This window comes from Mya arenaria, chromosome 3 (assembly GCF_026914265.1).
Source record: "Mya arenaria isolate MELC-2E11 chromosome 3, ASM2691426v1".
Taxonomy (NCBI): domain Eukaryota; kingdom Metazoa; phylum Mollusca; class Bivalvia; order Myida; family Myidae; genus Mya; species Mya arenaria.
This window is the reverse complement of record NC_069124.1, coordinates 46,135,635-46,263,613: the sequence shown is the minus strand read 5'-3', so window position 1 is coordinate 46,263,613 and position 127,979 is coordinate 46,135,635. Positions and strand designations below refer to the sequence as shown.

The window sequence follows — 127,979 nt, the reverse complement described above, 5'->3', positions numbered from 1 at the left end:
AAAACATTCAAAAACAAGAATATCGCTGAATGCGATGGATGTTCCCCATATGCCCGTTTTCTATGAAAAGACAGAACTTGTAATACAATGTGCTGGTAGAAGGTAAATTGTTGTAGCATTATTATACACAGTTGGAAAGTTTCATAACATGGAAAGATATGGGCAGGTTTGAGAAATAAATTTAAAGATAATTTACAAGAAATGAAATAAATAAAAAAAAACAGCAATTGAAAACCGCAAATATTGATAATATGGCGCGGACAAACTACTGCCAAAATATGTAAGAAAAAAAATAGAAAACATATGGTTCTGGATGGATTTGAACCGCTACTTTGAAAGCCTCAAAACATGTGTAGTGCTGTGCTTAACAACATAGGCTAAAACATTAAAATAAAAAGGTTCAAGAGGAGGTTTTCATTAGGAATCTGCTACCTTAATATACATGAAAGGATTATGGTACTTGTGTACTGCACTTTCTCTAATTGCAATCTATCTAAATACCAAGTTTTATTTAAATCCCATCATTAGTTTTGAAGTTATGGCCCGGACAAGCACCAATTATGAAAAATATGTTAAGGGGAGATAACTTAATATATATGCATGATAGTATTATGGTTATTGTGCACTGCACTTCCTCTCAATAAACCAAGTTTTATTTCAATCCCATCATTAGTTTTGAAGTTGTGGCCCGGACAAGCACCAATTATGAAAAATATGTTAAGCGGAGATAACTTAATAGATATGCATGATAGTATTATGGTTCTTGTGCACTGCCATCTACCTATAACCAAGTTTTATTTCAATCCCATCAGTTGTTTTGAAGTTTTGACCCGGATAAGCACCAATTATCAAAAAAATATTAATGGGAGATAATTTATAAATATGCATTATAGGATTATGGTTCTTGTGCACTGCACTTCCTTTAATTTCCATCTATCTATATACCAAGTTTTAATTCAATCGCATCAATAGTTTTTAAGTTGACAAGACAAGAGTTTGACGGACGGAAAGACGGACGAAAGGATGGATGGACGGGCAAAGCGGCAACTATATGCTCTCGTTTCGCGGAGCATAATAAATTTATACCACCAACTCCTTGATGTAATACTTTATAATTTTGATGCAAATCATCAAAGACGTCGCAATGTTTTTGAAACATGACTAATAGGAAGCAGATGCATTAAATCAGGATAGCAAGGTTGAGGTACGTGGATATAAGCATGAAGAACTCCCGCATAATTTCCTGCTGTTGAACACGATTTGGCCAGGTGATGAATTGATGAGATATGTCCACCATACTGTCCATGACATTTGATATTATCCTTGATACTGTTGACTTGTCGCGGCCAGTAGAATCACCAACAACCTTTAAACAATTCATTCAAGTAAGTCAGAAATAGTTTAGATAACATGTTACTATTTTGTTCCCTACTTATTTTTGTTCAGTACAAGTTTTAAGTCATTGTTAACAGGCTTGGAAATAAATATGGTTACCAAATAATTTCAGAATATTAACCTGCATAAATGACCCGGAGGCGTAAATTCTTAGAGCCAAACACACTTGCGCCCGGACTGACACCGCTTCCGACCTTTTAGTCTTCCGTTGAAGGTCTTGGGCAAGCAGCTGTACAATTATTTCAATCCCATTGTTATCAAAACGGTAGCGGCGTCTCATCTCTGTGTTATAACAGTTCATGTTGATGGAAATATGTCTATAAATCCTCTCTTTTCTTCTGTTGTTGAGAAAAGCACCAACTATGGCGGCCATTTTTAACATCAACTGACTATTTAACGTTGACTCTAACGTTGGTCCAGACCAACGTTAGAAAAGTCGTTAAGTTAACGCTTACCTTATCGCCGTCAGTGTAAGTGTTAAGTTTGAACAACTCATTTTTTCAACGTTAAAGTTAACGTTAATTTTAACGTTGACAGCGTAATATTTAACGATGATAGTTAACGTTAAATCCTGAACGAGAGTTTTGAACAACCGGGCCTTAAATTATTAAACGAAATCGGATTTTCAGCTTAAGGTCACTACGACCTTGACCTTAAATCAATTTTTCTTATTTTGATCGAAAACCGATTTTCAGCTAAAATTATTCTTACTTAATTAAGATTACCATGGTGGTCCATATATTGGCCATATCTGCATTATGGCAATTGCTAGTGCATTCGTTTAAATCGTAAATGCCTTCATGCAATTGCTTCGTTCGTGTTTGTAATGGACTTCCGCATGTGTCTATGTGTACAACTTTAGGTTTCCTTCATGTTATTGCTAAGTGTCTACGTCTAAACGATAAATGACAGATGTCAAGTTTTCACTTTTAATTGACTGTTGTGTACTAATTTAAATACAAGAGTACAATTAAACTTCTAATAGTATTACTAATAATATTTATATAATGTAATAAGACCATTAAAAGCTAACTTAATTATACATCAATCAAACATAGTAGTATGCATTTACTAATAAGCATATAGACGATATACGAATGCATTTAGACGAACGCAACTAAACGAATGGAATTAGAAGGGAACCAGTAAATATTGGTACCCTGCGACAGCAACATTAAATGGGAATGGAAACCAAAGACTGGTACCCTTCTTATCCACGGGAGAGCACTCTCGCAACATTTGCGATGGTAGCAGTCAAAAGTTTTCGTGCAGGAGCTGTCAAAATTATATCTAGAAGTGTTAATGTCTGACATTATCTGGACCTACAAATGTAATACTGCTAGATGCTATTTTCTGCTGATTATTTTTTCCTGGATGTGTTTATTCGGTACTAAGTTAGACACATATCCAAATTCTAATCTGCGTTTCGGCCTAAAATTGAAATGTGTTGTCTGCGAGCGGTGAGATTAATATATGAGAAAATAGCATCAAGCAGTATTATTTTTTTAAGTTCAGATAATGTTACACATGACCTCTTCTAGATATATTTTGACAGCTCCTGCACGAAAAATGTTGACCGCCACCGTAGCAAAATTCGCGAGAGTGCTCTTCCATTCGTCTATCATCTATAGGTTAACACCACCATTGTTTTTCCCTATATAATTCAATGTAAAATTATAATTTTTAGACAACATTTAAAGGCATTTCGAGCGAATGCAGGCTATGATAACCACATATATTCTTAAAGTACAAGCTTTAAATTACATTTTAAGCCAATAAAAAAGGGGGGTCAAGTTATTCCTAAGAAAAATCACTCCACTTGAAAAACAAACTCTAAAAATTGCACCGTCCGCCATGACAGTTCTTCTAAAATGACCTTTCAACTATAGGGCAGCGGTTTATGCTTTAATCTCTACTCTAAATGATAAATCAAGCAAGAATAGATACTTAAGGTATAAAAGTTTCAGGAATAATGATAGTTTTGATTTACAGTGTATTGAGCATGTGAAAACATGTCTATCAATCATAAGAACATTTTTTTATTGAGAATTTTCACAACGGAAGTACATATGACGTAATGGTGACGTCATTCCTATATGCTTAATGACAAATGCATACTGCTATTGATGAATATTAATTTAGCTTTCAATGGTCTTATTACGGTATTTAAATACTATTAGTTATTTATTATTTAGTATTTACAGTTAAGTTGTAGTTTTGTACACAATTGGGTTATTTAGTTATTCAAATGTAAGAACTTGACACATGTCATATGTCGTTTAGACGTTAACACTAAGCAAAAAAGTGAAGGCATCTTAAAGTTGTATACATAGACAAATGTTTCTGTCAATAACAAAAAGGCTCGAAGCAATTGCACGAAGCCATTTAGACGAATGCAAATGCAATTTAAAATGAGAAGTGTTATAAAGCAGCATGAATTAACTGGCGGATAATCCCTTCCATAGGGTATATGATAACAAGAAAACATCAGCTCAATGAGCTATTTTCCGACATGAACAACAAACATTCATAACATATCAAAACATAAAAATGAGCTTGTGACCTGGAAGTAAAAGCATTTAGTTTAAAACAGGTACACATATTGGTACAAAAGTTGTTCTTTATTATATTCATGCATACAATTACAAAAAGTAAGATGGATCAAAGCACTGAACACGATGATAACATCAACAAGTTTTCCCAGCTGTATATGCAATGCACATGCGCACGGTTCCGATATTTGACATACCCCTGTAAAATGGTTAGTTCTGTCAAGAGTATCACTTTAAGTAAAATCGTATACATTTGAATAGCAAAAGTGTAACTAGCATTATATACATGCAAATTATAGCATGGTACATTGATGTATAGTTGGTAAAAAAGTTATATTAAATCTAGCTTGATAGGAAAAATCTTTGGAAGTTGTATCTAAAAGGAGGTATTATATTTATCATGTAATTTTAAATTATACTATATTTTGCTGATGATATCAGAAACAGTAGCATACAAAAGCATGGCTTTTCCCATGATTGGGTCATTTCCTACCCACAGGTAACCACCCAAACCTCTGCCCGGCCACTGTCCTGACAATATCAGCACCTACCTCTTGTGTAAGAATGTTAAGATGTTGGTTCATGTTAAACACCACTCCAGCACTATATAGTATGAACCCCAGCTGCACCAACCCCCTTCACATACTCTATTGTTTATACATATGAACGTTGTAGTGTTTTTCGGTTTTTCTTTATTCCATCCATCGACCCCTTTCACCACAAGTTTTAAAGCGGGTAAACTCAAACCGGAAGAATCTTAACTGAAATTCCTGCGATTTGGTTGGCTGACGGGTTATCGTGTGAGCCTATGTAATTCTTTTGTTACGGACAGTTCCTACATGAACTCACTGATTGTGTTAATTCTAATGAATGGTCATTCACATTTCAAGTTTACCCATTTATTATTTTAAATAAGAAAACCATCATCTCCGATACGTTTTACCTGAGTTTTGATGAATCGGGTCCTAATATTCGTAAAGCAAGATATAAAAACCGTGCCTACGAGTTTGAGGAAAAGTTATTAAATACCCATTAAATGTGCCCAAAGGTTTGTAATAGCAAACGTTTTGGGGGGATCTTGATGTTTCCTTTTTCTTTAAAAAAAATTATATACAATTATTTGTTTATAAAGTGTTTTTTAATTAAACATATTTTATAGTTTTATTTTACACTAAACATGTTTGCTGGTCCATACTGATCACGTGATCCTCCATGGTACACCATTGAGACCTATCCCAAACTGACGTCGCCACGCGACGTCAATAAAGTTGTTTTCTGGTTGCACTTCCTTTGATTATAAAAGTCAAATTAAATCTGCATGGTGCTGTTGGGGGAGCGGGGGGGGACAATTTAACTTGGTCAAGCTCATATTATTTACTTACAGTCTGGTATATAATAAAAAAATCCATAAGCATATCAAATATTTTCCGACTTGTACAAGAGATATTTTCCTAAAGCAAAAATTGACTTGAAACTATATATAATCTTAGCAGTGAATGCAATATAAAACTCAGTAAGATGGTTAATCAACTCTAAAGTAGTATTGTTAAAAATAAAATAACAATATCTGGGTCATGAAACCATGACTACAATTTTTAAAAGCTATTTTCAGACTGAAAAAATAAATGTACTTCTATTTTCTAGGCATTTGGGCATTGTTAATAGTTGGTTAAACATTATATTTTCAAAATTGTATAAATTACAGACAATTGATTCCACTTAAAAGGCATTTGTCAAAGTGTTTATGGCAATTCTCAAAACTCCAATGTAAAAAAAAGTAAACAAACTTCAAAGACATGTTCAACTAGAAATGAGTCCATAGGACAAAGATGCCTCTATAGGCCGCCTTTGTCACAAACGCAAGAGCCATCATTTAGTCCATTCTTTATAAATGTGCATCAAAATTATAAGTTCCACAACTTTATGAAATCAAATACCTTCCTGACAGATTTCATAAGTGTATGACTAATAATTTTGAAATTATGAGCGACTCAAGTGCAACAATCCAAAAATGCCATTTTGTTATCTTATCAAATTATCTTGCCTTTAACATTGCAGGGGAAAACATCTCTAAATTCACGACTTCATCAACCCATTGACATCCCCCTAAGGTTTCATGACTCAAAGTTATATAGTTCTCGATTTTTAAGCGACACAAGTCATGGCATTTTTTCAAATTCAAGGGTCATAACTCTGATCGCACGAAGTGCCGCGTGAAACAAAAGCCAAGGTGCGCCATAATACTGGTTTTACATAGTGCTGCGGAAAAAACAGGTACAAAATTCAAACACATCATTAATATTCCCCTTAGGTAAATGACTCTATGTAAGTTTTTGATTTTAAAGCGACACAAGTCCAGAAATACATAGTTTTACAAAGGGCCATAACTTTGGTTTTACCAGCGACAAACAAAACCTAAGATGCGTTATTTCTTCACCCCTTTGAAATTAATCGAAGATTTCATAACTCTAGTAATATAGTTTTGGAGTTTTTATTGACAGTAGTCTAGAAAGCCAATCAATATCAAGTCAGGGGTCATAGGTCTTGTATTGCTAATTGCAGCGGGGAAAAAAACGCAGGTCCAAAACTTCAACACCTAAATAAAATTCCATCAATGTGTCTTGACTCTAGGTGAAAAAGCTTTGGAGTTTAAAGCGACACAGGTTCGTACGGAAACATACACTGACGCACGCAGACATGCACGGACGGCCAAGGGAAAATCTGTATGCGAAACCATTTTTGTAAGAGAAAAAATAAAATAATATTTAAAATTGTATAATTGCTTGAATTTGTTTTGTTAAATGTGTTAATTAGCTTACACTTTACACAACATGTCACATTTTATTTATATTTTCACCTGCTCATTTTCGCATGTACATGGGTCTGACAGTAAGATGACTGCATATCCATGTATCATGAAACACACACTTAAACTAAGAAAAATGTTTAATATCAAATGATTATCCGCAATTGTTTTCCCAACACATTTGGCCTTTCAATTTTCATTTATTAAATGGCGGCGAAGTAATTTGGTGATGTATTCATACAGCTGTTAAAATAAAAGTATTTTCGTTATTATGGAACATAGATGCACTTATATGAAACTTCATTGATATCTGTTCATAAAAATTTTGCACTAAAAACAAGCGAATAATAAACTTAAAAAAAAGAATATCAGAGAACTCTTTCTAATCAAACCGGAAATAGAAAAATAACAGCTATAATTTTGCATGAGTGGCACTTTTGGCGACTTTTTTTTACAGTTTCAGTAAGCGTTTACATGCCTTCATTTAGTTTGGGTCTGATTAAGGCAATGGCTTTTAAATCCGAAAACAATGCACACTAATACCTTGACAAAAAACGTGTAAGTACATTTAAAGCTGCACTCTCAAAGATTGAACGTTTTGACAACTTTTTTTTTCTTGGAACGAGCCAATTTTTGCAAAAATCCATAGAAACCAGTTGTATAAGACTGCTGACAAAAAATCAGATCACAGATTTTTTATATTTAAGTACAAAAATTATGTTTTATGCATTTTTCTGAACCCGTTAGTAACGGTTTAAGCCATAAAACATTAACTTTCGAACGGAAATATGAAAATCAACGATCTGATATTTTGTCAGCAACTTTTATCATTGGTTTGCAGATATTTACGCAAAAATTTGCACTCTCCCAGACAAAAAAAAAAATAAAAAAAGTTGGTTAAAATGGTCAGTCTGTGAGAGTGCAGCTATAAGGGACAGAATGAAAATACGCTCTTACAATGACTTCTTCTGTCAACAGATTTCACATTTCTACAAAAGGATAAATTTGTTTTCTGTGTACACTTTGTTTGATTATAAAAGCATATAAAGCGGGTATTATAAACACTGTTATATATCATGAATTTGTTTTGGCTTATAGTTGATGGATGGGTTATGTTAAAATACAATCCAACTAAGATATGGCTTTTTGATATAACGCTTAACATATTTAAATAAATTTGATTGTGACCTACTAAAATTAATGTGAGTGTGAGCTACTTTCTACGAGGTACCTTTTGTCGACTGCGGGTGCCAAGATATTGAAGAGTGTTTAATCTTTAAAGGGACTGTACTCCGTAAGATGAAATTGCGTAAAAAAAAGAAAAGAAAATTGTCGAAAACTGACATAAACTTGGTATCGATGTGTACAATGCATTGAAACTTACTTACTGAAGTACCACATAGTTTACAATTCATTTATTTTTGTAATTTTTTTCGTATTTTTCCATTAAAAAGATTACTAGGTATGTCTACCTAGTAGAATTTATTCCTTATGCGTGATTGGCTAGTCGATGTTATCACGTGATATTACCAATTTAGGTTTATAGTTTAAGTATCTCAACTGTTAATAGTAACCCTTCGTAGCACAGTGGATACAACACTGGACTGCAATTTTGGCGACACCGGTTCGAACCCAGTTTCCGACTCGATTTTTTTTTACCTTTTGGCATTTTTTTACAATTATGATATCAAAGAGTAAAACATTTTATTAGATAATTGTCTTGGGTTTCGTTACAGAATAAAACTTTTTTTGGTGCTAATCTGGTCCCTTTAAAGTCGAACAATAAGTTCTATAACACGTTTATGTGTCACACTTTAGTTTGGAAAAAAACAAGATTTTACGGTAAAACAAATTAAATTCGTGAATAGTTTTCTCTTAATAGTTATTATAACTACAAAAGTTTGTAATAATATGAAAAACCAAGAATATGGTACGAAATAAACATCTTCTTTGAAAAATAAATAAAGAAAAAACACACGAAAAGTCAGCATATGTAACAATAAAAACTTTGGAAAGTTGGAGTACTTATCTTTTATTTATTCGCGACATTGGTCGCCTGCTTTTACATGTTATTTTACGCCGTTTCCGGTTTGAGCAGGAAGTGCGCGCGTTCCACAAAGCGATTGTACACTGCCACCTCAAATTATTTATTTTTTTTAAATTAAAAAAAAATATAATAATTCCAAAATTATAATGCCAGAAATGTGAAAAATTATGTTTTTGTTTGTTTGTTTTTTTAATTTTATTTTAATATATATCATTTGAGTTTGAAAATCCGGTGCCAATGACTTTCAATGTCGTTTGTCGAATGTTGTCAGTTAAGCTAACTTCACACGGCTGATACAGACACTACTAGAAATACATTTGATCCAGCAGTATTTGGAAGATTGATGACCTTCCGTAAATGATTTGTTACTCGGCATTTTTTTAGCAAAAAAAAGTTTAAGGCAGATAAGCACACTTTAAACGTGCTAAACCAATTAAAAAACTGCCAGGTTCCATGTGAACATAAGGTATAATTCTGATTGTTCGGGAATCTTTATGTATTAAAAACCGCGGTTGCATTTTCCAAATAGTTGAATGTTTTTCATATAATACAGTTTGTAAGCACACTTAAAGATCCTAGTCACGAACTAAAAGTATTGTTTTTTAATGGAATTGAGAAACGTGTGAAATGTTCAGTCTTCAAGCGAATTTCGAAAGAAAATTATATGTAATAACGATGCTAATAAGATTTACAGTGTGGCAGTGTAAAGTTTACAGCGTTGCAGACTGGCATTATAAACTAAGCAGACTAACAGCTTGACAGACTGGCAGCGTGAAGTAATGACCGTGGCAATTTCACGCTGCAAGACTGACAAGCTGTTTGGCAGCTGAATTCACGCTGCCTGGCTGCCTGGCTGCCAGACTGCCCACTTCATGCTGCAATGCTGCCATTCCACCAGACAGCAAACTTCACATACATGTCAAACTGACGTTACATGTTATAGTTTGAATTATCTTATATTCCAACACTTGGAACTAGTCCCGCTGTCGCTCTAAATAAATCACCGGTTCTTGTCAACAGGCGTCGCTTACATGTAGTTTAATTAAAGGTAGCACTTAAGAGACCGTATTTCACATATAATTTATTACCTGTAAACTGGCTAAAGATAAAAATGACCTTTTAAGCTTTAGGGCAAGTAAAAAGGGAAGTTTATAATGAAATGCAAAATGTAACATGCAACATACCAATTTACATCATTGTATTTAAAATGAGCACAACTTTTGCTTTACCCTGTATGCATAATGCACCAGCCAATTCTAACCACGGCCCCCCAGGTCCGGATTATAGCGGGAACTATGACGTTCGGTCCAGCCAATCTAGGGTAAAATCCCCGCCCTGCGGGGACAAACTGCTGGTAAAATTCCGCCAAATGCCCCCGCACCCCGGGGAAATCATAGGTAAGGCCCATTTGCAGCTATTTTCGGCGTGGAAGCAAAACCGCCGCATTCACTCTGCACTGGGGGGTGAGGGAGCATTTCCTCCGGTATCCCCGGTGTAACCCGGACTTGAGGGGAGGGGGGCGTGGTTGCAACTGACTGGTGCATAAGTCAATTACAATTCATTATTACTAAATATAATAGTCATTCTGTATTGTAAAGCAGGTGTGGTATACAGGGTATCATATTACAGTTTCCCCTCATTCATTGCAATGGAAGGCACTTGCGACCACAACTAACATTTGGAGCTCCTCGGCCATATTTATCGAAAGCAACCTTATATGTACTTGGACGGTTTACATACTCAAAAAGTGCTACGTTCAAGTCCGCTGCAAGTAGATCGCGTAGTAATTAAACTTTATGACTTAACTCTTGGGAATCTTAATTATGTTTGCTACAATACACTTCGCTGGCAATCAATTTAAACTTAGGTCAATTAATACAACTCTAAAACACTTCATTTAATTAATGATATAATTCATACATTTACGAACTACTTGAACTGATGAACCTGAATACATCCGAGGTTGTTTTCGATAAAAATGGCCGAGGAGCTCCGAATGCACAATTAACTGATACAAATCCCGAATAATAAGTTCAGTCACCGGTCGGTCCTTGAAAGGAATTGAGTTTTAATAAGGATGAAAAACAATGATAAAAAGTCGTTGATTATACACTGTATATATGTCACGAATGGTACCAATACCCTAATATCACGAGCGGTACATACACCCACACATACACCCACATATCACTGGCGGTGCATACCTCTACATATCACGGGCGGTACATACACCCACACATACACCCACATATCACGGGCGGTGCATACACCCACACATACACCCACATATCACGGGCGGTGCATACCTCTACATATCACGGGCGGTGCATACACCCACACATACACCTACATATCACGGGCGGTGCATACACCACACATACACCCACATATCACGGGCGGTGCATACACCCACACATACACCCACATATCACGGGCGGCCATACACCCACACATATACCCACATATCACGGGCGGTGCATACACCACATATACACCCACATATCACGGGCGGTGCATACACCCACACATACACCCACATATCAAGGGTGGTACATACACCACACATAAACCCACATATCACGGGCGGTGCATACACCCACACATACACCCACATATCACGGGCGGTGCATACACCCACACATACACCCACATATCACGGGTAGTACATACACCCACACATACACCCACATATCACGGGCGGTACATACACCCACACATACACCCACATATCACGGGCGGTACATACACCCACTCATACACCCACATATCACGGGTAGTACATACACCCACACATACACCCACATATCACGGGCGGTATGTACACCCACACATACACCCACACATACACATACATATCGCGGGTAGTACATACACCCACTCATACACCCACATATCACGGGCGGTACATACACCCACACATACACCCACATATCACGGGCGGTACATACACCCACACATACACCCACATATCACGGGCGGTACATACACCACACATACACCCACATATCACGGGCGGTACATACACCCACTCATACACCCACATATCACGGGTGGTACATACACCACACATAAACCCACATATCACGGGCGGTGCATACACCCACGCATACACCCACATATCACGGGCGGTACATACACCCACACATACACCCACATATCACGGGCGGTACATACACCCACATATCACGGGCGGTACATTCACCCTCACATACACCCACATATTACAAGCGGTACATACACCCACATATTACAAGCGGTACATACACCCACATATCAGGGGCGGTACATACACCCACACATACACCCACATATCACAAGCGGTACATACACCCACATATCACGGGCGGTACATACACCCACACATACACCCACATATCACGGGCGGTACATACACCCACACATACACCCACATATCAGGGGCGGTATATACACCCACACATACAGCCACACATATCCCGGGCGGTATGTACACCCACACATAAACCCACATATCACGGGCGGTGTATACACCCACACATACACCCACATATCACGAGCGGAACATACACCTACACATACATCCACATATCACGAGCGGTACATGCACCCAAATTTCGTTCCACAAAAGCCACGAAAGTCTCTGTTCCATCCAATCATTTCAAAACGAGTGGCTTATCTCAGCACTATGAGATGGTCCGGGTAAGTTAGGGTCCCATTTTCCCGCGCAATGCATTTCCGCCATCTGCGTGTGCTGGTCCGTGCTATAGGCCATTTGGACGTGCTTTTCCGGTAGGTGGCGCTCTCGCGGCGCCCGGGCGTCCGCCGTTAGCAGCAGGGACGTGATAAAGGCAAACACAACTCCGGCACAACACAGGCCGAACGAATAGTGGAGTTCGCCATTCACATGGGAGCCATAGATCACTAGGCCAACGAGAATTAGCGCCGCTGGAAAATGAATTAAGTCATATACATTTAAATAGGTTTGCAGACGTTTTTGCAAGTAACAAACTGACTTACTCGTTTTTAATTTATATATTAATGTTGTGAATCACAAAAAGTTATTTACATTTTGACCAAAGATAGGTTCGAACAAAGAAATCAGTCCAAGGCGAACTTGTACGGATAAAGGTAAAATCACTAACACATAGATTGAATGAAAAAGGGCACTATTCAAAATCACAGGCATCTGAATCATTGTTTGTCACTAAAATGTTGTTTAAAACCATTTTGGGTACATACAATGAGATAAACAACACATCTGAAGATATTTAGTGTCTTTCATATACAAGTAACTTTTTTGTATATGAAAGACAATAAATATCTTCAGATGTGTTGTTTATCTCATTGTATGTACCCAAAATGGTTTTAAACAACATTTTAGTGACAAACAATGATTCAGATGCCTGTGTTCAAAATGCTATAAATGTGTTATCAAACCATTATGTACGTGGTATGTAGTTTTAAACCGAAGATCATATCCAGTGTGTATATATACAATGTGATAAATTACGTCACACTCGGCAAACCTCGTTACCGGCTTACGCGCGTGCACTCGGGTCGGATTTTTCTATCCGTACCGGACACACATGATAGATACTTATAGTTATATGGTAAAATTAACAGCACCTAGCCGTTTGGTTTCGAAATAGTTTTCAGTAAGGTTAAGGTAGTTCGCGTAGAGTTTTGTTTCCGCAAGTAGTATGCATAATCAGCATAATGTTCAATGAATGATAAACATAGCAACTGTTGTATTCATTCCAAAAGCGTTAACTTTTTATATTACTTCAAGCGCAAAACATACTCGATAGCGCCACCACTAGGGCAACAGCGCCACCACTTTTACAAATATGTGCATTTTTTTTCCTTTTTAAGAAGTGCTTATCAGGTTTGTTGTGTTCCGTCATAGGTACTTTACATAACAGTTATGTTTGCATGCGTGAGAATGTTCTTACGGGGTGTGTAAGCACCGAAATGTACTTGCTATGCAATCAGATCTCAAAATATGCACAAGTCCGATTCGGGAGAAAAGCTCCTGACACCACAGTTTGCACAATATTGAAACGGAATAGTAACCAGCCTACAGTAGAAGTGTTCTTACACGGTACCACATTCTCCGATTTTCGAAATATGTCCGTTAAATGAAATTATCAAATAAAATATAAATCATACTCACGTTTGTTCATGTAAACATTGGGCACAGCTCGACCACGGAAGTGTCGACAGCTCTTTTTCTTTGCACCACCGTAAAGTGGTGGAGCTGGCGTTTAGAGGCCATGTAATTAAGACAGAAGAACGGTGAAGATGAGTTAAGACCTGTTGAGCTAGGTTCATAAGGGATAAAAACTCAAACAGGCGATTGAATGCATACCTGAACTTAATGCTGCTATTGCGGAGAATGGTCGGAGGATGTTACAGCGGGCGGACTTCATCGTCAAGGCGACCAGAACAGCCGTGAGCACGAGACTGCACAATCCTACCGACTCCAGTATCTGCACCGTCCGCATCCAGTCTGGAAACGAACGAGTAAAGCAAGATGTAAAATGTTGATTGCTTTGTTATGACACCTTGGTATTAAACGTACAAAACCATGCTTCAGGCTGGAGACCTACTAAGTAAAAACGGGTACCCAAGACTCAAGAGGGTGTTACGCGGTACGCAAGCATTTGGCAATATTCGATGAGAAGGACTCACAAAATCGTTTAAAACTATTTAAAACTCAAGTTTCGAGAAGAAAATGAAGGAATTAGTATTCGTTACGCATGGGCTTCATCCCGATACTTGTAGTATAACGGTGCGTTCTGCTCCATCTACTTGCTGATTGTTAACGCAGTAAATGTTGTTGTTTTTTATTGTTATTGTTGCTGCTGCTTTTTTGTTGCTACTGCTGCTATTTCTGTTGTTGTTGTTGTTGTTGTCGCTGTTGTTTATTAAGCTTTGTCTGTGCCATAGTCTGCAGTTTTGCTCGACTCCGCCGTATGTCTAATCACAACTTAAAAGTGTATTTAAAAGTCCCAAAAGGGATACGATTTAAGTGAATGTCATTTTCAGTCTGCCTTAAGATAAAAAATGAGGCTGGATTTTTATTAACAGACAATGCATCAATGTGCACTGACCGTACCGAATTTTTATATTGATGTCGTCTACACAATTGGTACACGTCAGGGACGGATCAAGGATTTGACGACAGAGGATGCGTAACTTAGGGGCGTGTGCACTCCCTGAAAACGCCAATGCACGTTAGTGCACGTGGATGCATTGTTAATGGTGTAAATGTTGTCAATTATATACAAACACGATGAAATATGTAATGGTTTATCTTATTTTTTCATTATGATAGAGTTGTATCTATCATTTATAATTTTCTTTGGCAAATTATGTTTCGCGCGTTGGTTCCTAAATCTTCGTTCAATTGCTCCTGTTCTACTAAGTGCATACGTAAATACCATATATATAAGTAAAGTGAGATGGTATATAATTGTCGGCACTCCCTTTGAAGTAATACTTGCGCAATCGAAACCAGGCGGTGTTCGGTTACCAAAAATGATCATTCGAGTTTAAGCCGCTCTAAATTAATGAATCTTGTTTAATACCTGAAATACTTCCTCCGAATTTATCCACCTCAGCTCGCACCGTCTGCAACCCGAAAATAGGTTTGTCTGGCAAGTCCGTGCCCACATTCTCACAGCCGCAGGTACCCGAGCAGTAACAATGTTTCCAAAGCCCCGAGAAACTCTCGAACTGGAAGTTAAACAAGTCTATCCGGACGCCCCTCCAGTAGTTCGTGCTATAGCCGACTACGTGCACAACAGTCGTCACCGCCAACAACAGAGCACCCGTGCGCTGGGCGGCCGTCGACGAGGGAGTCGTACTGTCCATTTTGCCGTTTCTTTCGCAGGTACTACATACTGGTCAATTAAAATCTGGAAATAGTTATAATTATCTTCGTTATTAGGATACAGCGTCCATGTGGTGGGATGTATGAAATCCTTTTTACACACAGGAAACTTCTGTATGTTCACAAAGTTAAACTTAAATGCACATGTTCGACCACGCGTCCTGTCTCTTAACTCCAATGCAATACAATTATTATTTTAGTATTAATGGAGGTAAACACTGTATTGGAACTGAAATAACAACCTTGCTTGTTTTGAAGATCGATTGACCGGAATGCTTAAGAAATCAATACATCGAGCAACGCAAAAAAATATGTTTAAGCCTATTTCGGTCAAATCTATTCATACCTCATCATGAATGGGACAAAAAGACAAACTTGAGCCCAGTGTAACCAGATATGTTCTTTTGGTAACAATTACCGATGGATCAATAGCTACGGTGAATACATTGAATGCACAATTGAAATAATATATATATATATATATATATATATATATATATATATATATATATATATATATATATAAGAAGGCATTATATTGTTTTATTATAATACTCAGTTTACCAAAAGCAAAGTACGTACGCACTATTCTTAAGACATTGCACTACACTAAAAGACTTTAAAATCGGTTAAAATGTATGTACTTTGAAAATTATTTTGGTAAACAAAAAAACCCGACACAATTGAAATAAAAAGTATATAGAAGACATTATTATTGTTTTATTATAATACAAGTTTATCAAAAGTAAAGTACGAATCATAAAAACATGGCACTTCATTAAGAAACGTTAAAAACGGATACATGTACTTCTAAAATTACTTTTGGTAAACTAAAAAGTGTGAATTTCCTTGTGAATTCAATTTCATGCGTTTACTGAATTCACAAGAGGGATTGTACTGGGCTTGACATTTTATCATTTATCATAAAAGACAAATTGGAGCTCACTGTAACCAGATATGTTCTAAAGGGAATAAAAACCCGATGGATCAATATCTTCGGGCTAATACATTGAGCACACAGTTGAAATCAAATAAATATAAGAAGCAATTTTATTGGTTTTATTATAATACTCAGTTTAAACTTCGTATTAAAAACCAAGTCAGGCTAGGGTCAAATTCGATAACGTTGTTATATGAGGACAAACACGCCCTAATCATTTATCAATAGCAAAGTATACAGACTCTCTATTTTAGAGACTGCCACTTAACACTGAGCGAATTTAAAAACGGATTACATGCTCTAAATTATGTTAAATTCCTTGTGAATACATTTTCATGTATTAACTGGACTCGCTTTGGTGATTGTCCTGGGCTGGTATTCAATATTACCGTAGTCTTAATTAGATCTGAGAACGATGTAGCTAATCGGATTACTTGCTACTAATAATTGACCAATGGGGTAAATGAAGTACATGATGTAAGACTATAACTTATAGACATACATCATAGACTTCATTCACTTTGTAGTCTATAAAATTCACTAAAGTTGAATGTTGAACCACACATGGGCTGAATTTATCATAAAAGACAAACTGGAGCCAACTGTAACCAGATATGTTCTTTTGGGTACAAGTATCGATGGATCAATACTTAGGGGTAGTACATTGAATACACAATTGCAATCGAAATAAATATAAGAAACAATTCTATTGGTTTTATTATAATACTCAGTTTTAATTTCAGTATTAAAAACCAAGTCAGGCTAGGGTCAAATTCGATAGCATTGTTGTATGAGTACAAACACTCCCTAATCATTTATCAATAGCAATGTTCGAACGCACTATTTTTAGACATTGCAGTACACTGAGCGAATTAAAAAACGGACTACATGTACTCAAACCATTGTCACATCTAGCCGCGTTGTCACTGCGATTGCACAAAGTTGCTAAATTTCCTAGAGCGCCGTGAGTTCGCTGGAAAAAATGATATTTTTCATGAATATGGCGATGTCAGGGCGTTCTCACGGTGACCTTGAATTTTTATGTGGAGCTCCATGGCGATCTACCGCGTTCGCGACAAGTTCTATTTGGCGATTGACTGCGCTCACATTGTGCCTTCATGGCGCTTCCACTGCATGCAATCGAGTTGTCACGGCGCGGGCATTGAATGTGCACTGCGCTTTCACGGCGCTCACTCCGTGCTGTCGGCGTGTTGTTTTGAACTACCTATGAAAAAGATATCTCCATCAGCTCTCCATCCTTCCATTTGCTCTCGAACAGTTGAGACCATGTCTGTCAAAGGAGGGAAGGTGAAGAAGGCAGGGAAAGATAAAGCCCACCGCAAACAGAAGCAAGCCCACCACCATGCCGCACATTAACCATGATGAAATGAATGTTTATTTGCATATATCATACCTTTAAAATATTAGTATTTTATTGGGTTGGTTCCTTTTCATGCAAACGCCGATTTACGCGGTTAAAGAGCATTAGAATCACAATAATCGTCGTGGTAGCTCCGTACAATCGTTGCAAGAGCCTAATAAAAAAAATATAAAAAAGCGCCGTAGACTTGCCGTTTAGGCGCGGTTGAGACGCAGTGTCATCTCATAGAACGTCGTACGAACAACGTTCAAGCTCAACCGATCTGCACTGTGACCTATGTGCGGCGATCCTGTGGCGTAGGAGTCCTAACTGCGATGCTACTAACCCCATTGCGCTCTTATCACAACGCCGTGCGTTTGTTTTGTTGGCATGTTCAGTGTGCACGGCGTTCTTACTATCAAACAGCGTTGCAACGGCGATGCTTGCGATTGCAATTCCATGCATTAAATGAACTCACTTCAGCGATTGAACTGGGCTGTCATTCAATATTTGCGTATATAGAACTAGAACGATGTAGCTAACCGGATTACTTGCTATTACTAACTCACCAATAGAGCGAATAAGGTCAATGATGTATGATTACAGTTGAACCCCGTTGTATCGAACTCGCCTGGCTCGAATTCTCCGCCGGCTCAAACTAGATGTAAAGGACAGATTTATTTACTGAAAGTATACAATCCTGCTTGGCTCGATTTTTCTGAGGCTCGAGGTATTTTCGTAAAAGATTTACTTTATTATTGAATATTGAACCACACCTGGTAATCATTTAACATAAAAGATAAACTCGAGCCCACTGTAACCAGGTACGTTCTTTTGGGAACAATTCGAGGGGTGAAAGCGAAAAGGTTATATCTTCTTCTTTATTTAATGTCACTTAGAACCTTTTCGCATTCACCCCTCGAAATATACGGGTGAATACATTGAATACACAATTGAAATCAAAATAAATATAAGAAGCCATTATATTGGATTTATTATAATACTTAGTTTAAATTTCATATTAATAACAGTCTGGCTAGGGTCAAATTTCGAATACGTTGTATGTAGACACTCTCTAATCATAGTTCAATGGCAAAGTTCAAATGCACTATGTTTAAGACATGGTACTACACTGAGGGAAATTACACGGATTACAGGCACAAATTTATTTTTGATAAACAAAAAAAAAATGCGAAATTCCTTGTGATTTCAATTTCATGCATTAACTGAACACACAAAGGTGGTACTGGGATGAACATTTCATCGTTCGAAGCGCATGAGTGCGTTACTCATGCGTTTTTCGGGGTACTTTTACTTCAGTCTTTCAATGAGTAATTTTAGCTATAACTGAAATTGCCTGTAATGTTGTTTGTTAGTCTGTTGTAATGACTGTTGTTGTGGCAATAAAATGTGTGTATGCATGCGTGCGTACATGCGTGCGTACATGTGTGTGTGCGTGCGTGTGTGTTCAACCAATAATTTCAACAACAAAGTTTAAAAAATATTTATTGACATACAAGTATGCGTTTACAGTAAAACCATCATGCGCTTTTGAAATCTATTTTACAAGTTGTGTCCTATTGCTATTTTTTCCTAATACATTATGCCACATACAGCGAAGAGAACCAATTTCTATTGATCAACAATGGACATTTCTTTGAAAAGATCCCATTTCCAACTAAATATTGCAGGATGCATAAATATGCTAAGTTTCTACATGTACATCAAAAGTTTTATAATTATCATTGAAATCATTGGTCTGAAACCTAGTAGTTCCAATCTTTCTACAATTTTACATACATGTAGCTAGCTGTCTATACATTACAGATAAACAATGTGCCAATTAGTCAGAACTTCGCTAAAGTTAACAACGTTGTTAACCACATAGTTGTTAACTTTTAAAGCTTTACTGCTCTTGAAGTTTCATAGACACACATGCGATATGTGCAGTATATCTTACAAGATTTGAAATAACTGCTTCAACTGTGCTTGGTTTATTCAAAAATAAGAGCACATGATCAAATAGTTCAGCTTTAGAAGTTAACAACTTTGCCATTAGCACCGTTGTTAACTTTAACAGATTTCTGAACATTCAGCCGATTGCCAGACAAGTCAACTAGAAGAAACAAATACAACTTGTGTGCTTATTACTTTTTGGACAGCCCACGTACCAGTCTACCTCAAACATGGATGCCTCTCATAAAAGATCAAATCTTTCCACCATTTATTTTTTTATTATCCCTGAGTTGTACTGATATATATTTCTCAACAAATTCTTAAAATGAAGATAACAGAGTTAAAAAGTCAATGGCAAATCATTCAGAATTTGGCTAAAGTAAAAAATGTTGTAAATGTTGTTAACTTTCAAATCTGTATTGCTCATGAAGTATCATGGTTACACTTATGCTCTGCAGTGTTCCTTTCCTGATTTGAGACAACTTTTTTCGTTGTACTTAATTATAAGAGCACTTCATAGAATATGTCACCTCTAAAAGTTAACAACCATGTTGTTAATCTTTTGTTAACTTTAATCAAGTTCTGAACAATCAGCCCATTGATTATTGGAATTTGCAAGAAAAAGTTTTAACTACTTTAGTGATAACAACGTATTGTAAAAACGAAATGTGTGACCTTACTATATTTTGTTGTCCATGCATTGATTAGAAGGCATCACAATGTATAAATCCTGCATCATGTCAATATTCCAAACACGTTTCCAGGGAATGGAAACAAATATGTGTACAGTACAATAATTTGTATGAATTATAATAAATATGTGTAGTTAAGATTCGAACAGTGTTTTGTAAAATAGACTGAATTTGTATTAGAACCTTAAAATCAAAGTAGAGAATATAATGATTGCAGTTGTTGATTGCAGTTGTTGTTTTTCTAACATCGTTGTAAAAGGCACTTCTTAGAATAAGCCAAACTTCCTTACAAATGATAACTGATTCAACAGAAATCTGAAAAAATATTTCAGTCGCTAACAAAGGCTTGCTTTCAATAAAACAAAGCATCCCAACATTTTTAATTAGCAATATGTCACATAAATGTGATAAGTCTTTTCCAATTCTCTGTTGAATCAATGTTGATGACTCAACTGCAATTCTGTTTTGTTTTTTCGAGCATGTGAAAATTGAAGGTGTCCTGGACCAGCAAGCATGTACCATCTTGTGATGGTCAGTTTATAAATGGTGCTTGGTCTTGTCTGTTGCCAATCCCACAAGCAGGATCATGTTTCTAGCTCTTATCCTGATATTCCATTACAACAAAACACCAAGCCTTTGCTATTTACAGTATCTGTCTGCTTTCATCTTTTCTCGTCTGCAAAAATAAAGTCATATTATAACTACAGTACCAAGTTATATTAAGTCCCTAAACAATCAAGTTTCTCTATGGAATAACAAGACCACCGTGGAGCAAACACAAGAGCTCATCTGTTGTTTTTAAATCGAAAAAAGGCATGACTCAACAATTTTTAACACCAGAGTTCCGGGCCTTGCTGTACATGTGTTTATTGTCTCTGGCAACATGTTTAATGAGCGTCAATGGTTTTGGTTACCCAGGGCTTTCATTAACTTCTTACTGAATTATATTCACTATTCATGACCCCTACTTAACATACCTATCCCCTCCCTACCAACACCCTGTCCAGCACAGTGTTATGACGATGACCTTGTACCTGGGCATACTTTAACTTCCTTCTGAAATACATTCACTATCAATGACCCTTAAGCCCCATAGCTCTCCCCCACCCCTCAGCCACAAACCTGTCTAGCATGGTTTCATGGAGAGTCCCCTGTACCCGGGCCTTCTTCAACATTGTCTTGTCCTCTGATGAGATCTTAAGATGCCGGTCCTGGAAGCTCTGAAACTTCTTCCTGAAATGAAAATTGTCCTTTACAATGTGTGAACAGGTGGAATAGTGTTGAAGTTTATTCACAAAATGAACGAGGCTAAATTTTAACATTTTACTATAAGTTAACTTATTACCGGAACATCATTTTAGATTTCAAATTAAAAGACTAAATTTGAAATCAAACACATACATAACGGTATTAAGGATTTAAGTAAAGATTTATAGGAGGGCGCTGCAAGCTGTCTTTTTTTGGAAGAAGCCCTCTGCCCTTATGGAGACAACATGTGCTTTGTTTTGATTAAAATTTTATCAATTATTTTAATGAATACAAGACTAATATATTAATAGTTGAAACCTGTAACTTCTTCAATGAAACACATTTTTTAAATTTCCTTTTCCAAATTCATAATAATGCAACAATATGCCCTTTTTTCACCATAAGCACCATTTCTTCCAGACTTTTTATTAAAATTGAAAAAAATAGTCATAAAAAACACAATTTTTAGTTATTTAAAATTACTTCGCTTTATGACGTTAGTAAACATTGTCACACGCGCTTTTTGGTGAAAAGTACAGTAGTTAGTTTTCGACGTCTTTTTTAGAGAAAAAATATCTCTGCAAGCCTCATTACAGGCTTACGTGCATGCCCTCGGGTCGGATTTTTCAATCCGTACCTAGAAACACATGATAGACACTTATAGTCCCACCCTGCCCTATAAAAAAACCTGGCTAAAATCAAGGTAAAAAAGCTTGTTTATAATACATGTCTCACTAGTATCAGCACCTAGTCCTGTCTTACACATCAAACCCTTTCAAATAATACCTAACTAATATGAGGTCACCATGTAACATGTACTTAATGCACAGTGGGTACTTAAAATTATTTATTTTCCAATTACTAGTCCCATCACTTACACATAGTTGATTTCTGCATCTTTCAATGATCCTCTTTCCTCTGTAGGAACACCTGCTTTGGGATCAACTTCCAGGGATAGATTGCATCGGATCTGACAAACAGAGACAATGACATTCATGCATTACATTCATCACAACACAGATGATATTGGCGAAGATAAAATACCAGGTAAGATCAACAATGATTCTGCAAGAGTACAACATAACCCTTAGTAAACTTTTTTTTCACTGACCATGAGACAAAATGATCACTTCATGCCTGGGCTGGTATTCATATAACATCTTAAGTCATTTCCCAACTTGTTTTATCTCTCTTATCACATCATATCATAAGTTAATAATATCTGAAATACTTCATTTTCAATAGTTTTGTAAAAAAAATGCATACTTAAACATTATAAATTACTTAAACTTTTCATGTAATTTGACAATTATTTTTTTAGGAAATTGACTGAAGTTTAAAAATGACTTAAGAAGTCTTATGAATACTGCCTCTGCTATGTGAAGATCGATGTAAATTTTTCTAATGTGTGACCTTGACCTTTGATCTACTGACATAGGTCTTGCAAATGATATGCCATCTTCTTATGGTGAACATTTGTGCCAAGTAATTTTAAAATCCCCCAATGCAAGGCCATGTTTCATCCTGAATGAACCAATGACCCTTCAGTGTGGCCTTGACCTTTGACCTTCAGACATGGGTATTGCACCCGAGATGCTTGTTCTTAGGGTTAACATTTGTGCCCAGTTATTTTAAACGGCCCAGTGCATGATCAAATTACATTTTAGACAAGCCGAAACACAAGCAATTTTGACCAATGATTCTTCAGTGTGACATTGACCTTTGACCTACAGACATGGGCCTTGCAGGTGGCACATTGTCTTCCATTTGAGAACATTCATGCCAAAATATTATAAAACCTTTCTGATGCATGACCAAGTTACAGCCCAGATAAGCCTACATCAGACCGTCAGACAGATGCAAGCATGCCAATACATCAAACCACAATTGTGACTACTTTACACCACAAGCGAGCGCAACAATGAAACTGTTTAAAACATCGTTTTATACCTACATTAATCATTTCACTATCTCCTGCAACTTTGCTCAAACAAACAACATCGTCATCCTCGTCTGCAGAAAGAAAACATCCATTAGATCCACTCAGAGCCATCTTTCCCTGAAAACAAGTCAAACATATTTATAAGTACATTCACAGTAAACACTGGATATAACAAACTCCTCAAGGCTTTTCAGACATGTTCTTTATATCAAAAGTTTTTTATATCTATATAACAAACTAATTTCTTAAATTCAGAGATACAATCAGAGTTTGTATCTAACAAACTCTTTTAAAACAAAAAGACTTGTAAACACATGTAATATATGTTCCAATAATTAAAACCACATATCATGGCATTTTATTTTTTTCCAAATAAACTTCTTGATATTAAACTTTGCTTTTACATTTTACATTTTGTCCTTTATACATGTGCAGTTTCATTGTAGAATTCAATTAATACTCTGTGCAGAAGTGACTAGAAGATTGAAATATTTATGATCAAAGGCCAATAATCTGCAGCATTTAAGTAATCCAATATACATCACTGCAGAAAATAGAAAATACATTTTTCAAGCATGAAAGTTAGAAACAAAAATTAAATCTGAAAATTGAATAATAAGTTCAAATCATCAGCAGGACCCTTTTCATTATATGGCAGAAAGTTTTAAAAGAATGGTTAAAGAAGGCCTAATGCAGCCAGTAGTTTGTTTCTTTATTTTTGGATTCACAACATAAACAAATAAACTGACCAAAGATGAGAGTGTCGCTGTAATGTCATAAAATATCCACATGTTTAATGTTTTACGTCATGTTCCAAACATGAAAATAAAACAAATGTGATAACCGTTAAAATATCTGCAAAGAACATTAATAGTAGTCAAATTCTAAAATGTAAAAAAATATATAATTGACATACTAGATTCCAAATGTGAAACCATTTAGAACACTATCATGATTTCATGGAAGAAAATAAGAATACCCAGGCCTAAAGTCAAAGAAGCAAAACAAAAATAAGTGCACAAGCAGCCCAAACCCACCTCTTGGAAAACCGGTTCCCACTGCTCCTTGGTGCCGATAGCCATGGAGCGACCAACCACCATATTGCCTGAGTCAACACTGATGTATTGATCATAACCTGACTTAAACGCAACCTTTGTGTCATCTACTTTGACCGCTGTTAATATTTCCTCTGGCTCTGGTCCTCCTGATGGGAAAATTTTACAATTTATTTCATTCTGCAATGATAAACAATAAGATAAGCTATTTTGAGCTGTAAGTGTGAGTAGCAAGAAATTTCACATTTCAGAGGAAAAAATATTAAAAGGAAGATCAAAATTTAAGCTCAAGGCCTAAAAAAACTATCACATAGCAACTACAGGCCGAGGGATATGATTAACCTAACAGCTGTAGCCTTAAAACCATTATGACATTGGGAGGCACTTTAGGACACTAATGGGGGTCTAAGGGGTTGAAGCACTCAACAGCAGAAGCAAAACTGGCTTTTTAGAAACCCTTTCAAGGGCTCTCCTGACTTCAAATATTGAAGCAAACATCTTCTTGTCCAATAAATTCATTTTTTGGACCCTGGTGCAATTAGATCAGAGATTCCATGACATATCACATTCCTGCAACTACACTAATTTTTTATGGTAGAAATAATGCAGGTAATGCACCTTCTCTTTGTGGTCCAAGCACCAATCTGCCATTATCTTTAGCAAACATGTAGCGTCGCTCAGCCAACTCTAAACACACATTGCCTGTCACCTGGCCAAACTTAGACACTGTCCACCATCCATCTGAAACAATGTCATTTATTTCTTTATAAATTGTTTTACCATACTTGAAGTCAGTGAACATTTCTATAACCGCTTTTTATCAATAAATCTGTAAAATTCTGTTTTTACATTTGTATGTTTACATTAAACAACAAACGACAGACCACAAACCACCCTGTGCCTACTAGGATTCTTAACATAGTGACATTCAAATGAATATAAACAATATCTACATTGGCTTTTGCATAATAAATACAACAATGAAAATGCACAATGTTTACATAATGTAACAAATACAACAAAAATAAAAAATAAATGATATGCGCTGTTAGGTGTTTATCAATTTTCAATAAGTTTGTAAGTTTGCCAGTAATGTGTTTGATAATAATTGATTAAAAGAGGAGGACTAAACAAGAACAGCTAATGATGACTATAAAAACTAGGGGATTAGCTAATGAGTCAAACTTTTATTATAGAAGGTGGCTGCACCCTATACTTTTTTTTAACAATGAAGACCATCTTCTGTTCCTATCTGCTTTCTTAGAATTGATTGCTTTAGATCGTAATATGAGCTTTTAATATTTTTGTTTAAGCTTATTATACAAAAAGAATACATATATTTACTTAATATATCAGGCAGTTGAAATCTAAAACTACTTAAATTAAACAGATTTACATTGTTTTTGGCAAATTTATGATATTCAAGTTCTTCACAGTCCCATAGAAAGTGCTCTTTTCACCCTTTGCACCATGTCTTTATAATTCATGTCCAGTCAAACCACAATGGCTCAAACGCACTACAGTCATATCCTTCATTGGCCTCGAACTGAATATTAAGGACCAATCTCTTTATACTGAACATAAGCATTCCCTCTTGTATCAAATTTTCCCAGGCCCGTGGTATATTCGCTGGTCACCGGGAGTTCGAGCCAACAGGATTTGACTGCAGTCCTTAAATTCATATCTGTTTTCATATTAAAATAAGACTTAAGCAAATCCCAAGCTATTAATGAATTTTAATGCAATGAGTACATCATTTTTGAATTATGAACCGGCATATTCTGTCTATTATTGATTACCATGCAGGGTGACATCGGTTTTATCAACTCCACTGGAACCTGGAGTTTCTTCATCATCTTCATGCTTTCTTTTCTTACTCTTCTTTCTATAATAAAACATATTAAGTTCAATTATGTTCAAAATATTTCTATTAAAGTGACAATGAACTCAAGATATGTCTTGAAAATTAGTATACCAATTTGACATATAATGTTAAGGTACACTGCATCCATTGAACTGGTTCTATCTATCTATCTTCCATTAATGTCAAACCTGGGGACCTAAACAATTGTATCCGTAAATCCATCTGTTCAATTTGTTTGCCCAGTACAAATGGATGATGATTCATAAAGCAAGTTCGTAGCTTAACAAGGTGACACAATCACAACAATCAAGAAGTGCTGGGGAAGTCATTAAAGTGCTTTTTTTTTCTTGAACATGGTGAAAAAAATATTTATATATTGATAAATTAGTCTTAGTTATTTTTTGTTAAATGGAATAACAATGCATCCGAAACTAGCTTGTCCAATCATATTTCTATTAAGTGCTCTTTATTTCAATATAATAGAATCATAACTTGGTCAATGGTGCATAAAAGTTATGTAATATATACTTTTTGTGTTTGCTTCCTTTGAGTTTCAGTTTTCCTCCTTTCACAAATGAATACGAGTCAGACATTTCTGTTTTGTTTTCCTCAATTTGCAATATTTACAAATTGATATTTTATTAATATATGAACTATTCCCCTCAAAACAATGCAAAACAATGGATTTTTTTTCTTCAAATTCCCAGAACAGACGGCAGAGGTTAAAGCCATAACACATGCACATGCTTACTTCAAGTCATATTATGATTATCTGATATTTTCAAGGGGAAAAAAGAAAGCCAAATACTAGAAGTGTGCGATTGAAAAAGCAGTTAGTTATCAATACTGTGTAAGCATGCGACAACAAATGTTGACTTCGAACAATACTAACAAAAATCATGATATATGTGCGGATACTAGTAACTCCATGGCTTTATAAAATCATTTTAATAATTGCATCCGTAAATCCATTTATCTGATCAAGAATCTAGTTACTTTACATGATGCATTTCTAAGGGAACGAATATGAATTCTACCAAATATGGGGAGGGGGGGGGGTCAGGGAAGGGTAGTCTTTAAACATCGGTAAATTAGATTGATAATATCAGTTCAGCGTTTATGATAGTCAACAACAACACTGATTTTTTCCTCACCGACACTGGTAAACAATGAAAAAAATGTCCGTTCAGACTTATTAAAACAATTTCTCTTACTCATTTGCTAACAAATGAATCAATGGCGAAAACTTAAACATTTGCGTAGGATTTCCTTTTTGCTCGTGTAATTACAAAACTTAAGAAATGTTTGGGGGGTTTTCATGAAAATACCTACTAACCTACAATGTCGGACTATTAAGGAATATTTTATAATATCGAGTTCAACCCATGTAACCCATATTTCGGGAATGATAAATTTCGAAAGTATACAAACAAGCCCCGCATTGTTGTTTTTTGTTGTTGTTTTTTTTGTTGTTTTTTTCGACTCTAAACCTAACGACTTGCCAGTATGTTGAGGATTGATGGTTAATAAGGAACTGCCAGAAAATCAAGAATTCTTAAAGCCGTATACATATATAGTCATCTCATGTAATACCGACTTTGTGTCTAATTGTAATGAACATCCTTTTTGGCACCCTTTGTGTTGTTTATAAAAAAAATATATAAAGTGTCCCCAAATTGATATTTTTTTCACAATTTAGATAAAAACAACTAAAAATGGGCCATATGCCTGTGGAACCAGGGCAATTAAACATGAACGTTTATTTTTCCCGATCTTTCAGATATTTATCACTTAAAACTTTGGCTCGTTATAGTAAACATACTAACTTGTGCATAATTTAAGTCTCAAAGAAGAGTGTGCTTTTTTGGTGTTCTTTTATTCTGTCTATTTCAGGCAATGGCCTGTATTTTTGAAACGCTGTATTAGATATCATTTACTTGAAGTAATTCCAGATAAGTTTTTTTAGTGTACATAAATTGACATCATACAAACACATATTTGAAACCAGAAAGTATGAAATGTAATACATATCAAATAGAAATGTCTACTGTTTTGTACATATAATCACTGTTGTTGTTTTTGGTATATATTGGTAGGTTTACAATATCAATGAGTATGATAATATTTTGTTTTACTCTGCTTAAGATTATACCTTGATCTGTCATACAAAATGTAGACGATCGAATGCGGACTCGAATTTGTGTCTTGTAGACAGTCCTGAAACACCATAAAATTAACATTTACGTTGTCTGCATGTAAGACTGTCGTTGGTAAAGGTTTTTTCTTTAAATATAGCTTTATTTGCCGATGTAGCGGATGGTTATGCGTATTTTATACCCGGAATGGATTTAGCAGACAAGTCGGGAAGGGTGGTCTTTTGACTACACCGGGTGATTGATTTTTCGCTTGATAGATATATGTGAACTAATTGTATTGCATTGATATTCGCATGTGCATAAACGTAGGTTCTTAACGGTAAATATTCATATTAAAAAAGGATGAATATCTATCTGTTCGAAAAACAACCCCATATAATATCTATTTATTTGATAAAAAAATGAATATGTATTTATTAATAAAAAATAATATATGTATATTTATTCGATTACTTAAAATCTTCCATTGTTATATTTCAATATTTAGTGTTGTCTTTGTTGAAAAAATTATTGATTGTGATTTTATTCATTTTTTTAGTATGTAGTTTAAATAGCTTGTTTGTATTGATCACCTACAGAAATTTGCTATGTTTTAAACAAAATATGTTCAATTAATTAATGGGACCTTTAATTTGATTTCAAGATATCTTTTAGTATGTAATATCAATTATAATCAATTAATTTACAAATTAAATGGATTAAATTTTATGCCATGGTATGAGCGCCGCCCGGTGGTGTGACCTGCAGATGGTTATATACCTATACTCTATTCCTTTCATATGCATTTTGCCTACCAATTTCTCTTTTCGGAATGCGGTACCAGAAAGGCCCAGTACCAGAAAGGCCCGGTCGAGAAAGGCCCAGTTCGATGTTTTATCTTAGATAACTGTCGTTATCTTAGATGTATATAAGTGAATATTTATTAAAAATGGCATGTCTTAAATAATCTTTTAAATCATTTCGGAATTGCACCATTTTCAGTGGGTACAGAAAAAAATCAAACGGCGTGAAATTAACATTTCTTATTGACAGACATAATAATACATTTTTCACAAGGTTAATGTTAGTGTGTTTAACAATGTAACAATGTATCAGGATTGCTGACTGAGAGATGTGGTGCCAGCAAATCACATACGCAGCCGATATACATCTCCAATCCTTCCAAGATATTCTGAAGTCCTCACGTCTCCATTTAAGTAGTCGTCTGCGAGCGTCCTGATAGTGCTGTCTTGACGCAGACAACGGACGTTGCCTCCTCGCTCCAAGTCCTCCGACTCTACAGACATCTGCACGAGCTCGGCCGGAAATTTTGCTTTTGGTATTATACAATGTATTGTTTAAATATTGTTATTCGCTATATAACGAGAATAGAGTATTAAATTTATAATAATTTAAATATCTATGTGTAACTAAACGCTCATTCGTTTAAAATCGCTTTATGGTTTGAATTGAATATAAGTAAATGGAAGTGTAATTACAAAATGTGCATACAGAAGGTACTAACCACATTTCGTACTTCCCGCTAATTCCAAAAAGATAAATTTCAAATAAAGTTTCTAAATATCATTCAAAATGTACAAAATTATACACATAACGTGTTATTGTTACATATTTAGCAAAAAAGTAAAATGTATTTTAATAAAAATGAGGATTTCGTACTTTCCGAATTGCAAGCAGCTGACTGTCCGAAGCTCCGTCATGCAAAATGGTTATCCATAACCTATTCGCTACTTTGTGTTTCGTCGTATTAGACGCCATTGCGCGAGAACGAGGCTGGACCGCAAAATTCAAAATCTCAAAATATGTCAAACTAATTTTATATAACTTGTGAGTATAAACCCCCTTTTGAAATTTAAATGTAATCATGAAATTCGTACACGCAAATTAATGAAATATTCATTTTATTCAAATCGAAAGTTATACAGGAAAACGTAAATAAACTCGTCAAGTTTTTGTTGACAATGTTGTTGTTTTGGTTATGTGTCATTGTGTGGGGTGGTCGGAGAGAGCGGGATATAGAAGTCTTGCCCTTTTTATTTTGGACGGGAATACCTCAAATTTTTGTAGGAGAATGAGATTTTCAAATGCAATTAAAATTTTGGAGGGGAACCTTCAACCTCTAACAAAATGTCAATTGAGTGATCAGTGGTGGGGTAAAAGTAACTGACCTTGCGACATTTTTTGTATTTGCATACTCACAATTAGGCTACTAATTATAACCTTACCAGCAAGCTTTTAACAGAAGTCCGCTTAATTACTGGGTTTGTGCCTATCCCCATCGTTCATTGAAGAAACCACACTCAAAGATTAATACACAGATATGAAAATGTAATAAAATGTGTTATAACAATAATTTATTTTGCTGTAAATATTTGTATGATCTAAACATCTTATCTATCTTATATGGGACCTAGACATTTGCACGTCAAACTGGAGAATTTGTTACCTGTTAATGTTTAAACTTTATTGTATTTTAGTGCTGTGTAATAATCTGATTGTATTCTAGGTACCGTATGTATAGATTGGAACATTCTTTTTTGGAACACCAGTGCTATTTCATGTTAATGCTTATATCTTATGCTTGAGAATAAACAATGCCTGTTTTACTTTCTTTTGGAATCAATTAGTTTTTTAATACGTTCACATGTGTTGTATGTATAATAATGAATTTATAGTTCTGTTTAGGCCTCTGACTGCCAGTGCCATTTTTGCTTGTTAATTGTATGCCTGATTTACTTCATTTCTAAACCCGTTATAAACAATTTCTTACCCTAAATTATGAAACTATTGCATGCGTAAAATTTCAGTGGTTCATGCTTACTTGAACTTTCTTCGACTATAACCTATATGTAAAACAACTCTTCCATATAGGCAAGGATTTTGAAATGGTAAGACTTCTCCTGTTAATATTTTCCCCAAAATTTGTGTAAGAGTTTCCCCATGGGATGTTCTGTTTATGAAGAAAAATGGCACTGTATTCTTCAAGTCAGTTTGTCAACAAAAGGTACCAATGCTGGGCTTGTGCTATTTTCTAACACTGTGATTACATAAGAATCGTAAGACTTGTTGCTCTCAATCACGATTCATTGATTGGGTAATAATAACAGTTAAAACTTAAATGACCTTTGATATATTTTTGATTTCAGGTATTTTAAACTATGGATCTGGACAAGAAATTGACACTGGTCAACTGGGTGAGTAGTCTGAAAACCAAGGCATCCATTATTTTTTTATAAAGTATGACTTGATACATTTTTATAAAGTATGACTTGATTCATGAATAACTATGTACTATAGAATATATTCATATGCGGATTCTGTATACAAATAATACTACATTTATATTGATCTTTTGCATGTATGATACCTTTCAGTTCAATGTTGTGAGTGACAGTCACATCCAGTCCTTTGGAGACCTAAATGATGGCATCAAAATTGTGCAGTTATTACAATCTTGGTAGGTCTTAAAGAATCCATGCTTAACTGCAAGTCAGCTTTGTTCTTTTTGCAATGACGTATGACTACTTAATGACATGAATTGTCCTATAGTATTTCTATACAAAAACTGTATTTAGTTTAGTCTCTTGCTTTCTTTTTAATAGCTTTTACTTTAGAATAAATATATAACTCCTTGTGTCACTTGTGAAGCATGGCTGACACATGTCACATTGCCAAAGGAAATTTGTTCGGCAACTAAGTAAGGTCAATATTTTTTTAATGAATTGGTGTAGAGTTTTCAAACTTGGTATACGCATATTGATCATGGTCAGTAAATGATCTGTATTGACTAGGTTAAATGTCAAGGCCATGGTTACCTTATAAGTTTACTTGAAAAAATGTCGGCAATCCTGACAGGCGGCTATATGATTTCCAGACTTTTTTTTAAACTTTGTGTTTCTACTAGTGATGTAGTTACTAATATATTTTAAGGTTAATCATTAAGACATACTGCAGTAGATGAAAATTGGTCAGGTATTTTTATTTAGTGTGTTCACTGTTTTCATTTCAGTTAGTAGTTTATGTTGCTGTTGTACCTTGATATACATGTTGATTGGTTATGTCTTGCAGCGGAGATATTTTAACTCAAGATATAGTTCCTGATACTAGTGAATCCAGATTGGCTGCCATCAAGAACTATCTAGAAGGTACATTTATTTTGATTAATGCAAATATAAACATTGGTTTTAAGCTGTTTCCAATGTATTGTTATGTGCATATTTATCTGAAAAGTTGAAGGTTTGCCAGTTCAAGAAAATTATTGATAAGAATAAACAATATTACATGGGTTTATCCTTTTCATTTGCCAACTTTGAGAAATAAGCACAAGTCCTGCACTGTCTTCTGTGCTTGCACAAATTCTGATTAAACTATATAGCAGGGCTTGTTCATAAATGTTATGCCAAGTACTAGTATAGTAAGAATTCGATGATATATAGTAATAAAGTAATTGGGGATTTTGTTTTTGCATTTGGAAAAAATGCTTATTTACCATTGAAAGTGGGGTCAAATTTCGGACCAAATTTAGAAGGATATACCAACAACCGTAACAAATATTCCATTTTACAGTGGTCGAAATTAACACAAGCCCGAAAGCCCTTTATTGGTAAAATATCTTATGGGCTTGCTCAAATTTTGAATTTATATGGCATTAAATGGCAAGGCTTGTTAAAAAATTTGATGCTTAGCAATAGTATAAGAATTTGGGCATGTTCATACAAAAGTCAAATTTCAATGACTGTATCAGTGTCACTGCCTGACCTGAGAATTTTGAAAGAAATGTTGTATCAATTTTAACAAGGGTCGTTCCAAATCACTGTCACAATTTGATCTTTTTGTTCCAGCATTTTACAGACAAAGCTTTGCTGACAATCAGATTATCAACTTTGATGGACTTTCCAGTAACAGTCTTCATGGGGATGCCTTTGATTTTGAGATGGGGAAGGTATGATTTTACAAAATTTACAAAATGTCATAAGTTACTTTTAAGTGTCAAATAAACAAAATTACGGTGTTTTTAAGATGAATATCAATGTTATGCAAATGAGTGATTATGATATAAAAGAAGAACTTAATTAGAAGAGCTTCTAAAATGAAAAAATAATTTTGAAATTTTATAATATGTACTTCCTATATATATAAAACTGTCCTGTATTACCCATTGTTGCTGCTGTAGTTGTTGTTGGCACTGCTGTGCTGCCTGGTGCAGGAGAAATGTCGGAGACGCTTCATCGACCCGGCCATCAACATGCCGGACCGCCAGCAGCACCTTATCAAGGAGATGGTTGAATACATTGTCTGCTCTGCCTCTGAACAACTCACACAAGAGTTTGGGAACATCTTAAAGAAACCAACGGGTATGTGCACTTTCATTTGGTTAATAAGTGTTTAACAATTGGTTGACAACAGCAAATTTAATCATTTAGTGTTGAGGCACATATAGTAATCTTATATCGTATTTATTCATTATGATTATTAAAATGTAATTCACAGTATTTGTTTAAATAAATAGTGAAACATGCATGGTAATTGCACTCATAAGACATAAAAAAAATCTCCTGCTGTGATATTTAAATCCCAGGTCATATTTGCATTTTTAATAGTTTTAGAATATTACCATTCTCTGTTGTTGTCATTCATCCATATTGTGTTTCCTCCTTGTGTTCCATATTTGTTAGCATAGTTCGCTTTTAGTTATACTTTGGCAGTTTCTTTCTAGGACTGTTCTCTCAAGAGAAAAAAATGTTTATGTATTCCCCAGTCTTAAGACTTGGTGTTCCTGTCAAGACTTCAATGACAATTTGACAAACAACTTTTAATCTCCTATGACACATTGTCAATAGACATTTGCCTTATTGTACATTTTGTTATAACCCTGCTTAAATGGGGGCCAATCAGACTGTGTGCACGGCACCATAGCCTGAACTTAGACTATCGACCTGTACAATGATAATCAAACGGTTTAACCATAAATTGATGATGTCATCAACTAAGAGAAACAGACTAAAAAAAGGTTTTATAAAACATTCAACCAGGGCTTTCATTAAAGAAGGTTTGGAGGCATATTACTCCATAGAAATGGAATAAGACCTCCAAAGTTGAAATCTTTGTTGTCCAATGGTCAAATTTTCAATAAATCCTGAATTAAAATTAATTTTAAGAGTCATAACAAACTTGTTGCAACTATTTTATCAGAATGGACAGTAACTTTATCTTTAAAAATACGAGAGATCCATTTTTCGGAGAAAAGATGCAAGATTGATACCGAGGCAGTGCATACTCCTAGTTTCAAGTTCTTAATGGAAGCCCTGATTGAATAGAGCATGTTCTGTGTTTCGTTATCAAGTTTGCAACAGTAGTAGTTGTTGACAACTGCTGCTGACACATGTTTTCCCTGCTTTGTTTTTGTGGCCAGACACTGACACTATCAACTGTGACGCTGTTCCTTTCTTCAAACTAGTTGCATCCGGGAATTACGATGCATCGCTGTGCCAGAGCCAGACAAGCACACCCTGTAGTCAAAAGGCAGGCAAGGGTGCTGCTGGTCACGCCGACAATGGTAGAGTAGACCGTTACTAACTAACAGTTACATTAACATTGGTGTGTGTGTGTGGCCAGTTTCGAGACAGCTTCCATCGCTTCAGTTCCAGATAGCAAAACAGGATTGAAACTTTTGCTGTATTTGTTTTTTCCATTCAATCTATGGTCTTAACAAACTTGATGAACATTTGTAAATGTTTCTTATTTTATCTATCCACTAGATTTTGTTATATCCAGTAACATATTGTTTGATCTTTCAAGTTTTTATTGATTTTAAATTCCTGTTTCTTTTATTATTTGCTTATTATAAGTTTGAACCCTGTTTTGTTTGTTCATCATTGTCGCCATAGTCATCACCATCATCATCGTTGTAATCATCATCATCGCTGTCATTATCATCATCATTAATCTTCTTATTTTCATTTTCAGATGACCATCACTTGCATGAACATTTCATATCATAAATCATTTATTTTCTCATACAGGACATGTGTGTATACATTATGGTACATTATCAAAGCCCATTTTTCTTTTCTGCCATTTGTGAATATGCCTAGTTTTCAATAAACGCTTTTTAGTATAAACTAAATGTGTATATCTCTAAAGCAGACTATTGTAGTAAAATATCAATAAAATATTTATGTATAGGCTTAATGTGTAAAAATAAGCACAGCTCTAAAGTAGGTATTAAAAACTGTAGCAAAATATGAATTTTGAACATTAAAATAAAATAAAAATATTAATATGTCCATTTTTTATTTGACAGGAAATAGATACCTTTTTTATTTAATTTCAGAATATTTGCATTAATGATTAAAATCTTATAATTCCCTAATAGTTTTATTACATCCTGTGGAAAAGATAATGAGAGCCTTTAGGGTTTCTAACACATGGCCATTATCAGTTTGTTACCTGTTATTTACACCCCAACACTTAACCAATTACAGAGCCACTCAGCCATGACTGCTCTCCCTGGGGTGTGACAATCCCCTACCCTAGAAGTAGTCTCAATAGGCTGGCATATTGCTCACTTTCCTCAATAGCTCATCATCATTGTTGCTATCTGTTCATTGTTTGAGAGTTCTGAGAGTTTGTGCTAATACTCCAGTTTCATATGTTCTATATAATGTTATCACAGCACTGTGCTTTTACTTACATGCAAATAATGCTCTCATGTGATATATATACAAAGAGTTTTATATTATTGTGGATTTAAATAAGTGTATATTTATTATTATTATCATTAGTGCTATATGTAAGTATATGGATTATGTTACTACATTGTATGCATGTTTTGGAAAACTATCAAGTATAATTTTAACCATAATTAAAGTTGTATACAATATATGTATATAATATTTAAAATTTAAACGCAAGTCAGTTATTGCATTTAATATTTTGTTTATCATACTAAAAATGAAAACAACATGATTTTTTATACACTTCAGTCTCTGAATAGCCTATCAGAACTGGACAATTTAAAAATGTACTGGAATATTTAAAACTGTTAACTGAGACTTTCTTTATGATTGTGTTGAGTTCACAAGAATGATATTGTTGTAATTTAGTTAAACACTTATGTATTTTCCATTACTTATTTCAGAGATCCCACCTGTATTCAAGATGTACACCAATAGTCCAGGAGCGGCTAACACCAGCGGGCTGAGTATCCGCGACTTATCTTCCCCTCTCAGAGTGATGTCCCTTTCCTCGCCAATCTCACCTCTCGGGGCTCTCATGCAGTCGCCCCAACTTGCACAAAAGGTACAAACTTAGTTCAGTGAGTTAGTAAGTCTGGTTGTTTGTATAAGCATGATTTTGTAAGCAGCTGGAAGCTAATAAAAATGCTTGCATCTGTGAACGGCACAAGAAAAACATATATAGGTCAATAAAAAGATTGTGTGTTAAAGTGAGTACCAAGTCTGTTTTTTTTAGGGGACAAAATGGCATGGACATGATACCATTCTTTATCGTGTGAAATCGTAAAGTAGGTTTTATCAGGTACTATTCATATTTCAGACAGTTCAGTGACTTAAGCTTGTAACAATAATGTTCATATATTTGCAGCTCCCTGGAGTATTTATTAATTGAAGATGTTTTCTCATTTTCTTTAGATATACGACCGAGAAGTTGAGAAGAGAACAGAGTTTCAGGTTGGAATCATTTATCCCTTGGCTGCAATGTTACTGTTGCATAACGCTTGTTCTATTTATATCACACATTATCAACATGTAATATTCTTTCTTCCCTCACATTTGATTAATTTATAATAAGATAATTTAACTTAAATATGTTTTTTTGGCTCAGATCAGAAAATGGCGTCTGAAGTCTCAATTTTGTTTATGATTCTTTTTAATTCAGTTGAACAAAGGGAAGATAGAATTCAAGTATAGTAACTTGTCAAAATTAATCTTCACTCTTTTTTTCACAGCTAACTTATTGACTAATCCAGTTTGTTGTTTCAGCTGATTTTCCTTTGATGGCTTCTCTTGTTTATAGTCTCAAATGTCTTCATTTCAGTAAATGAAGTCCATCAATAGTTTAAATTTTACCTGGTAGATACAATTAACATTGACTTTTGTTTAGTTTTCTGTTCATTCAAGTCGGACTGATATTTCATTACAGACTGTGAAAATTGAAAACCGATTCTTTCACCAAAAAACTTGATATGACACAAAAGACACACCTCAATTTTGCATCAATCTTACCAAAATGATTAATTAATAAATGCATGAACAGTTTGATTTAAATTTAAACTCATTGACATTTCCCTATCTGTTCACATTTTCAGGCATTGTTACGTCAGAAGAATAAGGAGCAGAAGCGTCTTGAGGCTGCGTTGGAGAATGAACGGCACCTTCGCGGGGAGCTAGAACTTGACCTCCGTGAACGCACCACACAGATACAGGACAGGGGTAAGAATAGCGCCCATGGTGACCAGGTTGTGGGTGTAGAAGTGTTATCTCATCATTTTTCTATGTTTTACATGGTTTTAAGCCTGATCTTCAATTGTTGATTTTTTTTATAAATAATGTTATCTTACCTTAAGTATATAACATTATATTATAACAATGCAAGAAAGAATTGCCGTGATTATGAATCCAATCGCCCTTAAAACCAATCAATGTAGCTTGTACATGTATCTAACAGTGCCTTCCAACATTTCAGACATTCGTGTCCGTGACATGGAGCGACAGCTGAGTGAGGCCCGGAAACTGCGTGACCAACTGGATGAGCTTGAGACCGTAAGACAGGAGAATGAAGGGCTTAACAAGGACGTGCGAGAGTAAGTAGCCCCTAGTGATGAGCTTTTGTAATAAGCACTTCTATTGATGGGCTTCTTGGCTACTGAATGTCCTAAGGGGTTAAATTGAGCTTCCTTAAATGATTTAAGTCACATTTTAACTTCTGAAATAAAAAAATATATTTTGAAAATTCAAATATTTTGAAGCATTTTTTGGAAGTGGATAAGTGTTGCATTACTTGCTCAAAAATGAACGAATTGGGTATACATCACTTACACTTGAATTTTAAGAACTTAAGTTCAAATTTATGTAATAGAACTAAATTGATATTTCTCATTTATGTTTGAATGTGTAGTATGTCTAGTGTTGTATATTGTGGATGCCTTAATTAAATTAACCATGATATTACAACCCTATGTTCCGCAGGTTGAAGGTTCGTCTGTCAGAGCAGCGGAATATTCGGGAACAGAATACAATGCTGGAACGTGAGAACAGAGAGGCATTGCAGGACCTTGCAAACGCCAAAGAAGAGGTATGGCATGGCTGAACTTCATTGTTACATGAATTCATAAATATAATTGAAATTGGTTAGAAATACATTAATTTGGTGTAATTTCTTTGGGTGTATTTGGCACATCGTTCTTTATATGCAAAAAGAAGCCCCAACACATGTATTTTAGTAACGGCCAGTTTAAGGTATAATTAGGCTGTATAAAATTCTGCTTTTAAACATATATTTACATCTTATGAATGTGATTAATTCTTTTACTAGCTGAAGTTCCTCGAATCTGTGAAGAAAGCAAGTGAGGAGTACCGAGCTCAGTGCCACAAGCAGCAGCTGTATGTGTCCGACCTGGAGGCCCGTGTGCAGCACTGGGAACAAGAGGTCGGCTCCCTCAGGGATCAGCTCTGTGAGACAGACAACAGTCGGCAGGTAGCAGTCAACAACTGTAACCAGCTCAGGAGAGAGAAAGAGGAGCTAGAGGAACTCCTTGGAGCTAATAATGGTAGGGAGCGATTCAGGGTCTGGGGTATTATCAAGTGTTTGGGGGGATTGGTTTGATTATTCAAGGAATATCAGTGCGTTAGCTTAAGGTCATGTCTTGTAGCCTTAACATTGCATAAACAGAGTTGAAACCACATTGATAAACAGTTGTGGTATTCAAAACTCTAAGATTTATATTCATACTTGTACTTTAAGTAAAGTTTATGAAACATTTACAAAGTTGATGGGACATTACTGCATGCTTTTTACAACAGTTGAAGATAAGACTATTTTTAATACATGTTTTTTCTGTCCATTTTTCTTTCCTTGACAGTTGGCAATAATGCAATATTGATATTACATGACCATTTTATTTCCTTTGCCAGCTTGCATCACTGGTGCTTCACCTGTGTTTGCGGGAGAGACAATGAGCGTGGTAACAGAGAAGAGGCTTGCTGAGGTTCAGGCTAAATATGAGGAGATGCGGGCCTCGTGGATCGACCCGCACCAGCACGACAGCATCAGGAAACAACTAGACCTGGAACAGCAGACCAAACAGTCATATGAGGTGGGTGGTGAAGAGATTAACTCAATTTAAATATTGAACATAAAACAAGAGTCGCCACCATATGATTTTTGTAATGACTAATTAGTATTAATGTGAAACTAAAGTGAACATTCACGGTCCACAAATCTCAGTTGATCTTTAATAATTGTCCTACTTTATATTTTGTCAACCAAAATATTTAATATATTGGGTACATGTATAATTCAGGAAAAGTACATCGAGACCAAGAGGAATGCCATGTCTTTGGAAGTGGATCTGGAAAAGACTGCAGCCACCCTTCAACAGGCTCAGTCTCAGGTAGCCAGTCTCGAGACTCAACTCAAGGTCAGCCAGGAGGAGATACGGGCCCTCACCCAGCAGGTGGCTGGGCTCACAGAGGCCCAGGTGAGACTTGAGGGCAGCGAGGCAGATCTGATTGAGGCCAGAGACGGTCTGAAGTCACGATGTGGGGACCTTGAGACTGAGCTGGGACAGGCTCGATCACAGCTCAAAATGGCTAACAAGGTACACAAAGTTACATTTTCTGTACATTAAGTGTTAGTTTTAATTGCTTTTTCCTTTTAAAGATATATGATTATATAAGGAAATGTTTTGAAATGATATGTTTTAATAATAAGTGTATATTATATTTATCTATATATATGTTTCTATGTTTTATTCATAGTATTTTACTTATTTACCAGTTAAAAAAGTTTATTTATATAGTTGTTCACTATTACAACTGATTATAATTATAAAAAAATAAATGCTTACATTCTTTTGTCATGGTATATTTCAGGAGCTTGAAGTTGAAAAAGAAGTCGGTGGAAACGTTGTGAAGTCTCTAAAAGCTGAAAAACAGACTCTGGAGGAAAACCACAATGATGAAGTTTCTAAACTTAAACTTGAAATGGAGAACGCAAAATCCAGACTCAATGAGAAGATCCTTGCATTGGAAGCTGAGGTGAACCAGCGGTTGACTAGCGCTGAGCAACAAAAGAAAAAAAGCAGTGAGAGGTATTCGGAGCTGGAAGACCACTTGAAAGCAGTTAAGGCAACATCTGAAGAGAGGTTAGAGAAAATTGAAAGATTGGCAGAAGAGATTGACGGTCTGAAGAAGTCATGTGCTGGTGAGATTGATGATCTGTCTTGTAGTCTGTCATCTATGACAAAGGAGAAGAAAGCAGCAGAACGTGAAGTGCATAGGCTGAATCTTGAACTTGAAAATGTGAAATCATCTGGCCAGAATAAGACGGAGGGAATGGAGAAAAAGATGGAAGAATTGGAGAATACATACAAAGAAGAGGTCAATGACCTCAAACAGTCAAACAAACTTGTGTCTGAGGAATGTCAAACACTCAAAAAACAACTTCAAAACTTGAGTGAAAAACTGGAAAAAGAAAAGTCTGAGGTTTCCAGGGCGTGCGAGCAGATTAAGGAGATGCAATTCAGACATAATCAAGTGTCTGGCGATCTGGAAGAAGCTCAGAAAAACATTGTTGAGTATGACAATCACCTTAAACAGTTCTCAGAAAGGCATGAGAAAGACGAAGCAGAAAAACTGACACTTAAAAGTCAGATTGAAAATGTGGTTAAACAGTTCTCTTCAGAAAAAGAGAAGTTAGAAGCACAAATTAAGCAATACTTGGATGATATCCAGTCTGTGAAAGCTGAAAGTGCAAATAGTAAACATAGTATGGAAGAGCAATTGGAAGTTTCAGCCAAACAATTTTCTGCAGAGAAGGAACAACTTGAGTCTCAAATTAAGAAAAATCTTGAAGATATCAAAGCAGTTAAAGAAGAACTATCAAGCAGTGCTCAGACATATGAGTCAAAACTTAGTGCTAAAGATGCAGAAATTTGTGAACTTAAAGAAGAAGTTGAAGCAGTGAAGAAGACTGCAGAAGAAATGGAAAACAGTTTCCAGAAAAAGGAGGAGAAATATCAGAGTACTGTTGAAAGCCAACAAAGCAACATAATGGAGATGGAGTTTGCTATGGCTGAGAAAGATGCTCAAGTTGCCTCCATGTCTTCTCAGTTGGATTACCTAAAAGACACAGAAAAGTCGCTCAGATCAGCGTTGATAAATGTGGAAGCAGATAATCTTGCCATAAAGAATCTGCTGGATGAAGGTAAACAGATGAAGTATGATATGCATCACGCAATATCTGAAAAAGAAACTGAGATGTCGAAACTTAGACTGAACATTGAGTCTTTACAGGAAGAGACAGAACAGCAGAGAAACAGATATAGTGCTGAAGTTGAAATATTGAACCAAGAACTGGAAGCTGAGAAAGTTAAATTTATTTCAACCGAGGAGACATTTACAAAGTTAAAAGAACAAAGTGCAGCAGAGATGAATCATTTAAATGAAACACTTGAACAATTAAGGGTTGTTAGTGGAGATCTTGAAAAGGAAAATAGTGAAATAAAACAGAAGCTTACTGAGTGTCAGTCTGAAATTCTTCAAGCCAAGCAGACAGTGGAGCTGTTAACAGCAGAGAAAGAACAAGCAGCTGTAGACTTCAAAGCTTCACTGGACTCTGTAAATAAGTTACTGGAAGAAAAGGAGTTGACTGAAAATGAATTGAAGGAAAAACTTGTGGAGACTGAGAGCTACTGGCGATCCCAGTGTGAGGAACTAGAGGAAGAGTACGCAAGAGGGACACAAGAACAGACAGATGAAATGAAGAGACAGATTGAAGAGATGGAGAACAACTATGATGACAAGATGCTCAGATTGACCAGTGACAAAGAAGTTTACATTGCCAGTCAAGAGGAGGCTTTCAGAGAAAGATTGCAAGGTCTTGAAAAGGTTGTTGCTGAGAAAAAGCAAGAGATTGAAAGTTTGAACGTTAAATTTGAAGAGCAGAATGTCAACTACAGGCAGATGATGTGCGATATGGAAGAAAAGTTGAGCGAGGAAAACGAAGACTTAAAATCAAGGTTCTCTCAAATGAAATGCCAATATGAGAACATGATTGAAACTAATGAAAAGGAAACAAGGAAGAAGATCCATGAACGGGATGAAAGAATTAAAGAATTTGAAGCAGTGAAGAAGTCACTAGATGAACAAATGGAAGCAGCTAAAGAAGAAAATGCTAAACTTCAAGCAGAAATAGTGGCTCTGAACAAAAAGATCAGTGAACTTGAGGGAATGATCTCAGAGTCTGGGAGCATGCAGATGGAGCGGGAGGAGAAGATATCTGAACTGGAGAAAGAGTTGTTGGTGAGCCAGGATGATGTCACAAAGGAGCGAGGAGAGAGGGCCGAGCTTGCCAGGCAGCTGGAATATACTCGAGACCAGAATGACACCCTCACAGCTGAACACTCCAGTCTCCAACAACAGGTGTGTATAAATTGCATATACTTCGCCAATGACTAATAAAAATATATTTAAGATATTCAAAAGAAACTTGAAACCCTTGTGTGAACAATGAAAATGTGGGTTATAACATGTACTAGCCAGTGCTTTCCTGGCTTGCTTTAACACTTCTTACAGTAACCCGTTGGTGAATTAAAAAATAGATGAGCATTTTGCAAATTAAAATAATGAATAAACAGATGGCCACTTGTCTCATAAACTAAAGAATGATGAAGGTTTCTAGATATCATGATATTTTCAAACTGAATATATATTTTAAATGTAATACAAATCTTTAAATCGTAATTTCAGCTGGCTGCAGTTGAGGAAGAGAAACGTCAGTTGGAGGTACAGCTAAGTTCCCTGGAAGCGGAGGCTACGGCCCACCTGGAGCAGGCTCATACCCAGGCTGACACTGATAGCCGCATGGCAAATGTGGAGAAGATGGAGCTGGAGAGGCAGCTGCAGGCCACGCAGAAGTGCTATGTAAGTAACAGCTAATACATTTGTTTGTTTGTTAAATTCAATTTATTGCATAAGCAATATGAAGTTGTGTAAAGTTAAACATATTAAATAAATGATTTAAATAATTTTTACCCTTAAAAAAAAGTTGACTGGAAGTAGTTTAACAACTTGATATAATAAGTGACTATCATTTCTTAAACAGGAGGTTGTACAGAAGTCACAGACAGAGCTGGAGGCACGATATGAGGATTTGGCAGAGAAGCGGAGCCGACTGGAGACGCGGTGTCAGGAGCTTGAAATGCAGCTTCACAGCTCCCAGGAGGCTGTGCGTCAGCTAGAGGAGAAGGGAACCGCACTGCGGGAACAGATCAGCAAGATGAATGGAAAGTTGGTCCTCCAAGGTGATGAGTGCAAGAGGTTGACCGAGGTGAACTCCCGAGGTGCCATGCAGGTAAATTGAATTGTTAGTGGAGATCACAAAAAAATGTTTTTGCTTAAAAGAATTTTTGTTTTCCAACACGTATATATATAACTTTGCTCAAATTACTATGGTATTTTAACTAAATTCTGATATTCTAGCTGGAGTCTCTGCAGGCAGAAATAGCAAGCCTGACTAGTAAGTACGACGAAGATTTGCAGAAACTGAGGGAGCAGAAGACTACCCTGGAGATCTCTAATGCAGAGCTGAGTCAGGTACGAAAAAAATAACAGGCATTTAATTTACATACTTTCTTCGTTATATTAAATAGTATTATGATTCATTTTATTTATATTTTCAAAAATTGAAGTAAGGCTGGTGATGCATGTTGACTTTCAATTCAATATCTATGCTGTAGAATCAAAACTCTTCACAATTTTCTGTTATAGTAATAACCAAATGATGTTCAGTTATTGAAGATGGAGTTAAAAAATTTAAAAAGATTGCAGTTTTAAGCATTTTAGTGAAAATCTAAAGATTTACTCAATCCTCCTACACAGGTTGCAGAGAAGCTGAAAGCAGAGACAAAGGAAAGAGAGAACCTGCAGAACATTAATGACCAGTACAAGGTTCATTACAACAAGAAGAAGTCCATCATTGCTGAGCTGGAGGGCCGCATCAGGGAGCAAACCCAGGCTCTGGAGAACGCCCGCGCCATTGAGGACAAGTACGCCAACATGATGGCTCCCATGACTGACAAGTACAATGTGGAGGTGGCCAAGAACAAAAAACTTGGTAAGTTTCTATATGATTCCTCCTGTGAATGAAGAACTACACAGATTTTAATTATATATTGAAATGATTTACTTAAAAATAAAAATAAAAAGAGAATTCTTTTACAGCTTGTTTTATACTTTGTTGATCAAGTATGTATAGCAGTGAGAATATTTCATGCTTATAATCTATCCACATTCATATCTATCCAGCCTCAGAGTTAAACAGAGTGCAAGCCCAGCTGGACCTGGCTGAGCGGAAACTGCGAGAGTACCAGCAGCAGCTAGACAAGGGTAATGCCGTCTTCCTTGGGGACCCCTCCGACTTCCAGCGCATGCTATCAGACAGAGACAACCCAATAGACGCCAGCTTCATGGGTACGTGGAGGATCTTTATGCTCTAAATGATATATGCAATATGTTTGTGTATCTGATTGATGGAGGTTAAATACAACTTTGACTAGATAAAGTTTGCTTGTTTCATAAAATAGGATTTTGGTTAAAGAGTTATGGACGGGTGGTGTACCCTGTATTTATTTTGTAGAACCCTTCTGCCCTCATTGAGGCCAGCATGAGCACCCTTTCTGCCTCATAAAGTTAATGCTAATGACTGTTTTCATTAAAACTTATAATATGACTATAAAAACATACAAACCTTTACAGAGAACCATCCATCATCTGTGCCATCAATGACAGAGGAGGACACAGTTATAGAGAACAAGAAGCGATCCAGCTCCTTGTTTGATTCCTCGAAGGAAACCACTCTTACACCGGGCACCCGCCTCAGTCGAACACGCAAACGAATCTCTAAGAGCGTTAGCTCATCTATTATGAACAGGTTAGAAACAACATTTAGGTAGGGGACTTTTTCTCTTACATTGTTAACTAAGCTTAATACAAAAATGTATCTATTCTGTCACATCATGTGATAATTTTATTCTATTTCATTTTGATATATAAAGATTACCCTGGTTACAGTGTGAATTCATTGGAGTTTAAGAATAATTTTGACAATTTCTTTTTGACATGCATCATGAACTAGAAGTGACCTTGGAATATATTCTTCTGAAGAAAAAACATTTTCAAACCGTTTTTTTCTTGTTCTTAGTGGTAACGATGTGGACACAATCAGTATTGGGTCTGCGACATCCCTTGCCATGCGGCTCCGTTCCAGAGAGTCAACAACTACCTTGAACCGTAGCATCACCAGCTTTGATTCCATCAGCTCAACATCTTCTGTTCCACGTGAGTAGAATTACAGTTTCTATTGGGTGAACCAATTTTGCCTGATAAGCTTAATGCAAGATGACTGAAGGACTTTGCATCTGCTTCAAAACAATGATAAACTATCCTGTGCTCTCTTTTAATCAGCATTTTGTTATAGCCTGGAAATGCATCAATTTAGGAATGAAAACCAAAATTGTATAGGGAGAGAACTCCCGAACTCACAAATCTAATTTTGTAAATTTTTTCAAATACCATTTTAAATCCTGTTTTGTTAATAATTCTCTAAACCTATATTCCAGGAGGCACTGGTGGCCTGTATTCCTGTGAGGATGAGCCGATGGAAATGGAGTGGGGCCGTATCGGGGAGTTGTCTCGCCGCAACACCATGTGTCCTGCCCATCTGAAAACCTCATACCCTGTAGAGACCCAGCGCTGCAAGCCAAACCGGTTCCAGGATGACGCCTTACGGGAGAGCACCATTGGTACCCGGTCCAGAACAAACACTGATGTGACAGACAGCGGGAAGAAAAGGAAACAGGGCTGGGACGGAGAGTCTAGCAGTGACTCAGACAGCAAAAATAAACTGGTATGAAATTGCTTTTATAATAGTTTGTTTTCCTACTTTCATTTATTTTTACATAACGTTTAATGGAAACTTATTATTTTAAAGAGATTTTATTTTACTTTGGTAATAATAGTATAAGTATAGTTTCAACTATGATAAAGGGTGTCAATGAAGGCTTATCATTACTTTTATTTTCCAGGCTAAGACTGGGTGTGTTTACCAAAAGCCTGGTCCACCAACACCAGCCAACTCCCGGCGAAACTCGAAAGGGTCTAAATCTCCTGGCGGTAGACGTTTGTCCACAAAATCCTCCAAGTCCCCTCGCACACCTAGCTCAACAAGGAGTAGACGCACACCGAAAAGAACTCCTAAAAATTCCACTCCTCGCCTGGGTGCTAATGAGAACTCTGGCAAAAAGGTACTTCAAACTATTGCTTCTACTGTTGGAAGGATACTTGTTGAGTCACTTTTCCTACCTTATTGAAGCTAAACTGAGGGCAGCTGTACTAAATACTGTTAAGCTCATTATGAGCTTGTTAAGCTCATTTTAAGCTTGTGTATTATGCACTATCTGTTCTTAGTTCTAAATACAAATGTATTTACTACAAGGAAAAGGCTTATTTTTAAATGATGAAATATAAAGCTTTCACAAGATGTTCCAACAAACTTGAATACAAGCAAGTGTTTTGTGTGACGCTATGCACTTGCAGGCATCCAACAAGCGGGAGAGTGTTGCCTTCAGTATCGGGTTTAGCCCCCAGACGCTGGACCGGTCCAGTGTTCGCCTCACCCGCCAACAGGGCTTCATACAAAAACAACCTCAGACAGCCAGCCAGGTGGGTAAACTTGTCAGCTTCTTTCAGACCAAAGCCACCCCAAATGGGCCTAACAGTAGCGTTGTTAATGAGAGTACTGGTGTCTGTAGCTCATCATTGAACTTTTCACAAAATTCTGCTTCATGGAACCCGAATACATCGCTATTGCCTAGATCTTCTAGTGTAACCGGACTTCAGCCTCCCTCAAAGACGGGTATTGGACTCAGGGCTAGGTCAGACACAGACTTAATGACTCAGGCTAATGACAGATTAACTCCAGGATCAGTGGTTCTTAGTAGGAAAAACATGTTTGAAAATAAAACCTCGGCTAAAGCAACTACTGAAGAAACAAGGCCGACATCGGTCTCTGTGTATCATCCGGTGATATCCAACACAGATGTCATATACGATGACGTAGGAGATGAACCTTATCTAGTACAGTCAGCTGTAACTGTCCCTGTCCAGTCCACTCCAAATTTAAGCAAGAAATTCTCAGAAAAAATGAGCATCCATTCCCCAGGGTCCACTAACAATTCAGTGTTTCAGTCAGGTGTGTCACAATCGCCCATCAGCCATGTTCAGGATTCACCAGAGTTTGTAAAGCCCCCTCCCACTTTCTCTGCTTCTAAGTACTCATCAAAGAGAGGCAATCATCCAACCATGCTTGATCGCTTTACTAATAGTAATAGAGTCAGGACCCCGAAAGTTAGTTTGAGGTCTAAGTTGTTTGAAGATGGCTTTGAAAGGAAGAGGGGTGCTGAGACACCTAGTAGTGCATACTTGGTGAATCCAGCTCTTTCTAGTGCTACAGATGTTTCACGATTAAAGGATCAACATGGAAAAACAACTATGACAAAATCAGCTAGCATGACATACACACAATCCAATGATGAAACTGACTCGTTTAATAAAGCTAGTTCTGATACAAATTTGAGAAATTGGCTGCCATCATCAAAGCCACCTCCGCCTAGTTTTGGCACAAAAAGAAAGCTTACATTTCCAAATCATGGTCAAGAACAGGCAACTCGGGAGAAAAAACCGTCATTACGAGAAAGACAGATAAGTTCTGAACATATTTATGAAGAAATCAATGACTTGCCATTTGCATCTCAATCTAAAACCTACGAAACCCTGCCAGTATCCTCTCATGAAATTACCACACCAAGGAATTCTAACAGACTTGATGTAAATGATTCTGCCTCTGTGTCTATTCTTTCTTCCGGCTCCCACATCCGACACTTGCATGACTCTCCAGATTACCTCCGAAAGTCCTCCCGAGCATACTCTCACAGTCACATTAAAACCCCGCGGAGAAAACTAAACCAGCCTCTCTCAACTCCGAACGTCCGGGAAATGTGGAAGCAACGGGAGACGGAACAAGAAACCTTTGGTAAAAGACAGAGGTTATTTCCTCCCTCAAATGTGCCTGATGGTCAAATTGTATACACCCAGATGCCTGACATGACAAAGAATGAACTGGATGAAATGAAGGAAAACATTCATAATTTCAAGCCGTTACCCAAAATAAAGCCTGATGCTGGAAATACGCCAAAGAAACTTTTAGGCTCTTTGATGTCAAAAATTAAACGAACCCCTAAGAAAAGCAAATTGACAATGACACAACCATCTGAAGATGACAAGTTTTAAAACATGCTTGGATTCTTAGCATCTTTTAATGCCTGCTCAGTAACTTACAGTGTTCTTTTAATGATTTGGAATTTATGTGCTAAGTTTTGTTCATAAGTTTCATGCTTACTTGTAAAGTCAATGTGCAATACTCTCTAAAAATTCAGATTTATTTATGCGTATGTTTGTGAGTTTTGTTGTGTGTATGTGTGTACACGTGTAAGCATGCGATACTGCTCCATGTCTGTTTACCATGGTTTGCTGTAGTGTCACAGGCGGAGTAGCCGTAGATAGCAGCGGTACGTGACATCCACACCCGTTCTGTGCACTGTTGGTATTCACTCTTTCACCATTGCACTTGACTGGCTACAGATACATACTTTTTAAAATAAATAAAAATAGGCCTTTCGACCTACATGTTTATGCAGACATGTATGTGTAGCCAAAGTTTGTTTCAGCAATAAGTCACTAAGTTTTCACTTTTTGCAGGTTGACTATGAAATGTTGTCTTAATAAGTAATATATTGATGCAATACACTCTACTTGTTTAAGGCTAATTGTTAAAATTGAATTCTCACTCACTTCACATATAAGTTTGAATATGATCAGTCAGTTTTACTTTTCCTTTCACCTCATTGTCACTAACTTATTGACTACCAAGTAAAATAGGCCTACTATTACATTAACAGTAATGAAGCCCTGAAGCAGAGTTATGTAGTATGCAATTATTACTTTCAAGTATTTGAGCATTCCTCTATTGCTTAAAGATAATTTTTATGGCATTGTTTTTGAAAGATTTTAGGTACTAAATTGTACACAAGTGTTTATATTATAACATTTAAAAATAAGATTTGACATATTTTCTCCTATATTTTCAGGCCTTACGAAAGCCGCTGGGCATCCGAAATTATCAGCAAACGGGCGTATAGTTTGCCAGGGCCAGGGAATAAGTGCAGGTCACAGTATGATTTTAAAACTGTGCAGCAATCAGATTCAAAACACACATGTTAGATGGCAGCATATATCATACGGAAACAGTGGAATAATATTCAAGCCATTGACAGTGCTAAGAGATATGATAACTTGGTGGCTTTGAATATGATGAGTGTGTGTTCTGAAGAACAGGATCTCGTATCGTAACCAGGAAACATAGTTGCAGACATCATAATCACGGGCATTTAATGTACAGAAGACTCACTTTCTCAATGCTAGCTGTATGATATTTTGTGTGTATATTTTGCGGAAGGTTTTCCTCTAATGAGTATATTTAATTTTTAATTTCTTTCTATATCTTATCATATAAAGTTTCAATAAAATGTCGGTCAATTTTTATTATTTATTTGTTTGATGTGTCAATAATTGTGTGGTGCTATTGTGTTTATTCTTCATTCTTAATCTTTTCTCAATCTCTACTATATTCATACATAAAACTGTATGTTCACCTCTTGATGATGTTCGTAGAATTATGTTTTGTTAAATCTAGTGTCTTGAATTAGTGAGATAAAATTAGAGATATTATGATTAGGAACAATTTGATATTATTATATTATCACAAATGGTGTATTTAGATATAACATTTATATAAAGCTGTTCTTCTATATTGAACTGGAAATACATGTTGCTTCAAATTTGAAATCAGGATAGCCCTGAAAGGGCTTCTAAACAGTCTACCTACAAACCCCTTACCAAAATGGTTTCAGCCCATAATACATCAACAAACATTTAGTTATTAGTATCCTCTCAGCTTTTTTTTTGCATTAAGTATAGATTAAGTATAGCCATTTCATTTTCTAACTGCCTTTATAATTTTCTATTTAATTCAACCTTTTCATAGTTCAAAGTGTTCATATATTTTTAGCATGACTTTTCCATCAAAATTCTTGAAACATTGGGACCATTCAAATGTATAGATCATCATTTTGCTTGTTAGATATGATCTCAATCATGTGTACGTTATTCATATCTTCATTATCCATTCATACTTATTTTATATTTTACTGTAAACTCATTTTAGACAATGATTTGTATTTGAAGGAGTGTACATGTTTGTATGCTCTAAGGAAGAAATATATATTCAAAGTTCTAAATTTTCACCATGCTTGAATTTGTTAAATTTATGGTTGTGACTTATACTCATTTGCAGCTGTAAATAAACATGCATTAAAGATGAATTTTGTTTTTCTTATTTTACAACAAGCTTTGGTGTCTCGTATACAAGTTGTTGTCTCTTCTTTTTGTGTAGCCCGCTTGTGGTGAGTGAGACATAGTTGTCACTTGACACAATGACGATTCCGTGTATGTGCATGCGTCCATCTGTTCGGGCTGAATTTGTCAGGGCTGTGTCATGTGCATGCATTATAGGATTGAAAAAAAAAAAAGAGTAAGGTTCATCATAATGAGGCTTTCTGTTGTGCACAAGACCTACTGGTAGGTCAATGTTAGAGGTCAAATGTTGAAATTATCCTTGTTCGAGCTGTATCTTGACCATGCATGATACATGTATGTCTTTCAAGAAAATGGCCATGAAGGTTCATAATGATAAAGCTGTCAGTTGCGCACACGACCTAGGTCTGTACTTCATAGTTCAAAGATTGAAATGATCCTTGTCCAGGCTGTATCTTATCCATACATTATATTACTCCCCAACTTCGCTGGGGAGTTAAACCGGTGAAACAAATTTGCAATGTACTGTAGAGAACAGATGAGCAATCATCTAAAGCTATTGATTTAAGTCCTAAGTTAAAATCAGATTGACAACATAGAATTAATTGTTACACGAAAAATCAATCAACAGGAAATGAAAAGGCAGTTTTAACTGTGGCCTGACTAGCATTTTTAGAATCATATTTTGTTCTTAAAAGTCTAGTTCATCAATGCAGTTTTGTTGACTTGACAAGGGTGTGCCATCTGACACGGAAACTTGCTTAGAATACCGGTAATACTATATATGAATTAAGGTCAAGATTTAGTCATGGTTGGTTAAATCTACATGTATGTATTCGACTGTCAAATCATACTAAACTCATGAACAGAATAGAACCCAAATCTTTTTATCAACTCATCCTGAAACTTGCTCAGAACCATCTCCTTCAAAAGGTCAAGTTAACCTAAAATATGGCCAGGTCATGTCTGGTCAGAGTAGGTCACTAGGTCAAATATTATAAAAAATATCATATTTTATCCAATCTTTATGCAACTTTGAATATTTGTATTTATGGAATCTAGGTAAACCTATGGGTTTAGTCAGGAAAAAAAAAGTAGGCCACTAGGTCATATGTTTGAATGACCTTAAAACTGTATGGGGAGACATTTTCTTAACAATCTTCATGAAACTAGGAAATTTGGTTCACATGCTACAGAAGACAATGTGCACATGTGTATCCAGGTCCATAACTTTTGCTTTAATAGCTATCAAGTTATGCCACCATCAACATTTGGTTTGCAGTGCTCTTGTATTTATCCAATTTTCACCAAATAAAGTCTAGTTTGTTTTCATTAAATCAATGTAAACTCCTATTGCCAAATACTCTTTCACATGAAATAAAATACCCACAAATCAGATGTGTCGCCTGTTGTGAGCGCTTATACATTGTATTGTATAGGTCAAAATGACCTTGACTGGGAATCTATTAACCCCAAAATACAAGAGTCATCTTCTGACCATGACCAATGTGCATACCAAGTTTGAACGTTACTGATCAGGAAACTTCTGTATTTTTTTGTCACCACAATCTTTGACCAATTGACCTAAACACACGGAGTCATCTGATATTTGCAGATAAACATGTATCCACTTAACAGAAGGGAATAAGCATATATGACTTAAATTTTAATGACCTATATGAGTTGTGACCTTGACCTTTGACCTTATGACCTCAAACCCATAGGAATTCTACTGGTCAGGCCCAACTTCCAAGTCAAGTTTGAGGGCCATAGGTGCAAGCATTGATGAGTTGTAACTAGGACAACCTTTTCGAATTCAAGGTCACTGTGACCTTGGCCTTTGACCTGATGACCCCTAAAATCAATAGGGGTCATCTACTGGTCAGGCCCAACCTTCAAGTTTGATGACCATAGGTCCAGGTATTGTCGAGTTATCCCTCGGACAAGCTTTGGTCTACCGAATGTGAAAAAGTGTGCAAAGCAATATACCCCCTTTTCTTCGAAGGGAGGCATTATAATTAAGTGCATACATGTTCAATTTTTTATTCAGATTTTTCCAGCAAATATAATTCTATAAATTCATCTGTAGTTTCATCTTTAATAGCATTTTTCAATATAAAAACACGATGAAAATTTTACAACATTTATTAGCTAGGCTGTGTTTGACATTTGAAGAATTTCAGTTTGTTCTTCAGCAAGGTGACTTCAATGGGCATGGCTTCAAATTGCTCTCCATCTATGTTGTACCAGGATTCCTTCTCCTGAAATCAGATAATTTTTTTGATCAATGTGTTTCAGATGTGTTCTCCTGAAACCATCCATGTGTTTCATAAAATGAATCATGACTCATGAGGCATGGTTGTCACTTTCAACTGTGCGAAGCATTGTGGGGCATGCAGGTTTCATGATGATTCATGGAGAACATCCCCCATATTAAAGCTTACCAATAAATGTCAAGTTTTGCATTGTTAAAGAAAACATATATGCATGCTTAAATAGCAACATCGTAATGCAAAGTCCCGTTGATATTTTAGTAATGAAGATTTTATTAATGTATTCTTGGATAGCTTAATCACATGATCATCATGGGACCAGTCTCAATATGTCTACTGGTATTCGTAAGCGTTAAAAACCACTTTTACATTTTTGCACCCAGTTTCGTTACAAAAGCAATTTTCTTTACAAATAAGCTGAAGTTAGGCATTACCTTTCTTCGAAATTAAACAGATATAGGGATTCGCCTTCAAAATCATTACTAGAGAACCATCAGAAATAACACAATAAAGCATCGCATACTCACCGGGTTTACTTCTGGTTCCAGTTTCACCCTGCGACATGGGACCTGGCTGTTAGTGTCCCAATCCATCTTCCATATTGGTTCTGATATTCGCCGCCAGCTGGAGGATAAAATTGATGGACTTTATTTAAAATGTTCAATGAAGTTCATAAAATAATATTTAACTTGTACAAAAGATCTAATGCAGAAACAATTGCATTGTATTAATGGAATCAGTTAATCATTGGCAGCTGAATGGTAAAAGTCGAGATTTTCAAATGAAAGGGAAGATAGAATTATTCCAGGTAGTATTTCAGAGATGTTTTAACCATAAAAAGAAACACTTTTACAGGCATCATCTTATTTTGTAGTACATAATGACATGTATGATGCACATGTACAATTATAACTTAGGAATGTAGGACATTAGCCTTTATGACATAAGCCTCTAGGACATTAGCCTTTATGACTTTAGCCTCTAGGACATTAGCCAGATCTTAATAATCTTCTAAACTACCCTCTTGTTGGTGGAAGGGGATAATGTCATATTTACCACAATCAAGAAGGGGCTTATGTCCTAGAGTGGAGAGGTTAATGTCCTAAAGTGAAGGGGCTGATGTCCTATATTGAGTTTTTGCTTTTGTCAGCATGTGCCAAATAATGGCCATTGTCTGCTTGTGCAATATCATGAAAGGGACATTAGCCCCTTGTCTGCCTATGCAAATTTGAGCTTATGGACTGATTTCCTAAGGGCTAATCTATGTCCGTTATGATATACTTCAACAAATTCTCCTTCTTTAATACAAGTTGTAATATTCTGGCCCTATTCGCAAATTAGTTATCTTTAAATTGATATCATTATCATAGCTTAGCAATTATAAATTAAAACAGATCTGTAAGCAAAGATGAAATATTTCAAGACTTAGTGAACAATTTTACTTACCCTTCACTTATAAAGTGAGTTTTGGAAATGTTTGCTGGCGCTAACCCTAGTGATATTCCTTTTCTTTCCTGAAAAGAAACCCAAGAATAAAAAAATACATTTAAAACTAAAATATGTTTGTTACAGAATCTATGTGTGCCTGTAAATCTTGAGTGGTCAAGTGTAGCTACTAGTAATATTGTGTGACTTTTAAGTGTATTTAACTTTGACTGCTGAAGTCACATTTAAAAACATACATATACTAGTAAATAGTTTTTGTATGTTCATGCACCACTGATCAGAAAGCAATTATCAATGATTTAAAAAATAAAAACAACAACAACAGCATCATTGGAAGCATGATTGTCACACCATTACTTTCTCAGTTTCAACCAAGAATTTAAATAAAAGAAGAGGATTGCTAAAAAAACAAGCAAATTCGTTGAATTGATATCCCCCGCCTGATTAGGCAAAATTCATGGATTGGAAATGAAAAGTAGGTGGAATATTCCTATATTAACATGTAATATGGCTGCAGAGAAATGGACCGTTATGAGCGTTGGATATAAGTTTGAGTTTGTTTGGAATTATTTGGAATAAAAGTTTTGTATATAGAGTAACATTTGTAATAGTTTCTATGGATTTGAATGATTTTGCTATGATTTGACCTAGTGACCTAATTTTCGATCATATGTGACCCAGTTTTATATACGTCCAAGAGCTCATCAAGGAAATATTTTGATTAAGTTTCATGAATATTAGACCATGTATAATGCCTCTAGTTTGTTCCAAAGATTTTTCTAAGATTTGACCTAGTGACCTAGTTTTTGATCCCATGTGACCCACTTTTAAAGTGGTCGGGATATGATCAAGGGGAACTTTCTGACCATTTTTTGATCAATGCCAACCAAGATATGGTTCCGGACAGACGGAATGACAGACAACACCAAAACAATATCCCCCTCCCGAAACCTTCGATTCGGCGGGGGATAACAAATAAACCAAATATCTACCATAAGCTCTAGGGCTTGTAGTTTCCAAATTAAAAATTAATTTATATATTCATATTTATACCCCCAAAAATCAAAATTTGCACACAAGTACTAGTATCAGTACACACCTGCCTCCCTTATTCCTACCAAATTCAATATCATCAATTTATCTCTAGTAGAATGGTTTCCAAATTACGACTAAAAGCCTATGGAATGACACCAACCTTTTCTTGGCAAAACAGGGGAGTTAAACTAACCATAACTTAATTGCAAAGAAATCATACCCTACTTTACAATCAGGTAGTATTTAATCTGATGGAGTTACATTTGTATGTTTAACCTGTGTTTGGTATCCAGTGGAGATGGTGATCTCTAGGGACTCCAGATTGGTGTCGACTGTGTGTGTGTTTGTGTACTCCACCTCCACTTCATCTTCTTCAGCTTCTGGCGCTATCATAACAAAACCAGTCAACATGAAAAAAGTCCAGCAAAATAAGCCATCTGGCTGTAATATAATACAGAACAGAAAAGAACATATTTTATAACACATGAACTTAACAGTTTATTGTGTTACATTTACACATATGTATCAATATTACAAATATACTATGCAGTGAGCGACTTTATAATACAAACTGGCTATTGACTCTAATTACAGTTATTAAAAGTGAGCCTTAGATGTTTTGCATTGTAATTGAATTTCTTCAAATTTTTATAAGAGTGCAATACATAAAATTTGAAACATCAGCAATACTCAAGCTAGGCCTAAATAGCAGGGGGGAGCACCCTGCTGCCTTTTACAATGCTGTGCCCTTTTGTTTGACAACTTTTGTTTGACATAGCCCTCTTGATGATAACGGTATGAACTATATTTGATATTTATTGGACATATTGTCAAGTCAATTTTTAAAAATAAGTTGTTTTTTTACATAACTTTGGCACTTAAGTAAAGATAACAACTATTAAAGGTTTTCCTAACAAACTTTTAGTATCGACAATAGTTACAACACATGTACAATATGAATTGAACTTTTGACCCTTCCGTGCCTCATTAAGGCTCATTCAATGCCCATCAAGTGTCCTTTTTGACCTAGCACCCTACCCTTTTCAATTCCTGGCTGGAGCACTGCATTAGCAATACAATAGCCTTATTTCAACAGTTATCCTACTAGAAATCAGAAAGTCTAAGATGCATGCAAAACTTACTGTTGAAACTTACTGTTAAACTAAGTACATAATATTATGTACTTAAATATTCAATATATAGTAAAATAACTGACCTGCTTTCTGCATTTTGGACCTAAAATGTCCACTAAATATTCCCAGAATGGACATAACAAAGCTTCTGCTCTGCTGAGCTGGTTTCTCCTCGATAAATTTCTCAGCCGCTTTCTTGACAGGTATGTCAGTGTCTCGAGCTTCAGTATACTCGAGTTTCCCGTGCATCACAGGAGGCCATAGTCCAAAGCTGGAACGGAGGTATGTGAACCGGTGCTTCAGGGGCCCCAAGTACCAGTACCTGGTAGAAAATCAAGGTTAACGTTTTAGAATTATGTGAATAAGAACTGGGAGAAGGATTATTATATTATTTGTCCCAGATAAGAACAATATATTTTTTGCATAATCTCAATGAAAATGCTATTCATTTTCTCTCTATAAATTAATAGCTAGTATCATCTCTTAGCATCCTCATGTACAAAAAGAAAATGGTAAGTCGGTCGACTAGCCATACATGAGCACTGCTTACCATACCTTCTCTTTATACATCATAGTAGAACATCCAGTTTTAGTACACACCTAATGTTATCCCTACCACTCTGTCCCATCATGGAAGCCCTCTGTGTGTCACCCCTGTACACCCCCATCTTGAGTCTACTCAGGGAGAATTTTGTCTTACTCTCATCCCTTTCTTTCTTCAGAACCCACCAAATGTTACCCTTATATCTCAGAAGATTAGTTGGAAGCCCTCTGCCAGGCGTTCCTATACACCCGTACCTGTAGTCCACACAGGGCCTTGTTGTCTTTCCCCTGTCTCCCTCTATCTTCAGAACTACCAAATGGTACCCCTATATATTGTGAGCAACTCACTTGGAGGCCCTCCCTCTGGCGTCCCTATACACCCCTGCCTGTAGTCCACACAGAGCGTAGGTCGTCTTTCCCCCATCTCCCTCTATTTTCAGAACATCCAGCTTCTCAGTAGAGCCTTTCACCACTGCCATGGCAGCATCAAGCATACGCCTGGAATTGACAAAATGAGTAAACATAATATATGACTACAAATCAGATAGAAGCTTTTGCCAGATTTTAAACTGTATAAATATATCTCACAGAAATGTTAACTGTGTAAAATAAAATCCTACTAAGTGCCTTATTTTTCAACCTGTTTGAAAGCTTACCCCATTGCCCCTTACTTAACCAGAAACAAATGACAATAGAGTGTATTGCAAAACACAACTTGTACGGCAAAACACAACTTGTATAGCAATGTGAACTTGTGGACTACTTTTTGTGCACTCTGTTGTCCAAATATGTTTCGAAAGACATTAGAAAACACAAAAAAGTTATCAATGGGAGTATCTGCGTGACTACATTCAGCCATCATACAAGTACAATTTCAAAGCAATATTTCACAAACAACCTTCAAACTCAACCTCAACCATTACACGTACCTACACATACAAGTTCACATAAACTTTGACCTGACCTTATGTGACTACTGTCTTTTGTATAACACACACTTTTGATCTCCAAACCTAATGATATGGTAACATCTTCAAGGCGAACAATATAGGTTGATGCCAAGAAATGTTTTCATTTCAATGCTTTACTATGTTTAACAAATTTGATGATCAGTTTTAATGGTTAAACAAAACGAAAACATATAATTTGTGTATGGTTAAAAAATACATTAGCCTTCAGAAATGTTTTTTTTTTTTCAATTAATAGCTACGTGGCCACAAATTCCCTAAAACATCCCTAATATTTTGTTATCTTTAAAACTGTTACCTAACTTCAGTCTTATCAGCACCATAGAAATATGTGGCAAACATGTTCGTTTCTCCAACAGGTATCACACCCACTGGAACCTTGCGACTAAATGTCTGAAAAGGAGGAAAGTTTCAGGTTTAAAAGGAAACTGAAGTTGTTCATGTATTTGTTAAGCACTTTACAAATGAAATCATCATTAAAATGAAGAGATTTCTTAAATTCTGCTGTGTTTTTTTTTATATAAACTTTGGTTGTTAGTAAACTGTAACAATATCGTAAGTTGATCCTTTAATCAATGATTTTTTTTAAATGAGCACAAGAGATGCTTGTAAGCGTTTTTAAAAGTAAACTAGGTTAGATTTCTATTGTTTCATGTACATTAAATGAGATCCATTTTACACTACACTATTATTGGTTTGACTATCTTTTATATGAACTACTTCTTAGTCTGATTCTATCTTTTGCCTTACATTTTCACTGCTAACATAATGGGCTCATAACAAACCGTATTTTCCTTTCGCAGAATGCCTGTGACAGTCTGTAATTAAAAAGAAAAACGTTGTTTTGTATGAAGTACAAACCTATTGCCAAAGTATTTCCTAAAATAGGTAATAAAAAGAACTGTGTCATGCATGATGGTTACGACTTAAGCAGAATAATTAACACAACATAAAACATTACAGTAAGCAAACACCAATGTTCTCCTGTTGTTTTTCTCAGTCAAAACAAGGGACATAATTCAAGCCAGAGTTAGGGGTCTTACCATACATGTGCATATCGCCTATGGCAACATATGTAGCAAGTTTCATATCAATATCTTAAATGTTTTATTAGTTTTATCACACGCCAACAACTACAACACGGCTATGACAATACCTCCATTGTTTTCTTTTAACGCAGACACTTTAAAGGTACACTATGTTAGATCGGGTTACACCTAGTTTTTATTGTTCGGTATTTTGCTCAATCTAATAGTTGCAAAATAACTTGAATGGTTTCCTTTTTTATTGTCAAGGTATCATTTTAACACTGATAATATGTATGAACAATCTCACCTCAACCAGTGTTCCGTTTCCCCCAGCCACGACAATACCATCAACATGTTGTGTCTCCAGGTACTTGAAAAACTCCTTCACCTGACCTTCATACTCCGTCTAAAATACAAATATCATTGTTAGGACCTCCAGTACCTCTTGCAGGTGTTTTTTTCCAGAGTAAAGCTCTTATTTTTCTAATCATACTGATTAGATTTAATTTGCTAAAATAGGTACATAATTAATGTAACAATATGGAAATGGAATAGTATATGCTAAGATTGGCCACTTAAAATTATTATTGACAAGCATTATATCATGGGAGATCCTTTGAATGCTGGTAGCTTCCACCTTTATTTCGAAAATTTCCTATAAGATTATAATGGGGCCAGGGTCTTATGTCCCATACATAACATGAAATCCTAGATTTGACCCTATCCATTATCATTTCATATCATTAATAGTAATCCGGCATTACATTAAAGACAACTACTGGTATGAAGGGGAAATATATACCAAAATAACAGTACAAAAAATGTATAAGACAGAATTATGGTATTATAATTAACCTTTAACTTTTTTTGATTCATTTAACTGCATTTTACTTACTTTGATTCATAGTTGTTGTTGTTCTGACAATTTATTTAAGAGTGATTGTTACAAAGGTTAACAGAGTATAAAATTGAGAACATTTATGTTGTCTATGAAGAGACTGGTTTCTATAGGACCCAAGAAAACATCAGTGGTTGGCCTTGAACCCAAAGAGACGTGGATGAGAGGTGACAATGGTAAACCTGTACCACTCTAACACCACCCTCAATGTAATACATATATAATGTAATGGACTATACAAATATGCTTTGTGCAACTGATTTGGATAACAAGCTAGCTCTTCACATAAGCTACCTACACACTAAGTTTCATCAATATCTATCAATGCTAACTTATGTTATTGGGCAGAAACCATTTTTCTATTCTTAGTAACAGACGACCTTGACCTTAGCCCCAACCCCATCAAAAGCAATCACAAGCTAGCTCTGTACATAAGCTACCTACACACCAAGTTTCATCAATATCGCTCAATGCTAACTAAAGTTATTGGGCAGAAACCATTTTTCTATTTTAAGTAACAGTAACCTTGACCATTTTTCTATTTTAAGTAATAGTGACCTTGACCGTAGCCCCTCCCCACTCAAAAGCAATCCCAAGCTAGCTCTTCACATAAGCAACTTACACACCAAGTTTATCAATATCGGTCAATGCTAACTAAAGTTATTGGGCAGAAACCATTTTTCTATTTTAAGTAACAGTGACCTTGACCTTAGCCCCTCCCCCTCAATAGCAATCCCGAGCTAGCTCTTCACATAAGCTACCTACACACCAACTTTCGTCAATAACTATCAATCCTAACTAAAGTTATTGGGCAGAAACCATTTTTCTATTTTTAGTAACAGGCTACCTTGACCTTAGCCCCACCCCCCTCAAAAGCAATCCCAAGCTAGCTCTTCACATAAGTTACCTACACACCAAGTTTCATCAATATCTGTCAATGCTAACTAAAGTTATTGGGCAGAAACCATTTTTCTATTTTAAGTAACAGTGACCTTGACCATTGTTCTATTTTAAGTAATAGTGACCTTGACCTTAACCCCTCCCCACTCAAAAGCAATCCCAAGCTAGCTCTTCACATAAGCAACTTACACACCAAGTTTCGTCAATATCTATCCATGCTAACTAAAGTTATTGGACAGAAACCATTTTTCTATTTTTAGTAAAAGTGACCTTGATCTTAGCCCCACCCCCCCTCAAAAGCAATCCCAAGCTAGTTCTTCCCATAAGCTACCTACACACCAAGTTTCATCAATATCTATCAATGCTAACTAAAGTTATTGAACAGAAACCAATGTTTGACGACCGCCCGCCCACCCGCCCAACAACAACCTCATTCTAATAACCCGGTTTTCGTTGAAAACCTGGTTAAAAACAATGGTCTCTCCCTCTGCAGGTAAACACTCTACCACATCGCTATAAGATCCAGCCCAATAGTGAAACAGTGTGAGTGCTGCTTCAGATCCAATTCCTGTTTAGTTTAAACGTTATATATTTTACTATGATTGTGAAGAAAGCTATGACAGCTTATATTAAGTCACTCTCGTTGGCACAATGTTGCGCGAGAGTGTGGTCTTGTGTTGTGGGGCAAACCGGAGTACCCAGGGAAAACCCACTTGTCCGGCTTGGTGACAATTAACCAAACTCACATGTGCCCAGGTCGAAAATCAAACCTGGGTCGCCTTGGTGAGAAGGGAGTGTGCTAACCGGACAACCTGTTTAGACATACATACTCACTTTGACCACATTGACCTCTATGCCAGCCAGATACAGCAATGGGGCAGCATTCTTCTCAAACAACTTTCTGCCTCTCCTGTAAAATCATTTTAACAACAATTACAGCTGCACTCTCACAGATATACCAACTTTTTTATTTTTTGTCTTGGAAAGAGCAAAATTTGGCGTGAATATCAAACCAATGATAAAAGATTGCTGAAAAAAGATCGGATTGCAGATTTTCATATTTCCTTACGAAAATTAATGTTTTATGGCTTAAACCATTACTAACGGTTTAAGAAAAATGCATAAAACATCAATTTTTGAATTTAAATATAAAAATCTGCAATCTGTTTTATGGCAGCAGTCTTTTATAACTGGTTTCTATGGATTTTAGCAAAAAATGGCTCTTTCCAAGACAAAAATTTAAAGTTTTCAAAACTGTGAAAGTGGAGCTTTAAAGTTAATGATGATAATCCACAAAATAAAATTTTCAAGAAAAGCTGAAGTTTTGGTATGAAAATAAAAAGAAGTATAATGATTGTGTAATACACACACACAATTATATGTTTTCTTTAGTTTATAAAAAATACAGATTTAATATCAACTGACCATAAATTAATATCTAAGAAACTTTGCAGGTCATTTTTATATCAAATACAAGTATTTCATTTCTGGAAATAATATATTAACCTACCCTCCTCTTGCAGCAGGATTGAGAAAAACAGTTATCTTTCTGCTCTTTTCTCCAAAGGAGGAGGCCTGGTCCCCAAATTTCTGGAAAAAAAGAATTTTCGGGTATTGCTTTCTATAGGCTGATGTAAGGTTATTTGACTGCCTCGACTTTTGAGGCAGCACAAAAAATCTGCTAATAGATCATTATACAATTGATGTCTTGAAAGGGAAAATGTATTAAGGTTATCAGTACTGGGTTTTGACCCGGAATGTTTTATTCTACTCAAGTGGATATTATTTTATATAGATTTCACAAGGCACTGAACCTCATAATATCATAATAAATGTAGTTTCAATGACGCACTAACGACTATTTAAAAAAATTATGACATCATTTTAAATTTGAACAATGATTCTTGTTATAACTTGATGTCAGCAGCATGGAATACAGCAGATATGCACTGGAGTTGAAAACAGACTACAATACTTTGCAATACCGGTATATATGTTTTCAATATTGGATGTGGATTATTATCATTGGGTATAGAATCAAAAAAAAGAGGCCCAAAAGGGCCTATGCTCTACTGGCATGGCTCTTGTGGTCATTTTCAATCCAGAGCATGTACATTTGAGTAATAGGCAACAAATATATAGTTCACTTTTAGAGTTTGGGTTAGCTGAAAACGCTGCACGTTCAACATCTGAGGACAGGAAGTGTTGTAAGCAGATTAGTTGCATGAACTATTTTAATATGTGCCAAGTAAAGGTAATCTTAGGGTAAAAAATGCATGCTTTCAAAACTGTACTCATCGTCAAAATTTCATTTCTGTAGCTTTAAAAATAAAAAGTCGGTCAAAGTCAAGGACATCCGAGGAAAACATTAATGCTTGTTTGCAAAACTGTTCACATGGTCAAAATTTCATTACTGTAGCTTTAAAAATTAATAATTACGGTAAGTCAAAAGGGGTGGGGCCAGCTTTTGCCCCAGGGGCATTATTTCAAATGTTTTCAATTGCATCATATGATGCTCCACAACAAATATCAAGTAAGTCAAAAGGGGTGGGGACAGCTTTTGCCCAAGGGGCATTATTTCAAATGTTTTCAATTGCATCATATGATGCTCCACAACAAATATCAAAGGTATGGGTCTTGTGGTTTGAAACAAGAAGATTTTGAAAATATTTCTTAAATAAGTCTCTAGGAAAATAGTGACACCCAGGGCAGTGCCAGTTTTGACCCAAGGGGCATAATTTGAACAACCATGGTAGTGGACCACTAAATAAAGCCTTGTTCAAAATAGCAAGGATTTGCATAGTGGTTTCAGACAAAAAGGTTTTTAACATTTCCCAATTTAAGGGGGGGGGGGCCGTCCCTTACAAAGAAAAGAGAACTCTTCCCTGGGCCTCCGCCAACGTCGCTCATGTAGACTTGGCTAAAAATAGACTTAGCTTAAAATAGCATTTTTTATACTTTCAAGACCCATAATCCAGGCATGCATGGGCAGATCTGGCTGGTTTTCAAAAGGAACCGAGTTCTAATGGTTATCTAAATACTGTACAAGTTTCATCGAGATCCAACCAAAACTGAAGACTGTATCGTGTTCACAACCAATTGTTTACAGACGAACTGATTTTTTAATACTTTCAAGGCCCATAATCTAGGTATGCATGGGCAGATCTGGCTGGTTTTCAAAAGGAACCGAGCTCTAATGGATATCTAAATACTGTACAAGTTTCATTGATATACAATCAAAACTGAAGACTGTATCGTGTTCACAACCAATTGTTTACACAATAGCATTTTTTGATACTATCAAGGGCCATAATCTAGGCATGCATTGGGGTATCTGGCTGGTTTTCGAAAGGAACCAAGCTCTAATAGATATCTAGATACTGTACAAGTTTCATCGAGATCCAATCAAAACTGTATCGTGTTCCCAAGCAATTGTTTACAGACGCACGGATGCACATACTACGTACACATTACCATCGCATAAGGCCTAAAGAAGAGCTAAAAATAATGCAATAATGTGCTTAATTTAAAAACTTTTTCAGAGATTATATTTTTCAAGTATACTTGTTGAATTTCGGTGTAAAAATTTAAAAAAAATGTATGACTTGAACAGAGAGCATTATTTTCATAAGCCGCACAGGTGTTTTCTGTGGTTAATACAAGTGAAACAAGAGATTTTGTCAAACATATGCCCCCCTGAGCGCTATGTTGTCATGATTATATGGACAATTGAATGAAATATGCATGGACAGCTGATTTGTCACTGACATTTGATGCCGTTGAGGCTGTTTTTTAGATTATGACCATTCAAAGTGTGAGGATAGAGTGTGTTATGACCATGACCTTTGACTCTATGACCTCAAAATCCATAGCTCATCAGCTGGTCTCCAAAAATCTAAATGTCAAGTTTGAGGGCCATGGGTGCAGGCATTAACAATTTATCACACAGACAAGCTTTTTTCATTCAAGGTCACTGTGACCTTAACCTTTGACCCGATGACCCCTAAAATCATAAGGGGTCATCAACAGGTCAGACACAACTCCAAGTCAGGGTTGAGGGCCATGGGTGCAGGCATTGTTGAGTTATCACTCGAAACATTTTCGCATTCAAGGTCACAGTGAACTTGACCTTTGACCCAATGACTCCTAAAATCAATAAGGGTCATCTCCTGGTCAAGCCCAACTTTCATGTCAAGTTTGATGATCATAGGGTCAGGCATTGATGAGATATCACTGGGAGAAAATTTGTTAATTTTTGTGATAAAGGTTACTGTGACCTTCAGGGTTTCCGCCAGCCCTTTATGGCTTGTCGGGCCCGACGTGCCTTCCGCTGGCAAGGCTAATTACCGACACGCGTTAATTATGCCGACATGCTTTAATCCGCGTAGCGACAACCCTTATCAAATCAATCATCAGTTTTGACAATACATGTAGTTTTGTAAGCAGATTAGTTGCATGAACTATTTTAATATGTGCCAAGTAAAGGTAATCTTAGGGTAAAAAATGCATGCTTTCAAAACTGTACTCATCGTCAAAATTTCATTTCTGTAGCTTTAAAAATAAAAAGTCGGTCAAAGTCAAGGACATCCGAGGAAAACATTAATGCTTGTTTGCAAAACTGTTCACATGGTCAAAATTTCATTACTGTAGCTTTAAAAATTAATAATTACGGTAAGTCAAAAGGGGTGGGGCCAGCTTTTGCCCCAGGGGCATTATTTCAAATGTTTTCAATTGCATCATATGATGCTCCACAACAAATATCAAGTAAGTCAAAAGGGGTGGGGACAGCTTTTGCCCAAGGGGCATTATTTCAAATGTTTTCAATTGCATCATATGATGCTCCACAACAAATATCAAAGGTATGGGTCTTGTGGTTTGAAACAAGAAGATTTTGAAAATATTTCTTAAATAAGTCTCTAGGAAAATAGTGACACCCAGGGCAGTGCCAGTTTTGACCCAAGGGGCATAATTTGAACAACCATGGTAGTGGACCACTAAATAAAGCCTTGTTCAAAATAGCAAGGATTTGCATAGTGGTTTCAGACAAAAAGGTTTTTAACATTTCCCAATTTAAGGGGGGGGGGGGGGTCCGTCCCTTACAAAGAAAAGAGAACTCTTCCCTGGGCCTCCGCCAACGTCGCTCATGTAGACTTGGCTAAAAATAGACTTAAACACAGTTTTGTTACGAGTCCAATGGTTGCAACGGTTGACTGACAGCCAGAAGGCGTGTCGGGACTTTTAAGGCATTTGTATCAGCCATTCAGGATCGACGACAGCATGAAGGCGTGTCGGTGAGGTTCAACAGTGCAATTAACCAAACTCCTCCTATTCTTTATCAAATAGGAATAGGTGAAAAACACCACCGACCTTCGTCCCTATAATCATCTATGAACGCAAAGTAAACAATAAGTTGTTAATTGATTTCGTAACATAAATCATGTGTCGTTTTATTTTGTTTTTTAATCCCGAGTGCGTTTGTTAACCAATTAAATTATTAAATTGTAATTGAGAACCGTGTTAAGATATCGGTGTTATTATAAACAAGGGTTATGCTATGTCGTCGTATGTACTTGAGTCGCGTTCCCGTCTTTAGTTTAGTGTAAAGTTATATTTTGTGTTGCTTATTATTAAACTTTGATTATTTTATCGTTCTTTTAATTTATTTAGTAAAAAGATAAATAAATCGGAAATACACATTACATTCCCTTTAAGGTATTATTTAGCCGACCCGACTTTAAAAATATTAGCTGTTGCAGCTTTAAATACGAATACACCCACGAGCAGTCGCTTTTGCTCCGGGCTCTTTTGTGTTCCAGCATGCTTGCTTTACACGGTTTGCTGTGACGTCAACGGTGTCAATATAAATAATACCCGCACTAAACGAAACGAAACATGAGTTGATCAATACCGTCGATATTGTATTGTCGGAAAACTTGAGAAATACCCATATTTAATGAAGAGAAACCCTTAAACCTTTTCACAAATATTTTTAATGTTAATCAGACTTGAGTTGGTAATTCTAAATCATAGGAACATAACTGTAAACTTGTTTAAAATGCAGGAAATTGCACCATTTTGGATACAAAAATAAAAAAAAATTGACGTCAGGAGGGGACACCCCTCCCAAACCCTCCCCTTCCGACATGCCTTATGAAATTCCTGGCGGAAACCCTGACCTTGGCCTTTGGCCCAATGACCCCAAAAAACAATAGGGGTCATCTACTGGTCTGGCCCAACCTCTAAGTCCAATATGAGGGCCATGGGTGCAGGCATTGTCGAATTATCACTCAGACAACCTTTTACCATTCATAATCACTGTGACCTTGACCTTTGGCCTGATGATCCCCAAAAACAATAGGGGTCATCTACTGGTCAGGCCCAACTTCCATATCAAGTTTGATAACCATATGTCTAGGAATTGTTGAGTTATCACTCGGACAGACAATATTTAAAATTATTTTACCATTAAAGGTCACTGTGACCTTGACCTTTGACCCGATGAACCCTTAAGTCAATAGGGGTTATCTACTGGTCAGGCCCAACCTTCATGTCAAGTTTGATGACCATACATCCAGGAATTGTTCAGTAAGCGCTCGGAAAAGCTTTGGTCTACCGACGGACCGACCAACATGTGCAAAGCAATATACCCCCCTTCTTCGAAGGGGGGCATAATAAATTTTGATCTTACATCGAAAATAAACACATTTTCTGTTTCTTGTATGATAGAATTTCAGAAACATAACAATTTAATAAACTTCAAATGGAAAATTGGGTGATAAACTAAATTTATACCATCATTTGGGTGACATCATTTTTGAAAGGTTCTTACTGAGCACAGTGAACACTGCATTACGTAAGGGTAACCAAAATCAATAAGAGCAGTGAAAATTGATATTTTCCCTGCAGTGAAAAAGCCCATGATATTTCACTATAAAATAAAACCGATATTGAACAACCTTTGCTTCTGCACAGTACTCCCTTCTCAGTAGGTCCTCTCTGCAATAACAATATAAATTGCATTGGGCAAATTTTCAAAATATAGAATACCAATTTCACACACGTTATTGTCGAAATTAAATTATATTAAAATAAATGTATGTCGGTCGAGCAAATGAAGTTGTACACTTATAACAATATTACGCATGCTAATCATATATTGAGCATACTCGTATAATTCATTTGCGTATTTGACACCATAAATCCCAATGCCTGTAAATACAATAGACTTTTTCCAGTGATTTCGGATTGTTTTTGCAAAATTAACAATAAACTTCATGTTGACATTTCTTTCATGGGCGCATCCATATTACTTTTCTTTGACCCGGTTTGCCAAATGCTATTTACGATCGGGCCGAGTACCATTTTAAGATTTGGTTCTATAAAGCAATTTCATTGGTCGTTTTTAAAACAACAGTCCAATCATAGCATACGAAAGATAAACCAGTTCTGTGTACCCTTCACCGACAGCATTGGTAAATGACTTACGTTTGTTATAATGTAGTTTTAGTAACTTACTACTACAAATGAACTAAATACTAATTTCTCTGAGAGTATATTGATCCCCGTATAACTAACGTACTAAATGACCTGTGCGAGTTAGTACTGTGAGTAAAATTTGCGCTCCTTAATGCTGGAATACAGTCTGTATCCCAGACAGAATGGACCATAACTCGTGCAAACTCTTGACTCGTGCAAACGGCACTCTGTGACTAGCCATAGTACTACATCGGGTGCCAAATGTCACAGACACAGAAAAGTATTGGGACGGTCCAGGGATTGATGCAAGTCAGGTGCTCTACCAGTTAGTGAGCTAATCAACCTTGGTAACTCACATACTCTATGATTGTGTGAGTCAACACTTATGACTATGACAATACTGTTAAATACCAGATAGTTTCACCATAATGGCACTAGTAAAGTCTAGAGGGTTCTATCATGTCATTTGAATCTATGAAGTGGAATCTTCTGGTCATTGAAAAACCTTAGTCTAGAGAAACTGTCAAGTTGCAGTGGTGTTAGACGAGTCTAGACAATACTATTACTTAACAAAATATAGCGGCATATACTGCTATGCAAACTTGATAAAGCATACAAGCTGAACCTGGTGACTTGAAAAGATCCTGACAGCCTCCTTAACCAAGATGATCCTCTTTTTTTTATTTCTTAGTGCTGTGACATTTAAGATGGTATTCATTATTGATTTAAACAAGCACAGAGTTCTTAATTGTTCACCATGACTTAACCACTCCCACTGTTAACAGTGAATTTCTTTCCTTTAATTTTTCTTTTAAAGGGACTACACCAGATTGGCACCATAAAAAGGTTTTTTCTGTAACATATCTCAGGACAATTATTTAATAAAATGTTTTACTCTTTGATATCATAATTGTAAAAAAAATTACCAAAATGTAAAAAAAAAAATTGAGTCCGAGACCGGGTTCGAACCGCTGTCGCCAAAATTGCAGTCCAGTGTCGTATCCACTGTGCTACGAAGGCTTACCATAGATGGTTGGAATATTTAAGCTATATATCTAACTTGGTAATATCACGTGATAATATCAACTAGCCAATCACGCATAAGGAATGAATTCTACTAGGTAAACATACCTACTAATCTTTTTTAATGGTAAAATACGAAAAAAATGTGAAAAATAAATTAATTGTAAACTATGTGGTACTTCAGTTAGTAAGTTTCAATGCATCGATACCAAGTTAATGTCAGTTTTCGACAATTTTCTTTTTTTTGCTATTTTGTCATACGGAGTACAGCCCCTTTAAATTTTTCAACAAACACTGCCACAGGGTTGGTCCAGGCTTTAATGCAGCCAATATATGCTGAAGACTATAAAATCTAAAACCCATTAGAGTTAGTGCTTTGAAATAAAATAGTAATCTATTTGGCGGTAACATAAAAATGAGCTACACTTTTATGGGATTACCTTGTCTGTTTTTGTTGTTGTTGTTTTTTTAAATTTAAGTATTGTTATTGCCTTGGCATTGTTTGCATCAGTGTGCAAAAACTTGACCATAACTTTATAACTGCTCAAGATGATCACTTATTATCTAGTACACATGTAACAGTGAAAATATGTACTTGTGATGCAATGCCCAGAACTCTCCAGTCAAAGATATTTTAAAAGTGCATTTTTAGTTTCCTTATGTTTTCACAACATTGATCAAATATTGAATCAACATTACCAAAGATTTTGAAATATCACTTTTCAAATTTATTAGTACATGTATCTAAATTATTCACATCTATTAAAAAATTGCTGTTGTTTTCTTTCAGTACAAATAAACAGGCAGCAAATACCTGTGTTCAAGAAATGACATGATGTGAACTATTCATCTTACAATATAGTGAAATCTACACATACAACTATGACGTTGCAACCAAAACCCCTTGAAAGACGAGGTAGAGAGGTGAAAAAAGATGGCTTCCTTCGCGGAACGAAACTATGGAAATGGAGAAATACATTTATATCAACAAGCCTTGTTTCCATAATTTCCTTATTTGCATTTGCAGCGTAAGATGTTTTTGTTTTTTTTAATTTTAACTACATTAATGCTGCACTTTTACAGGTTTACTGTTTTGATAACTTTTTTTTTTTTTGTCATGGAATGATCCAATTTCTGCGTAAATAACTGAAAACCAGCGATACAAGACTGCTGACAAAAGATCAGATCACAGTTTTTCATATTAGCGTTCAAATGTTTTATGACTAAAAGCGCTACTAATGCTTTAAAATAAATGTATAAAACACGGATCTCTGAACATAAATATGAAAATCTGTGATCTGATATTTTGGCGGCAATCTTAAATCACTGCTTTCCATGCATTTTCGCCCAAATTGGCTTGTTCCAAGACAAAAAAATAAGAAATGTTCAATCTGTGAGAGTGCAGCTTTAATTAATAATACTTTACATTCATAATAAATTTTATCCACATAATCATTTCGATAAATGTCTTTCGCTTATCTTAAACATTTAAGAAAATATACTAGGGTATAGCCAGACTTAAAGATAGAGAGGGCTGTACCAGGGAGTGTTCCATATGTGCTAGGATGATAGAGGGGCATGATTCAGATATGCTAGAGTGATGCCTGGTAAAATATTTACTCTTCCTGCCTGTAAATGCATTTTCCGCCCTGTCAGACTAAAAAGCCGACTAAAAAGCCCATTAGGCTACAATAAATATACTGTTTGTTTTGCTTTACTTACGTAACAGACTCACAAAAATACCTGCGACCTGAAGGTTTTAAGCCTCACCAGTGAGCATAAGGTTTTTATTTCACTTTGTTTTCTTTCGGATTTGAGAAGGTTAGAAGGTTAATAAGAAGACGACTGAAAAACTCCCAACCTTAACCACCCATCCCCAGAATGTTGGTCTGATAAGGCCAAGTAAAGTATTTATTAATTATGCCCCCTTTTGAAAAAAGTGGGGTATATTGTTTTGCACAAGTCGGTCGGTCTGTCTGTCGGTCGGTCGGAATACCAAATGGTTTCCGATCAGAATACCAAATGGTTTCCGATCAATAACTTGAGAACGCTTTGACCGAGGGACCTCATACTTGGTATGTGTATTGGTCATCACCAGCAGATGAACCCTATTGATTTTGAGGTCAGTGGGTCAAAGGTCAAGGTCAGTGTGACCTTTACAAAAGTGGGGTATATTGTTTTGCACATGTCGGTCGGTCTGTCTGTCGGTCGGTCGGAATACCAAATGGTTTCCGATCAATAACTTGAGAACGCTTTGACCGAGGGACCTCATACTTGGTATGTGTATTGGTCATCACCAGCAGATGAACCCTATTGATTTTGAGGTCAGTGGGTCAAAGGTCAAGGTCAGTGTGACCTTTACATGAAAAACGGTTTCCGATCAATAACTTGAGAACGCTTTGACCCAGGGACCTCATACTTGGTAGGTGTATTGGTCATGACCAGCAGATGAACCCTATTGATTTTGAGGTCAGTGGGTCAAAGGTCAAGGTCAGTGTGACCTTAACATGAAAAACGGTTTCCGATCAATAACTTGAGAACGCTTTGACCCAGGGACCTCATACTAGGTAGGCTTATTGGTCATGACCAGCAGATGAACCCTATTGATTTTGAGGTCAGTGGGTCAAAGGTCAAGGTCAGTGTGACCTTTACATGAAAAACGGTTTCCGATCAATAACTTGAGAACGCTTTGACCCAGGGACCTCATACTTGGTAGGTGTATTGGTCATGACCAGCAGATGAACCCTATTGATTTTGAGGTCAGTGGGTCAAAGGTCAAGGTCAGTGTGACCTTAACATGAAAAACGGTTTCCGATCAATAACTTGAGAACGCTTTGACCCAGGGACCTCATACTAGGTAGGCTTATTGGTCATGACCAGCAGATGAACCCTATTGATTTTGAGGTCAGTGGGTCAAAGGTCAAGGTCAGTGTGACTGTAAGCTGAAAAAAGGTTTTCTGATTGTCCATATTTTTTTAATGCATGCACAGATGATTGGGATTGATGTATAAATGTTTGTATAGAAATGATTTTCTTTTATGTTACTATTTTAGTTGGGCATTTATTTGCCTTCTTAAGTTTAATTATGCCCCCCTTCGAAGCAGAGGGGTTATATAATTGCTTTGCACATGTCGGTCGGTCTGTTGGAAGACCAAAGCTTGTCCGAGTGATAACTCAACAATTCCCGGACCTATGGTCATCAAACTTGACATGAAGATTAGGTATGACCAGTAGATGACCTGCCTCATATGCATCCAATGACAAATCAGCTGTCATTTCAGTCCATGCATATTTCATTCAATTGTCCAAATATTTCTGGCAACTTGGCGCTCAGGGGGCATAATGTTTGACAAACATCTCTTGTTGTGGTTTTAATTGCTGTGGAGGCCGGGAACCGGTGGTTACAATTTCAATGTTTAATTTGCCTTTGATTGCCATTCACCCTTATCTGAATACAATGAAAAATACAGGGACAAACCCAGTAGTCTGAAATTAAAAAATAAACCCTGTTTTTGATTTTGAAGATCGAAATTCACATCTACATCCAAACATTCCCACTTTGATTGGTATGGGTTATCTTTCAAATTTGGTCCCAAAAAAGTTTTGCCAATTTGTTGACTACAAATTCTTTTCATTCACATTCAACACAACTAAAAATTGAATTTTCTTTTCTTTCCAGGATATATTCGGATAGAAACCCTGACAAATTGCTCAACTTCAAGAAGTTTCAAGAACGGTTTGCCATTAGTCAAAGAGATCCGAACAGGGTGGCAGAACTTGAAAAAAGACTTGAAAAGATAAAACAGACCAGGGCCATGGGTGATGATAAACATTGATAATTGGTTTGGTTATAACTGAGCTTTTGTTTTAAAGTGCTTTGTACATATGCTTATCATTTATGATAAATGCACTGTGTATTCTTATAATTGGAAGAATTAAAATGAAATGACTGATGATACAAATGTATATTGTCTTTTTAAAGGGTGTGAGGTTTAAGATGACTTAGTTGTTTTATAGAAGTAAAGACAAAAAAGTCATGTTTATGGCACCGTTGATTCAAGTTTTGCATGTAATCATTCATTTGATTGGTTATTAATGTTTTAAACAAAAAATGGCTATACCATTGACTCAATAAATAAGACCATGACTTTGTTTAAACATTTTCCAGTATAATACTTGCTCCTCATATTATCTTGATGTGGTAAAATTTTTGCACATCTATAACTGTTCACAAACTATTACCGTACAGATGGACAATGAAGTTACACACAAAGTATTGACATTTTTTTCTAATCATAGACCTACTTTTTGATCAGACAAGACCCACAATTGAACTTAACCTGTATTTTACAGAAGAACACATCTGAACCAAGTTCCGTGGAAGATTTTGAAACTAGAATTCCACTTAATCATATGTGTGCCTGTTTGGAGCCCATACCAATTTTCTAGTGAAGGTCACCATGACCTTAACCCTAAATTTAACAGGGAGGCATTTACTGACTATAACCAATATGCATACTATGTTTCAAGATACTATGACAAAGCTGACGACGGACAAAAGAAACCAGATGCATATGCAATGCTTCGAGAGTGTTACAAATCTAAATAAAGACGCACAATGCACAACAAAAATCACCAGTTTTTATGCACGTTTATTTGCAGGAATTCACATGATATTGCACAAGAAATCTATTTCATAATAAATAGTTATCAGATTTGTAATAAAACTTAAACACTCATCAAAATCTGCTTCAACTGGCTAACAGTGTATATACGAGGGTTGTCCGGAAAGTTTTAAGACTGTGTCTATATTTCAAAACGTTTTTAATATAAATCAGCAAACAATAAGCAGCTGTGTATATAGACTATTCACTTTTTTGGAAAATTAAATTATATAATCTCATAATAAGGAAGAAAATGGTTGTCAAGACAACCCATCTAGCGCTTCACGGAGCACTTTGAATTTTACTCTTTCTGAAAAGTGTTCACAATTCATATATACTACTCCTTCTTAATAATAGATGCCAAAACGTCACAGTATGACAGTATGACGTCAGCTGCATCACCTCGCAATTTATTAAAGCCATCTAAGTGTAGACAAGTTTGTAACGATCAACTGAAGTAGAGAGGTATTTCGAAGATGTACGAAAAAAACTGCAACGTTGACGTCACGCACGGAGCAGCGCGCTATGATCAAACACGGTGTCGCAGCGGGATAGCTCCTACAAATACTTATACGTTTCTAACAATGGATAACTCAAAGACAAAATGTTCAAGGGCTTTGGTATTTCGCTGACATGGACGTTTTTAGTGACGGGCATGAACATGTGTGTGATTAAAAGCGGCAGACCGTCAGTCGTGAGTGAAAATGGCGTAAATTCAGTGCGGGACAGGTTACAAGAAGACCGGCAGAGGACAGTGAGGGAAATCGGTGACTCTGTTCAGTTAAAATGACAGTTGTTCATAATATCATGGAAGAGTGGTACGGAAATATATTTAAGCAATGGGTTGAACGCCACCGTAAGTGTGTACTTGGAAAAAGAGGGTATTTTGAAAAAAAAATGACCTGACGCAATGAGACAAGGAAGTGCTCCGTGACTTGTGACCTGTACTTTTTGTAATGTTTGTTGTGTACGTTTACTTCGTAGTATATTGTTGAAACTTTCAGGATTTGTTTGTATTAGATAAAATTGTCAGCTGCTAAAATTTAAAATGCATCCTATGAGTTGTATGTTTTTTTATGACCACAGTCTCAAAACTTTCCGGACATCCCTCGTACAATATTACAATTTATAGGGTCAAGCAATAAAGGTGAAAACAAAGTAAAATGAAAGAAAACAAAAAGGTGAACAGCTTAACCATTCTGAGTGAACATGATGTTTTTTTGTTATATTTCAAAAACATGCATTAGTATAACTTATCACTGATGAGACAATTGCACATTTATCTATAATATGGGGTGGTATTTAATATTTAATCTTAGGATCATACATCATTGACTTCATTCACTCCATTGGACAGTTATTAATAACAAATAATCCTATTAGCTGCAACGTTCTTATATCCAATTAAGACCAATATTAAATACCAGTATCACAAGATCTCAGAATTTAAGTCTGGGCTATTGATTAATGTCTAAACTGATGACTGTTTAGCAGGTTTCTTCACAGCTTTTCTTCCACGCCCACCCTTTGCTGGTGCCCGCTTTCTCGTGTTCTTGCTTGTGAATGCTATACACTGCAAGTAAATTAGATATGACTCGTTTACACTGCAAGTAAATTAGACATTACTTATTTAAGTACATGTGATGTACACTGGCTATTTCTGTAAAATTGAGTTAAACTTGAACACAAAATGATATTGAAAAAGCTAAAAGGAAAGATCTAAGTGCTACAAGAGCTGTCACAGAAAAATAATAAAAGCCCCCTGACTGGGCCTTGCTTTACAGATAGCCATTTGTACAAATATGTAATATTTAACCTCATAATGATTTTAAGTTTGATTGAAATTCTTTCAACAGTGAAATAAAAAACATATATTCATGAGTCAATACATATGACAAAAGTCATTACCCGTTCATCAAGGAAGGCCATGAGAGAGTCCATGGAACAGCGGATCCCGGCATCCTTCACCTCCTGTTTGAGTATATCCAGCTCCAGGGGCTAAAAAATAAACACTATAATGTAATTGTCTTTTTAGAGATGCATATACTTCTGCACATATGCACCAAGTTTCATGTCTATATCTAATGTATTAAAGTCATGCATCTTGTTAGCAACTGCTATAATTGATACGCATGTCCATTATTCTCCGATGGTCACGTTGGAGGCATTATACAAAGTGTCAAAAACAAAGCCTTGACAATATTTTGAAAACAAGAGCACTGTGAAGAGAACTTGCCCACTCCTCTGTTGTTTTTTAGTCGAAAAAAGGCAAATCTTAACTATTTGAGCCATAACTATGGATCTTGCTGTAGATGTGCATATTGTCTCTGACAACATTTGTACCAAGTTTCATTTCAATATCTTGAAAGGTTATAATGGCCAAAGTTTGAATATTTTGCATGCTGATGCCAGTGCATATGACATTAAGCTTGTGAAGACTATGACAATTACGAAAAACAGATGAGATTAAAAATGCTTTTCTACTATATAGATGTTGTTTCTAACCAGCGCACACCTACCTCATACATAAGAACCCTTTGATGTAGGGCTTTCTTGGAGAGAATGAAATCCAACAATTTCTTGCCCACTTCAGCTGATTTCTGCAATCAAAAATGTAAATGAAAGGTGACCATTTATACTTGAATGCATTCTGGCCTTCTTTCGTGGTTATCAGAGGTTCTTGATAGGTATTACATTTTCTCAAGTCTCAAGTTATGAATGAAGCAACACTTCTGTTTCAAGTTTTATGACGATAAATTTAAGTGTATGTGTCGTTAAGATTTTAAAGCAGAATTTTGATCTGTTCCCAAAGATAAACAATATTTATCTATTTAAGATATTTATTTTTTAAAGCAGGATGATTGTTGTTTTTGCTGCATACCGATGCTACAGTCTCAGTCTCACTATCACTGCTCATCCTGACAAGGCAGCTTTCCTCCAACAACTCCCTGGAATGGAAATGTTGCTTAAGTTTATTCCGTATAACTTCTTAAATTATGTCAATGGAGAAGACCGCTATAAACTGATAGGAATCACTTCCAATCTTGTTTTCTATTTTTATTTTTTTTTGTGTGTGTGTGTGGGGGGGGGGGGGGAGCTTAAACCAGCCATGAATGTATATAGCAGGTCAATCTGGAGGTTAACCTCGAACAACTTTCCAAACTGATATGAAAATTTCTTAAGCCTGTTTTTGGGGTGGGAAACCAAGGCTGAAAGTATAAAGTAGTTCAAGCTGACATTTTACTAGAAACAACTATTCAGAGTTACGTCTTTTTGTTTAAAATGTTTGTCAGCTGCCATACCTACATTGCCATGTATTTGATCATGTACTTGTACAAAAGAAAACGTTTTCGGTGCATTGAAACAACTACAATTGCAAGTATACCTGGTACTACTATCAGAATCCTGAGAACACTGACTGAGTTGGCTGGAAGAGAGTTCTTCGTCCTCGCTGACAATCTGTCCTGGTTTACTGTCATCTGTGGCCTCCTCTACATCTTCACACTCACTGTCAGTCTCGTCTACAATATCAGAAAATTAAAAAAATGTAGTGGCACCAGTGCTTCTAAGAGCTTTGCTAAAGCTTCTGCAACAATAGTTTTGAGCTGTAAGAATTTGAGGAGCTTAATTTTTTTTTTCCGATGTTTTTCATGCAGCTTCACTACACTGCTGTAATAAAGTTGATTGATAAAAATCATTTCAGTACTCAAAATGTAGAATATTTGTATAAGGATCATTTTTTGTCTATGAAATAGTTGGTACAAGCATCAGTGCGACATCTACCAGATCAAGTACATAAAGGTTAATTGTTTGTCTCAGTGTAAGATCGGATTATATTTCATGGAGAGAGCTCCAAAATTTATATTTCATTAGTGGCATAACGTCATTTTGGATATGACATCATTCAATTTATGTGCCAGCCCTGAGTGTGCTGACGTTTGATTTGGAACTCAGTGCAGGCTTAAAAGTCAGAACAGTGAAAAATATCAATTTTATTTCACTGATAAATCTCTATAAACCACCAAAAAGCATATAATAAAATAAGTACTTGACTTGTTGTTAAAGAGACAATCAGACTTAGTAAAGAACTTGATTCTGACCAGCAACCTATGATTCCTATGTCAACTGATGACAACCCACTTCCTGTCACAAAATACAATATCTGACTTGGACACTACAAGTAAATCTTACACTGGTGAGTCTTTTGGTAGATGTCCACCAGCAGGCCAATCATCCTCTTTTTTCCCACTGGCTTCACCCCATACTTCTGTACCGCCTTCTGAAAAACGCAAACAGATGGAGCATACGTTATTCGTACCCTGATGGTAATATCTGCAAAAGTTATTGGTGGGTCACATGTCAAAGGCTCCTTATTAAGTATTAATAATTCCAAACACACAAATATCACTATACTTATTTGAAATGATAAAAGGTTTCTCTATTTATTTTTTGAAATAGACACATTTTGATTGCAAACTGAAAAATAACCTTAAAATCCGACCATAAATGAGAAAGATATGGACAAGACAAAAACAGGACGGAGAGAAAAATGTGACGAAGTGCATAATTTCTAAACAGCCCCCACTTCACTTTAGAAGCAGGGGTGTAAAAACATGTATGGTCATACTTTAAAAGTGAGAATTAAAAAATAATCCACCTACTTTGAGCACGGGTGTGGCCATGGTGTCATATTGAGGCATGGGTGTAAAGGGGGAGGGCGGCACCCAATCCTTGCCCCGCCTCTTGTCTGCGATCTGATTGGTTGATGGAGTCTTGAAAGGGCTCATCTGTAAAATCATATGACACTGGTAATGTTTCATGGAATTCTCACACTACCAAAATAGTACATATTAGGCCACAATAATTAATAATTTGTTTGATGTCACCTAACCGACTCATAAAAGTACCTGCAACCTGGCCAAAGTTTCACTAAAGAACTTAAGTCAAATCTCAATCTCAAACAACCTTTGGCTGCAATGCCAACAATTATAAAACATGATATGATATGTTATAATCATGAATTTTGTGTTACATAACATCTGTTCAATATTGATGCCTCAGTGGCCAAATGGTAAAATATCAAGAAATAATAACTCTTTTCTTTGTATCTTTTAGACTACATTTGTACAACATTTCTTTATTTTCAAAGTTTTAGACTTTATTTAACTTTAATGTTTTTAAATATATTTTACTTTTTGAAAATGTTTTATATTAGACTTCTTCAATAAAGCATCTTATAAACCTTTGAAGCATGAATGAGATAAAAATATTAAGCTGAATAATGAATAACAAATGCTCGCATACATCTGCTGGAAATCAATATTTTAAAATTAAATTTTAACCAAAAAAAAACAAGAAACAGTAAAAAAAAACCTATAAATTCTTCAATGCACAGGGCGAAAACATTATATTTTTCCAAAAAATTAACTTCAATTATTTCTTTACAAAGTCCTTACAATTATGCAGTGTTCTTCCACTACCCACCTTCTTGTTCTCAACATTTGCAGGATCAGAGTTGGCTGCCTTCTCCTCTCTCCCCACTTCATTGTCAATCTTAAACACAAAGCTGTCATCCCCGTCCAGCAGGGCTTCTGTATCCGACTCCTCCACACCAGTAAGGTCCACTGTCTCAGTCTGCAGATCCAAATTATTGGACTGAAAGAAGAAGATCACAAGTTGAAGTAATCAGTCAACAATATGAATGTATATGTACTGTAGTCTTAATATTTATAAGTTTATGCAAATAAAGAATTAATTAGCTCAAATTTTTAATGCTTAACATTAATATGCTAGTATTTCAATCTAAGAATGGCATTAAAAACTTGAACCCCAAGAAATTGATGAAAATAAAAAAACTCGAGATGTAGGACCTTATGAAATCAAAATGACAAACAGTAAGAAGATCTACTAACATTTTTGTAACTACTAGTGTTGGGAATCGGTTGCAGTTTTACTATCGATGATCGGTTCCACTCAAGTAACCTATTATCGATAGTACAATCGGTTTTTAAAATACTAGATAGTACCAGAGTTGTAGTTTTATTCAGGTACAGTATTAAACTCTTAATCATTATATGCATATATACCTTATGTCTATGATTGAAGTTATTAAGTGTTGTTGTATAAAAAAAAGTTCATTTCCTTGCGCATTGTGGCTTTCATCAGCCATATTGTTAAAGATAACATCTGAACACAATATTTATTTAATTTTTTTTTTTTTTTTTTTTTTTTCGATAATCGATTATAACTAAATACTATCGATTGTCGCCAATTTCAGGCCCAACCAATCGATTTTCGATTATAATCGATCATCGGAACATCACTAGTAACTACATCATAATTCTATTTGATACTATGTTCAAAATTACTATGAGATTTCACATTAAGTAAAAGGTTCCTCCTTTGCATTGACAACACTTAATTTATGTTTTCAATGATTTTGGTAAAAAATTTAAAAGGGTCATGTATGGTAACTAACCATAGCTTGGGAGCAAGAAGGCAGAGGACTGGCAGGAGGCTCATACCCGGCACCACAATCATCAAAATCGTCCCATACATCTAGAATATGACCAGAGAATAGTTAGTACTTATTATGTAAACATGCCATGGTTAAGTATTTAGATAAAAATTGTTTGTTTTAAGTGAACACAATGTATTTTTACACAGTAAGCTCAAAGAGTCATATTTCACAAGTGACATACTCCAAGTGTTTCATTTACTTTACGTGTTCATAAGGTGAAATTTATTGCAATCTTACACTTAATCAGTGTAAGATTTTTCATGTATATGCCTAAATGAGATATGAAATGACAATAAAATGTTGTTGTTTTTCTTCAAAAAAGCATGCCACATTCCATGCTAACAAACAGTCAATTTGTAAATGATGTTGTTTACCGGTATATGGTGTCATAGCCCTGTGCATGCTGACTTTTGACTTGGACAAAAGAGCAAGCTAAAATTACAAGTAAAATATCGCTTTTTATTTCATTGGAATGTCTCAGGCTCCATATACCACTGGCAAGTATATAATAAAAAATGGATTTGCTGCTACTTCTGCAATACTTGCATTAACAGGTAATTTTAAGACTGTAATTTTAACTTATTTCTCCCTGATCTGAAGGGTTTAATTCTATGCAATAAATAATTTCACTGATGAATCATTACAATATCAAGTCAGAACACCATCAATAAAATTAAGACATAAATCTGACGATGCATCCCTTATCTCAACTATTAAACTTACCAATATTAGCCACTTCATCCTGAAACATATCTTCACCAACTTCTGCTACATCATGTATTTCATCAACATCTTCTTCACTGGAATGATTGTTGGTTGTCAGTACTTCACCAACTTCTGCAACATCTTGTACTTCATCAGCTCCTACTTCAATGGAATGCTTGTCTGTTGTCAGTAGCCTAATATCGCTGTTTTGAGATTCAAAGCTTTTGTTTGATTCATCTTCACAATCCTCAGTGTCCATGTATGAGTCTGACAAATCATGCACTTTTCTTGTACTATTTTGAGAACCTCCTTTGCTTCCAACCCTACTGTCTTTGCTGAAGGGATTTTTGCCATTAGGAGAACTTTCATCAGTTAAGGATGTTGTTTTTAACCCTTCATTCTTTAAATGATTTCTCAATGAATCAGAATTTCGATGTTCTGAATTACTATTGAGTTGACTAACTCTAGAATTAAATCTAGGGGAGACTTGTTGGCTGCTTTCTTCTAAATCATCAAAATTATCCCCAGTGATCTCAATATCATCTGATGTACCTGAATCTGATTTATTATCTACATCCATCGCATTTGATTTTTTTTCACTGGATTTTGACACCATTTCATCATTTTTTCCAACCATTAATTCATCAATCGTTGTATTCAGATTTTCCATATTTCTATCATCATAATTAGACTGAGGAGATATGTCGGTTGGAATGGTGCTAATTCTACTTTTCCATTTCGGAAAATTTGGTCCATCATCAACAGGCGTTGAGAAATGTAAAGAACTATGTGTGTCATCATTTCCAGATGCTATTGTGGAACGGGCACACCAGGAATAGCCATTTTTCTGTGGACTGACTGACGATTTCTTTGGAGTTGGGCTACAAAACAAATCAACACTAGATCTATTACAAGACTCATTCATAATTAATGGTGTTCCAACTTCTTTAGAAACTGGTGAGTCACAATCTCTGTTCTCATTTATGCAAGTATCAATTTTCATTCTCTTTGCTCCATCATACTGTTCGTCACTTTTTCTTTTACAACCTACGGAATCTCCTTGTGCATGTGTTTCTTTATTTTCAGCTTTTGAAGCTACTTCTGGTTCATCCTCTGCACTACCCATACTGCTGTTATAACCAATTGCTATTTCGTCATGATTTTCACCAACAGATTCAGTACATCTTTCACTCATTCTATCATCTTCTGACTGACTAGTTTCTTTAGGGAAATCTGTTTCAACATCATCAGTGTCATCTTCCCTTGTTGCATCGCACTCTTTGGCCATCCGCACCACTTTCTTAAACTGTGTACAAACAATATCGCGATAATCTTCCCTATCAAAGTCAGATTCAGATTCAACGCTGCTTTGTCCACTGGTATCCTTATTGATATGGCTCTTCACAACCAAACCATTTTCAACAGTTTCATTGTCATCATCCTCATCACTTTCTGATTCTCCCCAGATTGCTTTTAAGTCAATATTTGAGATACCAGTACCTAAATTTCCACCTACATTTTCTTCTTCCACATTCCTGAGATCAACATCATTCCCTGAGGTTTCTGTTTGTAACACAAGCCCTTTACAAGCTTCAGTTAACTGAGGTAGATTGAGTTCCACTGAAATATCTTCCAACTCTTCCTTAAGATGTGGGGCTATGGTAACTTCTCCTGAGTAGAGGAATTTCAGAAGAGAAACCAAAACACCTGATGACACCTTGAGATTTATCACAGAATTTTCTTCCTTCTGAAATAGTGAAATAAATGAAATAGTGCAATGTTTTATTTAAGGATCTTTGCCGTTACCGTAGAAATCAGTAGGCACATCACATATAGCAAGCAGACATTGATTTTTCCATCTAACTGACTTTGTTTTCAATTTTGTTCCTGGCAAATTTAAAATCACACAGATTTACAAAATAATAAAAACATATGACACTAATATAATTTCACTTTAAGACAAAGAAAATGTTTACAAATTTGTAATTTTAACTGTGAATATTTACATGTAGGTTTAAATTTCACACATTTTGGTATTCTGCAACACTCTGAGCCGCTCTCATAAAGCATCTTAGTAAAATATTTCAATTATTAAAGTGAAAAACGCTTTTTTTCAAAGTTGAATATATAAAGAAAACTGACAATGTGTTTACACCAATAGTTTAAAAATATGCAAGAAAAGGGTCCAAACAATAAATGCATATGAATAAATTTGGTGGGATTTTTTTAGGATATTTAAATAATGGTTGTTAAAATTTTGATTTGTTTTAACTAAGTTGAACAAAAAAAATCACTAAGAAGCTTGATGAATACAGCTCCAGATTGTTGCAGAATGCAAAAAATGTGAGATTTAATCATACTAAAATACTGCAGCAGTACAAATTAACACAGGCAAATGGAGACAAAGCATGAATCATGACATACTAGAATCAGAGGCCTGCAGCGAGCACCTAGGATAGCTCTATGTGCATGTACAGTCAGCCCTTCCGAAGAAGTGAGCCGGACATCACTGAACTCCTTGTTGTTGAAAAGCCTACCGATGTCAGAACAGACATGCCTCTGCAGATCCCGTTGGTCTTCTTCCTATTGTACAACAAAAATTTAATATTGATCAGTGATTGATCCTTCCAAGACCAAATTTGTGTAATGCACTAAAGAGTTGTCAATGTCATATGAATTTGCTTAACATGCATGTCTTTCAAAAGATAGTCAATAACGCGCCGATGCCTATTTTGAAAGAAAAAAATAACCATGATAATAAAAAAATGAACCAAATTACTCCAATACAAAAAGAGCAATAAGTGTATAGAACAGAGATTGACATTTATTTTAATTCAAAACTTTCAGTGAATAATAACACATTAGTATGACCATCAGCAAGCCAAACAGAGGAAGTTGACGGTACAGCTAGACAATGTATAACTGGCTTAAAGGGACTCTATCAAAGATTTGATATTGGTGACAACTGATGTTCTTTAATGTATCAATAAACACCAAACATCAACTGACTAACACTCATGTGAACAAATTTATGTTATTTTCGGCCAAACATAATTGAATTTTCAATAGCCTAACTAATGCTTTTGGCAACATTTTAAATCACATTTTCAATATCTGTTAACAATTGAACTCTTCTTCGAACTTGTTATGATGTTTTATTTGTTACAAGCATTTTGTTTACATTTCACATGAAATTATTATCATCTATGTCTGACCCTATAAAACATTAATGAGTTCCTTTAAACTAACTTAAACAAACCCACCTTAAGGCCCATGTTTTCCATACAGAAGCCACTAGCCTGGGAGAGGTCACAACAACCCACGTCTTCCAGGCCATCTTTACCCCCCTCAGACAGGCTGATGTGACCCACAGGTGTACCCACCACCCTTGTGTCTCCACCTCCGAGGGAGGCATCATTCTGTGTGAAGTCACCAGCCAGCTCAGCAAGGATCACAGCTGTCTGTGTGGAGGCTGTCATACTCTCCTCCTGGGATATCTCAGCCGTCATCTGAAAAAAACCTTAACTGTTTACTAGAGGTGGGCAGTTTATCGGTGGTAATCGATTGTCACCATGAGCTGGAAGTCAACCAACATTTAAGTAATGTTGTGACGGTATCGATTTTTCGAATACTGTTTAGATTTTGTTTTTTATTGTTTGATGACGATTTGACATAAATGTGCTTGTTGTTTGTTGAAAGAAGTTACAAAGCTACAAACAACATACATATTTTTCTTCTTAATTTTTTATTCTTAAGCCATGCTTAAGTGTGATTCTTTTTACTGCTACCTACAAGCTAGATGCGAAATGACACAAAATAATTTTGACTTATCTGATAAATAAGTTATATTGTCTATCCGATTAATCAATAATGAAAATCCAGCCAATTGCCCATCACATCTCTTTACGGCTTGAATAAATAGACAAGAACGTCTAACAAACCTGTGTATCCTTGGTGACAAAAGAGGCCTCCCTCCCTGGTATAGAAATGTGCCTGGGTATCCGCCCACCGCACCCTGACCTCGCAGTGATTGGTGGCATAATGGCTGCCACATAGAACTGGTTCTCACTCTGGTGGGGAGAGGATATATTGTCCCTTTCCCACAGGCAATCGTCTGGCCCAACCCTTGGGTGGTGGAGATTGGAAGGGTTTAGGTACTTTGTGTTCTGGTTCTCCATAGGGAAAGGCTGTCGGAAAATTATATTATATTAACTATAGAGATATGCTTTAGGTATCTGGCATAAAAGTCCTTACAAATGATACCATTAAGATTGATAAAGCTATATAAGAGCAAGCTTATTTGTGGCTTGGATCTCTTAAACATGATAATGTTAGATCCACAGTAAAAATCTGGAATTAAACGTGAAGAATTTATCTAGCACATACTCCTTTTTTTTTAGAGTTTAGCTAAGGTGATTCTTTTGGAACTAGTGTTAGAATAGAATATGAGCATTTAATAACGAACTGAGGTTAATATACATGTATCATCAAATATAGAATTGGCTTAACTTAAAATCAACAGTTTTACAAAGCACTTTTTCACCTCTCTAGCAAAATTCACACAAACCTGCAGCGTAAGAATGCCGCTGACCTTCTGTTGTATCCGTGACTGGCGGTACTCTTCGGAGGCTGTCAGCAACAGATACATGTCATCTTTACTGAAAGCACAAGTTTGGTGAGGGGTTATAAGTATCTATCATGTGTTTCCAGTACGGATAGAAAAATTCGCATGTGCGACGTTGTTTACAGACGTCATAAAGCGCAGTCATTTTAAATAACTTTTGACGTTGAATAGTTTCTCTAAAAATAACGTTTTTACGATTATTTATTTTCAATCTTAAAAGTCTTGCATATTTATATATTTAATTAAAATGGCATGATATACTTTTCATAAACCATACAATAAAAGACATAAGAAGTGGCGCATTGTTGCGCATGACTCATCTTATATGGGGGCGTAAGACAGGTTTTTTCAGCACTGGTCACATGACGGGAAACACACGTCAGGTATGCAAGAATATGTGTTGTGTCTCAAGTGCAATAAACATATGCCTTTCACAAGGTGCTTTATTCATTTTTTACTGTATCAGCTTTGAGAAATATAGGATCAACCCTCATATAATACCTCTTTTTCACATGATGATATATATAAAAAAAATACTGTATGAGCTTTGAGAAATATAAGTCCAGTGTGTGAACTTTTGGATCAACCCACATATACAATGAAATACCTCTTTTTCACATTGTTATTCATATTTTACTGTATAAGCTTTAAGAAATATAGGATCAACCCTCATTTTATAATACCTCTTTTTCACAAGGTGATATATATATTTTCTTTACTGTATGAGCTTTGAGAAATATAAGTCCAGTGTATGAACTTCTGGATCAACCCTAGTATAATACCTCTTTTTGCCTTTCCCTTTTCCTCCTCTACCCCTCCTTGGCGCCTCCACAGTTTGAGGGTCCGAGAGGGACGTTGATATTGCCATGGCAACCTGTACATCTTCTTCAAATTGGCTACAAAGTATCAAAAATAAATAGATGACATTATTAAGTGTAGCAAATCACTAGACTTTTTTTTATTTTAGTGTTGAAAACTAAGATACTGAGGCTTCAACAAAAGAGTTAGAGACTAAGTCATCCTTATATTTGTGTTGAATCCTTGTGGGTGTATGGTTTTGTTGTCAGTTTTCTAATTTTTCCTTGACTGTACAAGTTTCCGCACTAAAACCAGAATATATTTTTTTATGCTTAATGTGTATTTTTCTGCAATTTTGGTATCAAAGAGTAAAACAGTTACACGTGTTTTCAGATGCATTACTGGGGAAAACATGAACAAGTACCTTTAATTATGAACGTAGTGGGAAACATATCTGTTTTGTTCCAAATTGTCAAGGACGATGTTCAATAAGTAGCATGCATTATTAGAAAATAGCTCCACCCACTTGTTTTACCATTCTTATATAGGAGTTAGAAATGAATGCTTTTCTGTTTAAAAGCTTATTATTTGAATGTTTATATAAAACCTGTCTAATCCCATAATTATGTACTGTGTATTGTCTCAAAAATACACAATTCACCTTTTAGGTTCTTTTATAGCTTTTTTCTTTGGGCCAGCAGCCTTTGATATTTTTGACCTGAAAAAATGTACAGCATACAAATTATTAAGGTATCACACCCACAAATAATCAAATTTTGAATGCCATGTGACCCCATATTAATTTTAAAGAATTTTAAGTATTAAACAGAGAAAAGAAAATGTACTCTTTTTATTGAGAATAATATCCCAAAACATATATTTTGGCATTAAAAAATTGCAAAATAGGTATATTTTATTTCATCAGATTTCTGACAGTTTAAAATTTAAAATTCTAAATGTGTCCAAATGATAATCCTCTCATGAGATAATGAGAAACTACCGGTGAAATTCAGTCAAAGAAACATGTTTCAAGGGGTGAACATAGTCTAGTGGATATTGTACCTTTCACCTAAGAGGCTGTGGGTTCGAACCCTCACCAAGGGTACTTTCTCATGGCCTCTCAAAAAGGACAATAGAACTGGTTCCTAGGGTGAATCATATCAACTTTCAGCTTTCTTCGCAATCAAACTAAAACAAATTGGTATAAAAAAACAACAACATCATGCTAACTTGAACTTTACACTGAATGATAACACAAAAAGCGCCTTCAGCTACCTGATATTTGCTGGCATCACCCCTGCAGCCAGTAAGTTCTCACGCTCTGTTTCCTGATCGCGGACGAGTTTTAACATCTGTTCGGTCGACACACCCAGACTCACACTGCAACGCTTTAAGTGACTCTTCCGACTCTATAGGAAGACATTGTTTATATTGAAAGAATCATGTACCATTCTTGCATCTTTAACATTTACAGAACTTATCCCTACCCTGATAAGAATAAAGCACTAACATACAAGAAAATAAAGTGTAACTGCATGAATGAATCATTATTCATATCATACGAAAGACCAGTGGTAACATTTCAAAATCAATATTTTATGATTTCTTTTTCATAAATTCATGATTTCAACTTCACAAATTCACGATTTCATGATTTCAATCGCGAAATTGTGAAGTCGTGAAGTTGGAATCGTGAATTCGTGAAGTTAAGGAAATAATGAAATATTGAATTTGAAATGCTACCATACGAAAGACCGGTGCCAACATTTCAAATTCAATATTTCATGATTTCTTTTTCATAAATTTACGATTTCAACTTCACGAATTCACGATTTCACTCGTGAAATTGTGAAGTTGAAATCATGAATTCGTGAAGTTGAGGAAATCATGAAATATTGAATTTGAAATGCTACCACCGGTCTTTCGTAATATCACTAACGTTAACTATTTGGGTGGTCCATTTAGCGCAGTGGATAGCGCACTCAATTCTCACCAAGGCGACCCTGGTTCGATTACCGGCCTAAGTGGTTAGTGGTCACCAAGCCGGACAAGTTCGCTTTCTCTGGGTACTCCGGTTTCCCCCACAACACAAGACTACACTCTCAAGCAACATTGTGCCAACAAGAGTGATTTAGTATAAGTTATCATAACTTTCTTCACAATCGTTGTAAAATATATAATGCTTAAACTAACATTTACTAAAAAAGCTACATTTTAAATTTCATTTTTTGGGACTATGTTAACATAAAAAATTGTTATATTTTCATGTTGTAGCACATCACGCCTCTAAAGGCTCTACAGACAGACGTTACCCATACTAAAGACTATAGAAAGGCTGCTACTGGTAATTTTAATTAGAAAATTTGTTTATTTTCAAACAAATTGTGTTATTGGTATCATAAGACATTGCTAGTTTGGTTTACAAATAATACTTACCGGGTACATTGTACCTTATATAATATTTAATTACCTTAATGTAACACTTATAACACGTATATTTGATCTTACACTATTTTTTCTACCCTCGTCCATAAGATCACTTTTGTATACTTTGATACTGCAGGCATATTTATAAGTATACATTTTATATTTTCATATCGCATGTAGAAAGAATGTAACTGTTTTGTAAAAGTCATTTTGGGCAAAATTGTAAGATGGCACCTTTTCTGTACTAAGTGGGCAAAGAGTACCTGTTGTGTCTTGCAAGCCCGTCCACACATTGGGCAGTCAAGTATGGCAGTCTGGGCCTGCTCTAGGAGTTGCTTCCCCTCTTTCTCTGCCTGCTCAGATGCCTCTTGGCGATCAATACACCTATAGAATCAAACACACTACAATTTTATGCTGTCAGGACGTATTACAGCGAAAGTTTCCAAAAAATGCATTTAGCTATTTTTAGTCACCTAAGAAAGTGTTTGAATACAATATTAAATTTGGGGGCCTTTTTAAAGATAATCTTATAAAATATAACTTGAAATAAAAGTTTATATTTGTTATTTTGCTACAAATTTGTGTGAATTAAGCCAGTATTAGAAAACAAACACAAAGGGGAAAAAAAGAATGTTGTGATGTATATTTAGACTTGTGACAAGACGACTTACTTGTTGACATGCTGCAATTCTCCACTGTGAGGTCATACAGGTCAGGTCTTTATGTCACAAGATGACTTACTTGTTGACATGCTGCATTCTCCACTGTGAGTTCATATGGGTCAAGTCTTAGTGTCACAAGACGACTTACTTGTTGACATGCTGCATTCTCCACTGCGAGTTCATATAGGTCAGATCTTTATGTCACAAGATGACTTACTTGTTGACATGCTGCATTCTCCACTGTGAGGTCATACAGGTCAGGTCTTTATGTCACAAGATGACTTACTTGTTGACATGCTGCATTCTCCACTGTCAGTTCATATGGGTCAAGTCTTAGTGTCACAAGACGACTTACTTGTTGACATGCTGCATTCTCCACTGCGAGTTCATATAGGTCAGATCTTTATGTCACAAGATGACTTACTTGTTGACATGCTGCATTCTCCACTGTGAGTTCATACAGGTCAGGTCTTAGTGTCACAAGATGACTTACTTGTTGACATGCTGCATTCTCCACTGCGAGTTCATATAGGTCAGATCTTTATGTCACAAGATGACTTACTTGTTGACATGCTGCATTCTCCACTGCGAGTTCATATAGGTCAGATCTTTATGTCACAAGATGACTTACTTGTTGACATGCTGCATTCTCCACTGTGAGTTCATATAGGTCAGATCTTTATGTCACAAGATGACTTACTTGTTGACATGCTGCATTCTCCACTGTGAGTTCATATAGGTCAGATCTTTATGTCACAAGATGACTTACTTGTTGACATGCTGCATTCTCCACTGTGAGTTCATATAGGTCAGATCTTTATGTCACAAGATGACTTACTTGTTGACATGCTGCATTCTCCACTGTGAGTTCATATAGGTCAGATCTTTATGTCACAAGATGACTTACTTGTTGACATGCTGCATTCTCCACTGTGAGTTCATATAGGTCAGATCTTTATGTCACAAGATGACTTACTTGTTGACATGCTGCATTCTACACTGTGAGTTCATATAGGTCAGATCTTTATGTCACAAGATGACTTACTTGTTGACATGCTGCATTCTCCACTGTGAGTTCATATGGGTCAGGTCTTTATGTCACAAGATGACTTACTTGTTGACATGCTGCATTCTCCACTGTGAGTTCATATGGGTCAGGTCTTAGTGTCACAAGATGACTTACTTGTTGACATGCTGCATTCTCCACTGCGAGTTCATATAGGTCAGATCTTTATGTCACAAGATGACTTACTTGTTGACATGCTGCATTCTCCTCAGTGAGTTCATACAGGTCAGGTCTTTATGTCACAAGATGACTTACTTGTTGACATGCTGCATTCTCCCCTGTGAGTTCATACAGGTCAGGTCTTTATGTCACAAGATGACTTACTTGTTGACATGCTGCATTCTCCTCAGTGAGTTCATATGGGTCAGGTCTTTATGTCACAAGATGACTTACTTGTTGACATGCTGCATTTTCCACTGTGAGTTCATACAGGTCAGGTCTTTATGTCAGAAGACGACTTACTTGTTGACATGCTGCATTCTCCACTGTGAGTTCATACAGGTCAGGACTTTATGTCAGAAGACGACTTAGTTGTTGACATGCTGCATTCTCCACTGTGAGTTCATATGGGTCAGATCTTAGTGTCACAAGACGACTTACTTGTTGACATGCTGCATTCTCCTCAGTAAGTTCATATGGGTCAGGTCTTTATGTCACAAGACGACTTACTTGTTGACATGCTGCATTCTCCTCAGTGAGTTCATATGGGTCAGGTCTTTATGTCACAAGACGACTTACTTGTTGACATGCTGCATTCTCCACTGTGAGTTCATACAGGTCAGATCTTTATGTCACAAGACGACTTACTTGTTGACATGCTGCATTCTCCCCTGTGAGTTCATATGGGTCAGATCTTAGTGTCACAAGATGACTTACTTGTTGACATGCTGCATTCTCCACTGTGAGTTCATACAGGTCAGATCTTTATGTCACAAGACGACTTACTTGTTGACATGCTGCATTCTCCCCTGTGAGTTCATATGGGTCAGATCTTAGTGTCACAAGACGACTTACTTGTTGACATGCTGCATTCTCCTCAGTGAGTTCATACAGGTCAGATCTTTATGTCACAAGACAACTTACTTGTTGACATGCTGCATTCTCCTCAGTGAGTTCATATGGGTCAGGTCTTTATGTCACAAGACAACTTACTTGTTGACATGCTGCATTCTTCACTGTGAGTTCATACAGGTCAGATCTTTATGTCACAAGACGACTTACTTGTTGACATGCTGCATTCTCCTCAGTGAGTTCATACAGGTCAGGTCTTTATGTCACAAGACGACTTACTTGTTGACATGCTGCATTCTCCTCAGTGAGTTCATATGGGTCAGGTCTTTATGTCACAAGACAACTTACTTGTTGACATGCTGCATTCTCCACTGTGAGTTCATACAGGTCAGGTCTTTATGTCACAAGACAACTTACTTGTTGACATGCTGCATTCTCCACTGTGAGTTCATACAGGTCAGGTCTTTATGTCACAAGACGACTTACTTGTTGACATGCTGCATTCTCCTCAGTGAGTTCATACAGGTCAGGTCTTTATGTCACAAGATGACTTACTTGTTGACATGCTGCATTCTCCTCTGTGAGTTCATATGGGTCAGGTCTTTATGTCACAAGATGACTTACTTGTTGACATGCTGCATTCTCCACTGTGAGTTCATATGGGTCAGGTCTTTATGTCACAAGACGACTTACTTGTTGACATGCTGCATTCTCCTCTGTGAGTTCATACAGGTCAGGTCTTTATGTCACAAGACGACTTACTTGTTGACATGCTGCATTCTCCTCTGTGAGTTCATACAGGTCAGGTCTTTATGTCACAAGACGACTTACTTGTTGACATGCTGCATTCTCCTCTGTGAGTTCATACAGGTCAGGTCTTTATGGCACACCTGACAACTTATCTTCTCTCCAGTATCTGCAACATTTCAGTCTAAAAATGTAAATATCTGTATAATATCAAAAGACATAATTTATAAAACATTCTATAAGTAGTTAGGGCAAAGTCGTTCATTAGTATTCAACAATGCAAAGTTATGCTTTACATTATATTTGTTTCTTTTGCTGGATAATTGAAAACGGAGGCGCCCACAATGTTAATTATTATTGTGTTTTGTTAAAGGGACTGTGTCACAGATTGGCATCATCATGTTATCATAATTGTAAAAAAAAGTACCAAAATGTAAAAAAAAAATTGTGTCGGAGACTGGGTTCGAACCCGCCTCGCCAAAATTGAAGTCCAGTGTCTTACTCACTGAGCTACAAAGGCTTATACTAATCGGGTGACATTATTAAGCTATACACCTACCTCAGTAATATCACGTGATAACACTGACTAGCCAATCACGCATAAGGAATGAATTCCACCTGGTAGTCATACCCAGTAATCTTTTTTAATGGAAAAATACGAAATAACTGCTAAACTTAAATAAATTGTAAACTATGTGGTACTTCATTTAGAAAGTTTCAATGCATTGTACACATCAATGCCAAGTTTATGTCAGTTCGACAATTTTCTTTTGTTTTTCGCTATTTTATCATATGTGAGGCAGCCCCTTTAAATACTGATTTAATCTAGGCCAATGATGACAAACAGTCTTAAGTCTGAGTTCAGACCCATGTGGCAAAACTGCATTTTATTACTGGAATTGTACAATAATTCACAAATATTTTTGTAAAACAAATGGAAGAAAAAATGATTAATTTCTGAACAGATATTATGTACTATTTATTTAATGAATAGTTCTTTAATCCATTTGAAAAAAAATATGAAAAAAATGTTTCTCGAATGATTTTGTAAATAATATTACAATATAATGATGTGTAAATTTATTATTAATGAAAGAAGTTTAAAAAATGTACTATTCATCTTTTGTTATTACAACTCTTCTTATATAGTGTATGTTATGTTTGTTTTATGAACAAGTTTTTGTCTCATGTTTTATGATCTATGCCTAAATCAGGCCAATACCATAATGTATCCTTTGAAGCAATTCATATAAAAACCCTGGGCATGAATTTGATACAGTCAGATCACCATCATGATGTTCAATATTCATTTCAACTGTAAAAAGTTGTACTAATTAAATCATTAGTCAGGCTTGTTAAGAAATTACATTATCTACTGTTTGCAATTAAACTTGCAAAACATGCTATTCTTTCAGTTAAACAATGCATGATCACAATGCCATTTTGCACAGAAATTTGTACTGCCTCAATGGTAGCTTCAAACAATAAGTTTTGCATTTCACCACTCTGTTTTTACGAGCATAACATAATACTACAATTTGATTGGTCGGGTGAAGTGAAACCAATGTAAACGGTACAAGTATGAATGCTTTGTGCCCGCTTTAGTAGACTAGTTCCACATGTTACATGTTTATGCTAAATCTCTGATATCGAGCAACCAGCTATACATTTTGCTCTTCATTTGAAATTCACAGGTAGATTCAAATATAATAATGAAAAAAATTCTATAAATATTCATTGAAAATAATTTTAACAGAATCATTTATTACATACTTATTTTTATAAAAATAACAACCTGTCTCCTCTTCAATGTTGATAATTTCCACAGGTTTGCTATGCATCTGTGCAAACTTGGGTTGTGCGGCAAACTCGCTCGATTCATTCAAATCTTCTTCCTTGGGCAATGTATTCAGTACATGTGTTGATTTTGTAGTGGCCACTGTAGATAGCTTGTCCGAGTTCTTTTTCCTCAATGACAACTTTGGTTTTTCACCTTTCTTTTTCCGCTCCATTTTGTCAACCTGATGAACAGATCAGTACAAATTAACAATACAGTATTATAGAACATGCTCAGTAATAAGTAATACTACCTAACTTGAGCTTAATTGTTACGAAAGCTTATAGCTATAAATAGAATCATGGTAGACTGATACTGTGAATCCATTTTGAAATCTGGAAAGTACTTTCTGATGAATAAATCTTTAATGACATCACGGGTCATAGTAAGAAAAAAACAAGTCTGTTCCCTTTGCCAAGTTTTTAGAGAGACCAATGGGTTTAGGGACAGATATATCACCAATTTGGAAGTGACTTCTAACTGGGTTTTCTTCTACCCCAGTACTTTCTAACAAATGGCACAGAATCAAAGCATGGTTATACCATATCAAGACATGGTTCCCGGTATTAGTTTTCATTTTTATAGGCTTTAAAGGGACTAGACACCAGGTGATCCCAAATTGGCAAATACAGTATTTCCTCAAAACAAGCCTAGAATTATCAATAAGATCTAGTATTAAGCCAATAATACATCATTTTACCAGATCTGATGTGATACATCAGTAAGTAAGATACAATGCCTTTTAAACAACAATATCAATTTTATGAAAGTTTTTGACAATTTTCTTTTTTTCTTGCAATGGTATCATCTGATGTCTAGTCCCTTTAAAGCTAAAAGGTTTGTTATTGAACTATACTCACTCTAATGCCAAATCATATGGTTTACTCCCTTGCCAGATCCGGGGCACCTCATCAAATGTATAGTGGTTACCCTCAAACAATTCCATTTTTCTTATAAGAAACATAACGGTAACTTTTTATTAACCTAACCTAATGCTTAAAACACAAGTTAATTTATTGGCTTGCAAATTGGTCAATTCACTACATATAGAATATAAAGAGGATAATTGTTCGTTTCAGTGTAAGATCATAATATATTTCATGGAGTGAGCACCAAAAGCTATATTTCACAAGTGGCATAGCCAAGACTTTTGATGTTCATGAGGTGAAATATATCTTACACTGAAACAAACAATTTTTCTTTTTATTATATGACTGACAGTTTATTGTAGGTTTTCAGAAAAGTGCTCCAAATTGTATGTGAATGTAACGTCATTTTGGAAATGACCTCACTGAATTTGTGTCCCAGCCTTTGTGGGCGCTGATGTATGATTTTTAATTGAGAATGGGCTAAAATTTCAAAACACTGAAAAATAACAAAATGTTATTTCGCTGTTTGAAACAGTGAAATACAATTTTTATTTCATTGATAAAATTCTATAAATCACTAGAAAGCATATAATAAACATGTAATTTATATAATAAAAATTTATACCTCAACTTCCATTCCTTAAATGAACTGCCTTCCGGCAATTGCGATTATCATCCGATGAACGCAACATCTTCGGATATGTTCATCATCGCATAACAATATACATGTACATTGAAAATTATTTTTTTTGTTATTGTTTGAATTGTGTCAGCAGGCCCCCGAAAAAACTTAAATCAACATGTGTGTCAATGCCTGTAAAAAGGGGTACAAAGGTGCAAAAATGACATTTGCTCTTTTTGGTAGTTACTTATAGAGTACATCATTAGAAACAATTTGGCGAAAATTTGAGGTCAAAATCTTAAGTACTTTTGTTGTTATGACGATTTAAAGAAGCACAGGAGTCGATCAATTTATCGATGAAAGTGTCAAAAAGTGGCATATTTTTTTAGATAAAGAAATGAAACAACACATGTTTTTTATGTCTTTATATAATTTGTAGTTATATATCTTACACAAAATAACATATTATTGAACTGGTGACAAAATCTTGTAAAATTATGATTGAAGTTTTAAATGGCAATCAAAATGTTACCATGACAACCACAATACGATGCAATTCAATATTAAACGTAAAAGGGATCACACACGCCGCTCTTAAAAAGTACTCAAATAACCTGAGCATTGGCAGACACTTTACAAATATATTTAAAAAAAAATTATTCAAAATGTTTAAGACTTTTGTTGCTATGGTGATTTAAGTCCAAGTTGGTCAGTGTACAAAATATATTCTATTATCGAAATATGAAGAAAATGTACATCCATAAATAGGTATTTTCATGTATCTATGCATTTTGTAGCTATGCTTATTATACACATTATAATTTCACTAATGGACAATCCTGTAATAAAAAACAATAAATGTAACAAATATACACAGAAACATTGCCATGGCAACAAAAATACAAAGTAGTGTATTTATTGTCTCTGTACTTGTGTTTGAATCATTATTTCTTAAAATATTATAAGTTTACATAATGCAATATTGTATTTATATGTATAAAACATATTACTACACTAAGAAACAAGTTGTAACCATGGCAACCACAAGTATCAATTTTCAATACATTACATGTACAAATCAATTCTAGAAGAAAACTTAATGACAATAAAAATTGATGATATTAGCATAAAAAATATCACTGCATCATTTGTTAATTGTCAATGTTACTGTAATTTGATGAAAAAAGGATATTAGGGTTCTAGCAAGAGTTATGGAAGGTTTCTGCACCCTGTTCTTTTTTGAAAGCACCCGTCATGAAGAGTAAGATTGGCAACCTCCTGCCTTCATAGAATTAAAAGCTTAAGACAGTCAAATATTGATTTTGTTTTGATAACAACTTTATATTCACAAGATTATAAATACACACAGGCTTTAAATATTTGGCACTTGAAACCTAATAGTACTTCAATTAAACATTATACAATAGTCCTAACATTTTCTGTAACATTCAAAATGTTAAAATTCTTCACAGCTAAATGAAGGGTGTCCTATTGACACATGGAAACCTGTATCTTTTCTGTGGCTCCCTGTCTTTCTTTAACCTGGCTAAACCTCTAAGAGGTTTGTTTATATAGTAACAGTAAATGTATCTAATTCCTACAGATTTCTTATACTGAGAAATAATGTTATTACTTATTTCTGAATGTCAAACACTAGTCCAAACAAACAGCTCTAAAAAGTTAATTAACAGGTTGTACAGTTCAATGCTTTGGTTGAGACTGTCTATGGCACTCTGTCTTTTTCAATGTCTAATCTGCTGTATTCTCTGATCTTGTCATGTTAATACCACTGCCATTCAAGATCCATCCCCTTGATGCAGATTTTGGAAAGGAGTTCAGGGTACACAACTGCTCTGGTTTTCATCAAGGTAAACTACACCCTCACTGATGCAGCAAACCTGCACTGCACAAATCCAGGCATGTTTGCTGAAAGTATGGATTGATAGAAATTATGTCTAGTTCAGTCATATTTTGACATCACAAAAAAACACACCAAAAAACAAGCTTATATAGAGATCAAGATATCATGCCAGTGTTTTGACAATGGGAGGAGTTACTTGGCTAGTTAAAACAGTGTTTATTTTTGTTTAACATTGTTGAAAATTTAAAATGTAATATAAAAATAACATACTTATGAAATTTCACATATACATTCTTCCTCAGTCTGGCAACAGGTATGCAAAGATGTATTTTATCAATTTCAACAGTTATTTAACATAATAAAATTTAATATTAAATTTATACAACTGCAATGATATTTACCTGTCAAAACTCGACAGAAGCATCCTCGAAAAGCAGCAAATGAAGACAAAAAACGTAAATGTTTGAAAATTTCTTGTTTGTCAATTACTAACCGGAAATTACGTATATGCATAAGGGAGATAACCTTGTTGTTATTATACTCGTCGCTATCGGTAACATCGTTGTCGGAGAATATGTATATTTTATGGATGCAATTTAAACAATTGTTGTACGTTAAAATTTAGAAATCTAACAAAGAAATGGTGACTTATACCAAGTCAGTGAAATAAATCAACAAAACTTTAAACACGTTTTTCTCAAAATTGAAATTGCCGACTTTGTACCCCTTTCTACAGGCGTCGTCACATGTTAGAAAGTGTAAATTATGATATGTTGAATGTATTGTTGTCATTAGTGTTTCAATTTTACATTAATAAGTGATGGATTTTTTCCCGCGTTATTGTGACGTCATTTGAAAACTGTTTCCGGGTCGTTCTATTTACAGAAAATAAAGTTTTTTTGTTTGTTTTTTAATTTGAATGAAATAGTGAACTATTGGTGTAAATATAAGTAATAAATTGCGTAATTGATGTCATTATCGGGGTATGAACACAATAGGGCTGGTTAAAGTATGCATGGAGTCTTTAGACTCCACACACTTTAACCAGCCCAATTGCATTCATACCCCGATAATGACGTCGTGTTCTGAATGCTGCCGTTAACAGGTTTTAACATGATCAATGATACATTTATGAACGTTAGCCATGTATACAGACTTCCGTATTTAGCGACATGTACTGAATTTAAATTTATGATTGGTATATAATAATATACAATTGTTCACTTATCATTCGTACTGCATTTCGGGGGATGCGGTATTTGACTCATGGATATTATTTAATGCTTTAAGTATTCCATCAACATTACAGAAGCAAGAAAGGATCAACTCTGTCATGGATTTGTTTGTCCACATGTAAAATTTTCTTATTTTAATAATAAGTTTAACACTTCCATACAAATGATAACTGGACATTGATAACTGGACATGCATATGATTTTATTTTAGATTTTATTTATCCGAAATTTTATTTATCCGAAATTTTATTTATCCGAAATTAAATCTGGCTACCAACTTATAAAGACAATCACGCTTTTAAAATTCCTTACCACATAGGATCATTGCAAAGATTGTTTTACAATTATATGTTTAAAGCTTATTTCTTTACCTGTTAAATAAATCTAGAAAACTAAAATTATATGCAGCTCTAGATGGGCGCTGACATCTTTAAATGTGTAAAACACGGCGCAGTATTTATACAGTAAAACAAAGAAAAGAGTAAATGCATCCAACATAGGCAAAGAATGGTTTTCACATTTGCATACAACATAATGCGCCACTTTATTTTTGAATTTTGCTTTTAAAATTAAAACATACAGTAACTGATTGAGTGAGTAAACGATTTTTCACTTGACTAAACTCATAAACATAATAATTTATTGATTTAAACAATAAAATTTCAATGTCAATATTTTTGTTCGTTGTATGCGTTTCTCAACATCCTTCTTTGTGTATGTTGTATGCAAATGTGAAAATCCTTCTTTGTCTATGTTGTATACGTTACTCTATTTCTCTGTTGTATGCATTTCATACTGACCCGTAATATACGAAGAAACCGGATGCTGGCGCCGGTAGATCTTTTTCTGATTGGGATAAAAAATGCTTGGGGTCTAGGGATATAAATTTATTTGAGTGGGTTCAAGGGCTTGACAATTTGCAGAGAATCTTTCGAAAAAATTGGTGGCCCTAAAAAGGGCCGAAATGTTAAGCTGTATTAGTACAGCTTACTTGGCTTTGCCGCCTCTGCGCCTCTTTGGTGAGGCTCTGTGAGCGGCCTTGTGGCTAGCAGCGCGCTTTGTGCGACGGACAGACTTTTTTGCCTTCTTCGACTTCTTCGCCTTCTTCGCCTTCTTTGTCTTTTTGGTGGTCTTCTTGGTGGCCTTTTTGGTCTTCTTTGGTGCCTTCTTCCTGCGACCTCCCCTCTTGGCAGCTTTCTTGGCGGGTGCTTTCTTTATAACAAAACCGCTGGACCCGTGAGGATGGGACAAAGAGCCATGCTTAATGGCAGTGTGCAGAACACGACGGACGACAAACCTCAGGAAGTTTCCACTGAGTTTGCTGTGCGCACCGACGTACTTGCAGATTGCCTGTATAGAGGCTCCTTTCCTGGTTCCGTTGGCGGCTATGGCCCTGGCGACAAGCTTCAACACTTTTCCTGTTGAATTGTGACCCTTCTTGGACCTGCTACGCCTTCTCCTGGACCTGCTACGTTTCTTGGAAGCGGACCTCTTCCTGGACTTGCTGCGTTTCTTGGAAGCGGACCTCTTCTTGGACTTGCGGCGCTTCTTGGAAGCGGACCTCTTCTTGGACTTGCTGCGTTTCTTGGAAGCGGACCTCTTCCTGGACTTGCTGCGTTTCTTGGAAGCGGACCTCTTCCTGGACTTGCTGCGTTTCTTTGAAGCCGACCTCTTCTTGGACTTGCTGCGTTTCTTGGAAGCGGACCTCTTCCTGGACTTGCTTCGTTTCTTGGAAGCCGACCTCTTCCTGGACTTGCTTCGTTTCTTTGAAGCGGACCTCTTCCTGGACTTGCTGCGTTTCTTGGAAGCGGACCTCTTCTTGGACTTCCTGCGTTTCTTTGAAGCGGACCTCTTCTTGGACTTGCTGCGTTTCTTGGAAGCGGACCTCTTCCTGGACTTGCTGCGTTTCTTGGAAGCCGACCTCTTCCTGGACTTGCTGCGTTTCTTGGAAGCGGACCTCTTCTTGGACTTGCTGCGTTTCTTGGAAGCGGACCTCTTCCTGGACTTGCTGCGTTTCTTGGACGCGGACCTTTTCTTGGACTTGCTGCGCTTGGTTGATTTGCTGCGCTTCTTAGACGCAGACCTCTTCTTGGAGGCAGACCTCTTCTTTGCGGAGTTGTTACTGTTCTTAGAAGCGCTTCGCCTCCGGCGAGAGTGGCTTCCTTTCTTCATAGACTTGCTGCGTTTCTTGGAAGCGGACCTCTTCCTGGACTTGCTGCGTTTCTTGGAAGCGGACCTCTTCCTGGACTTGCTGCGTTTCTTGGAAGCGGACCTCTTCCTGGATTTGCGTTTCTTGGAAGCGGACCTCTTCCTGGACTTGCTGCGTTTCTTGGAAGCGGACCTCTTCTTGGACTTGCTGCGTTTCTTGGACGCGGACCTCTTCTTAGATTTGCTGCGTTTCTTCGAAGCGGCCCTCTTCGCTTTCTTTACGCGCTTAGCAGAAGTCTTGCGCCTCCTCTTAGAACCCTTCGCCGACTTGCTCCTGGACCTGCTGCGCTTCTTGGGAGCTGCTGCAGGCTTGGGAGACTTGCTCCTAGAAGGAGTCTTCCGCTTTGGGGAAGCGGCCTTAGCTCCCGGTGACTTACTCCTCGACTTAGAGCGGGAGCGAGATCGCGATCGAGATTTGCTAGCGTTGCTGCCTGGCATGATGAAAAAAGTAAAAAAATATCGTGAAATGACGTGAAATGTTTATATATGACGTGCACGGACCGGTGAGAGAACATAATTTTGACGTCACAATATAATATTTGGCGTAACTCTCCTAAAGGAACTTGTGTTTGTCAACGACTGAGAGGAACGCTTGAACTTCACGTAAAGTAAAAAAAGAGTAAATTACCCGATAAGTTATACGGCGTTTAAAAAAAAATATTTGTACAAATAAATGTTATACTACCCTTTTAAACCGTTTTTAAAAGACGTAATGGTTAAAGATTGTTAGTTTAAATAATGTACTTTGATGCGACGCATATTTTGTGGAAGTACATACAATAATCTTTAATAATTTTTAGTGGTCTACAAAATCAATTGTGCAAACTACTTACTAACTGGACAAGCCACTGTTGATATCTACCTTTTCACCTGTTTTAAATCAATAACGACTGACTGCTCATTAACTAAAATAAAGGCATTCGAAAATATGAAAAATACTGCCTTCTTATTTGACAAAAGCAATTATTGATCACTAATGTTATTTTAAAAAACAACACTATCACAATAAAAGATCATATAAACGTTAAAAATTAGTTTTGGGGGAGTGAAACCGTTTGGTTCTGAGTAAAATGTCGTACAAATTAAACATATAAGATGGATGTACTTATTCGTGTGATGCCATAGCTTATAATTAATGACATGTTTATTTCTTCGATAAATCAAACATCATATATTACATTTGCATTCTAAAATTATATAATATGTTTTCGTTATACAAGCTGTGCCTTTTGGTATTTTTTTCATGCAGAAGAAGCAGCATAAATGAAATAAATTTTGCAATATTGTAACATATTTTAAGATTTTTTTCAAGGATATTATATGTATGAACCAAATGCACAATAACCGTTTGGGGTGGCGAGGGTCTTCTTTCTTTAAAATAAGAAGAAATTGAGAGAACATGTCTGCCGAACACATACACCTACTTGTGTGTGTTTTTTTTTCGCTAAGTATTTTTTTAGGTCTTACGATTTGGCATTTTCAACTAACATTCTTGCATAGTCATTCTTACAGTTGTAGGTGCTGATATTGTCAGGAAAATGGCCGGGCAGAGATTAGGATGATTACCTGTAGGTAAGGATTGACCCAATCATAGGAGCAAACCATGCCTTAGTACGCTACTGTGTCTGTTAATTTAGCAAGATCTCAGTAGTATTTTAAATTTTAAGCTGCACTCTCACAGATATACCGTTTTTACAACTTTTTTTTATTTTTCGTCTTGGAACGAGCCTATTTTTGCGAAAATGCATGGTCTTTTGTCAGCCATCTTTTATTATTGGTTTGCAGATATTTACTAAAAATTGCTCTTTCCAAGACAAAAAAAGAAAAAAAAGTTTTAAAAACGGTATATCTGTGAGAGTGCAGCTTTAAATTGCATGATGAATTATAAATACCTCCTTTGAGCATTATTTTCCGAATATTTTTCATGCTGTAATTCCCATGTGTGTGTGTGTGTGTGTGTGTGTGTGTGTGTGCGTGTGCGTGTGCGTGTGCGTGTGCGTGTGTCCGGGTGCGATACCCTAGCTCTTTTTCGAAGAGACCCCTTGGTTCTTTTACGTGCTCGGTGTAAAGCACCGATACACGGGGTACAACTTTCCTGGGTCAAACCAGTACTGAGTACACCACTTTTCCAAGCGCTACCCTTTAAATGCCTAGCGCCAGGCAAGGGAGCTACTTGTACCAATTTTTAACGTCTTTTGGTATGACGCGAACCCACGACCTCCCGCCATTCACGTTATTAATGCTACTCACAATTGTGTTGTTTAAAATGTATACGAATGTCCTCTTGAAAGAACTATACCATTTTACAGTGGTATGTCAACTTGAGGAACCGTGCAAGTGCGGACTGGCCCTTCAACCGGGCAAACTTTAAAGTTGATGTTGTCATTGTATTCTGTACTCTGACCATCTCTGTGCCAAGGGCCTATTTTGGGCCTATTTTGTGCACTACGTTGAGTGCCACGGGCCTATTTTGGGCCGATTTTGGTTGAGTCATAAAAGTTGCAAATATCATATAGACGGCAACAATTACCAAGGAAACTGTCAGTGTATATTAAGTTGTTTATCGTCCGTTACGTCATATCCGCCCTGTCTAACCGCTCCAAAACGCACGCGACGTCATTTTGTTTCCCGCGTTTTTGTCATAACTATTTTTTTGGTCTTGCTTACAAAGTACATTTAAACATATTATATTAAGTACATGTTATGCTACATATCAATATAAATATATACTGTTCGATGTCATTTCAGGCACTTATAAAGCACAAATACGCACATGGTAATTTCTTCGTAATAATAATAATAATAATAATAATAATAATAATAATAATGATGATAATTTCAAGTAGATCATGTAATTAATTAATGATGAATTTAATTAATAATTATTCAACTACTCTCGCGCTCTCATGCTTAGAACTACGTCAGCACTATCCATACGTCATTGCACGTGTAAAGGAATACTTTCCAACATGGCTGCACCCTGGTGCCGTTGTTTTCCGCCGGAGAATGTTGAAACATTATCTTTCATGAAGAAACAGGACCTGGTCATTTAACATGGGAAGAAGAGACACCTATTGATATGTGTAGTCTTCTCTTTAGAGCAGATTTGATTCGAGAAGTAACACTCCAGACGAATAAGTAACAGTGTGTGTATACCACGTTATAAATTACGTCATAAATGCTACGTCGGGAGGCAATAGTTTGATTAAAATTAAGATTTAAATCAAAGAGAACTTTTCTTTTACTACACCATTTTAAATGAAACAAAGGGCAGTCTATGCCGCTTAAAGAGCCCTGCCTTCGTTTTATTACCGAAGTTTAATAAAGTGTTTAGTTTCATCAAACACTTCGACAAACCTGTTTCCAAAATCATGTTTAACAGTATTCCGTCACACGGCCGTATTGTGAAAAGGTTTGTCGAAGTGTCTTAAGACACTAAACTCGCAATTAAACCCTGGTAAAAGACCAAATGTCGGGTTCCGTAAGCGGCGTAGACTGCGCAATGTTTCATTTAAAATGGTGAAGAAATAGGAAAGTTATCTTTGTTCAAAGTATTTATTCGAAGCAAAATATTGCCTCCCGACGTGGCATTTATGACGCAATTTATCACGTGGTATATACACACTGAGTAAGTGATCACATACAATAATACCCTTTGATCAGGTAAACCTCAACAGAACCAGGGCAATGTAAACAGTAAATTAATCTAATTAATACAATTAAATGATGAGACATCCAATCAATACAGAAGCTTTATCAATAATTTGTGTTGATTGAGATGTTATGAGTGCCGATGTTGTCATTGCGAATGCTGCTGCTGTTGATGTTCATGATGAATTGAATTTTAGGTACGCTAGGTCAATAATAAGGCCTAAAAAATATACATTTGGTTCGGGTTACCCGACCCTACCAGTAGTCAGTTTAAAAAAATGAAAAACTAAAACTAAAAATAAAAATCGTATTTTTTTAAATTGCTTTTCAATATGTAGTTTAAACCTTAAATGCTTATACAGAAGATAACTTCAACACCATTCTCCAATGATGAAAATGATATTCTTATATAAAGCCTAATTAAAAAAAAAAGCCTACCTACCCTACCTATTTTTGAAAAGGATGTAACCTAACCAAACAATTGTTTTTTTTAGGCCTAAGGGCGGCAGTGGTAAGGCGCATCTCGCGTGTACGGTCCTAGGTTCCTGCTACATGTACTGAGATGAAGGCATTTCTTGCGATCGTGCTAAACATGGGCCTGTTAAGGAAATCGAGCATTGCTAGCTACTTGTCAAAGAGACACTCATAGGCGACACCATTGTTTGCAACTGTTATGTCAAGAAAAAAATATCAAAACATTTTGGGATTTTTCCACGTGGAAGACAATGATAGGATTCCGACTAGAGAAAGCCCTTATTATAGGTAATGTTGAAATATTTCTATCATAATATTGGAAACACTTTTAATTGCTATCTAAAACATGAATAGCAGGGATACTAAATTTATTATTGTACAGTCAGTTAAAACAATATTTGATCACAATTACAAAGAAAAACAAAGTTACCCTTGTTGGCACGATGTTTCGCGACAGCATGGTTTATATTTTTTGCAAAATCAGTGTAAGAAGCCATAAGTCTTACTTAATATTTAATGCTCGTTTCGAGACAGAACTTAGAAATAAACTTTTTATACTTAACGTTATGTCTTGTTTAACAAGACATTGTTGGCATTTATATACGCTAATGAGAACTATACAAATCAGTCAGGTTGTCGAAGTATATTGCATGAACTTGTTCTTATATCGGAAACTCTGAGAAGAAACAGACCAATGCCAAAAATGGTAAAAAAATGCAACACCTGCCCCAGTGACCACAGTGTATGCCAGGCAGCCCGCCCGCCCGACCCTGTTTTCGTGGCCGCATTCCGAGAACACGGAAGACGGAAGCCGGTGCGGCTTCTGACTACAGCAGTGACGGCCAGTGAGGTTAACGGCAAGCCAGCTGTGGTCCGGCATTACAATACACACATGAGCGGCGTAGATCAGGGTGACATGCTCATGTTCGACAATGTTACAAAGTTGAATAATGGTTTATTACTTGAGTTTCAGGTGTGGAAAAAACTGAACATAGTATTTCGAATGGCACTGAATGCTTATACACTGTATCAGCAAACAGTTCCGAGACCAGTATACAGGCAGCGTTGAAGAACTTGCGCATACACGCCCAAGAGGTCCACCATCGCCGACATTGTGACGTGCAGCAGAACAGAGTGCGAACTCGGCGAGTGGTGCTTCTTGGTGGGTAAATCAAACGTTATCATGATTCGCCATTACATATAAGAATGTGTATACGATATAGACTAACTAAACAGTCAGTACAAAAAAAAACTACAGTACGTAAACAATTCACTTTAAATTTGAAACCAGGGGATAGTAAAACTATGTATGTAAAGCAGATTATGTATATATCAAATGTTCGATATAATTTCAGACCGGAAACGACATGCGTGTTGTGTATGCAGCAATAGGAGGGCGGACAGGCGGCGGTCGCGCTTTGTATGTGGCACATGTAGACGGGGTTGCCACAAACAGTGTTTTCTTATGCATGTTTGCCAAGAAGTGACCGCTCATTCGTTCGTTCGTTCGTTCGTTCGTTCGTTCTTCATAAATAAATGCCCTTATTAAATTGTTGAACACGTCACCCTTTGTTGTTGACAAGTAACTAATCAGTATAATTTATGGCGTTTCTAGTGGTCTATATATATATATATGAATGGGGATGGGAATATGATCATTCTGGCCCAAAAAAGTCATTTTGAGATATTGTAATCTTTGTGATGCCAAGTATTTCTATAACAGAAGTCCAAACTTTCGAGTTAAAATTCACAAAACGTAAAAAATAAAGTACTATTCGTAAAAGAGGTGTAGAAATCAAAATGAACAGAATGTCTGGTCAAATGTGTTTATTTGGAATGAAATATCCATGACAGATGAGTACCATGTCTAGAGTGATTAACATGTAACATATAGCATAGCATAAAAAGATTGGGATGACCAAAGCGTTGTCTCACAAAATACAGTAGTAATACATGACCCTGAGGTAAAGACGGAATAAGGCTACAAACAACCAATTTACATAGTTCCAAAGGCAATGATTTTTCCATTTTTTACACTGAAAACTATCAGTTTTTGCAATACAGTGTCAAATTATGTTAAGCTCTATGCAAAAAGGCCACCAGTTTCTTCTCTTTTATTCAACTTAAATAAAATATTGATACTTGAACACAAGCACTCTTTTTTCTATATTCACATCCAGATCTTGGGCAACGGTGGGAGATGGGGTCAACGGGTGCAGATTATTGTGGTCTTGAGCCATCGACTACATCACTGATACTAACTGAGGTGACTATATAATGAGTTCATTATACATCGAAAGAGGTAAACCAATTGACTCAACACTGATTATACAGTGCTCTATAAGTTCGTTCGACTGATTGCACATATCAGGGATATTGGAAAGACTTCAAGCAGATTCGCTAAAAATCATATCAATAACTTATAATTCCAAGAATGGCGTTGTGTGAATTATTTAAATGGTGTTTTCTGCGTCATATGACAATTATATTTCAAATCCCATCTTGCAGGCTTCATGAGCTGTATTTAGTCCCCCATATGTCCACGCTTTTCGCATTGGGTAGAACGTTGATAAGTGTAATTTATTGTATGTTTTTCCATGCTTTGGTAGACACAATTACTTTCGAAATGATATCCCAAATAAGATTTATCACAATTAATACAATTGTTTTAATATACCAAAAACAATAAATAAATGTCGAAAAGAATAGTTCTTATGATGGATAACGATTTTAATTGGAAAGAAAGGTGCAGAAAACACGGTCTCTCTACCTTACGAGACTACAGTAGATCACAGTAAATCTTTTAGCACTCACCAATTTATTTATTTTGGCGTTTTCACCTATTAAAGCTGCACCCTCAAAGATTTACCATTTGTACAACTTTTTTTTTTGCGTAAATATCTGTAAACCAGTGATAATAAATTGGTGACAAAAAAACAGATCGCAGTTTTTCATATTTCCAGTCGAACATTAATGTTTAAGAAAAATGCACAAAACTACAATTTTGAGCATAAAAATCTGCGATCTAAGTTTTTGTCTTAACTGGTTTCCATGGTTTTTAGTAAAAATTAGCTCGTTTCAAGACAAAAAAAAAGTTGTCAAAACGTTCAATCTGTGAGAGTGCAGCTTTAGATGAACGGTTACAATCTTGTTATCAGTTACTAGTTTCCATAAATGCATTATTTAGTAAGTCGTTAAAGGTTTATCAGTCAAAATTTATGATGGTTATACATGTGTATTTTGAATAAGAGTGCCACTACAAGGTCCATGTCGGCTTTCTTAAAACGAGTTAACTTTCCTTGCTAGATAGTGGTTGCACGCAAACATCTCTCCTTTAGGGTAACCAAACACATTTGGACCTTACTCAATATCTTTACTGGGTATTCAAAAAAACTGAAATATTAGTTCAAAGAATTAAACATAACGAAACATTAATTTTAATATTTATTGAGTTCAAACAAAAATCAATATAGTTTGATACAATACAATACAATACTGTAAATATATAAGTATTGCCCCATGCAAACATGTGTTTGTCTTTTGTGCGCAGGGACGTTTAGACTAACACATGTTTGCATGGGGCAATACTTATATATTTATTTTGGCACATGTTAGAGAAGTGTGGCACACACAAACGCATACAAACAATTTTCTTTTAAAGCAAATTCTCTACAGAAATACTTTAACAACACTGAAAAGCTCGAACATATTGTTTCATTCTGTCTAAATGTTGCCGAACCTTCGACACATGCCCTGATCAAACCTGTATACTACCAGTCGTTCAAAAAATAATTTCAAAGTTTCAAAGAGTCTTAATTGTGCCTCTTAATGCTTACTAACGGTGATACAGATTTGATCATATATCCTTCATAGGAATGACAGCCGCCCACGAAAAACACCCGGTGGATGAAACGTGTTACCGTAGCGATGCACACAGGGCTTAAAGGCCTAGTTTAAACTTTCTATAAAGCATCCTCCCCCCTTAAAAAACCGTGTATTTGAACACAACCTCTGTTAGTTGATCTTAATATTTATTGCCTTATTGTCTTATCAGATCTTACTCCAATCTGAGTATCCTGCAGTGCAGTTTTCGATGTTTCATTATTAAAATGGACCCTAAATGGCCCTGAGCCAATAAACGAATATACAAGAAATTGGCCCCTACTGCGACACCAGTGCAATTAGCAGGAGCTACACAGCAGGGAATTATCATGCAAAACATTCCTAAAACTAGGCCTTTAATTTAAACAGATAACCCCTAATTCATTCCTCAGAATATAGGAACTACGGTATCTACCCGGACACACATGCATGTATAAACACATATCAAATATATGTATACAAACATCCTTTTTTCGAATTTGAATGAAATCGATGTTCGGTGTTAGAAGTCAAGACTAGAACTGATTTGCCCGCCAATATAACCGACTACCCTAGCTCGAATACCACGTGACCTTCATGCTCAAATGACCCGCGCATTTGCGCCCATAACACGTTAAGATACTCGTTCTGCCCTATGCTTCGTAACAGCCAACTATCAATTCCAATTAGGTTTTAAGTTGTTAAGTCGGGTCTCATTTGCTAAATAACTTGATAAAAACAATGTTTAATATCATAAATAAGGGTGTATACAGCATGAAGTTGAATGACAACATAATAATTTACACCTGTTTCTTAAAGAACTCGCGCAATAACTTACTGTTAAACTGACAATGGAAGAATGTCACATCACAATTAGAAGGTTACACTATTGTATGACTGAACCATCAACACTAGAATGTCACATCAACACCTTAATGTCACATCAATATAAGAATGTCACATCAATATACTAATGTCACATCAACACCTTAATGTCACATCAATATAAGAATGTCCCATCAATATGCTAATGTCACATAAACATTGAAATGTCACATCAATTTAAGAATTCACATAACATTAAAATGTAACATTAACATAAGAACGTCAAATCAACTTATATAAAATATTTCAGTCACTTCAGTATAAGAATGTAACATAACCATTATAGTGTCACATCAATATAAGCTGGTCACATAAATGTAAAAGTCTTATCGATCAGCACAAGGCCTAAAAATAGAGCGTCAATGTATTGAATATTTCATTTTCCATTGTGTTTCCCGTGAAAAGGCCTGATCCAATTTAGGAACCAAACCATTGTGTCATCAGTGAGGTGTTATCCATTGTGTCATCACTAAGTTGTCACACAGGGCCAAAAGTGCTTAAAGGAAGACAGGTATGTGCGGCCTTCGGGCTGAAATTGTATAAAACCAACTAACTATTAATCATGTTTAGGTATCTTGATGACAAAATCATTATCATAACAAGATCAGCATCATCCACAACAGCACCACAATCATCGTTTTAACCATCATCATTATAATTATATAATTAAAGTTTATATCTTTGTTGTACGAATGCAATTCGCACGAACTAGAGTGATATTTCCATTAATTATTATCTTTATTTAAGTTCTAAAATCCAAACAGGCAATGTTTCGTACCATTGCAAATGCCACTGATGAAGCATCGTTCAGGTTGCAAGAGGTATCACTTCGAGTTGCAAGGTGGGACACTTCCGGTTCCCGGGCCACTGAAATATTGAACCACTTATGTGTCAAGTGATGGTTAATTTAAAAATCATCATCATGATTGAAAATAAAGTTGATCAAGGGTAATAATTTGTATTTAGGATAATATGGAATTATGTAATTTTATTGTTAGATTGCCGAGTACAACTGTTAAGAATGAAATCCATTCAATGAACGTTATTTCATATCTTAGTAAAACCCCAAAAGTTATAAGTCGATAACATGGAGGAATGTAACGTTATTGTTTGATGGCCATAAACAGTTGTATCAAGTCAACTGAATGAAGAGTATAAAAGTTATTTGTGAAAATCAGAATTTCTCTTAAACAAAACAAGAAAACACTGTACCCAAAACATTAACCCAAATGTTGATCTATAGTCTATCAGGGGTCATAAGTTGTATTTAGTATGCTATTGAGGTATGTAATCTAATTCAGTGATGGTTCTGAACAACGCTGTAAAGTATAAACACTGACAACAATGATTATACGATAAGTATAGCCCTCCTAACTCTTCGAAAGGTCAAGCTAGAATCTATATGATTATATTGCAAGACCGAATTGACAATCAATAACATTAGTATCCCCTGTACAGTGATTGTAATCATTTTTTCATCAGTATTACAATTGACCATGTATAACCGAATCATTGTAATATCATTTATATCAAACTCAGTTTTATACACATTGCTCACCTGCTCCGGTCCAAGTACCAAACGTTAAACGTCATCCAAAGCTTAATGCATAGAACTTCGATTCCAAACCGGATGGTGGGAAACACACTGAAAAACTGAACGAACGTAGTCACTTATATAAAAGAACACAACGTTAAATATGTAATTAAATCAAATTACATCATCAAATAAACACATGCTAACCATTTGAATTAAAGAGCTAGTAAATAAATATCAAACTAAGCCCCTTCAATGTGCAATATTAAATTAATATATAAAAACACGAGAATACGAAGAAGGCATTTTCTGCTACCCGGGTTAAGTTAAAGAAATATTGGGAAAGGATGCTGGCACCTTTTAGCATTTTCACTATCAGATTACTAAAACCAACAGAAAATTTCTTCAATTTTCGTGTATTTGGAAAAAGGGATTCATTCATTAGAAGAATCATTGATAAGAACCTTTAAAAGAATTGCCAATATATTTTAATTAATTAATCATAATACTAAGATATATAAAGTGACCAACTTAGTGAAAACATTCTTTAAAGATGAATTGTTTAACATAAAACAAGAACGCTGAGCAAAATAATGCAGACAAAAACTGATACAAAATATTGAGCAAAATAATACATATCTTTGTTGATGAAGTTGTCCACATAACCTTACGCAAACCTGACTCCAACTGTAGCCGCATTACGCCTCTTCGCCAACTCCAATGCATAGGGTATCTCTTCCGGTTGGATGGTTGGCCACCTCAGGTACCGTGGACGCTGTAACATGACTATTTATAGGAAAAACCGATGCAATAAAATATTTCAGTTAGTAGTTTATATAATAAGCAAGTATCATAATATATAATAATAATAAAAAACAATTGTTAAACATGTGAGCTATATACTTATAAACTTATATAATTTGAAATTAATTAAACAATTTTTTACATATACACTAAATAATCAGTTTTATATTGTTGTGCACTCTCATTTCACGGGCTTTTTCTACCAGTTATTTTATTAACCATGTTTAGACTTATACAAATGAAGCCCCTCCAATGTGAAACATTTTATTTAAATATATTATATTTCAACATACACGAAAAAGAAATAAACATTTTCTGCTACTCGAGTTCGGTAAAAGAAATCTTGGGAAAGGATGCTGGCACCTTTTAGCATTTTCACTGTAAGATTTCTAAAACCAACAGAAAACGCCTTTTCAATTTCGTGTATTTGGAAAAAAAGAATCATTAATTTGAAGAATAATTGATATGTTTAATAAGAACCTTTAGAAATGTTGTCCATATAGTTTAGTTAATTCACCATAAGGCTATGAAATATAAAGTGACATACTTAGTGAAAAAAATCTTTTAAGATGAATTGTTTAAAAAGAAAGTGCTGAGCCAAACAGTGCAAACTAAATCTTAAATAAAATGTGAGCAAAATAATACATATCTTTGATGATGAAGTTGTCCACATAACCTTACGCAAACCTGACTCCAACTGTAGCCGCATTACGCCTCTTCGCCAACTCCTCTGCAAAGGGCATCTCTTCCGGTTGGATAGTTTGGCCACTTCAGGTACCGTGGACGCTGTAACATTGATATTTATAAGAAAAATCGATTCGGTAAATTATTTCAATAAGTAGTTTATATATAAAATAAGCAAGTATCATTATTTAATAAACAATTGCTAAACATTGAATTAAAGTAGTTATAAACTAATATCATTCGAAATCAATTAAATCATGTTAATTCAACAAATATATGCATATGAATAAACTCTGTTTTATAGTGGTGTGCACTCTCATTTCATGAGCCTTTCCTACAGGTTTATTATAAACCACGTTTAGACTAATATAAATGAAGCCCCGCCAATGTGATTTTTTTATTTTAAAGTATTATATTTTGACATACACGAAAAAGAATTGAACATTTTCTGCGACTTGGGTTTGGTTAAAGAAATCTTGGGAAAGGATGCTGGCACCTTTTAGCATTTTCACTGTAAGATTTCTAAAACCAATAGAAAATGCCTTTTCAAATTTCATGTATTTAGAAAAAAAGAATATTAATTCAAAGAATCATTGATATGTTTAATAAAATAATTGATTTAATAAGAACCTTTAAAAATGTTGTCCATATACTTTAACTAATTTATCATAAGGCTATGAAATATAAAGTGACCAACTTAGTGAAAACATTCTTTTAACTTAATGATGGATTCTTTTAACTTTAGGCTGGACAATTTAAAAAAACAATGCTGATCCTAATAGTGCATGCATAAACTTATACAAAAATGAAGAAAATAATACATATCTTTGTTGATGAAGTTGTCCACATAACCTTACGCAAACCTGACTCCAACTGTAGCCGCATTACGCCTCTTCGCCAACTCCACTACAAAGGGCATCTCTTCCGGTTGGATGGTTTGGCTACTTCAGGTACCGTGGACGCTGTAACATTGATATTTATAAGAAAAATCGATTCGGTAAATTATTTCAATAAGTAGTTTATATATAAAATAAGCAAGTATCATAATTAAATAAACAATTGTTAAAGATGTGAATTAAAGTAGTAATAAACTAATATCATTAGAAATCAATTAAATTATGTTAATTCAACAAATATATGCATATGAATAAAATCTGTTTTATAGTGGTTTGCACTCTCATTTCATGAGCCTTTCCTACAGGTTTATTATAAACCACGATTAGGCTAATACAAATGAAGCCCCGCCGATGTGAATGTTTTTATTTTAAAGTATTATATTTTGACATACATGAAAAAGAAATAAACATTTTCTGCTACTTGGGTTTGGTTAAAGAAATCTTGGGAAAGGATGCTGGCACCTTTTAGCATTTTCACTGTAAGATTTCTAAAACCAACAGAAAATGCCTTTTCAAATTTCATGTATTTAGAAAAAAAGAATATTAATTCGAAGAATCATTAATATGTTTAATAAAATAATTGATTTAATAAGAACCTTTAAAAATGTTGTCCATATACTTTAACTAATTCATCATAAGGCTATGAAATATAAAGTGACCAACTTAGTGAAAACATTCTTTTAACGTAATGATGGATTTTTTTAACTTTAGGCTGGACAATTTAAAAAAACAAAACAATGCTGATCCTAATAGTGCATACATAAACTTATACAAAAATAAGAAAAAAAATACATATTTTTGTTGATGAAGTTGTCCACATAACCTTACGCAAACCTGACTCCAACTGTAGCCGCAGTACGCCTCTTCGCCAACTCCACTGCAAAGGGCATCTCTTCCGGTTGGATGGTTTGGCTACTTCAGGTACCGTGGACGCTGTAACATTGATATTTATAAGAAAAATCGATTCGGTAAATTATTTCAATAAGTAGTTTATATATAAAATAAGCAAGTATCATAATTAAATAAACAATTGTTAAACATGTGAATTAAAGTAGTAATAAACTAATATCATTAGAAATCAATTAAATTATGTTAATTCAACAAATATATGCATATGAATAAAATCTGTTTTATAGTGGTTTGCACTCTCATTTCATGAGCCTTTCCTACAGGTTTATTATAAACCACGATTAGGCTAATACAAATGAAGCCCCGCCGATGTGAATGTTTTTATTTTAAAGTATTATATTTTGACATACATGAAAAAGAAATAAACATTTTCTGCTACTTGGGTTTGGTTAAAGAAATCTTGGGAAAGGATGCTGGCACCTTTTAGCATTTTCACTGTAAGATTTCTAAAACCAACAGAAAATGCCTTTTCAAATTTCATGTATTTAGAAAAAAAGAATATTAATTCAAAGAATCATTAATATGTTTAATAAAATAATTGATTTAATAAGAACCTTTAAAAATGTTGTCCATATACTTTAACTAATTCATCATAAGGCTATGAAATATAAAGTGACCAACTTAGTGAAAACATTTATTTAACTTAATGATGGATTATATTAATTTTAGACTGGACAATTTATAAAAACAATGCTGATCCTAATAGTGCATACATAAACTTATACAAAAATAAGGAAAATAATACATATCTTTGTTGATGAAGTTGTCCACATAACCTTACGCAAACCTGACTCCAATTGTAGCCGCATTACGCCTCTTCGCCAACTCTACTGCAAAGGGCATCTCTTCCGGTTGGATGGTTTGGCTACTTCAGGTACCGTGGACGCTGTAACATTGATATTTATAAGAAAAATCGATTCGGTAAATTATTTCAATAAGTAGTTTATATATAAAATAAGCAAGTATCATAATTAAATAAACAATTGTTAAACATGTGAATTAAAGTAGTTATAAACTAATATCATTAGAAATCAATTAAATCATGTTAATTCAGCAAATATATGCATAAAATCTGTTTTATAGTGGTTTGCACTCTCATTTCATTAGCCTTTCCTACAGGTTTATTATAAACCACGTTTAGACTAATACAAATGAAGCCCCGCCAATGTGATTTTTTTTTATTTTAAAGTATTATATTTTGACATACATGAAAAAGAAATAAACATTTTCTGCTACTTGGGTTTGGTTAAAGAAATCTTGGGAAAGGATGCCGGCACCTTTTAGCATTTTCACTGTAAGATTTCTAAAACCAACAGAAAATGCCTTTTCAAATTTCATGTATTTAGAAAAAAAAAGAATATTAATTCGAAGAATCATTGATATGTTTAATAAAATAATTGGTTTAATAAGAACCTTTAAAAATGTTGTCCATATACTTTAACTAATTCATCATAAGGCTATGAAATATAAAGTGACCAACTTAGTGAAAACATTCTTTTAACTTAATGATGGATTCTTTTAACTTTAGGCTGGACAATTTAAAAAAAACAATGCTGATCCTAATAGTGCATACATAAACTTATACAAAAATGAAGAAAATAATACATATCTTTGTTGATGAAGTTGTCCACATAACCTTACGCAAACCTGACTCCAACTGTAGCCGCATTACGCCTTTTATCCAACTCCACTGCAAAGGGCATCTCTTCCGGCTGGATGGTTTGGCTACTTCAGGTACCGTGGACGCTGTAACATTGATATTTATAAGAAAAATCGATTCGGTAAATTATTTCAATAAGTAGTTTATATATAAAATAAGCAAGTATCATGATTAAATAAACAATTGTTAAACATGTGAATTAAAGTAGTAATAAACTAATATCATTAGAAATCAATTAAATCATGTTAATTCAACAAATATATGCATATGAATAAAATCTGTTTTATAGTGGTGTGCACTCTCATTTCATGAGCCTTTCCTACAGGTTTATTATAAACCACGATTAGACTAATATAAATGAAGCCCCGCCAAAGTGAATTTTTTATTTTAAAGTACTAGTATTATATTTTGACATACATAAAAAAGAAATAAACATTTTCTGCTACTTGGGTTTGGTTAAAGAAATCTTGGGAAAGGATGCTGGCACCTTTTAGCATTTTCACTGTAAGATTTCTAAAACCAACAGAAAATGCCTTTTCAAATTTCATGTATTTAGAAAAAAAGAATATTAATTCGAAGAATCATTGATATGTTTAATAAAATAATTGGTTTAATAAGAACCTTTAAAAATGTTGTCCATATACTTTAACTAATTCATCATAAGGCTATGAAATATAAAGTGACCAACTTAGTGAAAACATTTATTTAACTTAATGATGGATTATATTAATTTTAGACTGGACAATTTATAAAAACAATGCTGATCCTAATAGTGCATACATAAACTTATACAAAAATAAGGAAAATAATACATATCTTTGTTGATGAAGTTGTCCACATAACCTTACGCAAACCTGACTCCAATTGTAGCCGCATTACGCCTCTTCGCCAACTCTACTGCAAAGGGCATCTCTTCCGGTTGGATGGTTTGGCTACTTCAGGTACCGTGGACGCTGTAACATTGATATTTATAAGAAAAATCGATTCGGTAAATTATTTCAATAAGTAGTTTATATATAAAATAAGCAAGTATCATAATTAAATAAACAATTGTTAAACATGTGAATTAAAGTAGTTATAAACTAATATCATTAGAAATCAATTAAATCATGTTAATTCAGCAAATATATGCATAAAATCTGTTTTATAGTGGTTTGCACTCTCATTTCATGAGCCTTTCCTACAGGTTTATTATAAACCACGTTTAGACTAATACAAATGAAGCCCCGCCAATGTGATTTTTTTTTATTTTAAAGTATTATATTTTGACATACATGAAAAAGAAATAAACATTTTCTGCTACTTGGGTTTGGTTAAAGAAATCTTGGGAAAGGATGCTGGCACCTTTTAGCATTTTCACTGTAAGATTTCTAAAACCAACAGAAAATGCCTTTTCAAATTTCATGTATTTAGAAAAAAAGAATATTAATTCGAAGAATCATTAATATGTTTAATAAAATAATTGATTTAATAAGAACCTTTAAAAATGTTGTCCATATACTTTAACTAATTCATCATAAGGCTATGAAATATAAAGTGACCAACTTAGTGAAAACATTCTTTTAACTTAATGATGGATTCTTTTAACTTTAGGCTGGACAATTTAAAAAAAAACAATGCTGATCCTAATAGTGCATACATAAACTTATACAAAAATAAAGAAAATAATACATATCTTTGTTGAAGTTGTCCACATAACCTTACGCAAACCTGACTCCAACTTTAGCCGCATTACGCCTCTTCGCCAACTCCACTACAAAGGGCATCTCTTCCGGTTGGATGGTTTGGCCACTTCAGGTACCGTGGACGCTGTAACATTGATATTTATAAGAAAAATCGATTCGGTAAATTATTTCAATAAGTAGTTTATATATAAAATAAGCAAGTATCATAATTAAATAAACAATTGTTAAACATGTGAATTAAAGTAGTAATAAACTAATATCATTAGAAATCAATTAAATCATGTTAATTCAACAAATATATGCATATGAATAAAATCTGTTTTATAGTGGTGTGCACTCTCATTTCATGAGCCTTTCCTACAGTTTATTATAAACCACGATTAGGCTGATACAAATGAAGCCCCGCCAATGTGAATTTTTTATTTTAAAGTACTAGTATTATATTTTGACATACATAAAAAAGAAATAAACATTTTCTGCTACTTGGGTTTGGTTAAAGAAATCTTGGGAAAGGATGCTGGCACCTTTTAGCATTTTCACTGTAAGATTTCTAAAACCAACAGAAAATGCCTTTTCAAATTTCATGTATTTAGAAAAAAAGAATATTAATTCGAAGAATCATTAATATGTTTAATAAAATAATTGGTTTAATAAGAACCTTTAAAAATGTTGTCCATATACTTTAACTAATTCATCATAAGGCTATGAAATATAAAGTGACCAACTTAGTGAAAACATTCTTTTAACTTAATGATGGATTTTTTTAACTTTAGGCTGGACAATTTATAAAAACAATGCTGATCCTAATAGTGCATACATAAACTTATACAAAAATAAGGAAAATAATACATATCTTTGTTGATGAAGTTGTCCACATAACCTTACGCAAACCTGACTCCAATTGTAGCCGCATTACGCCTCTTCGCCAACTCTACTGCAAAGGGCATCTCTTCCGGTTGGATGATTTGGCTACTTCAGGTACCGTGGACGCTGTAACATTGATATTTATAAGAAAAATCGATTCGGTAAATTATTTCAATAAGTAGTTTATATATAAAATAAGCAAGTATCATAATTAAATAAACAATTGTTAAACATGTGAATTAAAGTAGTTATAAACTAATATCATTAGAAATCAATTAAATCATGTTAATTCAGCAAATATATGCATAAAATCTGTTTTATAGTGGTTTGCACTCTCATTTCATTAGCCTTTCCTACAGGTTTATTATAAACCACGTTTAGACTAATACAAATGAAGCCCCTCCAATGTGAAACATTTTATTTAAATATATTATATTTTAACATACACGAAAAAGAAATAAACATTTTCTGCTACTCGAGTTCGGTAAAAGAAATCTTGGGAAAGGATGCTGGCACCTTTTAGCATTTTCACTGTAAGATTTCTAAAACCAACAGAAAATGCCTTTTCAATTTCGTGTATTTGGAAAAAAAATCATTAATTTGAAGAATAATTGATGTGTTTAATAAGAACCTTTAGAAATGTGGTCCATATACTTTAGTTAATTCACCATAAGGCTATGAAATATAAAGTGACATACTTAGTGAAAACATTGTTTTAAGATGAATTGTTTAAAAAGAAAGTGCTGAGCCAAACAGTGCAAACTAAATCTTAAATAAAATGTGAGCAAAATAATACATATCTTTGTTGATGAAGTTGTCCACATAACCTTACGCAAACCTGACTCCAACTGTAGCCGCATTACGCCTCTTCGCCAACTCCTCTGCAAAGGGCATCTCTTCCGGTTGGATGGTTTGGTCACTTCAGGTACCGTGGACGCTGTAACATTGATATTTATAAGAAAAATCGATTCGGTAAATTATTTCAATAAGTAGTTTATATATAAAATAAGCAAGTATCATAATTAAATAAACAATTGTTAAACATGTGAATTAAAGTAGTAATAAACTAATATCATTAGAAATCAATTAAATCATGTTAATTCAACAAATATAAGCATATGAACAAAATCTGTTTTATAGTGTTTTGCACTCTCATTTCATGAGCCTTTCCTACAGGATTATTATAAACCACGTTTAGACTAATACAAATGAAGCCCCGCCAATGTGAATTTTTTTTTTATTTTAAAGTATTATATTTTTGACATACACGAAAATGAAAACCCATTTACTGCTACTTGGGTTTGGTTAAAGAAATCTTGGGAAAGTATGCTGGCAACTTTTAGCATTTTCACTGTAAGATTTCTAAAACCAACAGAAAATGCCTTTTCAAATTTCATGTATTTAGAAAAAAAAGAATATTAATTCGAAGAATCATTGATATGTCTAATAAAATAATTGGTTTAATACGAACCTTTAAAAATGTTGTCCATATACTTTAACTAATTCATCATAAGGCTATGAGATATAAAGTGACATACTTAGTGAAAACATTCTTTTAACTTAATGATGGATTCTTTTAACTTTAGGCTGGATAATTTAAAAAATAAAACAATGCTGATCCTAATAGTGCATACATAAACTTATACAAAAATGAGCAAAATAATACATATCTTTGTTGATGAAGTTGTCCACATAACCTTACGCAAACCTGACTCCAACTGTTGCCGCACAACGCCTCTTCGTCAACTCCACTGCAAAGGGCATCTCCTCCGATTTGATGGTTAGCCACCTCTGGTACCGTGGACGCTGTAACATTGAACAGATGCAGTAACTTTTTCAATAGTAACAAACAAATATAATTTACAATTAAATAAATGAGCTTTCTATCCATATGAACATTGTGAATGGTGACATGTTCACAAAGTTGTAAGGTAAATAAGGTGAGGCCAATGTTGTTGATTAAATAAGTGTTTAGGTCTTAAGAATTAGTACATGAAGTACAATGCAAAGGAATCTGAACAAGTGAGTTTGTGGATTAATTAAATACATCTAAAACGTAAGTGTTTTTTTTCCAGAATGCTTTTTTACAAAACGCGGAAATAAAGGGTCCTATATTCAACCAAAGAAATAAAATTAACACATCCAAATTACAAGTGCATTTCTTACATCAATGCAAATGTACAGATCGTAATGGATGATCAAGATACCAAAAAAGTATAAAACAATGTGCAAATTCTATGTGATACACTGCTCACCTGGTACAGCCCAGTCATCATCAATGAGTTGTCGCCCATAGCCATCTGGTGACCTCGCCAACTCAGCTGAAAGGGGCATCACTTCCGGTTGGATAATTGGACACTTCCGGTACCATAGACGCTGAAAGTGTTGAACCACTTATTCAATAAAATGTTTACTAAAACAAAGAGTATATCTTGATGTATTTCTTCAAGAGAAAAAGCCTGTTTGCAATTCTTGTAAGACTTTTTCTCTCAAAGAATTATTGATTTCATTATGAACATAAGAGTAATTAATTCATGTTTTCGCATTTTATTGTAGTTCGTAAATGATAATCTTTTGAAATATAAAGTGACCTATTAGAGAAAACAGTTTAAACTTGACATTTCATGGGAAATGGTCCTACTAGTGCAGATAGTGTCATTACTAAAATGTAAAAAGAGAATCGTTCGACAGAAAAATGAATATAAAGCTGACATTCTTGTAAATATTTCGCTATTTAGCTGAGATATGGTACCCTTTGAATGACCCGATGTCCTGAACGATTTGTATCACAACCAGCAAGTAAAAGAAATTCGAGCAGTTCCGCATAATCCAACACAATAATCCAACACAATAATGAATCTAATCACAACCCAAAAGAAATACCTGGAAAGAGACAAGATTTTCCTCATGGTAGCCACTAGAAGAATTTCTTTTTTGTTTGCTTTCCTTCTTCAACTGACCAAGGTACAGCTTACACAGGTATTAATATGCAAGGTTGACCACATATGACTCCGTTCACTCAAACCTAATTGTACACATGTCCAGGGGCTAGAATACATTGTTTGAATACATAATCCTTCCACAGTCTCTTTTGTTCGGATATTTAAATTTTAGAGTAGTTGCTGTCCTGGCACTGATTAGATGAATCATGTTTATATGACGTGTACTGTCCTGGTTTGGCGAATTTAAAGTATGCATTTATTTATTTAAAACAGGTCACACTTTTTTATTGGCCAATCAACATTTTGCCTTTGGCCGATTACACAAAATAAATATTGATATGGCCAAGACACAAACATGCATGAGCAAAAAACCTCATCGCATCTGATATAAAGTATTAAATTTAACTAAGCTAGGCCAGTTTGATTTCATTCCATGTTTTCTACGAATATCACTCTAAGTGGAACAACAGTAGGAACTGAAATTCTGACTCAAAATAATTCTGTAGACATAATTTTACATTTACGTTCTGCCCTTATTTTGCCGAAGACCTGTGATCTTCATCGTCTCGAGAGAGGTCTAAGTAATAGATATACATGTAGTATGAGTTTTCACCACGAAATAACGAACAAATGAGTTACTGTATCTAACTTATACGACGATAAGTGTATTGCATATATTAGTGAGGAAATAAATGCTTTAATGAATAAATACAGATTCATAAATTGACAAATAAGATAATCATTACATTATTATTATAGCCTTTCTAAAACAACGCAATGGCTAGTGGGATTTCTCGAAATTCTCGTGCACGATCCGCTTACAAGTGTAAAAAGAGCTCTGCTTTGGGTATGTATATATATAGTCGTATAAAATGCAGAATTCAATGATGCGTGTTACATCGATACCTTATATTTACAGACTATCTTTGCAATAAAGGTAATAAATAATTTGTAAAAATTCGAACAGTGCCAATATAACCATTTTTAGTGAAGGCCATGCAAATAAAAAAGATTGGCATGATAACGATATCAATACTTGCCTTTGGCCATTATAGCTAGAAAGTACAATTAGCTATCATTTTATATTCCTAATATACATATACTAAAAAGGAAAAGAATCATCTGTCAGAACAAAATGTCTGATTTTGTTTTGACTTTTTACGATTCATGTTACGTTTTACGGTACGGTTATCTTAGGCTATCTTTATGAATACACTACGATACTGAAGATTGCAGCAAGATGCACCACACGCATACAATTTAGAAACCAAGAGTGTCCATCCTTGCTTATTTCTTTAGCAAAGTTTCGGACATCGTCGTATGTGGCAACGGCGTATCCAAACGGCATTTAGCGCGTGTAGTTCTAAACGTAATGGCAAGCCTTAAAGACAGTGCCATAAATCGTCGAGATGGTCATTCTCTAAGTCATGATTTTCGGGACGAACTTTAACGAAATCGTGAGAGTAAGAGCTGTAACACACAAATAACACCTTTTTATTGACTGATTACTGATAAATATTAACAATACGAATAATGACAATGTTTAAGTCATTTTCATGGTTTCTGCTTGTAAGCTGGTTGAAGGTTGCCTTTACTGGAAGCAATTTGCATCAATTCACATACGAGTCTAGTAGTAGATTAATAAACAAAATTCGTGGGGTGAATGCGAAAAGGTTCTAAGTGACATTAAATAAAGAAGCAGATAGAACCTTTTCGCTTTCTGTAACCTGTATAGACTATGTTTATCTTTAAAAAAACATGTTTATAAAATAAAAATATGGTAATTTTTAAAACTTTCAAATGTTTTCATCTTAAGACCATCAAAAGCATACATTTAACAAAAGAGAAACGGAAACTATTTAACCTTTACTAAGCGTATGTCATACTTATATGTGTGTTTCCTAATTTGCGACGTCATTTGGTAATTTCAGCGTTGGCAGTGAAAGGGCTAATCCGTTGTACCCATGCATTACTGTAAACAATAATTTATATGCTTTTTTTATTTCCAGGTCACCAGCTCATTGTAATGTTTTAATTTGTTATGTGTGTTTTGTTATGCATGTCGGTAAATTGAGCTAATGTTTCTTATTATCATTTACCCGACTTTAGTAAATTAAGATTCTTGTATCTTGAATGTTTGGGTGTCGTGGTGGGGGGGGGGATGTACCTTCCCCATCTTTCCGGTCCACCCCAACTGCGGCCCCAATGTTTAAAACCTTTAAGCTAAAATCTAGTACATGCATCTGTCGTTGTTATTTACATTAAACGGTTATGTAATTTGCACAATAAGCATGATCCCTGAAACTTGTATTGCCGGGTAATACACGTATTTTCCGTATATGACGTCACTCTGCGCGAAAACAAAGCGAAACAAAAACCGCCAAGTCTGTAAATATTTATCAACAAAATGAGTCTTTGGGTGGATAAACATCGACCTAATTCGTTACATAAGCTCGATTTCCATAAAGAACAAGCTCAACATTTGAAGAAATTGGTAGGTTAACTCATATTTTGGTTAATCCGATTTGTAACTATTATCATTTTCGTACCTAAATCTATCCTTACATGTATGGTAGGGGTCAGTAGGGCTGATATTGCCCATATACGCACAATGTTGGGCTAAGGACGGGGCCAGACTAAAATCCTCGTAGTATTAACAGTTTCCCCGAATGTATCACACCGCCAGGTAACCCTTGGATACAGTGCCATTGGTCCCCTTGCTCGTTTTTAAGGCATCCGCACCATAACAGTGTCTGAATATGGGCCAAATTGGCACGGGGGGTCGAGTTCATGTCCCTATCCCGCATAGCCTGCCTAAAATCCTAGGGTATTCACATGTGCCATCACCTAGGGCCAGGTCTCGGCTACACAGTGACATAGGTCCCTATGGTCCCCTTGCTCGTTTCTGCGAGAACGAGCCTTACATGTATGGTAGGGGTCAGTAGGGCTGATATTGCCCATATACGCACAATGTTGGGCTAAGGACGGGGCCAGACTAAAATCCTCGTAGTATTAACAGTTTCCCCGAATGTATCACACCGCCAGGTAACCCTTGGATACAGTGCCATTGGTCCCCTTGCTCGTTTTTAAGGCATCCGCACCATAACAGTGTCTGAATATGGGCCAAATTGGCACGGGGGGTCGAGTTCATGTCCCTATCCCGCATAGCCTGCCTAAAATCCTAGGGTATTCACATGTGCCATCACCTAGGGCCAGGTCTCGGCTACACAGTGACATAGGTCCCTATGGTCCCCTTGCTCGTTTCTGCGAGAACGAGCCTTACATGTATGGTAGGGGTCAGTAGGGCTGATATTGCCCATATACGCACAATGTTGGGCTAAGGACGGGGCCAGACTAAAATCCTCGTAGTATTAACAGTTTCCCCGAATGTATCACACCGCCAGGTAACCCTTGGATACAGTGCCATTGGTCCCCTTGCTCGTTTTTAAGGCATCCGCACCATAACAGTGTCTGAATATGGGCCAAATTGGCACGGGGGGTCGAGTTCATGTCCCTATCCCGCATAGCCTGCCTAAAATCCTAGGGTATTCACATGTGCCATCACCTAGGGCCAGGTCTCGGCTACACAGTGACATAGGTCCCTATGGTCCCCTTGCTCGTTTCTGCGAGAACGAGCCTTACATGTATGGTAGGGGTCAGTAGGGCTGATATTGCCCATATACGCACAATGTTGGGCTAAGGACGGGGCCAGACTAAAATCCTCGTAGTATTAACAGTTTCCCCGAATGTATCACACCGCCAGGTAACCCTTGGATACAGTGCCATTGGTCCCCTTGCTCGTTTTTAAGGCATCCGCACCATAACAGTGTCTGAATATGGGCCAAATTGGCACGGGGGGTCGAGTTCATGTCCCTATCCCGCATAGCCTGCCTAAAATCCTAGGGTATTCACATGTGCCATCACCTAGGGCCAGGTCTCGGCTACACAGTGACATAGGTCCCTATGGTCCCCTTGCTCGTTTCTGCGAGAACGAGCCTTACATGTATGGTAGGGGTCAGTAGGGCTGATATTGCCCATATACGCACAATGTTGGGCTAAGGACGGGGCCAGACTAAAATCCTCGTAGTATTAACAGTTTCCCCGAATGTATCACACCGCCAGGTAACCCTTGGATACAGTGCCATTGGTCCCCTTGCTCGTTTTTAAGGCATCCGCACCATAACAGTGTCTGAATATGGGCCAAATTGGCACGGGGGGTCGAGTTCATGTCCCTATCCCGCATAGCCTGCCTAAAATCCTAGGGTATTCACATGTGCCATCACCTAGGGCCAGGTCTCGGCTACACAGTGACATAGGTCCCTATGGTCCCCTTGCTCGTTTCTGCGAGAACGAGCCTTACATGTATGGTAGGGGTCAGTAGGGCTGATATTGCCCATATACGCACAATGTTGGGCTAAGGACGGGGCCAGACTAAAATCCTCGTAGTATTAACAGTTTCCCCGAATGTATCACACCGCCAGGTAACCCTTGGATACAGTGCCATTGGTCCCCTTGCTCGTTTTTAAGGCATCCGCACCATAACAGTGTCTGAATATGGGCCAAATTGGCACGGGGGGTCGAGTTCATGTCCCTATCCCGCATAGCCTGCCTAAAATCCTAGGGTATTCACATGTGCCATCACCTAGGGCCAGGTCTCGGCTACACAGTGACATAGGTCCCTATGGTCCCCTTGCTCGTTTCTGCGAGAACGAGCCTTACATGTTTCTTCGAGATTAATGCTCTTATTGTATTGATTTTGATGGTGATACGGTGCTAGCACCGCATCCCCGCGGTGATATGGTGATACGGTGCTACGGTGCTAACTTCACGCACATCGACGTTTTACATTGCCCTGTATTTGTCGCATTGTCTGTCATAAAAACCCACTTCTCTCAAACTATAATGTGAAAACACGACCGAGTAGCACTTTGTTG

The 127,979-nt window shown here is 35.7% G+C and overlaps 6 protein-coding genes and 1 long non-coding RNA gene across 12 annotated transcripts; 2 read left to right on the top strand and 5 right to left on the bottom strand.

The window, feature by feature from the left end:
* Nucleotides 1-9,868: 9,868 nt before the first annotated feature.
* LOC128225580 (uncharacterized) lies at nucleotides 9,869-15,955 on the bottom strand. The gene is made up of 3 exons (XM_052935456.1): nucleotides 15,370-15,955; nucleotides 14,148-14,288; nucleotides 9,869-12,724 (listed from the first exon to the last, which is right to left on the bottom strand). The coding sequence occupies exons 1-3, from the start codon at nucleotides 15,653-15,655 to the stop codon at nucleotides 12,438-12,440; spliced, it is 714 nt and encodes a 237-aa protein (XP_052791416.1). The 5' UTR covers nucleotides 15,656-15,955; the 3' UTR covers nucleotides 9,869-12,437.
* Nucleotides 15,956-19,464: 3,509 nt separating this feature from the next.
* On the bottom strand, nucleotides 19,465-27,378 carry LOC128225903 (protein FRG1-like). Its single transcript, XM_052935801.1, has 8 exons — nucleotides 27,260-27,378; nucleotides 26,667-26,752; nucleotides 25,486-25,608; nucleotides 24,850-25,016; nucleotides 23,825-23,929; nucleotides 22,749-22,840; nucleotides 21,745-21,855; nucleotides 19,465-21,298 (listed from the first exon to the last, which is right to left on the bottom strand). Exons 1-8 carry the CDS (start codon nucleotides 27,322-27,324, stop codon nucleotides 21,262-21,264), a joined length of 786 nt encoding a protein of 261 aa, XP_052791761.1. The 5' UTR covers nucleotides 27,325-27,378; the 3' UTR covers nucleotides 19,465-21,261.
* Nucleotides 27,379-30,628: 3,250 nt separating this feature from the next.
* LOC128228370 (myosin-7-like) lies at nucleotides 30,629-51,625 on the top strand. 3 transcript variants are annotated; one of them, XM_052939657.1, is made up of 26 exons: nucleotides 30,629-30,714; nucleotides 32,034-32,081; nucleotides 32,262-32,344; nucleotides 32,956-33,032; nucleotides 33,729-33,829; nucleotides 34,061-34,241; nucleotides 35,300-35,443; nucleotides 37,028-37,188; nucleotides 38,216-38,339; nucleotides 38,593-38,710; nucleotides 39,096-39,201; nucleotides 39,442-39,676; nucleotides 40,041-40,222; nucleotides 40,430-40,726; nucleotides 41,001-43,550; nucleotides 43,878-44,051; nucleotides 44,233-44,481; nucleotides 44,610-44,723; nucleotides 45,009-45,243; nucleotides 45,435-45,599; nucleotides 45,885-46,059; nucleotides 46,330-46,466; nucleotides 46,748-47,034; nucleotides 47,213-47,431; nucleotides 47,724-47,849; nucleotides 50,333-51,625. In XM_052939657.1, the coding sequence occupies exons 2-26, from the start codon at nucleotides 32,046-32,048 to the stop codon at nucleotides 50,381-50,383; spliced, it is 6,327 nt and encodes a 2,108-aa protein (XP_052795617.1). In that variant the 5' UTR covers nucleotides 30,629-30,714; nucleotides 32,034-32,045; the 3' UTR covers nucleotides 50,384-51,625. The 3 variants fall into 3 exon arrangements, with proteins under 3 accessions (XP_052795617.1, XP_052795618.1, XP_052795619.1); XM_052939658.1 differs by having other exon boundaries at nucleotides 30,682-30,714; nucleotides 35,345-35,443; XM_052939659.1 differs by lacking the exon at nucleotides 35,300-35,443 and having other exon boundaries at nucleotides 30,683-30,714.
* Nucleotides 51,626-53,748: 2,123 nt separating this feature from the next.
* LOC128226498 (acylglycerol kinase, mitochondrial-like) lies at nucleotides 53,749-69,156 on the bottom strand. The gene is made up of 13 exons (XM_052936401.1): nucleotides 69,008-69,156; nucleotides 68,798-68,837; nucleotides 63,352-63,431; nucleotides 62,676-62,751; nucleotides 60,351-60,449; nucleotides 59,801-59,833; nucleotides 59,314-59,408; nucleotides 58,396-58,545; nucleotides 57,588-57,826; nucleotides 56,648-56,757; nucleotides 55,337-55,404; nucleotides 54,418-54,514; nucleotides 53,749-53,878 (listed from the first exon to the last, which is right to left on the bottom strand). Exons 1-13 carry the CDS (start codon nucleotides 69,115-69,117, stop codon nucleotides 53,765-53,767), a joined length of 1,311 nt encoding a protein of 436 aa, XP_052792361.1. The 5' UTR covers nucleotides 69,118-69,156; the 3' UTR covers nucleotides 53,749-53,764.
* A 93-nt stretch (nucleotides 69,157-69,249) lies between these two features.
* On the top strand, nucleotides 69,250-74,306 carry LOC128228547 (uncharacterized). 2 transcript variants are annotated; one of them, XR_008259941.1, is made up of 3 exons: nucleotides 69,250-69,313; nucleotides 71,131-71,368; nucleotides 74,020-74,306. It is a non-coding gene; the product is annotated as an uncharacterized LOC128228547 (long non-coding RNA). The 2 variants fall into 2 exon arrangements; XR_008259940.1 differs by lacking the exon at nucleotides 69,250-69,313 and adding an exon at nucleotides 69,339-69,688.
* Nucleotides 74,307-74,977: 671 nt separating this feature from the next.
* LOC128228801 (structure-specific endonuclease subunit SLX4-like) lies at nucleotides 74,978-100,436 on the bottom strand. 3 transcript variants are annotated; one of them, XM_052940302.1, is made up of 21 exons: nucleotides 100,360-100,436; nucleotides 95,360-95,585; nucleotides 93,649-93,733; nucleotides 90,342-90,462; nucleotides 88,927-89,060; nucleotides 88,313-88,369; nucleotides 87,636-87,749; nucleotides 86,797-86,887; nucleotides 86,171-86,416; nucleotides 85,493-85,738; nucleotides 84,654-84,812; nucleotides 82,248-83,976; nucleotides 81,483-81,562; nucleotides 80,489-80,659; nucleotides 79,666-79,791; nucleotides 79,196-79,283; nucleotides 78,390-78,525; nucleotides 77,886-77,952; nucleotides 77,524-77,604; nucleotides 76,913-77,002; nucleotides 74,978-76,577 (listed from the first exon to the last, which is right to left on the bottom strand). In XM_052940302.1, exons 2-21 carry the CDS (start codon nucleotides 95,574-95,576, stop codon nucleotides 76,476-76,478), a joined length of 4,140 nt encoding a protein of 1,379 aa, XP_052796262.1. In that variant the 5' UTR covers nucleotides 95,577-95,585; nucleotides 100,360-100,436; the 3' UTR covers nucleotides 74,978-76,475. The 3 variants fall into 3 exon arrangements, with proteins under 3 accessions (XP_052796262.1, XP_052796263.1, XP_052796264.1); XM_052940303.1 differs by lacking the exons at nucleotides 93,649-93,733; nucleotides 95,360-95,585; nucleotides 100,360-100,436 and adding an exon at nucleotides 93,373-93,410; XM_052940304.1 differs by lacking the exons at nucleotides 93,649-93,733; nucleotides 95,360-95,585; nucleotides 100,360-100,436 and adding an exon at nucleotides 91,993-92,010.
* A 539-nt stretch (nucleotides 100,437-100,975) lies between these two features.
* Nucleotides 100,976-102,634, bottom strand: LOC128226064 (serine/arginine repetitive matrix protein 5-like). Its single transcript, XM_052935961.1, has 2 exons — nucleotides 102,072-102,634; nucleotides 100,976-102,017 (listed from the first exon to the last, which is right to left on the bottom strand). Exons 1-2 carry the CDS (start codon nucleotides 102,632-102,634, stop codon nucleotides 100,976-100,978), a joined length of 1,605 nt encoding a protein of 534 aa, XP_052791921.1.
* Between the last annotated feature and the right edge of the window lie 25,345 nt (nucleotides 102,635-127,979).

What these genes read in the sequence shown, in the direction of transcription:
- LOC128225903 (XM_052935801.1), bottom strand. Translation starts at nt 27,324, where the DNA reads ATGTCTGACTCGTATTCATTTGTGAAAGGAGGAAAACTGAAACTCAAA. An exon ending in AACCGATGTCACCCTGCATG is followed by an intron (nt 25,609 to 26,666) that starts GTAATCAATAAT and finishes ACATTGTTTCAG; the next exon opens with ATGGATGGTGGACAGTGTCT. An exon ending in GGGAACCGGTTTTCCAAGAG is followed by an intron (nt 23,930 to 24,849) that starts GTGGGTTTGGGC and finishes ACTTGTTTTCAG; the next exon opens with GGAAAGATGGCTCTGAGTGG.
- LOC128228801 (XM_052940302.1), bottom strand. Translation starts at nt 95,576, where the DNA reads ATGGAGCGGAAAAAGAAAGGTGAAAAACCAAAGTTGTCATTGAGGAAA. An exon ending in CTTCTTGCTCCCAAGCTATG is followed by an intron (nt 80,660 to 81,482) that starts GTTAGTTACCAT and finishes TTCTTCTTTCAG; the next exon opens with TCCAATAATTTGGATCTGCA. An exon ending in CAAATGTTGAGAACAAGAAG is followed by an intron (nt 79,792 to 80,488) that starts GTGGGTAGTGGA and finishes ATGATTTTACAG; the next exon opens with ATGAGCCCTTTCAAGACTCC.
- LOC128228370 (XM_052939657.1), top strand. Translation starts at nt 32,046, where the DNA reads ATGGATCTGGACAAGAAATTGACACTGGTCAACTGG. An exon ending in CATCAAGAACTATCTAGAAG is followed by an intron (nt 33,033 to 33,728) that starts GTACATTTATTT and finishes TTTTTGTTCCAG; the next exon opens with CATTTTACAGACAAAGCTTT. An exon ending in CTCAACATCTTCTGTTCCAC is followed by an intron (nt 46,467 to 46,747) that starts GTGAGTAGAATT and finishes CCTATATTCCAG; the next exon opens with GAGGCACTGGTGGCCTGTAT.
- LOC128225580 (XM_052935456.1), bottom strand. Translation starts at nt 15,655, where the DNA reads ATGGACAGTACGACTCCCTCGTCGACGGCCGCCCAGCGCACGGGTGCT. An exon ending in ATTCGGAGGAAGTATTTCAG is followed by an intron (nt 14,289 to 15,369) that starts GTATTAAACAAG and finishes GTTCGTTTCCAG; the next exon opens with ACTGGATGCGGACGGTGCAG. An exon ending in AATAGCAGCATTAAGTTCAG is followed by an intron (nt 12,725 to 14,147) that starts GTATGCATTCAA and finishes TTCATTTTCCAG; the next exon opens with CGGCGCTAATTCTCGTTGGC.
- LOC128226498 (XM_052936401.1), bottom strand. Translation starts at nt 69,117, where the DNA reads ATGAAGTTTATTGTTAATTTTGCAAAAACAATCCGAAATCACTGGAAA. An exon ending in TACGCAAATGAATTATACGA is followed by an intron (nt 68,838 to 69,007) that starts GTATGCTCAATA and finishes TTGTTATTGCAG; the next exon opens with AGAGGACCTACTGAGAAGGG. An exon ending in GTCCAAAATGCAGAAAGCAG is followed by an intron (nt 56,758 to 57,587) that starts GTCAGTTATTTT and finishes TTGTTATGATAG; the next exon opens with CGCCAGAAGCTGAAGAAGAT.
- LOC128226064 (XM_052935961.1), bottom strand. Translation starts at nt 102,634, where the DNA reads ATGCCAGGCAGCAACGCTAGCAAATCTCGATCGCGATCTCGCTCCCGC. An exon ending in AGGTCTGCCTCCAAGAAGAG is followed by an intron (nt 102,018 to 102,071) that starts GTCTGCGTCTAA and finishes GTCCAAGAAAAG; the next exon opens with GTCCGCGTCCAAGAAACGCA.